The sequence below is a fragment of the Coloeus monedula genome, assembly GCF_965178545.1.
Source record: "Coloeus monedula genome assembly, chromosome: 18".
NCBI lineage: Eukaryota > Metazoa > Chordata > Aves > Passeriformes > Corvidae > Coloeus > Coloeus monedula.
This window is the reverse complement of record NC_138798.1, coordinates 8834428-8966996: the sequence shown is the minus strand read 5'-3', so window position 1 is coordinate 8966996 and position 132569 is coordinate 8834428. Positions and strand designations below refer to the sequence as shown.

At 43.5% G+C, this 132569-nt stretch overlaps 1 protein-coding gene across 1 annotated transcript; it reads right to left on the bottom strand.

Annotated features, from left to right (window-relative positions):
- Nucleotides 1–88595: 88595 nt before the first annotated feature.
- On the bottom strand, nt 88596–119987 carry HIC2 (HIC ZBTB transcriptional repressor 2; the record flags this gene model as incomplete). The annotated part of the gene is made up of 3 exons (XM_082293505.1): nt 119975–119987; nt 96580–96723; nt 88596–90344 (listed from the first exon to the last, which is right to left on the bottom strand). The coding sequence occupies exon 3, from the start codon at nt 90306–90308 to the stop codon at nt 88596–88598; it is 1713 nt and encodes a 570-aa protein (XP_082149631.1). The 5' UTR covers nt 90309–90344; nt 96580–96723; nt 119975–119987.
- Between the last annotated feature and the right edge of the window lie 12582 nt (nt 119988–132569).

The window sequence follows — 132569 nt, the reverse complement described above, 5'->3', positions numbered from 1 at the left end:
TCCTTAGCTCATGCAGTTCCTCGCCTGTATGTCTCAGCTGTTTAGTCTTACAGATGGGGAAAATGAGACATAGATCTTTCTGTGACATATCAGGTCTGGGTATTCTCTCACTAAAGCATGCATGCTCCAGTGTGGTTGCTTGCTCCAAGTCAGTGCTCCTTACCCCATGGTGGACACAGCCTTTTGGCTCTGAAACATGCTCTCATGACAGTTCTTCAGACCACAGCAGTTGGTTCAGATGCCAGAGATCTTTCCACGATTCTGTTCTTCCTATCAAGTTCTGTCTGTGCTGAAAAGCAGCAGTCTTCCCACAGGTCACTATTTGCCAAGGTGCAGAAGCAGACTGTGACTTGTAGATATGCTGGTTTGGGCTGCATCACATTGTCATGCAACTGTTACTGTCATGCCACTGTAGTAATGCCATCCTGACTATTCCTACTCTGTAGTCCCAACAAAAATAACCCAAGGATGCATTTGTGCTCTAAAACTAGCTATGGAACATCATTTCTGGATACTGAGCAATTGCAAACTATAAAGCAGTATGGGGCTTGAGTAGAGTTATCTTCCCTGCTTGCATGGGCTCTCATGCAATGTTCACCAGGATTATTGCTGGCTTCAGTGGGAGCAGATCTAAGGCTGAGAATGGGGGAATGCCCCAGTGTGCTCCAAGTCAGATTTAGTGCTGATCCAAAAGGTGCCTACTGAAAGCAGTACAGTACCAGTATGCGGGCTGCACAACCTTTCCAAAAGTCTGGTTGGTATCTGATGGCTAACCTGTGCAGGGCTCCATGGCTGCAATGCCTCTGGTTATTCCTTAGGTGTAGCCATGCTTATGCAGGGTAATTTTAAACTGGGAGTGAGTGTAGACTGAAGACTTTATGACATCTGAGGCTTAAACAAGAGCTGATACACTTTTTAAATCTACAGACTGCTTCTCTCTTTCTTGAAAGAGTTCATCTCACCCAGTTTAGCAGGGAAAGTCATCTGTCCACTAAGTGCCTTGTGAAGCTGGGAGTGCTTTTGTGCATGTACAGTACAGAGTACCTTAAACTAAAGCCAGCTGATTGAAAACTGGTCCCTATCAGCTCTTTATTCTTCGTATGGATGTACATGCTTGAGTATGTTAAGAGATACTTAACGCCTCCAAGCAGCCTGCTTGCACTTCTATCTCCTGGACTTCTGACTTAAAGTATCTCTTCCCAGGATGTGGCATGTCAGCAGAGGCAACCAATGCAGACTAGTCCTTATTGTCTATAGCACCAATCTACCACATGAGGTAGAATAATGTCTTCAGAAGGTGGATAAAGAGGGAGCTGAAAACGGCAAGACATGAGAAGAGCACTGCATGATCAAAAGCACACGCCTCATGAATTTATCATGAACTAACTCTGTGGGACTTGCTACATAAATCAACTGATAGCTCACCATGTAAAAGATCATATACAACAATTCAGCACTTCCCTCCCATTTCTGCTATAACTCTCTTTCCAAAATTCACTGTATGATTGGTGTGAGCGTGCTCACACATTCTGCTCTGTTACAGAGATGTGTATGTGGCACATCAAGGTAATGGATTTTTCTTTAATACCCTAGCAAGTACTGTCATGTTTTGCATCAACAAAAAGTGATTTCATATAGCATAAAGCAAGGCATTTAAAAGAGCTGATGACCCTTTTTGGCCTAGTTCCAGATGGGAGTCGTGTCTGGGTTACTGCTCAACCTTTTCCAGTAAGTTAATTCCCACTCTTAGAATTGTAATGGCTGCATTGAGTTGTGCTCCTCTCCATAATGATTACTTACAGAAAAGAAAAAGTGCTTTTTCATTGAACTCCAGCATTCCTCCTCATGCCTTGCCAGAATTTTGTGTAGGTGCCTACACTTTACACTTGCTGTGAAAACTGAGGCATCACATCCAAAACTACTGCTGGCATGAGCATACATGTTGTGCTCTAAGGCTCTGTAGCAACATTTGAGTCCACCAGTTCTGTATTGTTCTCATGTCTGCAATTAATTTAATGTATTTCTTTAATAAGAAAACTTAACTATCTTGATTCATCAGCAGACATCATCTAGCTGGATTTCAGCAAAGCACTTTGTAAGGTATCTCATAGGAATATTGTACTCAGAGAAAACAGGCTTGGACAATAGAAGAGAGGCTAATGACGGGAGGCTGCACAGGAAGGAAAGTCATAGGAGTGGAATTCTTCCAGTACAAGGTTGATGTATTTACAAATGTTAATTCTACTACTTAAGTACAGATTCACTGGACAGTATTAGGATTCTGCAGAAGCATCTGTACATACGAATGTATCAGAGGAGCTGGGGGCCCCTTTGCCTTTATACCCACTGAACAGCACTTGCCTGCTCTAGTCTCTGCAAGAGGAAATGACCCTTTCTGGTGCTGCCATCCCCTGCTGTGTTTCACAGAGATTTACTGCTCTTTGCTCACTGACTGTACTCGGGAGCTGGTATAAAAGCAAATACTTAAGGGATGCATACGTCAGCAAAACTTGTTCTTCCTGATTACTCTGGTTAGGCCATGGATGGCCTTTCTGTTAAAGGAAGGTTCATAAGTCTGGATCTGCTTACTCAGATGAGGTCAGAATTGTCCCCTAAGTCTGTTCCTGTCCACATGTCTGAGCGTGGAAGGGGAAGGGGATAGTCCTACCCAACATGTCAAAGGAGGGACAAAGTTCCTGACTGATGCCAATATGGAATGGAAAGATTCTTTCTGTGACATGTATGATTGCTGTATGAGAGCATCAGAGTCAGCCTGCCTCAGACTCACAATAATCAGTGCAGCTGCCACTGCTGTACAATGGCAAAGTGAGCCATTTCCCTGTTTGGCAGACTTGGCAGGGAGGTGATGAAAGAGACGCACCTGGGGAAGCAGGTACTTGGGCAGAATGACTGATGGAGTCCTAGATAATACAAAAGGGAAAGATTCAGAGATGACAAGGAAGAAAATACCATGTGGGACTGGAAGACAGGAAGGAATGTACCCAGAATAAAATGAAAACAAAGGGTGGAGTATTGTTGGAGGATAGAGAAAGGGACTTACCTTGGCAGCAATCTGGGGAGGAGTTTTTTTCTCTTTGTTTTTCTCAACCTCTGCCCCTTCTCATCTTTCCCACACATATCTTAACCAGCTTTCACCATGGCAAGTCAGTCCAGCACACATTCTGTACTGCTCAGCTCTCAGCGACCAGTTGATCTGTGCTGGCTGTTTTTGTTGAGATGCTCTTCTCCCTTTTCCTATTTTCCTGTGTGGGAACTTGAAACCAAGAATGAACCTTTCAGATCTGTCTTGCTGACAGGAGGTGATGTGTTAACAGGGAGAAGTGAAGGGAGCCATCCATGCCTAGCATTTTGGAGCGTTTCCTGTCTCACTTACAGATGTTTGCTAAAGAGGTGTTTTGGTTTAACTGTATCTCATTGGATTATGTGATTATGGCATTTGAATTCTTTATTAGATCTTTTCTGTCTTGGTCCCTGAGGTTGAGAGGGACTTGTTTTCTGGCCTGTGATGTATTTGAAAAAGTCAGGCTATTTGTATCACTGCTTCTTTGCTTTGATTCTTTGACTCCTTCTCTGGGGAGCATTCTGATGTGCAGAGCTCAGCTTTGTGTGTCTGCTGCATGGGATGTCTTTGTGGTTTATTTTTATACTGGGCACAAATCACCCCTCCTGCTCCCTTCTTTGCAAGCTGTCATGAAAGCAGGTTATTGCTGACCAGTTCATTTGGAAAACTTGTGCTTGCTGACAGCTGTACAGAAAATTCGTATTTTAATGAGAGACATGCTACCTTTGCTTGGAGGGGTGGATGGCATTGCAGCAATTGTCCATTTTTCCCTCAGACCCTTTCTCCTGGAAAAAAAAATCTTATCATTATAATTCATTTATCAAAAGAATATTCTTCACATTCTTCTGTATCTGCTTTCTTGCTGATTTTAACTGAGGTGCTAGGAGAGGACTGCTCTGAACCCCATGGTGGGAAGCGAGTGGCTTCAGCTTTGGTTCTTTGCCACGAAGCAGCACCCTGTGAGCAGAATTTCAGAGAAGGGACATTTGCTTAGCCTGCAGGAAAAGGTCAGGCCCAGCTGGGTAAACCCTGCCAAGAAGGGTCAGTGTGGCGAGCCAACTTACGCTTCATTTGTCACCTGTCAGCGACTGAGCATGATACACTTAATAGCACGGTAGTGGAAAGGACAAAGGGGATTTCTGAGGGGAGAAGTGAGGTAAGCCATAATTAACTAGAATACTGAAGGAAAAACTCCATCTTGGAGCTGCTGAGTTTCTGTTGTGAGCTTAGGTGTTTTCACACACACTCCTAACACACAGCACAGCCCCTCGTGGATGCCCTAACACCTGTCCATGGTTGTGTTCTCCACAGTGTGTCATGTCAGGAAATGGGACAAAATGAAAGACTGAGTCTTTGTGGACACAGGCAATGAATGCAGTACTAAGATCTGCAGTACGGTGCAGAGCTCAGGCTCAGTCTGACATGTTGACCAAGGGAGCAGAGAGGACTCTCCTACACCTCTGTTAATTCTGGGATTAATGTCCCCACCCAGCATGGGTAAAAATGGAGCTTATTGACCCCGAGGAGAACAGTGTTGTTAACGGTCACTCCAGCAACAAGAAACAAGGGCTTCTCCCACACTCTTTCTTTCCCTATAGGATGAGCTATTGCCTGTACCTATAGTACCTGGTTTATGTATCACCTCTCCTGCATGAAAAGTTACTACCTCATTCTTGCACTTCCCAACAGAAAGCAGGCATATTTTCTTCTTTTGTTGCTGAGTAGTTTCCAGACGGTGTTATGTCCCTGTAGAATGTGCCCTCATGTACCCCACAGCACAGGCTGCTTCAATGTTGAAGCATAAGCTGGTTGGAAACAAGTGATTTGGTGGCCTCTTTTTCTCCCCAAGCCGTAGCTTGGAAATATCTTTGCAAGGGCTGCCAGTGCCCAAGCAGTGATTTGGTTCCCACATGGTGCTCATCCTATGTGAGAGCTGCACTTGTTTTGCATGGCATCGACTGGCAGGGCAGGCTGGGAACACTGAGCCTGCCTTCTGCCTCACCCCCACAGCTGGAGCATAAGTGGGCCTGAACTATTTTTAAAGGAAACCATTCAAGTGTCATTAACAACGAAGTCATAATGGTAGCCTCTGACACAGCTGGAAAACATCTGCAAACACTTGGAACAGGTAACAGTTTGATGAGGGCAAAGTTGTATCAGACTACACAAGCTCGTGAGGATTAAAAGCCTTAGCTAGTGGGGTCAGCATGACCTCTGGTTTGGCTTGGAAGCCCCTTTTGTTCAGGAAGTATTGATAAAACATGGCAGCTCCTTGCTTCTGGAGAGTGTCAGGATGTATGAAACCAAACAAAAAGATAATTTACCTGACAAATGCAGATCTACTCCGTGTAAATTTCTTGAATTTGCTCGTTTCTCAAAAGTTGGATTTCTGTACCATTTTGAAGGGTAGGGAATGAGTTTTTTGTTTTGTCATAAGTTGACTTTTAAACAGCTGCCTGCACTTGGTAAATGCGGTCACTGTGGTTAAATGACTAATGTTTTACATTCCCCAACAATGAAAATAGTTGTGGTGCAGATTTTGCTGGGATTAGTTTTGTTGTTCTGTTTCTGTAAAAACCTTAGGCAAGTGGCTTTTTGCTGATGCAGACAATCATGGAAAGCATGAAGCTTCATTATTCACAGAAATTATGGCAAGAGCACAGCAATGACAAAAAGAGCCAAATAAATATTCGTGATGTTTCTTTTGCTTCATTTGCTCAGAGCAGTGTGTGTATGGCCAGGATGTCATGATTTTTATGTTTCTGCTGTTTTGGCTTGAGGTCTGTGTGGTAATAAACTCTGAGGACCACACTGTGTTGTGAATATAGCAAAAACCAGGGTTGTATTTTGTATCCTCTCCACCTGCCACCTTAGGATTACCTTTGTCTCAACAACTTCTATTTTTAAATCATTTTATTTGAGATGCCAGGTGAAGTGGATTTGGAAATCTAGATATTTTTCTGATGGTTATGGAGCCAGTAAACACAACTGCAATTGCCCTGTACATGATGCTGCTATTTTTGATGTCAAGAACGCCACAATCAATCTTTTTTTCTTGGCTTCTCGCTTTTCTCTCCTGCTTCTCCCCTGAAGCAGGCACAGTCTGAGCATGGAGCACTGCCTAAATACAGGGGAAAAAAAAAAAAAAAAAAAAAGACAGCAGTGCTTCAGTACTCCAGCTACTGCTCACAATGTCCTTTTGCCTGTGTGGAGCTGTTTGGTAGAGCACTCCAAACTGCTAATAGATAAGATGTCCTTTAGAAAGACTCATTTTATGGGCCTCACATTTTAATTTTTCTCAAACACACTTTACGCAGAGTAAATAATGTCAAAAGACCTTGTTGGAAAGACCATGGTAAAAGTTCTACAACTGCTCAGTAACCTCTGTGCTGGAGACACTATTACTGAGTCAGGACTTTGCAGGGAGTCAGTCAGATGTTAATTCATTAACGTTATTCTCTTCCCCTAAAGAAAATACATCACAGTTAGATTGGAGGAAAGCACTGTCTTCCAAACTTAGCTGTGCTAGTAAAAGATGTTGCCTCACCAACTGATGTTACTCTCTACACTGGTCACCAGAAGAGCCCCAGGCTAAGCTGAGTGTCTGTTTGAACTGTTTCAGTTGTTGGCCACAGCAAAATTTTTTGCTTTGGGGACAATTAGGGAGTGCTCACAAGAAGTGTTCCTTTTGCCAACTGGTGGAAACACAGCCTCAGTAAGGACAGAAGAGATGGGAGGAGTAAGTGAGCAGTTGTGGGAGGTAAGTGCTGGTTCTGGGTGATAATGGCTGGCTGTGTCCTTGAAAATGTTTGTACCACTGCAGGATAGCAGAAAATTGTCTGCATGTAGACACCTCTTTTGTTATTGCTAATAAAGGAAAGTTTCAGCAATCTTAGATTACTTCTTTAGCTCTCATAAAGAAGCAAGGTTGAGTAGATACCACTTTTATATAACTTTTAAAGCACCTGCCCAAGGTTATGGGAAGTCAGTGACAGTGACAGACCTAGAAACAGAACATAGGAGTCCTGGCTCTTTAGCTGTCTTCACTAACCATTAGATGCTACTTCCTCCAGATGTTTCAATAAGGGGTGCTATAAAAAGTTCTTTGCGTTGCTGTTGCAATTCCTTATTTCCAAAGGGCTGTCTGCCTTTATGTTTTTAATATCATTGCTTTGAAGCACCATAGCTAGAAGTGACAGCGCCAGAAATAATAATAATAATAATCTGCATAGCACAACGGGCATTTTACCAGCATGCAGGAAGACAAAGGTCTCTGTGTGTTTTATATTAGCACAGTGAAAAAGTCTTATTGAGTCTATCTGGAATGCATAGGTGGGAACCTTAACCCCTCATATGCTGAGAAGAAAATTGTATGCAGACCTGAGAGCTGAAGTAAATTAATAAAAGGGCACGAGCTTCATTCCTTTGGCAGTGGGAGGTCTTTCTGGACCATATGCCTTGACAGCTTTGTTCAACCTTATGTATTTAATATCCATGTGACACCAGTGCAGTTAATTTGCAAGTATTTTTTCCATTTTATTTGGTTGTATATAATTGTTCTTTACCATAGACCAGAAAAGACAGAGAAAAGGCAGAAACCCAATTTTTTTTTTTCTTTGCAGATTCCATTCTTATTTCTGCCATGGCCCATGTTCAAAACCCAAACAATAAAACTTACAGCTGTAGCATAGGGGAATTGTCAAAAAGGATGATATCTGAAGGTTTATGATTAGGTTTTATATTCCCTCTGTCTACAGAGCAGCACTTCCTGAATGTTTCTGTGGTGGGAAAAGCATCCCAGCCATTTCCCCTTGTGGATGATGGTGTAATTAGAGCTGTAAAGAAAGAACCCATGACACTAAAAGGTTGTAAGTGCTGCAGATTTAGGACAACAGGTTTCTATGGAAACTGAAGTGAAAGTAGGACCTTAAATGGGTGAATAACAATAATACAGGGTTCTCAGTTTGGATCAGTCTGTAAGTTGCAGCAAAATACAGCCTGCCTTTCTGGCAGTTATTTGCATAATCTTTTCCATGGTGCTTTCAATGAGACATTGCCCCTCCAACTCTTAATTTCTATGCAGAAACATTCTTTCCTTAAAAAAGAAAGATGAGAATTTCCCAATGGATGGTATGCATCCATTTATAGATGTTAGCAAAATAATTTGAGCTTAATATAGGCAAATAAGCAATATAAGTTATGGCATCCGTTCTCATCACTAGTACTACTCATTGGAGTCCTTGGTAGTAGCTGAAAATTTTCCTGCACCAGATGGAATACAAAGTCTTCTTACATTTTGGTTTAGTGATGATGCACTGGAAAGATGAGGCGATGCCAATGGTACCTTGGCACGTGATACCTCTGTGTCATTCACTGTGTGCTGTAGTAGCCAGTTCTTGATAACCAATTGTCTCCTGACATTCTACCACAGTGTTTTTCAGCCTAAGACTAGGTTTCATGTTTGCAGTGGGAGATCATTCCCTCAGCTCTTCAGTTTCTGAGGAAATTCGGAACAGTCTCTTACTGGCAGGAAGTCTTTCCAGGATTTTCGATAGAATATGGTGTCTTGCATTGGCTGTGCCATGCTTCAAGCAACATTTGAAAATGCCACAGCTAGAAATGCTCCAGGAAAGAACAAAAGGGGACTTGGCATTCTTTGCACTGTTATTTTTTTCTTCTTGAGCATTTAACCACAGTGGAAGAAATGAAACTGCAGTGAGGGAAAGATTGAACTGCTGGTGACAGAAATACCCATTTTTGTTTCTGTAGAAACAGCCATGGAAACTTTGTATAATAAATATACAAACTTGGGAATATTTGGGTTATAGATTACAGCTTTCTCTGCAACAAATCTATATAGCTAAATATATAGAAATATATATGTAGCATTATTACTAAAATGAGAGGCAGCCAAACGGGGGCACATCTGTGCAATAGTTGACCAAAGAGCTTATCATCCCCATGGCACTCTGAGTGGTTCATGGTTCTCTACAGCCTGAAACATGAATTAATTTTGCAATCAGTGGCTAAAAGTCACATAAGCTGCAGTTTAACTCTTTGCAAACTGTCCCAGAAGAAAAGTCAGCCTCATAACATGCTGGGTCTCTTTTCCTGCCTGCATTGGTGCAAAACTATATCAAATGGGAACCACTTCAAGCAGCCTGTTGCCAGTCATTGAACTTGAGCCAAGATCCTGGTTGTGGGAGTGTCATCTACAGCAATACCAATGATTTCTGGTCTGAAACTCATGTTCTACTTTTTGAGTTTTAATTAAATAATACATGCTTCCCTGACTCTCCAGCTTTATGTTGCCATAAATGAGAGAGAAACTGTTTCTCTGTGCAAGTGTCCAGAATCTCTCACTGCATGGCAAGCCGGGCAGATCCATGATTCTGGCTGCTCTGCTTGTGTAGGCTCAGGGCATCATCCAGATGCTGACACACTGGCTCCAGACAGGCTCCCCACAGAATAAATGGTGTTAAGTTCTTGATCTGATTGGCAGCCCTGGGAATTCAATTCAAGTCCCTGAGGAGAGGCAAGAGAGCATTTCTTTTCTCTGTGGCTATTGTCATGAAAATGAATAAATCCTTCTCCCTCCCCCCCCTCCCCCCCCTCCCCCCATCCTCAGGTTGCCACTGGCCTGGATTAATTTTGTGTCCGTTTTTCATATTCTTTTCCTAGCTGCTTCTTGAGGAGGGGATTGCCTAATTCTCTGTTCAAGTTTAAAGCAAAGCTGAGCAGCCTGGTAGGTGTTAATCCAGGAAGGGAACGTGAAGCCTGACTGAAGCCTGTACAGCCTGATGGCTCTGTGGCTGCCTGGTGCCCCAGTTGTGGTGCCCCAATAAAGACAGAGGCTCATCGGGGCCGATGGGAGCAAGGCTGGTCACACTGTCCACTTCCTTTAGCACATCTATCTCATCATCGTTCTCTTCTTGTTAAGATATTACTTGATTATTTGCCCATGGATTTACCCATCCTTTTAGGCAAATATAAGTTATCTGCAGCTGGGCTGGGTCCTGGTGTGCCCCCCGTGTCTGCCCCCGTTATCCGTGTGATACCAAGCACAGGGCAGTGGCTCTCGGCACGCCCCGGTGAAGGGAGCGAGCCCCGCTCCGCAGCGCGGCTTAGGTCAGGCACAAATGAATTGGAGGGGAACAGCAGCTGGGACCCCGCGCAGGGGCTGGGCTGCGGCTCTCGGCAATTCCCGAGTGTCTTGGGGATGCTGTGCTGCAGACCGAGAGCCAGCCCGCAGTGTCAGAGCTGAGACCGCGGGGACCAGCCCGAACACGCCGATCTGAGGAAACCCATCCAGCCTTTGTTTCAGCAGAGCATTTAAGCATAGTTAAGCTTCACGTTTACTGCAGAGCTTGCAGGGGGGAATTGAAAAAATAGAATTTTGTGCTGAATTTTTATTCGCTGAAACTTTCTGATCTGTCTCTTCCCTTCTGAAGGCAAAAATGAAAAAAAAAATTATTTTGGGGGAAAAGAAATTGTATCGTTTTGAAAATGCTTTGTTTAAACATCTGATTTATAATTAGTGAAATAAAGATTTTAGTGGAAATTATAAACTTCCCCAAAATTTTCTTTAGAAAAGGAAGCAGTATTTCTCAAACAGTTTTATTTATATGTTTAAAATTACTTACATGCTTAAGTGTCATGCTGAATCAGAACTTTAGGAGATAAATCTTTTCTTATCTTAGCTACAATACCCATTATAACTTATGTAGGACATTCAAGTATAATAGCTATATGCTCTTTCATCTCATAATTATAGGTCTTTAAAAACCTTTTTAAAAAGTGTATGTAATTATTATATGGAGCAGAGTTTTTACCTTTAAATGTCATGTATTTGCATAAAAATTTACATATATTAATGCTAATCAGGGACATAGGAAGAGAAACAGGATTTCACTAAACTTCTTGCTTCGAATCAGGACACCAGTGTTAGAGGTCGGGCTGGAAAATACAGATGTTGATACCAGCTGTTTTGTCCAAATCCTTGCACAATGGCAAAGTTATCGAATGTCTCTGTTGGTCATCATTCTGTCAGGCTGCTTGGGAGTGCTGACACCTGCGCTGCTGTTGCTGCACTGTACTGTTAACACCTTGTTGAGCTGAATGAGAAATTTGCACCTCTTTTTATGGCAATTGATTTAATGATTTATAATCTGCGGTCTGGAGGCTCCCAGAGGTTCTTCTGAAAGCGCCAAAAGGAAAGTGAGCCTGTTGACAGTGTGCTTAGATTTGCTACAAAAAGCCTAGGACAGCCAATGGGAGATTTTTTGCATCTGCAGCCTGGGAAAGGTTGATAACTGTTGATTTAGACTGTCAGCAGTCTCAACAGTCTCAGCAGCCAGAGCTGCTCCCGGTTAAGATCTGGACATTTCTTCTCCAGCTTTTGCATAGGGTTCTGGGTCTGTTCTTAGGCATTCTGTGTTCACAAAAGCATTATAAAAACAAAAAGTGTTCAGGGAGAAGTGATTATTCTTAGAAACATGAGGCATCTTCCACAGAAAAAGATTATTTAAGTTGGAGAGGGGAGCAATAATGGAGAATTATTTCAGTTCCAGAGAATTAAAAAAAAATTCCAGAAGCATGTGAAATGAGGACTAGTATGATGATGGTAAAGAACTCTCCTCTCTGCATTTTACAGAAAAAGAGGAAGGAGATAGTGGATTATAAATGTTGTCTTTGATACATAACATTTTTAAAACAGCTAAAGAAAATGTTCTAGAGTCACATGCTGCAGAACATCTTGACAAAATGTAGCACTTGGCAAGGAGTTCAACAGGATCCAGACAAGTAAAGAGAATTTTCTACGGCAGAAAAAACAAGGTGGACATCAAATTCCCTGTGGAAATCAATTGAATGTTGAAGCTGCATTCATGATCTTGAGACCTGTTCATTGTCTTTAAATCAACAGCTGGAAAATAAAGGATGACGTGAAATAGAATTATAAAGCTACAAGAACCCTGTATGTCAAGGCATAAACTTCTGACTTGTGCCCACTAGAAAGGAGCTTTCCCTCTGAGCAGATTGGTCTGTGATTTGCCCACTGTGAAGTTCCACATGTTTACATCTTTGCAAGGGATCGTTTAACAAAAGGGAAAACAGGCAAAAGTAAGAAATCCAGGTTATGAAGTACTGAAATCCCAGAGTGAATGAAATCCTGAGCTGCTGAACAGAATTTCAGTCATTCAGAAGCGTGGCAAAGCACCACTGTGCATGTGAGTGGAGCTGTGCTGCCCTGTCTGTGGCCCTCCCACCTGGCACCCCGACTTGGATTTGGAATGGGAAGAAGAGCTGAGCATGCTTGAAAGAGAAATTATTTTTCTGAACTTGTTTGAATGTTGATGTTAATTTTTCATGTTTTGTGATAAATACTTGATTATCAGGAAGCTTTTTTTCTCCAATAGTTAGTGAAACATCTGCACTGACTCAGAGCAGCCTTTCCCAGTACCTAAATCTCTTAGAGAAGGATTTCTTTCAAAGCACAAGCCTTTTGCATACAAGCTAAATGAAGATATATTCATTTAGGAAGTAATTTATGATGAGTAAGGGCTGAAAAGGCAACAGTTACAATGGAGGCACTGCAGCCAAGTACTAACAGTATTTAGGTACAGCATTTGTATCTGTAGATAAATGACAAGGCTATAAGAGTGTTGTTTGGTCCATCTGTGTAACATGAGAATGGCATATACACCGCTGAGTGCAGGAAAGGAAATGGTGCCATTTTCTTTGAGATCTGCCTTTGTGCTATTTTAAGATGGCATCATTTTTGAATAGTGGTGTAGTGGCAAGCTTGCTGTGGTTTATAAACCTTTAACTCAGCAGAGGTCCAGGAGGGAAAAAGAGCCCACCTATCTGCATAAAAGTCATCCCCCTGCATCTTGCCAGCAATTTGAGTACTAGAAAAGCAAGGCTTTTTTAGCCAAATTAATATGTAAAAGCTGAGCTATATCCAGTTGTGAGACATCTGAGGCAATTTAGCATCAGTCTTTGGGATTATGATTTACACCATGTATTCCTTTTTACTGTGGCACAGAATAGCTTTAAAGTATGTTCTGACTGAACACGTACTGCTGCCATCTTTGTACTGGTATGGGCACAGTTAGAAGCCATGGGCATCTAGAGTAGAGCTTAGTGTCTTTATTAGAATGTACTTTTTTTCTTTATGGCTTTGATTTACAATTTTTTCTCTCTTGCGTCACAGTGAAAAGACTGGAATTTTTGATTTTTTTTTTTTTTAGAAAAAGGCAAGAAAGTGTTATCTTTCAAAATCTGTAGTCATTGTAAAAAAGAAGTTTTGGTACAGATGAAGCCTATGTACATTCAAGGAACACTTCAGAAAGTTTAGTAAATGACATTACTAGAAAGGGGCACAAAAGGTAGATGAGTGCATTTCACAATTTCCATTTGTGTGCATGATTCTGCAGCCATGAGTACCAGTGTGTTCCAGGACAACAGTCAGGACCCTGACTGTCCAGCGAGAGAGAAGTGAGCATATCATCATGCCCATACCTTAGATGAGACAGGCAGAATCAGGCCCAGTGAAAGCTGAGAGGCAGAATAAAGCTGGTGGTATTGCAGGGACAGGACCTTGCTTCTGATGCTTCTGTTGATATGTACAGCTGGTTTGTGTAATATACTGAAGGGGTTCTGTGCATATTATATTGCTGTAGAGGACAGTGCATGCCTTGGCTGTAAGCATTAATTGTTGTTACTGCTCAGTGTTAGATCATTATACTAATTTGCTAGTTGCAGAGCAGTTGCTACAGATTACACTGATGGCATCTGAACAAATTACTAGGACCTGCAGTTTGCTGCAGGGCAGCAACCCATGTGAGAGAGATTAAGGGTCAAATTCTGCTCCCCAGTATACCGCTGTAAACATCAATAATCCAATTGATTTTATCAATGTAACTCTGTATTTAAACTGGTGTAATTAAGGGCATCTGACCTCGTTGTTTTGTTATGTTTGTTAATACACACGATACTTTACAGCAGCAGTCTTTGTAGTGGGCAGGACAGGAATCTATAAAAGAGATTCCAATACATTGCTAAGATTTTTGAAGGAGTCCAAATAACTGAGGTGAGTCTTTCATTCACTTCAGTTATCCCATGTTTAGGTGTCTGAACATCTCAGCCATACACTGTAAAGTGGAAATGGTGTTGTAATGAAGTTGTATCCAACAGCTGAAAGAGAATGCCCCCATTTCTGACTAAGCTGTGAGCATGCTGCAAGATTGCAGAGACAGAATGACACACAAGATATATAATGCTGATTATACAAGATGAATAGGCTGTAGTGAATGCAAGTAACATTAGCGTTTACTCATGGATTTAGTACTTGATCTTACTACTACCAATGCCTATGACATATCTCCCCCCAGCTCTAGGGGGAGGAGAATCAGACCTGCTGTTGTACTGGGAGAGCACAGCCGGCTTGAGTGTGCTGCAGAGAGAATAGTGCATCGTAATGCAGATTACATTGGTTTGCTGCAGCGTCAGGGAATCTCCCAGTGGTGTGTGCTCTGTAATAGAAATGTCACTCAGCCTGCCTGCTTTTATAAATAAGAGAGGTTATTTTAATACCACTCTTGTTAAATTTGCAGCTGCTAAAGCAGCTCTGAGTGGCAGGGGTAAACCAGCTTCATCTGCAGCCACCCTGGATGGCTGCAGGATTTTTATGCTTGTTCATTCAAGGAGGAATGGCAATTTTCTTCTCACACCTTCCACCTGACCTTGCAGTTCTCTTGCATGGGAGGCTCATGGTAAGGGTGTGGAACAGACTGATTTATCCTTGCAAGGGGAATCAACCTTTGCCCTCTTTTCGTGCAGCTCTGCTAAGTGCTTTGCCTCCCTGAGTGGAAGGAGCCAGGAATGAGTGCCTCTCTTGGCACCCACTGGCAATGTGGGTGGCTCTGTGGGAGGCTGGGGCTCACAGAGGAACAAGCAAAGGCCCCGTTAAACCTGTGTCCAGGGTCTTGTCACCTGCCCAGAAGCACTTCTGCACATGGGTTTTGTGCCTCTGGCTGCATCCTGCTTTGGGGCTGCTTGCTCTGTGGCAGGCCAGGGTGGCCAACAGCCACTGACTTACTAATGATTCCATAATATTCCATAAGTAATGAATGTGCCAGAATTTAATTGGATGGCTACCAAGTCCTGTATCTGACCGCTTCAGGAGAGGGTCTTTCTTTGAGCCTTGTGATCTTTTGGTCTTTAAATTTCAGGATTGTATAAGCTGCTGATTCTTCCTGGGAACTTGGTCCTCCCATAGGTGACCAGCTATCGAAACAACAGTCTCAAACCTGGTAATTGATACTTAGTGTTCCCTGGTGCTTCCTACAGGTGAGGACTTGCCTCCTTTTCCATTTGCTAGAGGCACTCAATGCCAAAACACAGGCTGGACTGGTTGGAGAAAACAGTGCAGGCAAGCACAGTATGATCTTACCCTTGTGTGGTGTCTTGGCAAAACCCTGAGCTAGAACACAAGAGGCTTGAGCTCTTTCCCAGATGAATTTCATCTGTTCTATTGCCTTAACTCCTCAACTGTGTGCCCTATTCCCTGCCTGTCTGATGAAATTTTAAGATTTCAGAGCCAAAGACAGTAACAGGATAGTGTGACGTCCAGTGGGGTTGGTAGGGCTTTAGTCTTTGGAGTTTTTAGGTCAGGTGCAAATGGGATCAGTGTTTGATACCCTATCTGGTTTGTTTTAAAACACCATATCCTGTGTGGGTGTGAGTCCATATCTCTTGCAGTGCCAAGTGTTGCAGCAAGCAGTTATCTAACGTGTCTGCAGGTGTTGTCATACGAATGATGAACAGGTCCCAGAGAGGAGCACTGCAGAAAGGGTGCCTTAACTCTTGAGATGTAGAGAAATGTCCTTAGAATGCAAAATGTTCTTATCTTATTCATTGCTCATCTCCTGTTCCACCCACCTGTTGTGCCTGTCATTAACTGAGAGTATGACCACTTCAGAGCAGTTGTTGTTTAAAAAGCAGACATAGATGTTCATAGAATTTCTGGCATAACAGACAGCATATTACTACTTTTATTGACAATACTAGCTAAAAGAAGCAACAAAGGTTTTTACTCTCTCTTCTCATCTCTGTATTATCTATGAATCTGGGCTGTGCTCTGCTTAAAAATTATCAGCAGATAGATTATAGGGTCTGTCCTCTCTGGCCTGAGTCTCACTGAGAGTGATGGTCACAGTCTTGTGGTACCTTAGACTGAAGGATCTTTTATTAATGGAGTTGAAACACCAGTCAGAGTCAGAGATGACCATGTGGCTGAGTTTGCCTCACTGACTTTTGGTCTGAAAACTAATTGTGTTTACACTCTGGTTCTGGAAGACATCTATGTGGAGCCCTATGCTGTTGATTTTAACTGAATAGAAGGAGCCTCCCAAGGAAGTGTTGAGGCTTTAATGTCATAGGGAGAAAAGTTGTTGTGCAATGGCAGTGATGAGGGTACCAAGGCTGACTTAGCTTGCACGTCTGAGGAGTTTCTGTTACCAGTTCCTCCATTCATGAAAAGAAAATCCCATTCATCTTTCTCATACTCAATTCTACACTCTGTAGGCTACAGGAATTTAACCCACAGCATTCAGAGTAGGGATTCTGAAGTGGATTCGTTTGCTTCCTTGGCTGACTCATTGTATTACCCTGACTAGCAGCTGTGTACTAGGACTGCTAACCTTCAGTGCATTAGTTTATCTCCCAATTTTCTGCTCTCAAGAGCTAGGCTCTGTAATAGGCCAGGGAGGTTAGAATATCTGTGTGAGCGTTAAATGGATTTATGCAGCTTTGACACAGCCAGAATCACTGCTGCTCAACTCTGTCATTGTTACTATAATAACTTAATTATTAGATTTCCGGTTGCTACTGTGTTGTTGTTGTAGGCACTGTATAAACATACAAAAAACTGATGATGACCTCTGCCCTGAAGCTCTTGCAGTCGTGCATACATGAGACAGCAGACTGTTGCAATGAATGAATATTGTCAGACAATTAAAAGTATAAAGCAACAGCTGGGTTTTAGCCTCAGGTCCTCATAGCTCTCAGGTGCCAGTCTTGTGGTTATGTTCAGGGTTGCCCTCTCCAGGATGCAGTGGGGAAGACCTGCTTGAGTATCGTTTATTCAAGTGTATACATGTTGTTTTGTGTTTAAATGGTGTAAAACATAGTTTTAGTGCAGAGCTTGAGTGAGACAAGAAGCCCGAGATAACTGGTGGGGCACTGTCCTGTGCCAGATACAGCTTGAATGGCTGCTGACAAAAACCACTGATGGATAGTTGATAGTTTTCAGTGCCCTGACCCGGTTTCATTGCATAATTTAGTATGAATTATCACAATATCATCCCCATGATATATCTGACTTCCTCTGCTGGCTTCCCTTGGTTACTCTGACCAACACAGTTTAGTTCATAGAGATGCTGGGAAAAGGAGACTCTTGTAGATGCTTCCACGTGTTATGGACACACAGAAGTATTCACATTGAATTGGTCAACAGCTTCTATGAAGACTCATTTTGGTTCTGGGAGGTATCTAGTTAAGCAGCAACTCCGGGAACATGGTGTACAAATTAGTCACACTGGGCAGATAATAAATGCAACAAAAAACACTCAAAGTCAATAGCTGTGGCAAGTTGTTGGCAAATATTCCAGATAAGTAAGGTATTCCAGAAGTATTGCAAGTATTCTGGTGTGTAGTGTGTTTGCATAAACCATCAGAAAAGGCTGTGTTACACTGTCAAAATGATGATTAGAAGTATCTGTTTCTGGTTATTTGTTGGGGGGTTTTTTGATGGTTTTGACTTGAAGGGCTTGAAATTTTAATGAATTAAGTAATTGTGGTTAGGAAATATGATTTTTAGTTGATACGGTTGCAGTGGTAAGAAGTCATAGTACAAAGGCAGGTGTAATGATATTGGTTATTAGTAGGCTGTATTCCAAGCTAGGCAGGAGGAGGTGAGAATCCTGCCTGAGCTTAAGAAGAGCCAGGGAGGATTGCTCTGCAGGGAGGCAAGATTCTGCCGTCAGCTGCTTCCAATGAGCAGCTGCTCAGCTCCTGCCTCTGGGCTCTGACTTCCTGCAGCTGATGGGTGGTGCTTTGCTTCTGTGTGAAACTGCAGCCCCTGTGAGGTCCTTCCAGGCATTTCGTGTGCAGCTGTTTGACTAAAAAGAGGGGAGGGATGGTATAGCAGTGTTGCAAACAGGGAAAAAAAGAAGGGGAACGTGCCTTTGCATATCACTGTGCTTTAGGCAGTGCTGCAAGAGGTGACTGTCCCATTTTCCCTAAAGGAATAGGGAAATCTGCATAGAATGCCTTTAAGACAAGGTCTGCTTGGCTGGGGAGGTTTGTAGGTATCTTGGTATAACAAAGACGTGCAGCTTTGCAGCGCAGGCTGAGCCCCAGGCAAAGCTCCAGACAGGAGCTGTCAGTGTTCCTGTTTGACATTGTGTGACTTGCTTTTAGAGATGTGGGGAACCACAAGCTGTATGGGCACTTGCTTCCTTCATGAAACCTGATGTGCTCTGTGTGACACCAATGAACAGGGTGAATCATTTCTGTGTACGTCAGTACCTCAAGGCACTAAAATCTGACAAGAAGTTGCTCTGATACTTCTCTGTTAGTACCAGTGCTGGAGTCTGACATGTCATGGTTTTATAAAACTGGCCTCTCTTATTTTCATGACTTCTTGAAAAATCTTTTTTTTCTTCCCTTGCTTGCTTTGTTTCATTGCTGATGAAAGCATGATCTCTTCAAATGCATCATCCTACACTGTCATCCAGGGTTTTTGGCTGTTCTTGATTTCAACAGACTTTGAAGAAGACATTCTTTATATCACTGAAGTTTGCAGGATCTGGCTTGTCTTCATCCATATGTAACTAGTAACTGTTTGATAAATAAAGTTCTACCCAAGTAAGCATGTAGAATCCCATCATCTTTGGAGTATGTGTTCCTGCTCCCTGGTTTTCAGATATCAGCAAGAAACACGGGTTTTTTGGTACTTTATTTAACAGACAAAGGAAACAAGCCACAGCACCAATCTCTGATTTAATTTAGTCATACAAGTCAGTGTTTGTGGGGTTTGTGTTTGTTGTGTGGAGTTGGAAACAATCACTACAAAAGTAGTTTTTTCCAACATTAGAGATCTTTCCTGACACACCAGCCTTTTTGTCTTAACAGACTTTCCTTTGTGGTCTTGCTGCTTTCATGTTATTTTCATAAACCCTCTTTGCTGACCCTAAACTTTTTGATATATTCAGCTCTTGAAGTACTTGTTATTTCCCATTTTGTTTTGGCTTCTCTGCTGTTGTTTTCTTATTGATGGTCTTGCAGACTTCTATCCTCTGGCTTTTTATGAAACTTCTCCCTTTCTGAAGCTCCTTCAGAAATGATGCATTATATGTTGTGAGATTACATGTAGTGAAGAATCTTTGCCTGTCCAGAGGTTTCTATCTCCATGGGACACATCTGTGGCTGGGGTTTGCTGGAATGTCCTGGATAAGGGGATGGTCAAGACTCTTGGATGTTTGTGCTGCAGTTGCATGCTTTGGTGGAGAAAACGTGAAAGGTGAGTACCATGGCAAAAGAGTGTGTGTGCGTGAAAGCAGGCAGTAAGCCTTTTCTTGTCTTGAGTTGCACGTTAACAGTATTTTTAGTTGAAATCAGTGCAGTAGAAGTGAATTTATACATGGCATGGGAAAGATGGCAGAATTGGGACCATAATTTTTATAGTAATGGGCTTGAAAAAACCAGCACTGAGCCAAACAACCCCTAATGGCCGCTTCAGGTGGGCCTGTGCAGGAGAGACCATGCTTCTCAGCAAACCTAATTGGTACAGGCAGAATGCCATCCTAACACAGCTGTATTGCTTCTAGTTCTTCACTAGTGCTGAGCAAGCTTAGCTGGAATTATCTGCCTGGTTCTATGTGGCAGAGATTCATCCTCCTAGCTTCCCACTGCTTTGGTTACTTCTTTCAGGAAGAGATGAAATGAGTATGGCTTTGTGCCAGCACAGGTTGCTGGGACATCCATACTGCCCTGTATTGCTGAGCCACCCCTCTTTGTGAGCGTGATGGCAACGATGGTTTTCAGCAGAGCCTTGGGACTGCAGCATGTCTTTGTGAAAACTGCTGCTAATACTGAGCACATACCTCATCAGTTTGCTAGGAAGGTGAGACTTGGGCTTTGAAAACTTGGGTGGCGTCTCAAGAAACACCCTAGCAAATAAATGGTTAACCAATAAGGCAGAGCATAGAAATAGGATGGAGGAGTGTAATTATCATGGGATAAGCGAATGATTAGAGTGTTATGATGCTCAAAGTATAGCCCTAGAGTCAGGTGCTTAATTATTAATATTATTATTCATGGATGGGTCTTTATGATGTGGGAAATGAATATTTCTGGCACTGGAAGGAGATGTAAGACACCAGTTTAATATGCCAAGCAGGGCTTACGAGAGAGCGGTGTGCTTCATATAAATTAAATCTACCCGTTAGCCACGTGTTTTCCACTGGGGATGGATTCTTCATCTCCTTGCCTCCTAAGGCTGCTTATAAAATGTGGAATAAAAAAAAATCTCATTTTAATATTTTTGTAGGTAAATCAAAATGTTCAAAATGGAGGAGAAATGTGAGGGAAGACATGGGTGGCAGCTTTGGTCTCAGGGGAGGCAGGGCTAAGAGCCTGGTCTTGGTGGAGTCCAGGACTGTTTTTCAGGTACCACTGGCTGTATTCTCCTTTCATCTAGGTACCTGTAACCTCACAAATCCATTGCATGCGTGTGGTTAGGAGCAAATGTTGGAACAGACATTAAACAGCACTGATACAGCATTTGTGCTGACATAAGCATCAGCTGCAGCATCCCCAAGGCCAGGCACACTAATCTTTGTTTTGGGACTGTTGTCAAATCGGATGTTTTGGTGTCTTTTTGTTGCATTCCTGTGCCAAACTCCTTCATAGCACAGGCTTGTTTGTCTGGGACTCAGCTGTTCATGGCAGTGATTTGGCTGTTCTATCTGTGGACCACTTTGGAGGCCACTGCGTAAAGGTCTGGATTAGTAGTTATTTGTACAACAGAATAGACTGGATTCAAATGGGCATCTCAAACACATCCAGGAAAAGCAGCAAATGAGATTGCTGTAGTCAAATAAAGGGAAAAGGTTGTTTAGCTTGGCCCCCAGTCACCAAGGGCCAATGTCAGCCTTTGCAAACTCTAGGTTCAGGCATTAGCTGTCATTAGAGCAAGGAGTTGTGTCACTAGGCAAATAGTACAGAATTTAGCAGAGAGAGAAAAAGTGGTATATAAAGTGTTGTAGAGGATGGAGGCTGTGTGCATGCTGAGCATGCTGCCACCCTTCTAAATGGCTTCTTCCCTGTGGGTATCTGGCTTTTTGGCAGTGGGGCTGTTGAAACTGTACTCATCTTTCACTCCAATCCTAAAATGATGGGCTCTTGCAAAGTGTTTCTGTGTGTGGCAGGGCAGAAGAAGAGTGGAAAAAGATACCTTCTTCTTCTTTCCCTTTCTCTCTCTCTTTTTTTTTTTTTTTTTTTGCATTAATACAATCCTGCCTTTTTCATCTTGCTTCCTGCAATATTATGAGGACTGCAATGGATTGCTATGGCAACTGGCCAACCAGGCCTGCATACTAAAGGGAGACACCTCCATGAAGGCTCACAGGGGAAAGAGATAAAAGTGTAAATGATGCAAACAAACAGGAGAAACTCCGAACAACAGCAGTAGCACCATGTGGATGTGTTATACCGTGAGATGGGATGGAAGAACATAAGGAATGAAGCACAGTATTGCTGGCCAGCCTCACAGCCAGAGCTTTTTGTCATGCACCAGCAGGATAGAAAACTCTCATTCTTCTGCTCCCCCATCTCTGCAGCCCTCACCACAAGCAGATATCCAGCAGACACATGTGTCTGTAAATATAGGTGGATTGCTAATTTGCAGGGACATGGGGAGATGGCTGTATGAAATTGGGGATGCAAATGTTCAATTATTGCAGCTTGACACTGATGAATGGAGAGGCGAAGAGGGGCTGCACGTCTGGGTTCATCCTCCGGGTACTTCTTTCTGGTTGGTCTGAGCTGCATCCCTGTGCTGGTGGCTCTGGGGAGTGCTGGGCAGAAGAGGGGAGCATAACAGAAGAAAAATGCCTGTCTGCATGGGGCAGGGCCAGCTGGCAATAGGGGTAGGTCTTTTCTGTTCAATAAAAGAGCAGAGATGTTGGTTCTTAAATATCTGGCAGAGGAGGCAAGGAGGTGGGGAGGATATATAAATTTTCCCCAGCATACTTGGCTTTGTCTTCACCTTTGGTTCTGCTATACTGGATGTCCCTCCAGTCTCCCAGCCACAAACCCATATGGCATTTCCCCCTCTCCACAACTGGAAGGAACAGGCCTTTTTGCCAGAGAAGGAGGAAGGGAGTGTGTGGGGGGAGGTTGGTGCTGCTGTTAGGGCCAGATGGCCCTTAAGGGCTCACTGTACACTACCCTCTGCCTCAGACCTTTTCAGCTCCTTTATCTCTGCTTTTCTCTTCCCAGCAAATGGGCAGTATCTGGTTTATTGAGGACCACTTGAACCTGGCACTGCCATTAAAAACTCATGGGTACTTTTGTCTTGCTGGTCTGTGGGATGAACTGGGTGGGCCCAGATGTGCCATGTACAGAGGAGTCTCATGGGTGTGTGTATCTAGCTGTAGTCCCAGGCTGAGGCCTCTTGGAGCTTGGCACAGAGAGTATGACAGCCAGTGCCCTCTGAAGAACTCCAGGAGCCTTTCCCAATTTGCCTGTCTTTACTATCTGTGCTTTACTGAGCAGACTCCCATGGGATTGTACTGGTGCACAAGCAATGAGAATTTTCCCTTTCACCCAGAAGAGACACCACTGTGTTAAACCAACACATTTTTATAGGCAGGGCAAAGCGCTCAATCACTAGGCAGCATCTTAGAATCAGGTGCAGAGACACAAACCTGACAAAGGAGCATGTTTCCACAGAATGGAACAGGTGACAGTGAATGCTGGAGAAAGAGGCAGACCTCTGCCATGAAACACAGCTATCTGTATAAATTAATAAACCCTGCTGGTCCTCCTGCCATCACGTAACCAGGTACTCTTTCATGTGGGTATGAGAACACTTTGAATATTTGCAGAAACACATCAGAGGAGTGGCATGTAGGGGCTAAAGCAGGCGATGGGGTCAGCCTCCTGTCTGTTACAGAGGTGGTATTGGTAACACTGTGATAGCAGGAAACATCTCGAATACACGGATTAGTAACAACTACGTAAATTTATAACTAGAGTTTCTAACAGTTTCTAATGTGTGTTGAGGAGGGCAGACCTGTAACAAGTGTTCTGAATTAACCTTACTGCTGCACACAAGCCCCTTTCAGTGTGGTAGCTATGTAAAACACTAGATTAGTCTCTGAATCTCTGCAGAGGCTGAGGAATGCTGATCCCAAGGCTTGAGTCTGAGGAACTCTGCCAGGAATCAGTCTTTGATTGCCAACATCACGTTCCCATGAAATTCTGCATCCTTCCAGAAGTGGGCTTCAACTCTACAGCCCTTCTACAAAATATTTTCAATTTACTTTTCTTTGCTAGTTTCAATGTGTTATTCCATTTGTGGGGCTGTACCAGGTTCCCTGTGGTTGGTAATTAAACATGCTGGAAATTCCTGTGCTTTCATTTTTGACCAAAGACCCTAGGCTGGCTGGCACAAAGGGATAAGGTTTGCTGACTTTGGTGTAGGAGGCCCTGAGTTCAGATTCACAACCCTTTCTCAGCACTTTTCTCTTTTTAAAGAAAACAATAAAAAGAAGAGAGATGTGATCAGAAAGCACTTGACAAGTACAAAAATACTGGAAATGGGATGTTTGCTGCAAAATATGGGATGAAGTTAGAACAGGCTGAGCCTTGAAATGGGCCAAGTTAAATAAGCAGCAAGTCCTGATAACTTGGCCCTTTTTTTCCAAGGTTCATACATCCACATATGGGATCTCAAAAGGGTGAGCCAGTGTAACCCTAATTGTATCTTATTTATCTTGGCTGTTGAAACAGCTCACCATGCTGTAACTTGGCCCCTTCCACAGTGATTCCATCTTTATACAGTTGACCTTTTCTTCCCCCTCCAGTTTTCTGTATGTGCTACAAGTTTTCATGTCAGATATAATTATCTGAACCCCCGTAGGCTGTGAGGATAAGGTTTCAGCCATTTTTGGCAATGGGGTTCTTTCCCAGGGCTGCAGATGGGTTAGGTGAACCAGATGTACTCAGATAAGTTTGCTGCAATTTCTTTCTGGTTTTTGAGTTGTGCTTCAAAGGATGGCCTCTGCACTTAGGGGTTAGTTGCCTTACAAATTCTAACTTTTATTTCTGCCTTTGTGATGAGGGTACTTTTCATTTCATTGAAACCTGGCTTAAACTGTCATGTTCTTGTAGATTCCTTTCTAGAACTTGGGATGTGATAGTTGCATGTGTTTGCTGGTATGTACTTGGAGTAAGGATGAAGAAGAAAGTATTAAAATATTTTGGAAATCAGAGGCAGCTCTGCTGCTGCTGTACTGTATTACCTGCGGCAAGCTCTGTGTAAGGGTCTGCTCTGTAATGGGACCTAGTTTACTTGAGAGATAAAGACAGTGCCTGGGTGACAGAGCTGTGTGTGTACCACTGCACAGCCAGACTTCTGCCTTCCTCTGGGCCCCCACTGCCACCCAGCCACTTCTGCAGCTGCATCTTAGTCTGATTCTTACAGATTACTGGTGGGCTGGAAAGTAGGCAGATTGGTGAGCTGGTTAATTAATTCTGTTTTAATATTATTATTTATACTGAGAGACTACAAAGAGCTGTCAGAGGTCATGCTGCCCCATTCACTAGGCTCTAGAAAAGCACACGGACAGGACTTTGATTTGGTTTCTATCTCGCTAGACCAGGGTAGGGAGGAAGGGCATGTTGTGACCCTGATTTTGCAGAGAGGGAATGGGGGAGATGGAAAGTAAGCAATTTGACCAAGGCTGTGCAGAGACTCTGGCTGAGCTAGGAAGTAATATCAGCTTTTCTCTACCCCTGTGCAGGCCATCCTTGGCTCTCATCAAAGCTTTCTCTTTTAATATTTCTCTATCTTAGTATTTCTATGCTAAGCTACAACCTCTTTTCTCCACCCACGCCCCCACCTTTCCTGTCTCTCGCTCTCTCACCCCATCTCCTTATACTCAGAGTCACGATACTGATATTTGCTAGGAACAGCATCATTTTGGAAACAGCACAAAATGCATTTCAAGTGATAGCTCTGTTCAGCTGCGCCACTTGTAAGGGGTGGAAAGGAATTGGAAAGAGCTCACTGGCCTCTTTGTGTCAGTGAGTTGGTGGGGTTGTTTTCCCTCTCTCTAGATGCCACACAGGAGCATCTCCTGACTTCTGTTAGAGCCCCATTTCCTGACAGGGCCACGGGCCATGTGCTGAACTCGGCTGAGCCCCAGCTGCTCTGACTAAAGGCAGTCAGAGCCCCATAGTGCTCAGACCCCTCAGGAATTGGCTGCAATTTTTTTTTTAATTTCATGTTTTTGTCTGTTTGGGAGGTGACCAGTGGCACTTAATGTGGGTCAAGCCTGGCAAACTGATCTCCATAGCAACCCTTAATGAATGCCATTGGCTCAGTGGTTCCATCCCTGCATCTCATTAAATTTCAATGACTTTCATGGGGCTCGGACATGTAATTAATATCAAACACATGGTATTCAGCAGGATAAGGTTTAACAGCAGGCAACTTGTGCAGGAGCAGGAGAGTGACGTGAGGGGAGAATGTTTGGGCTCTGTCCCCAAACATGACAGGAACAGACAGCCCATGGAAAAGAAGTGAAAGGCAGAGCCTGGCAGTTGCTTCTCCTGGCCTGGCAGAGGCACTGATGGGCTCTTTAGCCTGTGTGCTGTGGTGGAGATTTGGAGGCAGTTCTGTGATCAGAGCTCATGACAGCTCTCACATTTGAGAGTGGCTCTCAGTTGCTTTGTGACCAGTGGCCATCTTGCTGAAGACAACATAGAACCACTGAGAAAATGGGGTCATGTATGCTGGCTAAAGGAAACGCCTTAGAGGCCAGGGAGATCAGAGGAAGCAGCACAAGGCAGGAATACAACTGCAGTTGCATTTCTTGGTTTTCTTTTCACTGTGTACTGGTACAACTTCTGTGGCACATTGCAAATTCTCCCCATCCCCAGCACAGCAGCATCACAGAATAGCTTCCAAAGCCATCACAAGGAGCCACCATGGACTGGGAAAAATCTTGTTCTTATCATTAGGGTTGGGTGAATCACGACGCTCTCTTCAGAAGCAAACAAGTGAAATTTGGACTGGAGACGCAGCAGTAGAAGCAGCAACCACAGTGTTTGCACAGAGACTACCTGAGCTTTGCCCCATCGAACTGCACAGTAGGGCCAGGGGAAGCTTGTTCTCAAGGGGAAGGGACAGATGCCAAAATACAGGGGAGGGTGGTGAGGAGTATTTTGTTGTTTGCCAAAATGAATTTGAATTTCTTCGGGTTTGTCTGCCTCTAGTGAAGATCTCAGTCATTTCAGCTGTATTAAAATCTTCCAGCATCTTATCTCACATGAATTAATGTTAACAGACATGAAATGAAACAAAAAGGTGGGGGGAATGGAGGAAATAACCTCTGCTAATTACTAATATGCAAAGTAAGTAACAAGATTAAGAAATAATGTGCTATCAGATACAATCCTGGGGTTTTTAAAACAAATTATTTCATCTTCAACTGCATTGCTGCTATTCCCCAGGGAATAATATACAATTCCCACAAGGATATGAGGGTATAATTCAATGGCAGCTCTAGTGAAGTTATATTCAGTTTAATGAACGTCGGTGGGAAGCTAAGATTGAATTATTGCCCGAGTGCTCTGTCAGGTTGCCTCATGTTGTTATGCAGGATATAAAGAAAATTATTATTGACAATACTAAGGAGATTTGTTTTGTCTGAGTGAAGGAGGCAAAGGAGGTGTATTGAATATGTGACGTAGTGGGAGAAGGTTAATCATGACTGTAATGTGGGATGGGAAGATCGATCATGCGTGGATCACATGGATGGATATTTAATGTGTATGTGCCACGGCAATGGAAGTTTTCCTGGCCAGGATGTGTGGAAGGGACAGAGTTGGAGGCAATAACAGTAACTTACTATGTGACAAATAAATAACAGTGGGGGAAGGATGGTATTCAAAGATCCTTGTGCTCACTAGAAGGTGCAGCAGTGGGGGAAGACTGCAGTGGGATTTCCGGCAGTGTTTGTGTAAAGTCAAGGCGTCTTTCTGCGTGTGCGAAGAAAAGCCAGGAGAGCCTCTGCCACCTTCAAATGGCAGTCGGCGATTTAGGGTGGCGCCGCTCGTCCCCTCTGGCCATGGGGTGGCAGCATCTTGATGTGCAAAACGAGCATCTCCAGCTGCCTCGCTCCGGGAGGCCCCAAGGTACCCGCGGAGGGCTGGGACTTCGGACTCACCGCCCATCGCACCAAGAAACACAGTGCCCCCGTTCCCGGTTACAGCGTGGCTATGGCCTCAGGTTGTGCCAAGGGAGGTTTCGATTTGATATCAGGAAAAATTTCTTCAGTGAAAGGGTGGTCAAGCATTGGAACAGGCGGCCCAGGGCAGTGGTGGAGTCACCATCCCTGGAGGTACCTAAAAGATGTGAAGATGTGGGACTTGGGAACATGGTTTAGTGGCGGCAGTGCTGTGCTAATGGTTGGAATTAAAGATCTTTTCCAACCTAAATGATTCTGTGCATCTGTGGTGCTGCAAGTGATGTGTAGCAGAAATGGAAATTAAACTGGATGCTCCAGTCACACACTCTGGGGGGTTTGCTCACAGCTTGCTGGGGAAACAGCTTGAAGACAGACCCATCCCTAGGTATTTTCATGGAAAATCTGGACTTGAATCAGAAAAGAGAGATGTATGAACAACACAAAACAATTATGTGCAAAACTATGCAGGATTGGCAAAACCAGCTTTTGCTAAAACCAGATTTAAGTATCTTTGAGGTCTCCATATCTGTCAAATTTAGTTGACATTGGCCAATGACTTATAACTACTCAACAAAATGTCGTGTATGATATCTTAATAAATATTAATAAATCACACAATTATTAATGGGGAGATGTCGACAAACAGGTACTTAAACATACAGCAAGGTTGTGTAAGATTTGTTTTCTCAGGAAACCAGCTGATAAGTAATGGATAGTTTGGAAAGAGGGAACTGAACATTCTCAAACTTCCAAGAAATATTTGCTTAAAACTAGACATTAGAAATGCTTTTTTAAAGAAAAAATATCAAATATCTTTCTTATCTTGCCCTTCCTACACAGGAAATTCATTATTTATTTTTCAGGATTCCAGGTCACACAATTCTAATCAAGATTTCATTACGCCCCTCAGAAGGCAGCAGTCATTGATTTGAAGAATTATTTGATTCATCAAAATCTCCATATTGAAAAATGTAACTTCTAATTTGAGTACCATTAGAGTAAAGGGATGTTTGCATCTGGAGCACTGGACAAGGCCCATCTTCAGTATGGATTCGTGTTGGCACCTATTAGAAGGAAATGAATACATTGAAATCTAGTCCAAACTATTATAAGCAAAGCAGCTGGCAGTCTTGTTTCAGCAAATTCCATTAGTCTGCAAAATGGAAGGAGATCCTTCCAAAAATCCTTTTCACATTTTTTCTTGTTATCCACAAAAAACTTCAAAAGCAGATTAAATTCAGTCTCCTTGGACCTGTCCACCAGATTTCGCTTTCCTATTTTCTTAGGAAAAAACCCTACAACAAAATATGGAGATGATTGTTTCATTTGCTCAACCTGTCACTCGCTGCGTTTGATGTGCGCATTCACAGTGCAGCAGTTGCAGTCAGCATGTTTGCATTACAGACAGGACAAGTGCCCGGGCCACACCATCTACAGCTTTTCCAGTGGTGGCATTCAGAGCAACATGGGACATCTGACTGGTTTCCATCTGCTGAGATGACAGGACTGATAGGCAGAGAAATACATAAACAAAACCAGTTTCTTTAATGGCCAAAAAAAAAGATACTCTCCGAAATCGTAGAATACTTTGAGTTTGAGGAAGCCACTGAAGGTGGTTTTGTCCAGTCTTCTCCTCAAATTCCTCATCAGATATATCTGAATTTTGATATCCTAGACCTCACTGTCACATTTCTACACTTTTTTTTTTCTGAACATTTACCAAAATTCCATGGGTAGCTTTCTTCTTTTCTTCTTTCTAAGTGCAGTTCTGCTTAGAGAATCTCACATTCTTGACATTTCTCTTTATTGCATATAGTAAGATATAGTCTTCAAATGCAAAATATGAATTTACATTCAGAATCATAATCACAGTGTAGGTCTGTGCTAAAATGGAGCTGAAATTCAGATTATATATCAGTAATTTAAAACACTGCAATGTGTATCATCCCAGAAGTGTGCACTAATGTACTCAGGGAATTCAGAATTGAGATGAAACTTTAAAGGAACCTAAATAAAGAAAGGAACAGAAAACCATCCAGAAATACCTAACTATACCTTGTGGACATACAGATTTGCTCCTGTCACAGAGATCTGATCCAAACTTCCAGCACAGAGCTGGTGTAGAGCCCTGAGTCAAGTGTCTCTGCTATTGCCCTTAGGCATGGCAGTTCCCATGTTTCCCATTCAGGGGCTCAAAATTGCTACAGGCTTGGCATGGAGGGGGGGAGTTGTGGTCATTGAAACAACTCAGGAGGTCTGGTTCCCACCTTCTGCTTACAGCTCCCTGCCAGGGATTTCAGCTGAGCTGCTGGTAGTGTGGGATGAAAAGCTGGAAGCCCAAGGTTTCCCAGGGCTCTTGCCCTGTAACTGTTCCAGCAAATGAAGCCTTGTCACTGAAATAGAGTTCCAGCCTTGTGTCTGGAAAGATGGCAAGGCCCTTTTGCTATGTGTGGATCTCTCTCTCCCTCTCTCTCTCTCTCTCTCTCTCATATTATCCAGTCAGCCTGTTTGGAGGCTCTATGTATTAAACAGATTTATGTGTTTAATAATTATTAGTTTCAAAGATTTACAGTGCCCTGCTGCTGTTTCGGTGACTCTGCCTTCCCAGGAGGTTAAGAAAGTTAAAATCCTTCATCAAGGAAAAGGAAAAAATTAGGAGCTTTAAATCTTCCATCATTTGGAAAATAGGTTGTGGAGAGAATAAAGACACATTTTCTGGATGCTGTGGGTTAGGTGAGTGCATATGTCTTGGGGTTGCATATCACACGTGTTTAGGGAACATGTAAAGATCTGGATATGTTTATCTCCTCCCCCTTTGCTTTAGAAAACATTTAGACTGGTCAGAAGGCATAACCAGAGGAAGCTTCATAGCTGCTCTGCCACTGTTTGGTTGTACAGTGACAATTTGATAGAACGAAGCAGCCTTCATTTATCAAGAAAAAAGGAGTGGGATTTACCAATAAGAAGATGCAGCTACTTCTAATACAGCCTTGCTTTTTTATATCATCTTCAAAGCTGACTCTTGCTCTGTGCTCATATCATTTCCAAAGCTGGCTCATGCCAGAGCGAGTCCCACTGTGTGAACTGGCCATTTTAATCTTCTTTTCATGTAGAGCAAATTATAGTCACTATAAAAGCTAAAAGGAACACAAAGGGGAATTTCAGAACTGAAATGCTTGTATGTGAAGTTTATTAACGTATTCCTATCTGGGTTTGGTGCAAAACCAATGCAGTTTCATTAGATAACAATACTAGAGGCATGAGGAACTTGGAACACAACTTATAGAAATTGGATTTGAATGATTCATTTTGAAATGAGAGATTTGGAAAGGAAAAGAAAACCATTCTGGATTACATATTTATAATAGTGAAAGTCTTAATGAATTTCATGTTAATCCTGATTACCTACAAAAATTAGAGGTTCACAGTAGAACCTGAGGAGAAGTAGCATGAAACTGGAAAGTGTGTGATGCTTCTGGGAAAAATTTATATTGCAAAAGATGAGAATCATACAGTAAAGAATTATGTTTCCAGAGTTTTCATAAGTCTTGGGCATTTTCAGCATCCCAGACAGATGAACAGATGTGTAGAGAACATCTAGGTTCCTGCCAGAAAACAAGCACAAAAATCACTGGTATAATGGGATTGTATGGAAAACCTGAGTAAAGTAGAAGGGCATATCCCCCTTCTAACAAAGGGACGTCCTCATTGTGCAGAACACAACAAAGTGCTCTTTAATTTGAAACCAACATTAGTGAGCGTAGAGGACAAGAACTGCCTTGTGAAATAGCAGAGCTTTGAGAGGCAAGCAAGCTTCCTGTCATCTGAATGTTGAACTCTGGGAATCTACATATCCCAGCTCTGCAGCCTCCATCGAATCACCAGAAGTCTCTGTTTTCTTCCCAGCCCTGACCTGAGCAGTTCCAGTGGCCTTGGTAGGAGGAGCTGAGCTGTCTGACCTGGTTTGCACACTACATTTTACTACCAAGCTTGTACTGACATTAAGGAGCCCGTGGAGAAGAAGTTTATCTTCAAATTTGGCAGCGCAGAGAGGTAGATAATACTTGAGTGAAGTTGCCAAAATGCCCTTAGGGCCTTAGCAAATTGCAGCTTTTGAAGGACTAAGCTGCATTTTTTGCTTATGATCTAATTTTAAGAATACTTGTGGAAAAATCCCTTTGTAAGTGGCCTTGAAACCTTAGGTTGCTAATTCAGATCTGATCAGCACAGTAAGGCAGGCTCCCAAATTTTGGTTCATGAACAGCTGTCTGAAGGACAGGATAACAAACAGCCTCCAAAGCAGGCCCTTTATGTGGAGGGCTGTTCCTAAACTGGGAGTAAACTGTACTCTCCAAGTTTACTTTCCTGCTGTAGCAACCGGGTCTTTCACTCAGATAACCAACTCAAAGCAAGCTGACGCTACTGTATTGCTGGTACCTGACATAGTCTGCATAATTCCTGAGTGACAAGCCTGCCCACACCAGCAGCCTCTTGTGTGTAACTGCAGGGCTATGCAGGACTGCAAAGTCCCTTTATCTCTTCCACCACCTCATGCAAGTGTCAGTGCCCTGCTCACAGGTGAGCTGAACCCCTTCTTGCATGTGTTACATTTTAGTAGCTTTAGGGAGTAAAACATCACACCGCAGAGGGGTGGTCTGGTCTGCAATGGCCATTTGCTAAGCTGTGTGTGCAATTCCAAGAACAAGAACAGGAAAGGAACATATGGGGAAGAGAAGGGTTTCTGTTACTGGGAGGGGTGGTATATGTACGTGTGGCAGTGAAGATGGATGTGTGCACTAACATGCTTGAAGTTCTTCATTGTTTCTGTTTGAATATTTTTATTTATTATGTTGGAGCTAAGCATTTGCTTTCTCCTACTGCTATTAGCTCTATTTTTTGTGCATGCTCATGCCAGTAAACATGCTTGTACAGGTAGATAGTACATAGATACATTTATGTGCTTACAGCCTTCAGGGGAAAAATGAGGACAAAGGACTTTTCAGTATCCTACATACTGTTTGCTGCAGTTTTATGTTTTGGTTATTTTTCTCTAAAGAAAAAAAAAAAGTTTGATTACTTTTTTCCACTGTGATTAGTGCTTGTTGGCCAAAGATGTCTCAGCCCTCTGTAATCTATCCTGCTTATAGCAGATGTGTTCAGGAGAGTGGAGAGGCAGATGCACCATTGCCTTACCATCATTACAGCCAGAGTGCTGCAGTCTGTGTCCCTGTCCTGGCTCCCAAATAAGTAGTGGACAGATTGATTTTGATTTCCAAAAGCACTCTGTTCCTTCAAATGCTGGAGCAGAGGAAAGGAGGTGCTTACTGGCATGGCATTACTTAGGAAAAGCAGATTTTTGAGTCATCTCCTCTATTTGTATTTTCATACCCTTTCTGACTTCAGTCTGGAGGTCTGTATCTGTTTCAGGCACTCAGTTCCTTGGTAAGCCAAGGGTGGCTTGGATCAGCCCCTCGCAGTGACAGTCTCGAGTGCCTGTTGTCCTGTGCCTTTAGAACAGAAGGCAGGAGTCATGTTTGCTCAGATGTGGTTGGAAAATGACCAGGATTGTGTCTCTCTGGCTCAGATGTGTGTGATGTGTACAGGACCCAATCCCAATAAGATCTGGATCAAAATTTGGCTCTGTTGAAATCAGTGGGATTGTTTTATTTGAGTTCATTACTTAAACTCATCTCTGGCAAATACTGAAGATTTGTAGTAGTCTTTCCGCATATTCTTAATGCATTTGCAACATACTTCTAATAGGACTACTGTTTTATTATTGCCCTTCTATGGTCAGTACAATTATTCTAATTTTAAGATAACAAAATGCTATGATTTAATACTTTCAAATTTTGAATACTTTTTATTGATTAAATTAAAATGGGAAAGTCACAATATTGGCATTATGTCTAATGCTAGGTATGGTTAAAAGCTTGTGGCTGCATTTAAACATTTCTACAGATGAAACAGAACTTCATTCTTTCAAATAGGGATATGTAAGGAATATAACAAACAGTAACATCCCCTTGTAAAAATGGGGCTCTGTAGTATGTTTTTCAGGAGGCTGTGCTCACTGAGAACCAAGACAGTTGCTGTTTATGCAGAAAGTTCATTCATGGAAACACACAATGAATAACAAAGAACAGGAACAGTGATAATAAACTCTCTGTGCCACTTAAGTGCTGCTGAATGAATTTCTGCATCCTCTGCTGATATGAGAGCCTGGGATCTCTGCCACTTGCCATTTACAACACCATCTTGTATGGGGACCTGGTGGCTCCATGCAGGAAAAGAGCACTCAGAGGATTTTAAAGGTCTTTCTTGGCTTCACCTACCTTTCTTTGATAGCTCTGCTTAGAAAAATGTAGGTATACCTGAGGAGGATTAGCTCCTATGTATCTGCATGGGTTAGTCTTCTATCACTCTAAAGGGAGAATTCCATGCCAGTGGTTTACTGTATTCTTCTGTTGGGTGTTGTGACAGTGTTAAAAAGTAGGTCATTTGAATGCACTGCTGATAACAGTAATGGATTCACACATCAGCTGGCTGCTCCATACACATGTAACCCCTGCCCAATGTCACCTCCACAGTGGTTCATTCTCAGGCACTGGAATGTGTCATTTTGCTAATGCACATATGCAGAGTTTGCATTTCAAACTAAGGAAAGCTGAGAGCTTACAAAATGCTAGTAATAGCTATTCACCGAAAAAAGTCTCTCAGATCTGGGCTCTGCATGGCTGGATTATGTGAAATGGCAGCAGGATGAAAACTTGCTTAAAAAGCTACAAGTTGCTGTGAGGATGTTTTATTAAAAACAAACAAACAAACAAACAAACCTCCCTACGAACAAAATAACCCTCTTGCTCTTTCTGGAGTGCACCAGAGGATGCATGTTCAGTAATGTCTGTGGGCTGCTCAGTCTCTGCAGCACCCTTTGCAGCGCCCTTTCTGCTTCCCGGCTGCTGCAGCGTGCGCTGCTGAACTGGGCTGTGCGGCTCACACAGACCCAGCCCCGCGCTCCGTGCGCGCACTGACTCGGCTGCTCCGTGCCCAGCGGCTGCAGGCTCTGGAATCAACAGCTCTGCATCGCTTTGCATGAAGAGTTGCTTCTTATCCTTTCAGGATGGCTTGAAACTAATTTCTGAAGATTGAAATCTTAAATACTATACGTACTTCGTTCTGCTGTCCCCCAAACAGCTTAAAGCAATGGCAACAACCAAAAGCAGCCAGGAGCCAGGAGTGGGTTACAGCATGCCTTGCTGTAGCTGTTGTTAAGCCCCTGAAAGCAGCAGTAAAGCCTCTGCTGTCCCCAGACCAGCTCCTCAACAAACAGCAGCGAGTTGGGGAGCAGCTGCAGGCAGGCTCGCAGATCAGAAAGGCAGTGGCAGAGTTTGACAAGAGCTGTGAGCAGAGAAAAAGGGAGATATTTCTAGCCACTGTAACCATCCTCTGGTGAAGCAGTTTTAGTTCCCATGGAGAAGATAGTTCACTTGTGAAGCAAAATCCATAACCTCTACTTGATCTCACCTAAGACAGCCACAAGAACTTTGTACATTCTATCCAAAGTGACATTAACTATGGAGACACTGCAGAAATAGTTTGCTTTTAAACTGGAAGATACAAAATGGGTTTTTTTTGTTGCAAAACAAAGCAAAAGCAAGTCTAATCTCAGAACCCACTCGTTCATGTAAAAGACCAGGGCTGGGGTATGTGTACTTTGAAGTGCCATTCAGGAACACACAAGAAATGAGCTCAAAACCTACCAAATATTATAGAGGCACAAACCACCGAGTTAACTATTTGCTAATTGACTGTGCCATGAAACGAAGAGAGGATTACTCAGACTGTAGAGTATCTCTTTCAGTAGCAGTGCTGGACAGTACAAAATCTTACTTGATAGATAAAAGTAGCTTGGTTAAGGTCACACACAGCTTTTGCCTTCTCCCCTAGATCTGCTATGATCAAGAATCATATGTATCTTTTGCTACTTAAAAATATTGTATTGTTGAATTTGCTTTTCTTGTCTAAAGATTCAGGAATTGCTGATGAGACCAAAACCTGCAGCTTTAGAGAGAATGTATCTGAAGAGTCAGCAGTGATACGCTACCGCAGGCTGTTTCTGTGCATGCCTGTGGTAGGAGGTTAGCTTTTCCAGTGCAGCATAATGCAGCAAGTTGATGGAAAGCTGAGTGTGATGCAGGCTTGGCTAATTGGAGCACTCCTGGGAGGATGCGAATTGCAGCTTCCATAATGAGTAGAGAGAAAAGATAGTTTACATCCCCCGATGTAACAGCATCAGGACAAGATTAATAGCAGAATCAGAGCAGCGGTGTCTATCAAACACTTCATTATTAAAGGAACTGGGTTTCACTAATGGTATTGTGCTGGTGATGGGTGCTGTGAGTCAGCAGGCTTTCCCTTCCCTGTGTCTCCCTTAACTTTCTTGTCACCAAAGCCTAAGATTATAATGGACACAGGAACACAGAGATTTTTCTGTTAGGCAATGCAATTAAATTGTGGTTCACCTTCCAAACTACACTGGAAATGGAGTCATGTGAATGCACAATTGTCCATGGATCTTTTAATTTTGCTGCTGCTTTATAAAAGGTCATATCAGGAGCATTAATGAAGAGTCATTAATTTGAGGTTAAGAAGGTGGACTGGATTTGTGTAAACATGCCATTTTTCTTTCATGTTTTGAGTGCACTATACACTGGCAAGGTTCTCAATGATATTAAACTGTACCTCAGCCTAGAAACTTGGGCAGCACAAATTTGGAAAACAGTCACCTTTGTTGGCAATTGTTGACCTGGAATGGGATGGCAGGGAGTGGTACAAATCAGCATGTACACACCAGATTTGATTGGGAGGGGGAGGCTTTTGCTCTGAGAAGCACTGTAGGGTTAGAAACCAAAAGAGGTCACTTTGCTGTCATTTCAGATATTTATTAGAATACAAGCCGTGGTGTTGTTTACAACCAGAGAGGGAAAAGACCTATAAGTCCTCACTGCTCTAGGTGAAATATATGCCCTTTTGCTGCTGGTTTTGGGGAAAATCACAATCAGCAACTTCTTATGATCAGTGCTGGCAAAAAGGCTGTGCATTTTTCAGATCCCCTGTTTGCGGGATCTGATCTTCAGACAAATACTGTTTGGGTTAACACTAGATAACTGTCTCTAACCCCAGAGCATGTTTGCTAAAACATGCTAATCCCATACTGGTGAAGGTTTTAGTGCAACATCAGATCAGTTTTGTATGTTAATCTGAATCCCCTTCCCTTTTGTATGTTAATCCTTCCCCTTCGCTGGACAGATTTGTGTGTCTGTTGGCACGGGCCCCTCAGCTCTCACAAGACATGGTGCTGACTGCCCAGACTCAAGACCCTCACTGGTGCCAGAAAAAATCTACTGATTCCAGTGTTTGGTATGGTGATAGCTCCAATAAACTTGGAGGCCCAGTTTGCTCTGTCCTGTCCTGGTGTAAAGGCTTGGCATTCTCCAGCCTTGGCTTGGAATGATGCAGAAGGTGAATCTGAAGTGAGTTACTATTTCTCAACAAATCCCTGTAGTCAATACCCTGTCATTACCCAGAGAATGCAATGGCAGTTTGATGTTCTGTCTGGTAACAGAGAGGGGAAACTTCTAAAGTCAAAATTACAAAAAGCCCTGAGTCTGCCATAAACAAATATAAGTGCAGTCATCTGAAGAACTTTTCTCTACAGTTACCATGATTTCACATTTATGGAGCAAAGAAACTGAGAGTCTGGGGGTGCTCTGGGCGTGCAGACCTCCTTCCTTGTGCCACTCTGTGTGTGCATCCAAAGGTGGTCACTTAACCACCTGCCTGGCCTGCTCTTCTGAGCTCATTTGCTTCTTACTGTGATTGCCCAGGTCATCTTGGAGTGCTTGTAAACAGAGCATGTTTCCCCCTCTCACTCTCTCTCTCTCTCTCTTTTTTTTTTTTAAATGGAGTTAACCACAACTCAATATTTGTATCATTCAAGCTCAATTAAAAGCACACACAAAAAAGTTCATGAATAGTCTGCTTCTAATGGAGATGCATACTTTCATAACAGCCGCTTTTCAAAGATACTTTTAACAACGAGACCGAAGGATTTACGATGTAAGTGTTTTAGTCATTAGAAATTGGAATTGTTTCTTTGGAGAAAACAAACAGGCTGTGGACTCTTCCTAAGAGCAGTATGAACTCAGCGGCTGGCAGCAAGTTAGCCCCCCTGCAGTATGAATTAATGATAAAACTGCTTTTGTTCAGAAGGGAATTTTATTGGGCAGGATGCCGGGTACCAACACAATGAGGTCTCCAGGCACCCCTCCCTCTAGGGGTCTTCAATTACACTTCGTAATGAGCACTGTTTCATTAGTGAAGAAAGCAAAAGTCTGCACTAATTAAAATTGAATTAGGACACACTCAAGTTGTGTCACACAGTGTGCTGAGATACTAATAAAAAGGAAGCTGCCCTGAACAAGCATGGACCAAGGGGTCAAGTGATAACAATTAAAATATTGGATGTGATGTCAATGCTGAATTTTAGCATTCCAGTTTTGGCTTTGTGTATTGGAAAGATGATGTCTGGATTGGTTTCTGTAAGTTGGAAGAGGCATTGCATCTACATCTGTCAACATAATGTCTCACAGAACATTTTCCTAAAGCTTGCATACTTGCCAGAGTATTTCACAAGAACACATGCATGTGCACATGTGCCTGCAATCTGGTGTTCATGCATGCTGTTGAGCTGACGTGTGAAAATAAGATGTACATTCCACGTGAAAACCCTGCATAAACTCCTGCTGACATGCAAAAGGTGTCTGCTTGAGCACTTGTGTAGCAAAGCAGAGCATCTGCACTGTTACATATGTATACCATGAGATGAGCATACATTTTCTCTGTATCTATCTTACATGAAGGTGGTTTCTTCTAAGTAGAACAACTGGGTTCCAGTCCCAGTCCTTGGTTCCCTTCCTGGGAGCACTAACACTTCATTTACCTTAATGTGTGATTCTCTTGACAGGGATCCTCAGAGATTTTGTAGATGAGCTGCCCTTAGGTTTAGAGCATTGCTGAGCTTCCTTGCTTGTTCACTCTTTCAAATCTGCAGTTTTTACTTCTCTCACTGTGCTCTGCCTTGGTGTCTTGTGCTGCTGCTCCTTGTCCCCAGCATGCAGTGTGCTGCCAGGAGTGCAGCACAGGTACCCACACGGATCTAGCTCAGAGCCAGCACAGGTCTGGCAGAGCACAGCCACCCCAGCTCCAGTTCTCCAGCTGCATCCGTCTAAGCCTGTAGCTAATTGTTCAGACTAGTTGTTGTAAGCATTTTTGAGGAAAACTAACTGCCCAGTTTAACTGTGTTTAATTAAGTTGGTTCCAAAGGCATTTGCCAAAATATTAAAATATATTTGACCTTCAAAATGGATTAAATAGGCATGATGTTCAGCAAGGCAAATTACAGTGAACATCTGTACAGTTTGTGTTTAAATATACACACATGGAGCTTGCTGAGCTGGTGAATGGATATGGAATATTCAGCACATACGGATTCTAATCTAGAAAAGAATTGTTTTTCTTACTAAATATATTCTTGTACATGAGTAAAATTGTAGCCAAGGCACCTCACACAGTGTGAATCTGTTTGCCTTGTAATAATTATTGATGCTTGCTATGGTACAGCAATAGATTGTGCATGAGACTTCTTGGGTGGAAAACTGAAGCAGAAATAGCATCCTGGTGTTACCTGAGGTAATACCTATCCTTGGAGATTCAGGCACCTGACCACTAGCCCACCCAAATGTCCACGTCTGTATAACTATATATCAGTGGAGCAGGCCTCATCACTGGGACATCTGTCTTTTTGTGCTTCAAGTCCTCTTTCCTAAGTATTAAGGGAGTTGGTTCCTTTAAACTTGCTGCTTGCTTAAATACTTGCTGGGTGTTTCCCTTTCTGAGTGTTTCCCATTGTGGCAACTACAAAGCAAGCTCTCCATCCGGTGAGACTGCCCCTGTGCATCCAAGGTAAAACTCGAAAACTATTCAAGGCCCAGCTCCAAAAGCTGACTACTTACAATTCCTTGGTATGAATTTACAAGAGAGATCATGAAGCCTGTAAATACGTGTTATAATAAAAACATCCCTAATGTGTAACTGAATGCTCTGCCATTCCACATGGGCTGTTAGTCGCTGTGAGGGCAGTAACCTGTGTTGTAATCATTTCTTAATGTCTGCCTTAATAAGGACCCTGACTTCTCTAGGTCACTTATTTACAATTCTATAGATGCTCTACCTTTTTAGTATAGTCAAAACACGCACTGGTGTATGTTATTGGGATTTTGTTTCTTTTCTTGTTGTATTTGATTATAATGACATATATTCATACTGTATTTTCCATCCAGGAGACAGAGATACAGCTCAGATTAAAATGTATGTGATTTCACCACCAGTACAGAAGTGGAGCAGAGCATCTGATGATTACTGCACACATACTGGTTTAAAGAGTTTTAAGAGATGTTTTAAATCCATGCCGTGCACAGAAAATCTGAGCTAACAATTGAGGGCTGAAATTGAATGTTAAGTCTGCTAATCAGAGGCCTGATCATCTAGGGAAAGATGCAAAGAGAAAAAGTAATCAAATCACCAAAAAGCATTCCTTAGCACTTCAGCTTTCCTAGATGCCTTCCATCCTATGCGACATAATTCTGATTAGCTTTGAGGCAGGACAGTCTGTGGCTAATGGATTTACCCAGTGCTTCAAACTATTATGTAGCTCTTTTTAAAATCTGTATATGCTCAGACTCAAGTAGCAGCCCCAGTGCTACTCTGGTGAGTCCTGGGATGCAGACAACATCCTGGGAGGGGACTGCACTCTTCCAGAATACATTTCCAGTCAGTTCTATTCCTTGTCCTTTCAATCTGCACTCGGGAAAGGCACAAGCAGGCACGCTGTGGATGAGTGAGCAGGCAGTACACCAACATGCACATGCAGCACTATTACGCTGGCATGCCTCGTGCAGGCATTTTCTTGCTAGTTCCTCTTGCCTTTCACTTAACTTAACTTAGATTGTGAAGGAACACACTTCTGTGTTTGCTTATATTGAATCACTGGGTGATATAGATCTTTGTTACCTAAGCCTGCCTGGTCCCATTCAGGAGCAGAGACGTTTCTTTTTGTTGTACAGAGGTACTTGCTTTTGCCTGCTGCAGTCCTTTCTTAATGGTGACTGGAGAGCGAGTGAGTGTGGGTGTGCATGTGTGTGTGAGCAAGCTTTACAAATCCCCTCATAGACACCCCTTTGGCAACCTCTTTTATGAAATTTTTATTAGTATGTTCAGCAATGTGCACGTCCTCAGGAATAACAAACAGCACAGAGAGAATATATAGCCGCTCAGATGGTCGAGGGGCTTCAGAAAGGAGGTGAACAATGCTACTTTAAATATTGCAGGATGGTTTACAACCCTGAGGGAGGAGGTGTGGGGGAGGAGAGGGAAGGAGCAGATGGGCACAGTGTCCATTTAAGGTGGTCTGGCACAGTTGGTCAGCAACAATGTGATTTATATTTGGAGGCTCCTTCTAGCCCCTTTTTTTCCCTTGAGTTTGCATATGTGTCTGTTTCTGAAAACATTACCATGGATTTCAAGGGGTTCTGCAGCTAAGCTGTGCCACAGTGAGGATGTTTAAAAGATTGACAGAACGTTTCAGTGACCATTTTCTTTAGACCAGATGGGTGTCTGATGTGGCTGTGTTAGGGGGCTGACATGGCAGGTACTGCTGCCTGCCTTAGCTGTAGTAAGCCAGTCTTGAGTCGTAAGAAGATGTCACAGGGATCTGCTGAGCTCAAAACCTCTGGCAGGACCCAAAAAACATTCAGAAACATTACTGGCCATTATCCCAGACACCAGACTGGCTCCAGGCTGTGCAACATGGGGAATGAAAAAACTGTATTATTTTGGGCTTTTGGCTCCAGGAACTTTGAAACCGCATGAGATCCTTGAATTGATTGAAGGTCCTGGTGTTAGAGTAATCTTTAACTTACCCATACTCGTATGCCTCATACTGCAGGCTGTTAGTTACGTGCAGTTTTCCCTCTGGGCAGTGGGAGCTGAGGGTGCTCTTTCATCAGGATTTGAGCTGGAAAGGTTATGTGGATTCTGGCAGACTTGGCTATAAAAGAAATCACCAGACTGTGCTGCTTTTACATCCTCAAATAATATTTGTGTGTTCCTTGCTCCTTTTTGAGTGCAGGATCTCTGAGGCTTGTGAGCACTGAGCTGTTAGTTTCCTTGGGAGAAAAGGCACCTGGTATCTACAGCAGTGTAGCTATCTGTCTACAGTTAGGGCCTAGTTCATCTGCTAAGTTTCTTTGAATAGGATTATTTTTATATTTGCCAATTCTCCCCCCCCAAGTGACCCATTAAATCACGTTAATCCCTCCACTCCAGTCCGTTCTTCTACTAAAATCCATGTCTTCTGTAATTTGCTTCTCATAATCAGCCCATACACCACAGAGGTGGAAAACATTTAGCCTGGTGGTCAGCAAGTGAGGTAGGTGTTCATGCCTTCACTTTCACTCACAGTGTGATCCCCTGACAGATGTATGGCTTTTTCCCCCAGTTTTCCCATCTGAAAAAATCGTTTATTGCATTGCAAGGCTTAATGCAGTAAGGCCATCAAGAGAGCTGATATAGAACAGCTAAGGAAGAGCATTTATATTCACATGAACCTCGATATTGCCAACAAAATTAGCCTCACTCCCCTGGTTTGCTATCAACAGTAGTATCAGACTCCATAATAAACTAAAACTGTCTGTCTAAGAGTTCTGTTTTATCTGTTTGCACTGGGATTATTCTGTTAATCATCACAGCAGCATGGTACAATATCACCTAAGAGCATTAGAGGTGAACTGTTTTCTTCTCTTTGGGGTCTTCAGGCATGTGTTTTGTGTATGGAGAGACAGGCAATGATCTTTTAGTGGCATATGGAAGGAACAGTATTTGTATTTCCTTGAGTGAAAGATGATAATACATTATAATGTATTCAGCTCTTCATGATGCCACAGGAATAATATGAAAGAAACAGGGCATCGTGCTAAACAGGGACTGAACTCTTTGGGGCAGGAACCATCACTCTTTAAATGTAGGCACTGTCTCCAGCATGGTGAGTGATGTGTCCCTGAGATTTGCAAAGAAAAGCCTGCTTTTTTTAGGGTTATACATGCAAAATATTCAACAGTTGGCTGTCTGCTGCTTGGAAATCCATTTTGGTCCTTATGCATTGACTTGCTTCAGTTTTTTCAGGGTCCTGAGGTCCATAATAGGAAGGGCTTTATGACAACCTTACTAATTTTTCTGATGTGTGGAGCACACAGACACGATTAATCCAATGGAGCTTAAGGACACAGCCAGGCATGTACAGTATCCATCCATGAGAGTAGCCAAAATGAGTGTGACCCAACAAGAGGCTGGAAAACCACCTGACACACTTGGCAAGTGATGTAATTCTCCATTCTCAGGAGGAAATTCTTTATTGAATCCCTCTAGCAATGAACTTTTGGCCTGAAGCGGGAGTTAGGATTGCACAAGCTCAATAAATGTGTAATTATAAATACCAGAGACACACCAAGCCCCCCACCACCCCCCTACAAGTAGGACCTGTTTTAGAAGTTGGGAAGGAGCAAACATCCAGCCAGTAAACCCATTGCAGGAGCCAGCTGCTCTGACAGAGAGCAGCCTCTGCTCAGGGTGTGGGCCCTGCAGGAGATGGCTCTTGCCCAAGAAAGTGTCATCAGTCATCTTGGGCATTGTGGCAGCCAGTCATGCCAGCAAAGCCATCAAACATACAGCCTCCTCCTCAGGTCTTGCTGCTTTGAATTGGCTGCTTGACAAGTGTGTGGTAATTCTGCTTTTACCTGAAGTCACTGCCTAATTTAGAGCTTGTTTGCAGCTTTGCCATTTAGGAGCCAGAGCTGGATGGGAAGCCCACGGCTATTAGGCTTCCTCTGATGTGGGAGATGGTATCATGCAGAGGGGGAGAATCTCAGCTTTCATAAAACATCAGTCTCCAATCATGTTTTTCTTTTTTTTCTTCCTCTCCTCTTAATTTAAAATTACTGCAATGTAATGCAGAGATAGAGGATCCACTTTGATGGCAGAAATCTACCTGCATCAGCTTGAAGCTCAGCATTGGTAGACCCTACCCTGCTCCTCTCCCTCCAAAGAAAGAATGCAGAGCTCATGGTCCACTGACACTTCCACACCTGTAATACAGTGCTTTGAGTGGCAGTGGAAAGCAACAGCAGGGTCACTTACAAGCTGATTTCAGGGCAAACTGGGCTTATGATATTCCAGGCTAAGTGTATATGTGCCCCCCAGTTCCAAAATGAACGCCCCAATTTTCAGTTTTATGACTTGAGCCATTGGTGTTTCTCATACATCTGTGCTGAATGGGGTGAGGCTGGGATGGATGAAAACTGTTTACATGTTCATTTCAACTATGACAGTGTGGGGTGGTAGAGGAAGAGTCATTGCTCTTCTTGTGAAGTTGGAGATGTTGGTTTTGTGGGGTTACCCCAAACCATGTTAACTGTAGCTCTGCCTGCATACAAGACTTTTTTGAAAACCTCTGCTGGTTTGCATGATGGCTTGCTAAGCCTTTTATGTATAGGGCGGATCCAGCACTGAAATAAGCAAATGAAGAGGCTGTTGCAGGAAGGGTTAGGAGTGGAACCAAGAGATGGCATATTCAGTCCTTTCTGAAGGCCAGGAAGACCTGTCCAGCCTGCTCACTGCAATTTTTAGATAACTAGAAGAACTCAGCACCATTTTGAAAAGTCTGACTTATATATAACTGCAAATATTAGAACTGACAGTCATTGAACAAAATCAGGCAGGAACAAAATATTGTTAATCTTAGACTGGAGAGTGGACAAAGCAATCCTTGTCCTAAAGCATTCAGAGCAGTTACCCCTAAGCTGTGATGCACTGTGCAGCAAGGCTGTGTTTGGAAAGCATTATGATAAAGTGGGGGGGTGTACAAGTGTGTTTGTGCACACACACATGTGGTTTCGGGTTAGCAAATGGAAATGTTTTCATTTCTACCTGAATATGAATTTATCTTCCTGCTTTGACATGCCTACCACCTGACTGTTTAAAAACTACACAACTCATGAGGGTTATGAAGCACTGCTAGCAATGACTATTAACCAGGGCACCCGAGTGATGATCTAGGTGTGAACAGCTTTGTCATGGCTCTGAGAGTTTTCTCACCGTTCCTTAAAGCTCCAAAGGGCATTAGAGGAGGGTGTGGAATAGTCAGAATGTTCCTCTGCAGGACACAGCAGATTATAGCACAGCTACGATGCTTCTTGCTATTACAGCAGGGACAGCAGCGTGGTTTACTCTCAGAGGTTTACCTAGTTAGAGTGTTTTTCACGTGTTATGTGTATCAAACAAAAGTGACTAAAGAACTTGTCACGGCACGTGTGCAGTTTGCTGAGTTTGTTAATCCTATAGAGGAAAGGTAATTCAAATATTCTTGTGACCATTTCAACCACATTGTTTTATAACACTTCAAACATTATTTCCCTTCAGATTTTGCAGGGTGATTCCCTTTGCTCATCTTTTCTCTTTTTTTCTCTTTTTCTCTTTCAAGACTGCTGGTTGTATAACCTGCTGGTTCCTTTTGTTATGCCTATGGATTTCAAATTGTTTTGGTACTTTCTGCAGTTTTGAAACCTGAAATTAAGCTAAGATTTTTATATGTACTGAATTAGTTGCATTAGCTCAGCAAAATATTTGTTTTAGCTGTAATCACAGTGTAGTGTATTATAATATCAAGGTAGGTTATTGTTTATTATGGTGTATTATTGCAGTTAGTAAACAACACTGTCTGGCGTAATTACTATATCAATACAACTGTTTCAAGGATCTACCTATATTTGTACTAGAAAACTAGATTTCAAGGGTTTATAATTCATCCATTATATATTGCCTGAAGGTGGAATATAACACAGTATGTACCAGTATTGGGGAAATCCCTGTTCCCTTTGTACTATCCACTGGATTGAGGCTTATCATGCTGGGAGGAAGATCTAACCTCCTAGAACTACAGCTGTGGAGGCTTATCTTTATGGGTAGGAATCCGTGCCAATCCCCACAACTGAAGGTAGATATCTACTCTCTCCAGCTTCTAATGAATATTTCTTCTTTTTCTTTCTTGATTTGCTACCCAATTGACTCATTTTACACTCTCAGAGGAAGGGAGTGATAGAGAAAGCAAGTAAGAAATGTTTAAGAGAGAAATTTGTTTGTCAGCAAAGAGATGAGAGAAAGAAATTCCTGGATGAAGTCTCAGTCCCAAGCTACTAGCTGCTCCCTCACAGTCAGTGTTTATTCTTTATTTCCCAGAGGTAGAGAGGTATGATGGACTAGAATTAGTCACACTTCCATTTCCCTAACCTAGGCGGGTGTTCTGGGCAGCCTTCTCTCTCCATAACCCCAGGAATCCTAAATGGGATGTCTGGAGGGGAATTTGGAGATTTCTTTTCAAATATTGTCCGCTAGAATCTATGTAGGAGATCTTTCTCTTCTTCTCCTTCTCGCCTGTTCCTGTTTTAGTTAAGGATGACACATTATCTATATCAACATCAATCTTCGTCTCTTCATAAGGGACCCCAAACCCACTGTTCTTTCTTTGATCCCAGTTGGCATGATGGTATTGGATACAGGTTTGGGTATTTGCCTATGGATGCATACATTTATTTATTTATTTATTCCTGATAAAATAGAATAGCTTGCAAAGGATCAGATGTGAATGTGAGAAGAGATGGTGAGTCACAGAAGACAGGAGTGAGCAATGAGATGCAAGGTGCTGATGTGGGAGCTGTGGATACCCTGGTCCAGAAGCAGTGCGCTGCACGCACCGAGGAGCTCCTGGTGGAAGGTCCTGTTGGTCTAGGGAGGTGCTGTGTCTGAGTGGCTGCTAAAGGGAGCTATGGTCCATTTGTGCAGATTCACCAGAGCTGAGGACTGAGATCCACTGGATCCATGAGTTAGCAATGGTGTGTCCTGCAAACCTGTTAATTGATAATTGTAGTAATAATAATAACAATAATGATGATACCTGGCAGAGTTCAAAGTGGGAGCATCTCAGGGAGATCTGCTGTGAATCTCTTACTCTTGTTATATATTGTGTATTGTGTTGACACGAAGGTGTGGATAAGTCTGGAGTGCAAATCCAGGCACAAACAATAGAGCCATACTTTTTCCCCACTCCAAAGTGGAACACAACAAGGATGAAATTCCAGAATGGAAGCAAAATGAAGGAGCTTTCTGGCCTGCAAGTGGACCTTGATTGACTTCAACTCTTTGAGTGCAGGAGTAGTGAGTAGTATGAGTAGGGTGAGCTGAAACCAGCTCTTCCCATGTTGATTCACAGGAATCTTCTCATGACTCTCCTTTCACCCATCCTCCCTTCCCACAGGTTCCATGTGCTTGGCGATCAGGACGCGTCAAGTCAGTAGCAATCGGCAATCCTAGAAATGCTCTGCAATAAAGGGAACAGGTGCCAGGGGGCGCAGGAGAGCCGCTGGTAGGGCATCCATCCTGAGTCGGGAGGTGCTTTGCTGCCGTGGTAGGAACAGCGCTTCAGTCTATAGAACGTAGAACCAAATGCATTTTAAACACACACGAATGTGTTTTAAAGCTTCCTGGATGATTGACCGTATCTCCTAGAATTCCACCTAATGAGTTGCACTTACCTTCAATTATATGAGGCTACGTTCTTGTGTAGCGCTGCTCTCTCTGTAGGAAGCCACAAAGTGTAACGGATTAACTCAGAGTTATTCACTCTCTAGACTAATGCAACTGCCTAGGGGGTGAAATACAAAAGTTAGTTAACCAACAAGACTTCACAGCAGAGTTCGAGAGTGACATGAAATGCTGAGATTTTATATCAGCTGTCCTAGTGAAATCTGAAATAATTCTGTCAACTGTCAAAGGCTTTAATTGTTTGGTTTATACCCATGTACAAAATTAATCCTTTAAAATGTCTCCAGTAGAAACTGCATCAAAATATTAGCAATAATTTGGCCAGAAAATGGAATCTAAGACAATTTCTGCTGGAAATGCAGGTCACAGATGTATTTAAACCAGCTGCATACTGGCTTAAATGCATCCCATATCACATATGCATCCCTGGGTTGCACTCACAGGAGAGACGATAGTATGCATGTAAGCTGTATTACTACACTGGAAAGCATTATGGAACACAAAACCAGACAGGACAAAGTGTTCGTATCTCATCCCAACGTCATGTGAGACTGGAATGTACTCACCCAAGAGGCATTCGCCTTTGCTGGTCTGGCTGGTTTTACCAAAAAAGGGTTATGATACCAGCAATTTGGTTATGGTGCAAGTGGGGGATTATTAAGGGTTTATGTTTCCTGTGGTAAAATTCTATGATTCCAATTGCGAAATTACTCTGCTATTACTAGAACTGTCTACGGAAAATACATTGAAATGTAAAAATTTGGCAACACTTGTTTTTTCCTCTTCTTTAGGAGAAGGTTATCAATTTGTTGCCTAGGGGCTTGCTGAAGAGCAGTATTCAGTCTCTCCGTTCCTCTGGAAGTTAATTCTTTATTCTGCCAAGTGCCTTTTCTTTTCTCTTTCAAACAGTAGTTGAGTCAGTACCATCCACCTTATTCTTCTCTTGCCTTCTCTGTGCTAATATCCACCCTTCAATAATTACCATGTTGATAGTACTTTGTAGATTTGTCTTCATGTGAATATTTATTCTGTTGCAAAGCACTCTGCATAGCTAGAGGATTCATTGCTTTCATGAATCTGTAAGTTACCTCTTCAGCAATGTGCTAAAAGGACAATGCTGATCTGAAAACAATGCTGCCTCATTCAAACATTGAAACTGGACAAATACAGACCAATGTATGGCAAAAGCAAATGTAAAACCCATTAGATAAATCTGCACTCAATAAAACTTTAATCTGGTGAAGGCTGAGAGAAATTCTATAAATACACAGAACAGGAGAAAAATGAGAGGTAAATGCCAGGGAGGAGAACAACTGTTTAGACTAAAGGCAATACTGGCACATGAACAGATGGGCATCATCAAGCCCATAGTAACTTTAGCTGGTAATTAGAAGGTTCCTAACCATCAGAAGGGAGAGATTCTGGAGCAGAATTTGCTGTTAGGGCTTTTTTTCCCTACTTCTTGCTGTGAGACAGAAGTCGGTAAGCTGGCATGAGGGGTTATATTATCTGATGTACTGGCTCTGTTTGCACATGTTCTTCCTCCTGTACCTATACAGCTCTCGGTGAGCAGAAGGAGCAAGGGAGAGAACAGCCTGGAAGTAAACATCAGCATCTACGTAGTGTGAATTCATCTGGAATGTTTTCATCCTTCCCATCCTTGAACTGTGGGAGAAGAAACAGCCAAGAGCTCTCTTTTTTGTCACTGTGGCACAATCAGTCTCAGAACAGGGATGCCTGTTGTAAAGGCCTGAAGATCTGAGGTGGCAGGAAAATTCACCCTGGAGAGTCTGTCCCTCTACAAAGGACTGTGGAGAGGTCCTCCCTCATGCTGTAGAAGATAGGCCTGGGCCAGAAAGTCAGATGGAAACAGCTCTAGGTCCTCTGAATCCGAGGTCTGTAGTATGAGCCTATCTCCAATGACATCTCATTGAATCTGAATCATTTCTCCAGCTGCTAATGTACAAGAGGCAGATGTGTGTTCTCACACCCACTGCTCACCTGTGATTCTGTTTTTCTCTTTAGTAATTGTGCAAGTCACCTGATAATTCAGCTAAAAGCCCTTACGAGACATTACATAATGTCCTCGGAGAAACACTGTCTGCTGTAACATTGGAGAGATTATTATGTAAAACTTTCTCTCTTTTTCTCAGTTGTTTGGTTTTGGGTGGGGAGTCAGGCTGGATTTCCACTTGGCTGAATCTAAAAGACTTCAGGTTTACGCTGGATTGTTCCCCTGTTTTATTCATCTCTGGAGATTGTGCTGGAGTTGGCCTTAGCATCACAAGTGAAATGAGTTTGGCAGGCCTCTCTGGATCCAGGGTGCACACCTGGCTGTGTTCTGAGGTGCGATTCAGCTCAAGTGGTAACACTTACTCAAGAAAGCCCCGAGCCCTAATGTGATGACTTAATTAGCATCACTGGACCAAATCCATTGGATAAAACCCTCCCCCAATACTCCCTCTGGACTGCAGATCTTTCTATTTGCACAAGTAATGCCGAAGGGATCATGCATTGCTTGCAAACATGGGCAGGAGAGCTGTGGGCAGGCCTCTGTTGAGGAGGATGAATACAAAGAGTTAGATCCCAGCTTCCACTGAAACCTCTTCTGCGGCTTCTCTTCCCTGTGTGGCTGTTGAAGGCTTAAGCAGAAGGACGGGCTCATTCACTCTCTCCTTTTTGCTTAAGACCCTGTGGCCCTGCCTGCTCTGATGAACGGCCTGTGGGTGACATTGAGCTCCCATGAAGGTCTGAAGGAAGGTTAGAAGTCAACACCCAGAGCAGTGTGAGGCACCCAGCTGTCCCTCAGCATCCTGCTTCTATCAGCTTCTTGGAAAGTCTCCATCCCCAGCTGTAGGGTGGAGGAGAGCAAGCAGACCTCTGCTGGCAGTTTCCCCCAGCTGAAGGGTGACCAGCCATTCCCAGCACCACCTCAGAAGCTGATCTCCAGCCCTGCTGTGCATTCGTGCACCAGCCTCCTGTCCCATCCATGTCCTGCCTGGCATCCAGCACAGTTCATCGTCTGCCCAAGCACAGAGCCCAGGAGCTCCTCAGGGCTGTGGTTTAGGCAGCACTTTGTAAAAGGAGTGAGTGGGAGAGCAGGATGAGAGCCTTGAGGTGATGTCGTAGGCAGAGGACCTGTACAAGAGCTCTGCTCCCTGAACACCCTCTGCCCCAGCAGGGTCCCCACACAGGGGATGGGGAAACTGCACCAAAGCTCAGATCAATTGATCTTATCAAAAACTGTTTTCCTTCCTGTCCAGAAGTTCTGAATGGAAATACATTTTCTGAAATACTGCTTTTGGCTGCATATTTCAAAGCAACATGAAAAATTTCATTTCAGCTAAAAGTGTTCTCTTTGAACTGAGGTTTTGAGAGAATTTTTTCTTCTTGAAAACTGAGATTAAAGAAAGTAATCAACTGCAGAATTTCAGTTAGGAAATCTATCCAAAAGTGCAAAATACTAGTTTTTTTAAAATTGCCCTATTGAGGGAGAGAAAAAACCCAATGATCTGTAACAGCTATGTTTTTCAAAGGGATTTTTTTTCCATTCAGAAAAATACCAAACAGCTCTATCAAAATTGTGTTTCTTTATGCTTGTTCACATCTCCTTTTCCTTTTTTTGTTTTATTTTTCCCCCTTACTTGGGACACCATGTAACAACTAAGAATCCAGAAAGTCTTTTATTCCCCAAAGGTTCGCAAACCTTCTTGATGAACAAGCTTCAGGCTTGTCATGAAACCTGAACCAAGGAAGGTTTCCAGGCTTCAGCTTTCAGTCTGATGTTGCACATGGCTCTGGCTCAGAGGATTGCTTTAGTATTGGAGCAGGGATGGGAAATCCACTTGTGCAGAGGAAAAAAAGATGGAAAGTGTATGGGCTGCAGTGTGGAAAATCCAGCTGCAGGGCTGCCTCTCTGCCCCTGCTCCTAAAGCCTGGGCTGGTGCTATGCTGCAGTTCTCACCAGCTTTGGCAGCTGAGCTGGATTGCTGTGGACCACCTTAAATGTTTTCCATGCCAGCTGAGCACAGAAAGCTGCTGAAATGGGTCTCTGCTGTGTAGTGCGCACTCTCTCTTAGCAATGCCCTCATGGTGACTCAGTCCCATTCCCCGCTTCTTTTAACCCACAGCAGGTCAAGAGTTTAACAAAGTGACTGGGGCTGGGAGCCAAGTCCCCAGAGTTGCAATCTGCAGCCAGCATGCCAGCATCTGGAAAGCGTTTGTGACCAATAAAAAATGAATGTGCAGACTCCGCCAAAGCAGCAATCATTTGGCATCTCAAGCCCAGATCTTTACAAGATGATTCTTCTGAGGCTTGGAAAGGCTTGCCTTAGTGTTTTCTAATAAAAACAGTTCTGGGCTGGGCCAATAGTCGGGTGAATAGTGCTATGCGTCGCCACATGGGAGACAGCCAGACGGGAATGGGAAGGCATTGCTGGAGTCAAACCTCTGAGGCTGGGGCTGGCTGCCTCATGGTGGTGATCCTGGCACTCGGGCTGGGGCCAGGGCACTGCCAGTGCTCCAGCAGCTGCACTGAGAGCACACCATGACCTTGGGCTGTTTTATCTGCGGCGGGCACACGGAGGAGCAGCGGGTACAGAATACCCTACTGTTAGTGCACAGAGCCCTTGGTCAGTTTGACAAGAGCTGCCTTAGACCAATCCCGCAGATAAAGCAGTTTCCAGTATTCAGCAGTCACTTTTCCAGCTGATGTAGGTTAAGCGTGCCAGGCTGTCTCTGCAGGGTACTTTTGCCACGTTTTTGTCGGTTCCTGACTGCAGAGATCAGTGGTCGTCAGGAGCTGTTCCCAGGCCTTCTCAAATATGGGTAACAGCACAGGTCCATGGCCAGCCTTGAAGAGACTGAAGAGGTTTAGTGTGTACATGGTCTTGGTACTTTGGAGTAGTACAAGCCTGACAGGGGGCATTAAAAATGGGAAAAAGCAGCATAATGTGAATGCTGCCATCAGTAGCCCTTGCCAGCAGCCAGCTCATACTGTTGTTGACTGCATCCAAGAGACCTTCTCATTGCTTCCAAGCTCTGTCCCTCAGGCTGTGGTGAACTCAGCACCCTGCTCCTCCTTGCAAGGCTCAGTGGGATGGGTTTGTCCATATGCACGTTCCTTCCCTCCCTGGATTCCTTCCTTTTTGTTGCTTTCTCCCTCCTCTCTGGAGTGACCATGACTGGCAGTCCCTCCCATACAAGCCTCTAGGGCTGTTTGGACTCCAACCACCACATACTCTGAATTCCACTGTCAGGAAAAAACCAAAAATGAGTGGAAGTTCAGTAATTATCTTGCAAATTGCCAGAATACTTTTGCTGGAGCTAGATGGATGTTGTTCCTGTGGTGTCATCCTTTCTACCACAGAATCACTACAGTGCTATGGCTAAAGCAGTGCAGCTGGGGTGCAAGAAACCCCACACTTAATCCCCTCTCTTAATTCTGAAGATAGTGAAAACAAACACGTTTGGTTGTTCCCCTGATTCTGAGTATGAATTGCAGAGGCACTGCCAGCACAGAAGAGGAAGCTGGCATCTAAACTGCAGGATTCAAGCACAGATACAATCCAGATGCCCCAGCATCTTGAATTTGATCTTGTCCTTGAGGGCATCAAATCTGATGATCATGAGGAAGCTAAGAGGATGAGGAATCCTGTAAGTGAAGGAATTTTGTTTTATTCATTTACACTTCAAACTGCAGATATTTGAAGTGGGTCCCTGGGACTACCAGGGCTCAGCATAACACTGCCATTTTACAAAGTTTGGTTTCAATTCAGCACTGTTTGATCTCATCTCAGTCCTGCTTACAGTAGAAAAATGAGCCAGAGTTAGCCAGTGTCAGCTACTGTATGTGCTTTCCCATATATTCACAAAGGATAGGTTAGGGTGGCTGACCCAGGGTAGGTAACAACAGAATAACTTGAAGACATGTAGCTGGTATGGGTCAACCTAAAGTATTGCTACAATCCCCCCTTGTTTTGCCAGTCTTGGTAGGATTAACAAAACAAACCCTCCCCCCACCAACGCGTTTTGCTTTGAATTTGTGTCACACATGCAAAATTCCTCCAAAGAAAACTCAGCCAAATCAACTTTATTTGCCTTGGTTTAGAAACTTTAAATTGGCCAAAGTTGGCTTTAAAAGCTGAGTGACTCTTGGCCAAAACCATCCTGATTCAAACCTCAGAACAAAGAGAAATCCAGAGACATATTTAGTTTTGCTTTGGGACATTTCTTGGAATCCTAAATTTATTGTCACTTACTCCTGCAGTCAGTTTAAAATTAGTACTTGTGAGATGGCTGATTCATATTAAGTCATGTTCTTTAGAAGTGCCAGTTCTATTTCCTTTTGTTACTTTTAATGATTTTTTTTTTGTTATTGTTGGTTTTTGGTTGTTTGTTTGGAGGTTTTTGTGAGAGATGCCCTATCAACCCTTGTAAGAGATTATTTAGAGCTTGCAAAATACTGTGTAGCACTTTCTATTCATCCCTGAACACTGCTCCTATTTCCATGGCCTGGTCTCTTTGCTTCTGTCAGCTATGCAGCAGTTTCTTCACAGGATTAAAAATGTTCCACTTCGTACAGATGCTTTGATATGCTGGACTAGGGTTGTGTTAACCCCAGCAGTGCTGCTACACCAACGGGGCCTGTTGAGCCTCCCAGTGATAAGAAGCTGCTTTGTTGCTGCCCTGGGCACCCCTGGGAGTTAGTGGGGTGCTAGGCAGGCAGATCCATAATAAAAGGGTAAGGAGTTACACGGCTGTGGCATGTCCTGGGCAGTGCAGCTAGCACTGGTTTGGATGCTGCATCTGTAGGATAGCAGCTGGAAGGCTGGAGCAGATGGCAGTCTAGGCAACAGTGGGATGCAGGATAGCTGTATGGTAATGCAGAACATGCATCTCAGGAGGTGGGTACTGGGCATGCTGGTGAGCAACTAGCAGGTACTGTGTGTACATCACAAGGTGACAATGACACGTGAATGAGATGGCTCTTGTGATGATCCTGGAGCTAGAAATATTTCACCATTTTGATTTCTCTTGGCTTATGATCATTAACCCTTTTGCACACAGCAGTCCAAGTGATCACAGATTATTTCCTTAAACATGTTCCAATAAAGGCTGCTGCATTGTATCTAAGCATTCTCCATGGCTGTTGCACTGTTTACCTCTGTCCTGTCTCTCTGACAGTGAAGGGTTAAATCCCACTTTTTTCCATGTGCCTGCTGATGAACTCAAAATATGCAGCTAGGACCTGTTTTCATGTATATGTCCCTTTCCATAATCCAATCTTCTCCACTGTGGTACAGACCTGGAGGCTCTTCTGCAGGCAGGTCTGCAGCCATGGGATAAGAAGCAGTAGGTTGATTTACATAATCATATATTCAAATAAGCTAAATCAGGGTCCTTTCATTCAGCTTTGGTTTTAAGGGGACTCCTCTCATGGGTTGAGAGCAAAGAGGTTTGAAATGATGGTTTTCTTCTCTGGAGCTCTTGTGAAACAGAGCACCCCCTCAGAACAGTTCTGCTGTTACCAGCCCCATAGAGCCCAGTGGGTGTAAGTGATTAATTGTGCAAACCCACCTGATAGCCCATCCCATGCAAATGCACCCCTACCCTCCAGGCCTACATCATCTGTTCCCTCTACTGGAAGTGTGGACTGCATCCTTATGCAGGAAATGAAAGAAACTCCATCTCCGAGGAACAAAGGGAATTCATCTCTTCATCTGGTGGAACACTTAAAAGATGTTAAGAGCAGCAACAGCCTCACACCTGTGACATACCAGATGAGACACGTGGGGAGGTCATTTCAATGTGTGCCCTTAGAAAGGCTACAGAGAATAAATCAGAGCGCAGCATTGTCTGTCGACACTTGGAACGAGGGCTCCAAACATTTGTGCTTCTAATTGGTTCAGTTTCCCTTAGCCCTGTGTAGGGATGTTGGCTGGCCTGGTGAGGGCTTCAGGAAAGCTTCAGGTAAGCCCCAGGAAGCGGTGTGAGCCATCCATGACAAATTCATTGATCAGTTCAGTGATCTTGTTTCCAGCAGTGTCCCTTGTGGGGGCCCAAAGAGAATGAGGCTAACGAGGTACCTGGTAAGGCAGTACCTGTTCTGGACTTGTGAGACTAGGACAGGTTCCAGCAGCATCACAGATTTGAGCCTGGCTGATGGAGTGCTCTAAAGATCTAACAGTCGAAAGATGAAATGTTTAATCATATTTCTTTAATCCTTAAAAAACCACCTAAAATTAGTAAGCTATTCATCTCTCTTGCAACAGGGGGAGTAGAGGTAAATTGAATGTGTTAATTAAACATTGAATAAAAAATGATGACGTTTTGTCAATTTTAAGTGCTTTGCCTTTGGAATTCCACTGACTTTAAGAGAACATGTATCTTGCTGTGCTGTTCTGCCTGAGTGATCAACTCCTACTTGAACATATATGGAACTTTCCAATTTGTTTTAAAGCTTTAGATGAGAGAAAATATGATCAGGTGCTCTAGCTAAATGCCACAGATTAAGGGAAAAGATCAAACCCAAGAGATACAATAGCTAGGTGCTGTTAGCTCTTGTCCATTACAAATTCTGATGGCAGGAAGCATGATAGTGGACATTCAGAGGTAGGTAAAGTTGTGCCTTTAGCTTTAGACAGTCTCCTCAGTGAGGGAAAGTTATTTTTGATCTAAGTCTGTGAAGAAGCTTCATCATCCTGGAGTTCAGAGCTGCAGACTCCAGGCTGTTCTAGGGGTGCACTGCAGTGAGCCTTGTCATACCCTGCTACCCAGAAGTTGGCAGAGCTCTGTAAACAGCTACTGGCACATCCACTATGCCAAGGGCAGGCAGAGGGAATGAAAAAATGCTGACTGGATTGCTATGGTGGTGTTAGGAGATTCCCTCTGACATCTAGTTAAGTCACCTCTGCAGTCTCTTTACCCCTGGAGCAGCACAAAGCTGCCATAGATAGGATCAGAGCTGGCTCATTAGGGGTGTGTAAGCTGTCCCTGCCCAGCTCTACCTGCCATGAGTACTCTCTCTCAGTTCTCATAAACCAGCCTCTACTGCCAAGTACCAACAGCATCACCTACACTAGAAGGACATCTCAGAAAAGCAAAGCTATTACGGTTCCTCTAAGAATTAGTTAGTACTGAAGAGAAATACAGCTTTTCTGCATACCTGAGAACTGTTGACACAGCTAGTGTCCATCTTTTGCAACTATAATGCTCAGAGTAGTTGTGCAGAAGCTGAGCACAGTGTTCCTGCTAGGAAACAGTGCTACTGTTAGAACCTGATCTGAGTTCATCCTCTGATGACCAAGAGGTTGGTCCTTACTGCTGAGATGTGTTGAATTTGTAGAGCATTTTGCAGCAGCAGTGCACACTGGGTAGAACTAATTAAGTCAGGTAGTGCTCTGCTTGAATTGGTGCATCGTAGACAAACTATTACGGTTTCTTCTTGACTGTGTGTGGATAAACTCAGGCAGTAGCTGGCACCTGAGGCAGGAAGAGTAGGGGACTAAGGGAGGACCCAGTGGCTTTTTTTCTTGAAAGGTGAGCTTTTGAAAGTTGAGTTTGCATGTCAGGCAGAAACTGGGTGTGCCTGACATTGTGGTCTCATGGAGAGTCTGGGTCTGGAAGGCAGGGGCTGCAGCAGCTTTTGAAAGTGCTCATCCATGTAATTTGATTCTGTGTTTCGCTTCTACAGTCAGTAAGGATGTCTTTGCCATCTCTTGATCCTTATCCCAACAATAAGCCTGACCTGGACTGCAGGTGTCACCCAGCACCCAGTTTCTTAGTTCCGACGGAATCTCTTTTGGGTGGATGGCAGGAACGCTGACCAGCTCTGCTTTTACGTGCACAAGTATTTGCCATAGCAGAGAATCTTGCAAGTGTGTGTGTATTTATAGGGAGGCAGATGTAAACCACATTTGTCCTGTGTTTCTGGCAAAGAGAGAGCGTGAAATATTTGTGACCCGAGTCATTGGCTTTCCTGCCATTTGTATAAAAATTTCCAGATGTGATTGTTGATGCCTCACCTGGGACCAATTAAAGAAAGAAGGGATATCCAGAACCAACTGTGTTCATGTGGATACTTGACTTGTTTGTGTGTGCGTGTGCGCATCTCTGTTGCAATGTGTGTGTTTTAAAGTAAAGCCGAATTTCAGTTCAAAGAACTTGTGTTCTCTCCTAGGACCTTCCTTTTGTTTGTTATCCTTTCCTCTTCAGGTTTTCCTTGTCCCACAACCAGCATCCGTTTGGATTTCTTAGATACTTTCTCTCCTCATACTCATCCTCACACCTTTTCTGTTACACCTCCCACTAACTGCTTGTTAGTGACACCTTGGTCACTGTGCTCTTCCATTCACGCACAGCAAGTTTCCCGGAGGAGATTCCTGAATACTATAAAATTCCAAGAAGCCAATGTGGAATCTCTAGTTACACAACAGCAACTAACCAAAACAGGGTCCAGCACAGCATTTGGACCGCTCACCTCCAAGTGAGCTTTGTTCTCTGGTCTGTCTCCTGCCCTTGCTTTTCTCACCTATCACTTGTCTGTCAGTCTGCTGGGTCTGTATTAGGCTGTGCCTGGAGATGCCTGGAGATTAAAGTCCTGGCTCTCCTCCCTTCCAGGCTGTGTCTGCAAAAACTGCCTCCTGATCACCTGTTTGGTCTCCATTTTCTTCACTCTACTAATGACTGGAAACTTCTATCTCTCTTGTTTATTTTCTGTTGAGTTTCTCTGTATGTTTTTGTCCCACCCCAGAGTCCTGACTGAGTGTATTTACCAGGCTGCCTCCCTGACTTAGTCATACTATGCTGGAAAGCAAATCTGAAGTCATCCAATGTTCTTCCCTTCTTTTATTGTTGTTTTTGCAAGGAGAGTTCAAACAAACAATTACACCCTACCTCCCCCCAACATCTGGTACCTTTCAGGAGCCTTAAACTCATGGCCTGAATGAGTACATGGAAAGAAAGGCAGGATGGTAATCCAGCTAACTTGCAAAAACTAGGCATGGACCCAAAGGAACAGATTCTAATTTGAAGTATCCAAGAACAAAGTTTGTACTTCTATGCTTATCCTCATCCCTTTTAGCCATGATCAAAAATCCATTTCTGTGGTTTCCTCCATACCTGCTGGTGTCACTTTGCTGTGTGGGCACAAGGCCTTCCCTGTGCAAGCATTTATTCAAAAAGGGAAAGAATGCAGGGTCCTGTCTGCAGCAGGATATTTGGACAAAAAGTCTGGAACCAGTTCTGTGTAACTTCAAACCCAGTGTGGCAAGTATCAGGTCCAAAGTGAACTTTCCTTTCTTCTGTCTCATTTTTTAGCACTGATCAAGTGGATTTGGATACATTATTTATACACAGAGAATAATTAAAATACAATTGTCAATGCTAGTGTATGTTTTACACAGTCATTTGTTCATTAACAAATGTTTCCAAGACAGTTGGGTTTTAGCTCTAGACTTTCAGCTAGGATTTTACTCCTCCAGCAACAGATTTTCAGAGCTACACTGGAATTGACAATCTTAGCAGATGACAGGTTAAAACAGGACTACAACTCAAGTGTAGATTTGTTTTCTCTCTTTGTTGGGGAGATATGCACATTCTAACCAATTGATTATAGTCTTTCTAAAAGAGTTCTTTTTGTTTCCATGGAATATGGCAAAGGGAAATTATTTCGTGTATGGTTGTGCCCTGAAAGAGTCTCTAACAGTTAAAACTGTCCTACTTCATTTTTTTAAATTAGAAAAGGGACAAGCACGTTCAGAAAACAAGGACATGACTGTCACTTGCTCAGTGAAGCTTTTAGATGTCTGTATGTATTTGAAGTGGCACTGTTCTGTTTCAAAGTTCTGGCTGGCATGGGTGTAAACCTCTCAGACTTTGCCCATCAGTGTACGCTGGCACCACCAACCCTTGACCCAGACAACTTTCTGCAGTATGGAAAGGTGCATTTTAATTCCCTTGTGATACTGTGTCAGGTGCTGCTGCTGCCTAGTATTGAGTCTCTCACTCTCCTTTTGTGGTACAAGCAAGTAAGAAAATAAATGCAGTGATAGAATATTCCCCTATCTGCAGACATTCCGGCTTCCCAGGGCTTTATGCTGCACTGCACCATGGAGTGAGTTACATGCAGCTAGTTCAGAGAGGAAGGGTAAAGATGAATTGAAACAGTGGGTTTAGCAATGCATCAGCCAGGTTATCTCAGATCCTGCAGGTGCCAAAATTTCCCTAAGCTGGCTCTTTGATACTTGGCCTCTTTGTCTTTAACCTTAGGAAGGCCAGAGTGGTGGTTTTCACCCTTCCATGTGCTATGAGCCTCTCAAAGGAGGGGGTGGGACAACAGTGCCCAGAGGGCAAGGGTGGAAAGAATGAGGCTGGGCAGCTGGGAGCCAGGGGGATGGGACTCCGGTGGCTCTTGGAGAGGCTGTGATGGCCCCAGGGCAGTGCAGAAAGACTAGGGTTAGAGAGAAGCTGTGTAAAACTGATAAAATGGAAGATAGAAGTGCATGAAGATTCATGGCTATATTAGAGCAGGGGAGCGGAGTGCTAATATACTGGTGGCACAATCAGGTATCTGGCAGCGTTTCTTTGCAGTGAGGCCAAGCTGAATATTCTGCTGCATAAATGATTCCTCGCTTTGCAGGGGAATTTCTGCCAAGTCCCTTCCTCTTCTGGCTCCCAGGTCTGGGTGTCTTGCTCAAGTCATGGGGTTTCCAACCAGTTTCCTGGCCACTGCAGACTAAGGTGGTGCCAGTACTTCTAAAAACAGCCTGTACTCTCTCCTCCTCCTCCTCTTCACTTTGGTGAATTCCTGCCTCCTCCCTTTCAAGCAATGCTTATTCAGCTTTCCTTGCTAGACTCTCACCTACTCTGGAGCATACTGAGTCCTGACCTGAGGAGTGGAGTAGATAATGCAGGAGGGGCAATTTTAGGAAATATTCAGCCTTCCCTGCTATTATGAGACAGGTCTGGCTGCTTTGAGCTGCTTTCTACCTTCAGCTGTTCCTTGATTGTCCCAGCAATGCTTAAATGGACTATTATAAAGCTTTGTGGTTTTTTCTCCTATCTGAAGGAACAGTTGTATTGTTGAGGATCTGGCCCAGTTCCTGCGTACTTTAATCAACACTCAGCTGTGCTTTATAAGGGCTGGGGGGAGCAAAGACTCCTCCAGGTACATGGGTGCAGGTATGGAGGGTGTTAGGGAAAAGGGAGCCGCAGTTGTGGCTGCAAACAGGGATTCCTCGTGCCCCACTACAGCAGGGCCGGGGGCAGCCTTTCCCCACGCATGAGCAGAGCTCCTCCATCAGTGCAGCGAAGGTCCGGGCTGCTGGTGCCAGGGTGCTCACCTCACCCTCTCGGGGGCTGGGGGGTGGTGCCTGCCCGACCGGAGGGGGTGATGGCCGGCAGAGTCAGGGATGGGGCCGTGGGCTGGCCTGAGCTCTTCAAGCAAGGAAGCGCCCTGTGGGTCGGGGGGAGGTCCGTGGGTGAGGAGCAGAGGCGGGGGGTGCCTAAGGCAAGTGTCTGTCTGTGTTGTCTTGAGTGTCAGACTTGATTAGATTTGGCTGGCGCTGGGGCAAGGCCTCCACGCTGCGAGGGGTGGGGTCTGGCTGGAGGGGCAGAGCCAGACCCTCCTTTTATGTGCTGCTGGAAAGTGTCCTTTGTTGTGGGCTTGGCTGGCTTTGTCCCTTCCTGGAAGCAGTGCCCCTTTCTCTGGGCTTCAGCCCCGAGAGAGGTGAGCAACCCAGGCTTTTTGTGTCAAATCTGAGCTCTGCCTTGTGCCAGTGCTTGGGTGTTGCACTGACCCCCCGGGGGTCGAGAGAAGCATTTTTCCTGCTAGTCTGGAGTTGTTAATTTGAAACTGCATTTGGCAAGGATCCAACAAGGTGTTAAGCTACTTTAAATCAGGACTCCCCCCCCCCTCCCCAGGTTCCTCCCCTGTTTCTTCAACCCTTTGTGAAAGGTTTAGAAGAACAACTGGAAACAGAAACTCAGATAAAATCTGCTCTTCCAGGCCTTTCTGCAGACATGTCCCCCACAGACTAAATGATCTGCATTCAGCAATTTCCATAGGGAAATTAAGGCTTTGTTATTACAGTATTAATTTTGAGAAACAGACTGGGAGTAAACAGTCCGTAGTTGACTTTACGAACCCCTGAGCTCAGGGACTGATAATTGTCCAGCCCCTATAAACTGCATATCCAAGTCTTCCTGTGTCGGAGAGCTGCAAGATGTGTATCCCACAAACCAGAGAGTGGGTGTGAAGGGAAAAGGTGGGTGTTTCAGAAAACAGTTTTCAGACCATGCATCCCAGGGGTCTTGTCTCCCTACCGTGGGATAGACCTGGACTGAACATGCAGCTATGTCCCAGGACAGTGCACTGGCAGTGCTGCATCACTTCCCAGTCCTGAAGGCTTGGTTTGTCCAGCAGTCTCTTTGCCACCTTCTTGCCCATTGCATCTGCAATATATTGGTCCCTATGCTGTGCTCTTCAAAGGGTTTTCAAGCATCATTTTAGCTTGTCCAAGGCCAGGTGACAGGACAATGAAACAATTTTCAGATGACAATTTGGTTTATATTTACTGTGTATATTCATTACTTTGATTAAAATAATTTTAAGAGTACAGTAGCTGGAGGGCTGGCTATCTTTCTTTTAATATGACTTGTCCCTCCTGTGTTGCCCTTAGCAATGTGAGAATGCTGACTGATCTACAGATGCCTCCTCTGCAGAGTAATGCTGTTATTGCCCTGGGCATGCATCAAGGTTTGGCACTGCAGGGGTTAAATAGCTCGAGAAGGGTGGAGGATTCTTCAGCCAAACCCAAACTGATTGCACCTGGTTTGCTCAACCTGTGTGTAAATGACACCATGGTCTTCCCACCCCCACCCCAGCAAATGCCACAGGGGCTGCCAAGGTCTACGTGCAGGTAGGGCTGTGCGAGCAGGTGTGGGGCCTGCAGCGCTGGGAGGCTCCTGGCCCTATCGCGGGAGCAGCCCAGCCGTGCCAGTCACACGCACACAGCAGCCTTGGAAACTGCAAGCACCCTCAGCCGCTGAAATGACAGGGAGACGAAGGAAAAAGCCCCCTGTTAAAATTTGTAGCTCTCCTGCTAAACTTTCATGTCAGCTACTGACAGACCGTACTAGGGTCTGTCCTCTTGAGCAAGAAAATGCAGATTTTAGTAAGCATGGGTCAGGCAGCCTGCTCAGCCCGTGGGTGGCTCTGACTGCTCTGTCTTTGTGCAGTGATGTGGCTCTGAGTTCCCAAGGCTGGGCAAGGCCCGCTCCCTGTCTTTGCTCAGCTGTGCCTCTGGGACAGTGCTGGCTGAATGTACAAAAGAATTGAAAGAAAGGAAGTTGCTCGCACATGTGAGCATTGCTTTGCTGTCCTCAGGAAGATAATGAAGGGTTTAGGTCCATAGACTTGGGACTTGGAATTCAGTCTTTGGGAATTTCAAGGAATTTAGAGTCTTAGGGAATTGCTAAGGAGGCAATGAACTTCTTATAGGAAACTAGTCTGGAAGTGTGTTCGGGGAAACTATGTTTCTTCAAGTGTGGGTGCCTTGTGCAGCTGTGAAAATTATCACCACCCTGATGTAGAGAGGCTGAAATTATTCACATTTATTCTCTCTTCCCCCACCCTGACTCCAGGTGGAGCCAGTCCTTCCTTTTCCAGTCCACGCTTACAAAGACAATTGTCACTGGGTCATCCTGCTCTGCAAAGCCTGTACTTTTTTATGTATCAACCAAGATATCATTCGTTTCTTGCTCTGTGTCCACTAGTTAGACAAAGCATATATCTATGGGGACTCTTCTGCTGAATGTAAAGTTCTACTCAGCTCTAGTGGAGGGAGTTTGGCCCAGAGCTCCCAAAGGCTGACCTGCATATGGGTTTTCTTTGGCATTGTATAAAGACTCTGAGGTGAGTGGTTAGGGCTGGGGAGATTCCATGTTGTGGCCCAGCTGGCGTGTGCAGCCACAAATAATAATTAATTGGCTCTTTAAGAAGTCTTGCAAACTCTTTTTTTGGTCTGTCTGTCTTAAGCTCCTTTTAATTAACTTCAGTCATGTCCCAACACATCATCTTGGCTGAATCACAGACCTCACTGTGCCAGTTTTTTGCATTCCTGAAATACGCAGGCCGCCAGTGTTGCAAATGCTGCGTGGAAGCAGCGGCTCAGAGGAAGTCGAGCAGCTCTCCTGGAACTCTGAAATTTTCAGGAACTGTTGTGACATCGAGAGGCACAGCAGACCAGCCTCTTTGCTTCAAACTCCTGTGCTGCCCAATTCCCAACAGTGTTGCTGGCTTGCACTTTACCCGCTGACTCAAGGAGCAAGCACCTGTGTACAAGCAGCTTTGTTCCTTCAGAAAGCCCCTTATTCGGGTTACAGTGCTTGGGGCATACAGCCTTCTTTTCCCCATTCAAGAGCTTGTTTCTTTGTCACACTTCTTATTGCAAAGGGTCAGCTTTCAAGATTGTAGGGCATGTTAACAAGATACTCAGGCATACTTAGTCACCAAACAAAGTCTGTGTGGCAGCAGGACAAACTTTTGTGTCTCTTCACTAGAAAGATTCAAGCCTGGTGCAAGGACCATTTCCTTCTTTCGAGAAATTTGGGATTCAGGAATGTCTATTGCATTATAACCTGTCTGTGCTCTCACCAATGCTGATAGAAATAATGCCAATGTTTCCATTGACTCAAAGCTGTACCAATAGCTTTTGTCCCTTGATCTATGTGTTTGGAGCTGGAGGCTTCTGCATTTGATAACTCAAACTCAATCTTAGCACTCCATTTAACAGTGTTTAATTTACTGAAAATAAGGGAGGTCTTTTTGTAGTCTCTTGGTACATATTTAGTGAGTGCAGTTTTGATTGTGGAGTTGTCCAGCTAGGGAAAAAAAAAAAGTGTTACTATTCAGTGGTTAAAAGCAGCTTTTAAGGAAAGGGGGTGCAGCATTACAGTGGAGAGGATCTTTATATATTTGAATAATGTACTACTGTATTCTTCATTCCAAAGCATTTTTTGAACCAAGTTTGGAAGCAGTCTCCAAATAAAATTATCATACTAAAAAAAACCAGATGGAATTTATTCAGGATACTTCTGTGATCCGTGCTGAGGAATAAAGAATTGCAATTTACCTTCTGCCCTAATGAGATAGGAGACAAGGTATTATGATAGCAGCTTCAGGTGGTGTGCCCCAGGCTGCAGGTGAGAAGCCATGAGTTGCCAGAAAACTCTTTTTTCAGCAATTCTTGTGTTTCCATAGCAGCTCCAGGAATGACTGCGTTGCATATTGCACTGTTACAGTGGCAAATTTTGAAAAGGTTTGAGGAAAACACGTATGATAGCTGAGAAAAAGCAAAGAGGAAAAAGTGCCTCAGTCTTTTGGGAAAAGTGTAGGAAAACCAGAAAAGACAATTTCCAGCAAGCATCAGGTTGGAGCATGGGAGCAGCATCCAGATTGCTGAGGGCTGTACAGAAGCACTAAAGACACAGGCACATCGCAAATGGATAAGAAGCAGGAGGAGCGTTCAATAATGAGTAAGAAGGTAAAACAAAACTAAAAATGCTGAAAAATGCCTCATCAGTCCCATGGAACTCAAGCTAATCCCCTCTGCATCTGGTGCATGATGTGTCACTGTGTGTACAGACTCTGACCCAGCTACACCAGCTCTAAGGTGATGTAGAAGTTGCTTATGTTGAAGAGAAAATTGTTAGAAGTCAAATAGCAAAATACACTGGCAGCAGAAAAGAGAGAGAGAACTTAATGAGCTGTTAGCGGGGACACTGAACTTTGTTGCTTGTTCAGGAATTAAGGGTCTGCTGAGACACAGAGGATTTGGGTCTTTTCAGTTGCAGCCTTAAGGAAAGAGCAGGAATGCTACAGTGCCTAAGTTCAGGAATATATTTCCTCTGACATCCTTTAGAACTAATGACTTGTTTTTAAGGAGCCTGTTAGTCACTGCTTCCCAGGGAGAACATTGCTACAGATCTGGATGCTACCAGACCTGAGGGAATGTTCACTCCAGGTACACAGAAAACTGCAACCCTAGAATGGGTTGGACCCCAAAAGAGATGCATTTCAGAAGAGTGCCATGCCAAAAGCGCATGACTTTAACAAGAGGGATATAAAAAGCTCCTGTCATGGATGTTACGATAGTATTTTTCCTGAAATTCTTCCTCTTGTGAATAGTAAACACTGGTTTCTAAAGCACTTACTGGGCACCTGTCCCACAAGAAGTGCTGGAACAGCAAAATTAAAGTGTGCTGTCAGAGAGAGAGGGCTGGACTTGGCCTTGAGCCACCAACAGCCTGTTTAATTCACTCAGTGAGGTTCAGGAGGAGAAAAGGAAAACTGAGTCACTGGTTTTTAGAAATTACGAAAAAACTACCAGGACCTGCTCACAAAGATCCATTGGTAGGTAACGTGCCTTTTCTCTGTGTAGGGGCAAGACTATAGATCATCACCAAGTGTCTTTAAATAAATAATATAGTGATTTGTTTGGTTTTTTGGGTTTTTTTCTCATATTTTCACATATTTTCAGCTATGATTTTCTTTCAACAGACCACTTAAGCCTGGGAAAACTATGAATCAAGTGTTGTTTATCCTGAGGACCTGGTGTCATACATGTGTTTGTAACCAAAAATATGTGCATTTTTGGAAGTGAAGGAGTTAAAATAGCTCTCTTCCATACTAGGTGAAGAAGTGAAGAACCCATGCCACTCACTGATCCAGGAAGAGAAAAAGATTTTTGTACAAAAGTTTGGGATTGCATAATGCAAAAAGTAACCAGTGGTAGGGAAAAAAGAAAGCAGATAGCTCTCAGATGACAGCTTGTGCTGACCAGCTACCAGCTGCCTCTGGAGAGCTGACCGGGCAGCTACAGGCTTGCCGACTTCTTCCAGCATGCCACTTCCACAAAATGGTTCCTAGCTTTGCTTCCCTGTGTTCCCCATGGCTCCCGCAGCGATCCCCTGGCACTGTGTGTATATGATGTGACTCACAGTACAGAAAAGGCTGGGAAGCTCTGCTTCCCAGTGTTTTTCTGTCTGCTTCCACCTCAGAAGGGTGGTTCTCAGATGTTCTGCATGGTTGTGTACCAGGCAGTTTCAGCCTATGTTTCCATCTCCAACGGACTTCAAAAGAGGAAGATACTCCCATTAATGTTTTGCATGATAACAAGTTAGGCAAGCATCATTTTTGAATGCAGTTGATGGAAGACTGGTTACTGCCACTGCCAAGCAGGCGTCTAAGTTGAGACTATCAAATGATGTCTGTTGTATTAAATGCTTTGTTACATTTCCAGCTTGGAAAATGATGCGTGTGTCAGACAGAGCTTTCTGTTTTGGCATTAAAGCAATCTTGGCACCCGGTGGAAACTGTTTACTTTAAAAGCTTAATTTTAAATATAGTTTTGGAACACGCTTGGAAGTGTCTGCAAATCAACAGTAACAGACAGGAGACTAAAGCACTGTTTCCTTAATGCCTGTGTCCTTTGAAATACCTTAATCTGCTTTGCTTTGTGTGAGCTGCTTCTGGTTTGTGCATGATTTATTCACACATTGTTTCCTCCTGAATTGGACAGTAGCTGAAAGACAGGTAGGAGCCGACAGCACAAACGAACATAATGCACAGCACCATTTGAAGTCTTTTTAGTGTTATTTAACCCTTTTTTGTGATATAAAACTGGTGGAAGGAGAACATGTTCCATCTTGCTAAGTAGTCAACAGAGACAGCCTGTGTTAGGATCCTGAAGGGCACTCTCCAGTCTGCTGCAAGGCCAGTGGACATGCCAACATGCAGTGCCATTAATTTCCACCTAGCAGAAAGGTTCTTTAGAGTGCCAAGCATGACGCCAGAATACAAAACACTTCATTCATCAAAGCCATAAGTAAGAAACTCTCTGTTTTTGGTTTTAGAAGCAACTTTTGTACATTTATGACTTTTTCCATATTAAACATCATTTATGGTTTGGAAATTGTTCAGGCAAGAGGCATGTGGTTTCTGCTCCTGAATATCAGCAGCAGTTTTGCTAGGTTCAGTCTCTATTTTTTGTTGACATTTTTTTGGCTTTTCGTTTATCTTTTGGGTGGACTTCTTTGGAGCAAGGTGCCTCAAGGAGAACCCATAACCTTCTTTCTAAATGAAGACTAAGTGATCTGCTTAAGGTGAAGAAGATTACTTTGGTATAGGGAATTTGGGTTCACAGCCAGACTTTTGCAAAGTACCTGGTGAAGAAATACCTTTTCTGGGATGTTCCCTCATCAGAGCAATTGCTGGAACAAATTGAGAAGCAGGAATTTCACACCTGCACTTTGAGACATAAGTTGATAGGTTTTTCCATAGGCAATGTGAGAAGTTACAGAGTAGCTGTTGAATTTTCAGTTAATTCTATTTGTGCTGAATGAATAGTAAAGGACTAACTCAAGATCTTGGTTTGCAATCTAGGAAATTTATAAATTACAAATTGTACAGAGATTTCAATACCCTCCTTTTTCAGGCCTTTTTATGCTAAGTGCCACATTTCAAGGGAGAATGAATGAAATTACATAAATACATTCTCCATGTGCATCAAAGCAGAGGTGCATGGATTAGATGTGCTTTTGCTCCTGCAGCAATTTGGATTCTAGTGCTAATTCATTCTTTCTTTAGCTGACCAGGAAGGACAGAATTTAGACACGAATGTTGGTTTTTGCATTTCTGTATTCAAAGCTCTGTTCAAAAGAACAACCTGTAAATGCTCTGTGGGGGTCCAGTTCTGCTCCTTGCTGAGTCCAGTTACTCCACTGAGTCATGATAAACAAATGCTGTGGGGTGTCTGGATGCAGTGACAGGTACTACAGTGCACAAACTCTGAGAGCTGCTGCAAGCTCTAAATCAACGCCTTTGTGATTCTGGGGTTTATATGAATCTAAAAATTGCCCTGCTTGACCACACCATTGGGCTGCTCCCATCCAGCCACAGGTTTTTTCTCTAGAGAGGGTAGAAGGAGATGCTATTTAGAGGCAGCTTTCAAGCCTGGCCCCTGTCTGGGCTACACTCACACTTCTCAAGTGCTGACTCATGTCTGTCCAGAGAAGCTCCTGTCGCCCTCTTCCCAGAATCTGTGCTCTGGAGCTCTGTGTTGCAATTGCCCCTGAGGATTAGAGACCCCTTTTCTGCCATCACATGGGATAGCAGTCAGAGGGAGTTCCTGCTCTTTCCTGAGGTGTACTACCAAGAAAAATGGCCCTGAATAGAGGTCTTATTTTATTTCCCTGCTCCTGCCTGAATGAGGAATGAATAAAGACATGCTGTATGATATATTAGGGGAGTTTTCTTCTCTCTTTGGCCCTTTGCATCATGGCCCAGTGACTTCTAGTGCTGGGTGCCTCTGTCTCTCTTCTGGTGCAGTGATCTTTGAGACTGAAGTTTGCAAAAGTTCCCTCCAGCAATAGCCCATGTAAAGTTGCCTGGAGCACACAGCAAATGATGCCTAGAACCTCTGGAATCTGGGATAGAAGCCTGCTTGGAGGGGAAGGATGTTGCAGCTATATTTTTTTTAATTGCTTCCTCTTTAGTGATTGCCTATATTCTTCCATTACCTGACCATGGGTCTCCGTCTGTCTCTTTTGGGCAAACAGCAGCACTAAATTTCAAGGAGAGAAAACAAATTTTTTTAACAACTTCTTTATTTTGTTTTCCTCACTTGCCTAAAATTTTGTGAGTGCCTACTTTGTATCCCAGCTGCTTCTGCAAGCCTAATATGCCTCTGTTTCTAAACCTGGCTTCTCTTTCCTGGTGCCCTGGGCTAGGGGCTTGGAGCATTTCTCTCTGGCCTCCCACAGCCTGTAACAGCGGGGTTTCATTCCCGTCCTCCCAGGTCAGGACCACAAGCCTACACGTGGTGGTGCAAGCTCTCCTAGCTCAGTCTCCAGCTTGATTTGTGATGGTTTCCCAATAATGGGAAGAGATTATGAAATCAAAGAAAGACACACAGATGAGGAAAGATATTTCAGGGCTGCCAGGCCAGCTGTTTGAGATCTCGGAATCAGATGGAGACAGAACACCACCACCCTCAGCTTCCCCACCCTCAACCAGGACATCTCCCATGTGTAAAGCAAAACCAGCCCCACCCCAGCCATGCCATTTTAGCTAATGGCCTAGTTAATAAATGGCAAATTCCAAGGGTAATCCTGTCAAAGCCTTCCTGACATCCTCAGTTGATAATATTAACCACAAACTGCTCCCCTGCTCGTCTGATTAATACCAGAAGAATTCTACTTGATTAGATTATTACTGAGGGGGAATGTAGGAAAGATAAATATTCCAGGGAAAAATGAGGCTTTATACAAGGGGGAAGTCCAGAGTGTCCATGGCTTGTAAAACTTTTCACCTTGTGGGGAGGGAGAGGTTTGTGATTGTCTTCTGCTCCTCAACAACCCTTGCAAAGGATGCATATCCCAGCCCTGCTTTGCCTGTAGCTCATTAATATCACATTGATGTGAGCTGTGTAAGCCAAGCAAGTGCCTACATCCTTGAAGGCTTGCAGACTTTGAATGTAAAGGCCTAACAGCAGAGACCCATGTAATTGTTCCCTTGAAAAGTCTGGCAAGGCCAAACTAGCACAAGTTTTGGGCTCTTGGCACACAGCTGAGAGTGGAGGGAGGAGCAGAGGTTTTTTTGTCTATCCTCTCCCTACCGTACTTCTTCCCTGGAAAAGCTGGAACAGTAGTTTGGAGGCTGGGTAAGAAATACAGTATTTTGGGAAAGATACTGGCCTGCTGCTCTTACCCTTTCCCACCCTTTCCAGAACTGTGGTTCTTAGTTATCTTATGTTGAGATGTCAGCTAGTCACACTTCTCAAGCTGCCTGCAGATTCCGGCAGGCATCACAAGATTCTTTACACATCGGCTTTTAAGTATTTATTGCCCTGCAGGCTTCTAGACATGGTGGGGGGAGGGGGTGTCTTTCTAAATGGATGTCAAGATTGTGATACAGAAAATGAGATAGAGCAGTTCTTCATCCGTTTTCTGATGCTGTCTTTGATACCTCTGCTGTCTGCATCCTTGCTTCTTCGTTACTGGGAAGTACAACAAGGCTTGGTCATGTAGATATGATCAGAACAGGAGCAAATACTTTGGCACACCTGAATGATTGTTTGCTGTGTGTTTCCCTGGCAGCTCTCTAAAACTGGAATCTGCTTTGCTGAGCAGAGCAGGCATTAATGGAAAAAAGACATGTGGAGGAGATAAAAGACAAAAAGGTTTTTGGAGTTGGATATGATTAACTGATGTGTATAAATAGTTGATGGGAGGAATAAAGAGGACAGAGACAGACTCTTAGTGATTTCTACTGTAAGGGTGTTTGAACATAGGAACTGGTTGCCACAGAGGCTGTGGAGTCTCCATCCTCAGAGGTAATCCAAAATCCAACTGGACTGTTCTCGACACGCTGTAGTTGAGCCTGTCGTGAGCAAGGGGGGTAGACTAGATGATCTCCAGAGCTGCCTCCAATCTCAGCAATTCTGTGATTCTGTAAGTACATTTGCAAAATACCTGTTAGAGGATAGTTGGGATAAGCTGACTTGGGAGGTGAAACTAGCTTTGGAAGTTCTCACAGATCCCTGGAAATATCCTAGCTGAAAACAGCGCTACATATTTTTAAGTCAGTTTTTTTCCAGGACATGTGGAACATAGCCTGCAGACTAATTGATAATCTCAGCTGGGGAAAGGGTTGAACTGTAGTACTGCAGCAAAGTCACTGGAGAGAAGAAATTTTTAAGCTGCCTCAATTATTTCAGACGATCTTGCATGTAGCTACACTTCAGCCCCTGCCCCCAAAGTATCGGGCTGTGCCATTCTCTCACACATAGCAAGCTTGGCATTTGCCTGAAGGTATGAGAAGAGCATCTAGGAGGTTTAGAAGAGGAGAGCTGAGAGAGCCCGAGGCTCTTGCACAAGAAGAATGAAGGAGAAATGTGATAACATCATGAAGTAGTAAAAGGCTGGAGAGACAATGCAGATAATACAAAGAGAATGGGTATAATTTGCTCTCCATATCCAGGGTATATAGGACAAAATTTCAAGGTTTTTAACTACAGCAAGGCATTGGGGTAAAAAAACCTTTATAGCAGTAAATCTAATGAAGCCCAGGAATACAGTGCAAAGGCGGCTGTGGCGTCTTTGAAGGAAATATTTAAAACACAGTATAAAAATTTCAGTCAAGGATGGCAGACTGAGCTGACCTGCCTTGGGGCAAGCAGATGGATAGACCAGAAAGTCCCTTTCTGTCCTCAGCTTCTGTGAATCCCTAAACAGTGGGAGTTCATATGCAGCAGAGAGCTTGCCTGCTGGAAGAGGTTCCTCTTACTGTCCCCCACTCTAGTTTCTAACTCTAAAACAGCAAGAAAAATTCATTTTACCCTGTGGTTTTCTTACTCTTGAACTGTCTCAGAATGTAGGATGCAGCATCTTTTGTGGCTTTTCACATCTGATGATGTCACCAAGTTCAGAGTTAGTCCTGGGTCCAGCCCTGCCCTTTGCAGGGAAGCTTAATACCAGAATTGGCCTTTTTGTTGTTATTCTATTTGTGGTTATTCTTCTTCCTTGTCAATAGCCTATCTAGAAGACCTGTGTGCTGCAATCATATAACTTGCTGCCAACGTCAGCATGTGTAAAAATGTCATTGCACTTTATAGTGGCTCCTAACATGAAGCAATTTCTTAGGAGAGGGGGTGCGGTGGAAAGGCAGGCAATCTCCCTGGAGTGAGAGAGGCAACCACTGCTTGTTAACTGATCTTGTGGAAGGAGGGGAAATAAGCTGACAAAAACAATAAAAGGTCATAATGCATAATAATTTGGGCATCAACTTCTGTACAAGAAACCTTTCTAATCCAGTAAAAGACTTTAAATCCTGATCTAATACATCCATAGGGAATTCCCCACCAAATATGTCTTATTCCCTTCTTATTTGCACCCTCCCACACCCTGTCACAGACCACAGATAACATTTTTAGGCATGCTGTGAGTAAGCAAGAGGAAATGGGTCCCACTGGTTAAGCAGGCAGTTGGGGAGATGAAGTTTTTTGCTTTAAAACATCTTCTCCAGAACCTTCCTGGCTTCAGGATCAGCTTTGGCAATTCACTAGCAGATGAGCAGGGATTTTCAGGCTTTCACCGAGTTCTAAGTCGGGAAACCAAAATTGCTGAGGAAAAGAAGTTTCCAAGTCTCCCTCCCTTCCAAGCCTCCAGGTCATAGCACCTGTTCAGACCATCTCTCATTTGGCCCTTCAGAGGAAGGCACTGGCTCCAGCAGTCTCCTGCTTTCTGCAGCCTGTGCTTTAGAGGAGCCTTCTCAAGTGTGGGTGAGCATCACACTGCCCAGGAGAGCCAAACCCTGTAATGTGCTGAGAGAGCAGACTCTCTGGTCCTGGCATTTCTTTATATTCCAGCCCACAGCCATTCCCTTTCTGAGAAACCTAACCACTCTGTGTCCTTTGTTCCCTCCCTCTCAGCTCCCTGGACACATCTACTGCTATGAGATGTCTCAGCCAAGGATTTTGAGCCAAGATATGAGGGAAATGCTTTAACCAGATGTGTGCCCATGCCTGTCACTGAACTTTCAGATGCTGGTATTTAAAAAGATTGTCATCTCCCCTGCCTCCCAGCAAGGTGAGTAATGGGTGGGACAGCAGCATATCCAGAAAAACACCTCTTTTTCAAATGGAAGCAGAGGAGGTTATAATTCAGCTGCAAAAATTTGCTCCAGGCTGAAAACTTGGCAAACAAAAGCCTAGCTTAGGAGCGATTTAAAAGGAAACAACAAAATCAGGGCAGTCATTTTGGGTGGAGATGAGGGTCCAGAGCTTGAAGATCATTCTTTAGTAGCGGGGGGGGGGGGGGGAGAAGGAGCAGCTCAAGACAGAGTTGCATTTGGCTCTCAGCCCTACTATAACTAAGCCTTTCAAAGCCAGGAGAATAAACTTAATAGACTTGTATTAAGTCCAGTCACTAACCTTTTGTCAGAGGAAAGCAAGGCCCTCTGTACTCTTTAAGGCAGAGTGGATGCAGATATGACGGCGCTAGCTGAATTCTTACTATTGCCACTTTCTAAATATGGATTTCCCTGTACCTTAAATTGTAAAAGCACATGAAGTCATTAATACTCTGTTTGCCCAAGAGGTAAAGAGGGGCAACCCTTGCTCTTCAGCATTATGACTCTCCTCAGGCCCTCTCTTCACTCTGTGCCATACCACACCTGCTGCTCAGCATCTGTGCCCTGCTTCTGCCTTCAGCATTGCACAAAGCCATGCCACAACAAGCTGGAGACCTGAACAAGAGGATGACTGCTCCTAGCAGCTCTTACATGGGGCTTGTTCATGGTTCCAGGGTCACAAAGCTAAAGAAGAGGAAGAGGTGGTTGGCTGCATAGCAGCAGAGACCAGGATACCTCTAGAAGGAACGCTTTTTCAGACCATTATCTAATGTCCACGGCATACATGGTTGGCCGTGCACTGGGCACAGGCCTTGAGAGACAAAGACAAGGCCCAGCCAGTTCCCCTGCCTTTTGTTGTCTCCAGACCCCTGGGCCCCTCCAGCCTGTGTGCCTATGCATAATTGCATTGCAGATTCCCTTTGAAGAGCTGTGACTGGGAGATTTTCCTGATGGAGCCTCCACACATCAGGTTAGGGAGGAAAATGTAATGGTGGCATTTTAGACAAACTCCTCAACCTACAGAAAAGGGCTTCACACTGGAGTGGGTTAAGCACTGGAACAGGTAGGCCAGCAAGTGTATGAAAGCCCCATCTTTGCAGATTTTCAGAACTCAATTGGATAAGGACTAGAGCTACCTGACATAGCTTTGCTCCTTATTGCTATGCACACTTCTAAAACAGCCATTCCCTTGGCTGCCTGATGGAGTGTTTTGGCTGTACCAGGTACCAAAGAACAATAGGCTAAATGAATGATCAAAGACTCCCTCCTACTGCATGGTTTCACTCCCATGTTTGATTCCATCAGCTTAAAGTGACACAGGCAGTCATGGTATAGATGGGATGCTACTTAATTTTGCTCAGAAGAGGCCTTCTTTAAAGGGCAGCACAACTTAAACCTCTCTGGTTTTGTAACAGGCTTCTTGTTTTCTCGCAAATATTTTTGTATGTGTTCACAGATCCTCCCTTCAAGCATCTAGAGACTGTCTGAAGAACTTACTGCTCTCCAGCAGCTGACAGTGCCTTGTTTTGCTTCATATAAAAGAAATGCATTTTAATTCTGTCCTTTCTCCAGGCTTAATGAGGCAGGTAGAACCAGCCACTACAGAAACTTTTAGAAATAGATCTGTTTGTTCAGAAGGATTGGAGAAGCTTTGTGCTTTGCTTAGTACTTCTTGCAGTATTAAGAGATCTCTTACCTTTACTGCTATACTGTATGATTTGAGATCAGGTTGTTAAAGCATCACCTCTCTGAATATCTCAGCAGAGTCAGCTCTACTGGGATGTTGAGGAAGGCTGTTTGAGATGCTGATGCTTTCATGTATTGCCATTTCTAGGGAAGACTGAAGCCATAGAGCATGGAATCCAGCCCTTCTTCTAGCTACCCAAGGGCAGTAAAAACATCTACAGACAGATCTTCTACAGCTGCTCTGGAGCACTGGAACTTCCAGTTGTATATGTTTTCAGGGCACAAGCCACCTCAGGAAAGCTGCTTTTCAAAAGGTATGTCATCTCTTGTTTAGACTAGAAAAACTGAAAAGGGAAAAAAAGAAAAACATTTAGCTTTGGCATCAAAACAAAGCAAGTCTTTATTTTCCCTAAGCTTCTTTAATTGTGCTTCATGCAAAAGAAAATTACACTGTAAAAATGAATGGGAATGAAGGTAAATACAAGGTACTGCATTGGAGATAAGGTTAAATCAGGGCCCAGCAGAAAGAATATGGCAGTGGAAGAAGTTTAACAAGTTCATTTTATGTGCCACTGTGTCATGCTTCCCTTTGTTGCTCAAGAATGTTGCTTCACTGGTTCCTAAGGGTGTGAAAGGGCCATGCTGCTGGAATGATGTGATCCACAGACTGCATGAGCCACTATTGGGCTACCTTTCTATCTGCAAATTGTTGTTTTACTTGTATTACCGTTTTGCTGTGGACCAGGAACCGGTCTGGACTTTGTAGTCAGAGGTCTTCTGTAGTATGCCAGCTTGTAGAACTGTACTTTGCAGGGCAAAAGTGTAATGAGAGCAGGTGGGCACTCCAGTCGAATCAAGGGAAGTCAATATGCCTCTGTAGAAAGGATTCACAATGGTCAGGTGGTTTGAATGGTACCCATCTTGTGAGGAGCTCAGAAGTTTAAGTTAAATGCTCTTTAAAATAATGGAGATCCCTCTGACGTTTGCTTTCAAAGGGAGGAGGCAGGATAAGACGCTCACAGACTGTGTTGTGTGTACACATATACTGCAAAGGACAGGAGGAACCTCACACCCCTTGTCAGGAGGGGTAGAGTGCACTGTGAGTGTGTGACAAGCCCTGGCAGATACACACCTCACCACTGCCAGCAGTGCTGTGCAGCCAGGCTAGGGCAGAGCTTACACCAAGAGCTGACAATTCTCCCTCCTGCCAGCGTTTGTACACATCCTACACTGCTATTGCATGGTCTTGTGTGAGTTCTGAGACTTGGAAGAGCCAGCTGGTAGGTCTGCAATGCACTGCTAGAGATCTCTAAGCCTGTTTGCTTTCCTTCCCCTCCTCCAGTTCCCACTGCACCCCCAGTCCTGGGACAGATTCCCACTGAAAAGCAAAGAAGTAGCTACAGCGGAAGATTCCCAAGTTGCCGCCTGTGTCAATTGCTGCTGCTCCTGCAGGCTGTGGCTCGTGTGATGGCAGCAAGGATTCAGTTCAGTGATTTTTGAATCCTTCCTCTTATGGGACTAAGTCCTTTGTGTGTACACTCTTAAACCAGTTACAGTGGCCAGGAACTGATCAATGTAAATTTATAAAAGAAAGAGAGGCGGAACTCTGTTTCCCTTCTCTTTTTCTGTGTTTCCTCTACCTAGAGGCACAAACAGGCAGTTTGATGACAGTGCCCAGCTGGTTGTTAGCTCAACCCTTCATGGAAAAAATAAATTAAAAAAAAGTAAAAGTGATCAGCCTCCTCCATCATTTGTTCTGCCCTTGGTGATCACAAAGCCTGTTCTGAAGCACCTCTGTGTGAGCTCCATGTCAGTCCATTGTAACTTCCCCTTCTACTCCTTTCAGCCTAAAAGACACTTTATAGGCCTTTGCTCTACAGGACCACACTTCACATGTGAAAGACTCAGAAAAGGCAAGGTAGGACTCCTGTAACAGCTGTAACTCAGATGGTTTTGCACACATATTATTTTTAGTTAATATAGATGGTGTTAACATTAATGCCTTAACCCTTGAGGAAGCTAGCTAATTTCCAGGTCGATATGGCCAGGGAGCTGGCTAATTTCCCATGTCTTGGGGAGAGAGCCAAGAAGTGCAATGCCAGGGTGTTTCTGGCTGCTGGTGTTCCTGAGTGGACCACATCCGGGTCTGCACTTCATCCTGGGTTTCCAGCCACTGTCTGCCGCCCCACCACCCTCTGTGTGCACCGTGGGCTAAAGTGTCTTTAGCAGCAGGGCTACCATTACCAAGCTGCAGCTGCGTGTTGTGATACTGTCACCCAAAATGCCTAGAAGGGGACAAACTGGCAGCTTATTAACCGAGCTGTACAAGGCTGGTGGCTTACAAACAACAGCCACCTTGGTCTAGGAGTTCAGTGTGAGATGTAGCAAAACAGTGACACCATCACCCATACACCCGCTGTTGTTACTGAAATATGGGTCTAACCAGGAAAAGGCTGTGGCAAGCAGGCAGGAGAGGAAAAGGGAGGGGGGATTTCAAACACCACAGCCCAGAGAAAGAAAACCCTGCGTTCATGCTTACGTCAGTAGCCTGTCTGTGTGCTGACCCCAGGCTCACCTGAGCCTTGGCAAAGCTCCCCTTTGTTCTGTGTTGGCGTTCAGAATCCAGAGTTATCCCACCACCACTTTGTGACCCATTCCACCCAGACAGCCTGCCCATGATTGCTTCATAAAGCAAGACCAGGAATCAAAACCAGGGCATGTTTCCTGAGCAGAGATGGAAAACAGCTGTGCTGGAAAAAAGGAGGGGTTTTCTGGCTGAGCAGTGGAAAATACAGATCAAGGCCTGGTTGTGCAATCTTCTCTGGCTGGCCTTTGGCTGCTATTGTGGCAAGGGGACCAGCTGGACTTGGCAGGAGGCTGCTGCCCGGTGATGGGGATAGCGAGAGCCTCTGGTGACAAGGCTAGAAACCCAGAGTTTAGTTCTGCACGTTTTACAGATGCTTGGGAGGCTGATAACTGGCATCTGGTGATGCTGCCCTCACCACTGTCCTGCAGTCAGATCTGTTTGGCCAGTCCCAGCTGGTGTTTGAATGGCTGGGCATGTTACTGCAAAGGCACAGAGCTCTGTAGGGCTACAGAGAAGCATCTACCCAGGTGTGAAGCTCAGTTCTGCCTAGTGCTCATAAAGTGCTCCCTGCGCAGCCAGAGCCAGGGGATGTGGTTATGTCGTCTGGCCAGGTTCCTGCATTTGAATCCCCAGTGCCTGCCTGGGGACTGTGAAGGGAGGCTGACCAAAAGATCTTACAGCTAGAATCTGCTCTGCCACTGCTGTCCTCTGAAATCAAGGGAAAGCTATGTCCTGATTTTACTAGCCTAAAATGCTGCTTGCTTCAAGCATGGCTTCTGGAAGAGTTCTTGATTTTTATCAAATTCAAAATCGCTAACGAAAAGTAAAGGAAACGGCTGAGTCTGGATCCAGAGGCAAGGGATGTGGGATTCTGTCTGGTTTTTAAAAACTAATTATTGTGTACAAGAAGGAGAGAATTGTGTACAAGAGCAGAGAGGGAAAATTAGGCCTTTGCTTCAGAGCCAAATTATCAAAAAAATTACCCTCTTCTGCTGAGAGAGCCCTGCAACCTCTCCTCTCCTCACTAAAAACTAAGGGGCAAAATGTGAGAAGGCAGAAGCAAAGGAAGTAGGCAGGAGCATGAATCACCTCCTGGGCTGATACATGCCAGCTACGTTGGCCTCTCTTCTTAGCACCTGGAACAGCAGAAGACAGTATGATGAATGTTTTTCACTCTGCAGTGTTGGAGCTATGGATGTGCTGTAACTGCAGGGAGATTGTGCTTTCTTACAGCTGGCTCAGCTACTGAGCTGAAACATATGGATCCAAACCTTGCTCTGCAGCAGCTTCCAACCAGTGTTCATCACTAAGACAGCACAACTACAGGGGAAAAAAGCAAACCCAAAACTGATCACTGCTACCGAGCGATGAAGGGAAGGAAAGAAGGAAGATGTGATATGGCGACCTGTAGTGGGGAAGAAACGGCAGAATTAGGCAAGAGCAGTGCCCAGAGGAGATGCAGAGGGAAGCAATTTTGGTCCAAATAGCAAACTTTGGAGTATTTATAGTTCTGAGTTGGGAGCTGAACAAAATAAACACACCTCTTGGAAGGAGTGAGGGACTTAAGGTTCTACTGAGAGCAGCCTATCTCTCCTGTAGGAGATCCAGTTTGATTCTCGAGATGCAGCTTACAGGGGGCTGCAGGACCTGGCTCCCGCGGCACAAGAACAAGACAAAGAACAATGCATTTTGCTGTGGCAAGTGCACCTGCTTTAGCTATTACTGATTTAAGCCAGGTCACACTAAACTTGGTACAACAGGAGGCTTTGCACAAGTGCACACAAAATCAATTTGCTGAAACCTGGACAACTTTGTAAGATATCCAGACAAACAAAACCCAGATAGATACACAAAATTAATAGTTGGTTACTGCTTCAGCATTCTTAGGCCTTTTGAAAATGTAGCATTACTTGCAGATGAAGACTCCAATGCTTCAGTTTATGCTCAGTACAAAACAGGATGAAGGCATATTTTAGAAATAGTTTGCAAAGTGACATGCTAGTCTTTTGGCTTTCACTGACTTGAAATAATTGTTTATTAAAAAATTGTCCTTCCTTTTTAACTTCTTAATGTGGCATCAGTCATGGTCATTCTTATGAAACAAACATTCTCCATCTGCATCTACTCAGCGGAGTCCAAATGGGACCTCAACAGTGGCTGAAACAAAATTTCATTTAAAAAAAAATTGTTCCCATGGAAAAGTTCCAATTTTGGTGAAATATTTCCTGCAAGAAAACAAAAACCAAACCTATCATTCAAAGGTTTGACCCAATGTCTGCTCTTAAAGAGGGAGAAGGGTAGTGGAGAGGAAGCAAACGAGTGTGGGTTTGGGAGAAAAGAAGTCCTACCAATAAATGGGGGTAATGAAAGCAGAGGGAAGAAAGTACAAATTCCCAGGCATTCCAGACGTATCTGGTATCCTTTACATCCTGCACTCTGCTCTTCAGTTTTACATATTTCAGTGTTCCACCACAGAGGCAGCTGCATTTCAGTTGGGAGTTGCTATGTGAAGAGTTTTGTATAGTTGTTACAGGATCTTATGAGATGAAAAGGAGCTGACCACGGCAAAGAAAGTAAAATAGAACATGCAATCTTTTAACTATGCTGGAAACCACTTATGCCACAGAGAAATGGGTGCCAGGAAGCAAAAACTTCCAGAAGAAATTAGAAATAAAAGGAGAAAAAATAGGAAAAGTCACTGGTAGCTGGGAAAAGAGTGCAGGCTCATTACCACATCCGAGAAAAACAGCCTCTGGTTTTCTGTAGCTCTTCATCTGTTTTTCTGTTCATTTTTGTCCTTCTCTTTAACCTTGCTGGGTAAAACACATCTCCAAGGACAAATAAAAATGATTTTCTTGCCAGTGCTGCTGACTTTGCAACCTGTCAGAAAACTGACTAAACTTGAAGCTCCTTCATTCAGTCACTTTAAAATATAGTCAGCATTGTGTTTAAAGAAAAAAATGAACCATATGAATTCAACACCAGGGTTATACTGCTGCATATTACAGCATTCTACCAGGCTCTGGGAGAAACGGCACAACTGAGGTGATGAGTAGTGTTACAAAGAAAGTGTTGCAAAATACTAAGCTTGGCTCTTGCAGTATAGTGAAGATGCTTCATTTGTTTCAATTAAATAGGTATTTTATTAAAGAATTTTAGATCCAAAAAACTGGCCTGGGAACCAGAAAAAATACCATTTAGAACCAGGCTCAGGAAATGTGAATTAATTTTGCTAGGGTCACACTTAACCTTCCCAAGGAAAAACGTCCGAATTTTAACATTGGAGGAGTTGAAATCTACAGTGGGTGCTTTTGTCATCAATTACATTCATCTTCCCTGGAAGCATTTACCCTTTTTACCTGCACCGTAGGTGGGTGGAGAACTGTAATTTCTTTTATGAAACTTTTCTGCCTCAGATTCCTCACTGCTCCTCAGTTATACTTAGAGCCCAAACAGACTGGAGGGATTTATGGATTGGCAGGTCCACCTATCATCTACTGTCTCTGACAAACGCTGCTTTCAAACTGTGGTTAGGACAAAGCAGGGGTAGCTTTTCATAATCAGCCTCATCTTGCTCAGGTGACAACAAAAGAAGTGAAATTATGATTGGTCTATTATCCATTGCCTGCGTGGTTACTGTATCCCTGCCTGGCCCATGCAATTCATCCTTTCTTATATTCTAACAAGTGTCAGATTTTGGTTTATGACCCAAGTGCAGAGATGCATAAAATGCGAGGTTGTGAGTGCCTTTTTTAGGCTGTGTATGTGGAGGAGTCTCTTTGTGAAGTAGCTGGTTCAGATCCCTGGGCAAGAATAAATGAAGAGAAAACATGGAGAGTCAGCTATAGGAACAAGGTGAACTCTAGAGCAAGAGATGTAATTTTTCAATCAAGCTTTTAATGAAAAGATCATAAAATAACAGTTTCTCATCACTGTACATTAAGACTGCAAATTTCTGAATGCTGAGATCATATTATAATTTCTGTATCTTTTTATATGACACTTGAGTTGAAGCCACAACTATGTGTGGCTCTGACCTGAATTCAAGCTCTTGAAGGAAATGAACAGAACATTGCAGCAGGAATGTCGGCCTTTCCCTTGACCTCTCCTCCTTTCCCCCTCCCCAGGAAACATCCAGGGCTTCCAGACTGACTGATAGTTAAGGCTTAAAATGAAAAAAAAACCAAAAACCAAAAAACAAAAGGGGTGATACAACATCCCTTTTCCAGTTGTATTTAACATATTAAAATAAAATGGGGAAAAATATCCAGCCAGCCAGAACAAGATCCTCTCCTCATAGAAAAGTTATCCCCAGCCAGTCAAAAGTCCTGTGGAAGGTTAGAGGAACAGCTGTGCTGGGAGTGCTTCAATTGGTAACTTGTGACAGAGAAAGTCTGAACCAGCCCCACTCCTCAGGGGAAGCAGTGCTATGAAGTGGGTCCCTAACTGCCAACAGATGCCACATCAAGTGTGGTGGTTTAGACCTGCCCCACCACATGCCACAGGGGCTGCTCTGTTCCAGAAACACCGATCCCCTGATCCATGTGTTCAACACTGGCCTTTAAAATGCTTAGGAAATTAGGGAAGCAAGGAAAGAAGATGGTGGCAATAGGAGACAATGGAACAAAAATGCATTTCTAGCTCTAAACTTACGTTTCAGGATCTTTAGGTTGTTAGTTAAAACAAGGAAAGCAGAATAAACAGCAGTTTTGATGTGGCAGAAAGATGAACCAGGGCTGAAACAAAGGAGTCTTCCTGACTTGGAGGACCAGCTAGGAACCTTACAGCAGAGCTGGAACTGCCTCACAGGGGTTCCCAAATCTTTTCCTCTTGCAAGGAAAGAAGCAAATTTAGCGATTATAACAGGAAATCATCAAAGGTAAAATTCCTTACCCTATTCTGAAAAAATGCAAAATACGAGGAGTGGAAGGAGCTGAGAAACAGCTTTTCCTTTTGCCTGCTTGTCTCCTGAACTAAAATTGCGACCATAAACTATCATGGGACTTAAAACATTGCAAAAGGTTACTTTTGGCTACTGAAAGCAACCCCTAAATTTTCTTTTTCAAGAATATGGCCAATTATGGACTGCAAGAAAAAGCTTATAGAAAGAAAGGATTTTACAGTAAATGGAGAGACTTTACTGATGTTGAGCAAATAATTATTTAAACAAAAACTAAAAAAAAAATGCCAAAAGTCTCTTTAATTATTCCAGAATTACAGCTCAGAGTTCATTTAGATTTTAAATTCTTACTTAAACAAATGTTTATCCAAACGTGCCATCTCAATGATGAGCATTTCTGCTGTCTGGGGACAGTTCAATGTTTGCTACCTAGAGCCTCTTAAACCCACTTAAAGCGTAGGGAGGTTTTGTCTCTTTGTTTCTTTATTTGCTTTTCCCTTAACTCCAGCACTGCCGATTGGAAAGGTTTCAGAATTTGGCAAATATCCAGAAATCAGCAAACATCCTTTTTTCATGCTGATTTGTAAGGCTGTAGTAGGTGCTGACTCCACCAATACAGGAACAAGAAGCTTTGTAAAGCACAGCTTTTCCCAGGTGCTCGAGCCCCGTGCTGTGGGGAACCTGATGCTTCAGTATCGTTTGCAAGGCCCATCATGATATGGCACAGAGGCTGTTGGGTTTGGCACAGAGCTTCCTCTGCCCATCCTAGGCCTCGACTCCCCACTTTTGAGATCCTTATTGCTACCACAGTAAACAGTGAGTGATGTGGGGGACTTTAAAAAGGAGCTACATCCTGTCCTTCAGGCAGGACAACAGACTTGTCTCAAGTCACAAGCTGCAATCGGAAGCACACAACTATTCCTCAAGTGACTTCTACCTTCTCTGGATTTTGCCAGCAGTCACCTCAGATTTAATTTTGTTTCACTTAAGTGCACTGGATGTTTCTCTGGTCAAGACCCATACTCCTGCTTTTCAGAACTGAAGCAACATGGTAAAATACTGCTAACCCAGACTTTGAACCTGCACTGCTTTAAAACAATGCTTTCCACACACAAGAGAGAGAGGAAAACAAAAACAAAAACCAAAACAGGAATCTTAAAAGAGTGACACTGTAAATTGAAACATTTAAATACAGCAAAACATAAATTCCTCTTCTATGCAAAGCTACAAAAGTCCAGTCTTTGTATTGTCTTCACAGGTTATGGTTTATGGCTATGCTGAGAGTCTCTGAGATTCCTTTTTTCTTTTTTTTTCTTTTTTTTTAATATATTTTTTTCATTTTTTTGAAATCCTGTAGAGAAGACCCTGCGGACACATCTTTGTGTTTGCAACTTTCTGAATTACATTGCAAAACTGTGCATACAGAATCTGAGAAATAAATACATTCATTACTGCACATACATATTGATACAAAAACAACACTGTCAAATAGTGTTTGCACCATCTTTGTTAGATATTAAGACCAGGCAAAATTAATATTTCATTTTCCATCAGCCCCCCCTCAAATGTTTGAGGTGGCTTTGGTGTAGAAGATAAAAGCTACAAAGGGTCAAGACTAATAACGGGGAGCTTTCTTAAACCTTCTTATTTTTGGCTTTAGCGGTATTTTAGCAAACCATCTTCACTGGTCATTTTTAACTGTTCTACCATGCAGATCGGCTTAGGTTTCCACCTAGGCTGCCTATAGGAGTTTTGTTTGGGCTCTGCACAGGACTGTAAGGTCTGGAGTGAATCAATCCAGCAGTTTCATTATGGGGCTCAGAGGGCCCGGAGAGCACAGCTCCAGCCCCAGCTCTGCACAGGGGGCGGCCGCTCGCTGCCCCCAGCCAGGGCCGGCAGTGGCTGTGCTCTGCCGCGGCAGCGGCCACAAAGCCTCACAGAAGCTGCGTGTCAATAGCTCTTTGGTGTCTTCTGTGATCTTTGTGGCTCCTGCTAACACCCCCAAGTGCACAGAGCTGGGCCTTTGGGGTTTTTTTGCCAGGAATTTGTTTTTTGGAAGTTTTGCAGTAAAGGACTGGAGAACAGCCCAGCTCCCCATGGCTAAAGTTAAGGAGAGGTGCTGGGTACAGCAGCTCCCAACATCTTCCAACATCCTTTTCTATCCCTAGAGCTTCTTGCATCTCCCTTTGCCCGCTTGGTTCCCTCAGACTCGTCTGAGGAAGAGGGAGGCTGGAATGCCTCTACAATAGTGCTTGGGTCTCACTCCCAGCAACATCTCTCATGGATTGAAGAAAAAAAGTTTCTACATGCCATATTTCTAATTGCCCACCCTCTCCCCACCCTCCCCGAGCAGTGCTGGAATGCAGGCTGGGACACAGATCCCCCTCCCAAGCTAGGGAACACTGCGTAGCCTTCAGAGACAAACCAATGGAAAAAGCAAAGATTAATTTTGACTGGCCCCTAGATCTGTTGAGGTCTGAAACTGTAAAAGTTTATGTAAACAATGAGATAAATATATTAGTACTTTTCTGAGCCAAGTGAGGTTCCATACTCATTCAAATGTGCTTTGGTTTAAAAAATAGTTTTGTGAATTTGGGTATGAGCTTCTTTATTCTTTTATACAACTTTTGCTATTTTATCTTTTTTTTCCTGTTATTCCGAAAACATTCTGGAACTAAGTGACTAAAGCATATACTTAAGCTGCCTGGCCTCTTTTTTTTTTTCTTTTTTTTTCTTTTTTTTTTTTTTTTGTTTCCTTTTAAATTGTTTTATTCCTCTTGAGGCTCTTTGTGTATTAAAAAAAAAAAATCAAAATAAAATAAAAAAACCAAAAATGCAACTCCCTCCCCCCCACCCTAAAACTCTTAAAATCTTAAATATGAAACTAGTGTTTTGCTTTCTCATTAAAATACAGAAAAATGTTTGATACAATACTATGTCGTACAAATGCAGTTGAGTGTTTAGGCCCCAAGCAGGCCTGAAACAGTCCCTGAAGTTTTGAGTATTATTAGTTATTAATTATTACTGTCACAATTTGGAAAATGTTGTTTATACTCAATCTATGGAACACAACTTTACACAGCTATTTGAAAAAAAGAACATAATTTCCTTTTGTACAATACTCTCGCTGTACACAGACTTTATGTCGTACTGTTTAAGTGCTGGGGAGGGGATTAAAAAAAAAAAAAAAAAAAAAAAGATGCTCCAAAAAATAGTTTTTAAAAAATAGCATTGGGTCCTAAAAGTTCAACGTAAATCTCAAGGCTTAAGAAGCAAATGAAGAGGGGGCCTGGGGTGGGGGGCGAGAAGCTACATCACCCACACTCGTGTAAAAATGGAATTAAAAGAGGGGGAGCAGGGGTTTGCCTGCTGGGGAGCTCCGTGCTGGTGCTGCCTCGTGCATTGGGGCTGCTCCCCGGCTCGGCCCCCTCGGTGCCAGCGAGAGCTGCTGTCCCAAGGTGGCTTCTGGCAGCTCCCGCCCACGTCCCCAGCGCCACTGCAGGGCAGAGGGAATGGGGCAGAGCCGCATCCAACCCCCGCAGCACGGACAGGGCTCATCCCTGGCCGGAGGCCTCGCTAAGGGAGCTAAACCCTGCTTTGGAAGTGGGTCCTTGGCCGGGGGGCTCCAAGGGGAGCCGGAGCGGGGTCAGCTCAGCCTCGGGTGGCTGGAGGGGAGGTAAAGGCGGGGTGAAAGTGCCGAGGAACTCATCTTGCACAGCTGTCCCTGGGCTCTGCTCAAATTCGCTCTGAGAACATGGTAGATGGCACGGCCTTCCCTGTCCTCCCCAAAGACTATTTTGGGGACATTCTCAGGGGGAGTTGACAAGGAATCAAGGAGAAAACAAGTCAATATATATTCAAAACTGTGGAAGTGCTAAAGACGCTAAAAGCCCACTTAACCCCCGAAAAGAAAACAGCGCGTCTCAGCACAATGAGACAAAACCTAAAGTCCATGCACCCCTCTCACGCTCCAGGGCTCGCAGGCGTCCGGGAGCAAGCGGACAATGGCACTGGGAGAAGCACACGGGAGCGGCTGGAGAGGGGCGAGTGTTCCCTGTAACGTGACACCAGGCCAAGGCTCAGCGCCTTTGGGTTGTCTATTGCTTGGAGCCTGGATTCCAGTTTCCTCAGTTCATTCAATTGACCCAAAAACTTCTCATGGACTAATCTTCCTTAAAAAAACAAAAACAAAAAAATAGAAAATGAAGCTTATATTTCTTTGTTTTAGTCAAACATGCTCACTTTTTTCTTTTTTGGTCAAAACTTTAAAAAATTGTTTGTTTTTTTTTAAAAAAAAGACAAAACGTGAGGTTTGGTAAAACGTGTAGAGACTATACTGGTTTGAGTGAAAAAGAAAAAAAAAAACGAAACACCAAAAACCAACAAATGAAAAAATGCAAGTGTAAACCTTAGTCATTTCAGAAGGGATGATTCTACTGGCTGTGAATTTTTACCACCACAGTCACGGGAGGCTTGAAATAAGCCATAGCTTTCCACAAGGTCACGCCAACAAAGTCAAGGGGGCCAAGAATCGGTGGGCAAAGTTCTCTGTCTTCTCTCCTAAACCAATAGCAGCTGTTGGCTGTGATGTCTTATGCAGATGTTGCAAGAACATTTTGTTTCTTTTTCTTTTTTTTTTTTTTTTTTTTTTGTGTGCGTGTGTTAAATTGTCTAAAAGGGAGGATATGAAACACTTTGGTTTGCTTTCTCCTCCTCTCCCCCACCTTATTGCACTCTGGATTCTAGTAAATTATAGGCTGCTATGCCCTCACCCTCTGTCCTGCCAGGTGTTTACAGACTGACCCAGATGTGCTGGGGAAGTGGAAGATGAGGGGGACATTTTCCCCTCCCCATAGTATCCAGACTCAATAAACAAAGCTGGAAAGGGCCCAAAAAGCTCAGAGAAGTTTTCTGCTTTTATCTAAAAGTGACTACAGACAGCCAAGAGACTGCGAATTGAGCCAGTCCAAGCAGCCAGCACAGCCTCTAGCTCAGTGTATTTTTTACTTTGTCTTTGGCCAAGCTTTGCTTTAACATTTCTCTAGTTGACTTTTGATGGAAGGACGGGGTGGTAAAAATCCATTAACTTTAATTTAGCTTCTACTTTTATACATTTAATTACTTACAATAAAAGAAAAAAAAATGCCTAATCTTTCACTAACCATCTTATTGTTCTCATGAATTCAAGAGGTAGCAAAGGTAACAAGTCTGTCCACACAGACTTGCTCTTTAGTGAGGGAGGAAAGCTAAAAACATACACACACACAAAAAATAAAATAAAAAAATAATAAAAAAGTACCTATGGAACTTGTAGCAAGTCCAGCCTACATCAAACCCCCTCCCCACCCACCCACCCTAGAATTAACCTCAGACCTTCCAGTTCAAACATTCACATAAACGTTACAATGGTTTTTCCTTTAATAAAACAAGTACCTCTAAGCAAAGAATATTCATACGAAACTACTAGAAAAGTAAAGACGACCCCCTGCTCACTGAAAGAAATTCCCAGGGCATCCAGTCCCTGTTCAGTCATGGGTAAGGCAAAAGAGGTTTGCGTGTTTTATGAGAGAAGGTGGCACGTGGTTATGCGTGCCAAGGATAAAGACCAAAACCAAAATGGGGAGGGATGGTAAGGGAGACTTTGCCTTTTCTTTAAGTGAAGTACTGGGGCTGGTGCAGCCCTGGGAGCTGCTCCCCCTCCATCGCCACCCCAAGGGACGGGGATGGGCTCCACTACTGCCGTGGCTTTCCCACAGTCTCTGGAGAGGCTGCCAACCCTGTGAGATGGTCCACAGACACAGCTTCTGCACTTGAGAATGCTATTATTTCACAGCTACTTAGGCCACTGAAAAGGTTTACTCTATTTTCTTTTTAATGGCAAGAAATACCCCTGCTGAGTTTGGTTTTAAGAGAGGAGGTGAGTACAGTGACAGGAACACAGAAAGAGGCAGAGAAGGGGGAGCCAGCAGAGGCTGAAAGTTCCCCAAGGTCCCCCTACCTGCTGATAAGAAATATGGCAATGAAGTCGATGTGTGCAAAAAGAAGAGGCATTTCTTGCCAGGTCATCAAAATTTGAAGGGAGACTGGGACTAAATGCATCAGCTTGGCTGTGGACCTTTCTTTTTTTAAAAAAAGGAAAAAAAAGGAACTTTTTTTTTTAAATGTTAAAGCTACATTTGTTTAGGCCTCTCATGACTGAACAGAGTATGGGGAGTTGCCCCCTTTTTTGTTTGTTTTTTTTTTCTTTTTTCCTTTTTTTTTTAAGCAGCAAGTCTACAGAAAGGTAAATCACTGCGGATGGGCTTGAAGCTCATTCTGGAGTCTTTGGCTTATGTGGGAGAGGTATGCATTCGCAGGTGGCTGATCAGATTGCGCTGCTGGGTGAATTTCCCACCACACAGTTGACATTCGTAAGGTTTTTCTCCTGAGTGGACACGCATATGCTCTGTTAGTCGGTACTGCCGGGTAAAGCGCATCCCACATTCCTCGCAAGCAAAGGGCTTGAGCCCCAAGTGGCTGCGCATGTGCCGTGTCATGGTGCCCCGCTGTGTGAACATCTTGCCGCAGATGTTGCAAGGGAAGGGCCGCGTCAGCCAGTGAGTCTTCTCGTGCTGCCGCAGCGTGGCTGGATCCTTGTAGCTCTTCTCACACACGGAACACTTGAAGGGCCGGGACTCCGCAGCGTAGGACTGATTGGGGTTGGACAAATCCTCGGCTTCATCCTTGCTGCCGTATGTGCCTTCCTCCTTGATGTAAAGGTCTTCCTCAGTGTGCGTTTCCACATGGGCATTGAGCTGCTCAGAGCTCGGGAAGCCTTTGCCACAGGGGATACAGACATACAGGTTGTCACCATAGGCCACTGGCTCAAATCCCTCCTGCCGGTAGACATAGTTGGCACTGGTATGGCCGCCGCTCTCACTCTCGCTCTGGCCGCTGTCATCACTGTTCTCCTTACCATTTTCCACCTCTTCCTTACATGGGTAGGGCAGGTCTGCCCCATAGGCCCCAGCCAGACTCCTCTCCACAGACTTGGACAAGGGCCCCAGCAGGATACCATTGGGCAGCCCTTCCCCCTCGTCCCTGTCTTTGCCCCCTTCCTTTCGGTCAAAGGCGTTGTCTTTCTTGATCCACTCCTTCTTGCGGGACGAGTGCCGGAGGCCCTTGCGCTGGCTGCTCTCTGTCAGTGAGTGGTGGCACTCCTCGCTCAGATCCATCTCCATGGGGTCGCTGCTGTCGGCCATGCTGTGGGGGGCTCCGACACCAGACTCGTCAAATGATGAGGCACTGTTGGCTGCAGGGGCTGAGGCAGATTGGGGAGAGCCGTGCTGGCTTTCGCTGTGCTGCGTGTCATCGTGGGAGGCTGTGACAGGGAGCGAGGGGCTTTTTTTGGACAGGTCGAGGCCTAGCTCCTGGTCACCAGTGCTCCCATTTGCACTGCTGCCCCCACCGCCGTTCTTGCTGGCTCCCCTGCTTAAGGAGTGACAGTTCTCTTGGTTGGAGCTGCTAATGAAGACCTCGTCATCAGAGAGCTTTCCCTTTGACAGCTCCTTTGAGTGTGAGCCCTTCAACCCCTCATTTGACCCTGAATAGCGAGCTTGGATGACTGAAGCAGTGGAAAGTCTCTGACTTCTGGCAGATCTCCCAACACCAAGGCCACCAGCCTTGCTAGCAAAGGACTTGCCGTTCCGCTTCAGCTTCTTTCTGCAGAGAGCTGCCAGGTCGTGCAGTTGGAGGTAGCTTGCTGCGGTGAGGAGAGCATTAAAGTTCTGTTCACCAGGCTGGTCAGTCGTTAAGAGCTTACCAGTATAAATAAAGTCCAAGATCTGCCGGAACACAGTGGGGTTCACCATGTCCGTGTCTAAGTTTATCAGGTTGTCATGCAGGACAAGGGATTTGAAATACATGCTGCTGGCTGCCAGGATGTTCTTATGGGCACGAAACAGGGCATTTTCTACCACAATGATCACATCACAGAGGAAACCTTTGGCTCGTTGCTGGTTCAGCTGCAGTAGCAGTTGTTTGGCATGATTTGGCAGTTCCATCTCCACCTTCTCTTCCTCTCGCTTTCACCTTACCACCTGCAAAACAGGAGAATGAGAGGTGTGAGCTTGCTGTTTCCACTAGAACAGATTACATTTAATAGACTGGTTTAACACAGTGCAGTCTATGTTAGGCTTGACACTGACTAGGGAGATCTGAGTACATTGAGCCTTGCAAGCTGTGATCCTGCAGGGAATACAGAAAGAAATATTTCTCATGTTAAGACTTGATTCGAGTCTTTCAAAAATCAGATTTGTAATTATCTTTTTACAAAAGCAATCGTCTTTGGCTGGAATCACTATTCAAAAGATACCAGCATGAAAACAATAGTTAGGTACAGGGGAAAGCTGTTCTTTCCTGACATAGATTTCAAGAGAGGATGAGAAGTGAGAAAAAGAGGAAGAAAAGAGAAGCATCTACTTCACTGTCATTTGCATATCTGAGCATGTAAAATAATTAGCATAAGCTGCAGCTTCCCTGCTTTAGCATGTAGTTTGTTTCTCGGCTGTTACATGTTGAAATTGTGTAACTCCCAGCTGCTCTGGGGTTGAGAAAATGACATGTAGCAACTAAACCCACTGAAGATGGAATTAATCACACTGAGGTGTGAATGGGAAACCTCCTTAAGAGTATGAAAAGCTGCTTTAAAAACCACTCCCCTGGCAATGTCCGTATCCCAATCCATTGACATGAAGGGTTAGAATCAACCCTCAACTGGCTGAAATTCAGGATGTTGAGCTAGCTAAATGTCACCAAATGTCTTCACAAATCTGAAACAGTTTTCTCAAGTTAATTTTGTTCTGTCTTTAACTTTGAAAGAATTTTGTTTAAACTAATGGAGTCAAGTAACATATCTCAAGTCACAGTCTATCCTGAAATACTGTAAAGAAAGGAAAATTGTGGTTACCTCCATATAAAATTCATGCATTTCACAAACAGTGGTCATGATGTATTTTAGTTTAGATGTTTGTATTTGCCTTCCCAATAGTATGGACTGTAGGAAACACCCAGTTTGAGATATGTCAGAACTAACTGCAGTTGCATGTTTGGTAGATATTACAATCCATAAAAACCAAAATTTAGATCTGGGGCTGCATTCAGGAATCCAAGGTTAATTTTAATTTATTTTTTCCGTGTTGGTTTTTCTTTTTGTGTATGTGTTTGTTTGAAAGTGCCAACTACTATTTGCATTTATCTGTTAAAGCTGATTTAAAATAGTTTCTGAGGTACAAGAGTAGGAATTAAGTACCAAATTTACCGTAACCACCACTTAGCCTTCTACTTCCTTTCTTCCTTTCCCAGTTTATCATATTACTGAAACATTTCTCTTATCGAAGGAGAAGCAAGCCATAAATACAGAGAAATGAAGAGCTTAAGTTTTCTCTTAAAATCATAATTGAGTAATTTTTTTGTTTGTGAGTCCTGCTACCACACTGTGTCCCATCAGAGTTCAAATGATGAAGCATTAGACTGCATTATCTTCCCTCTGTGCCACATACAGGTACACAACAAAAAGAAATAAGGAATGATGCTGCTAGTATTAAAAATTGCTTCCCTCAAACCTGATTCCTACTACTTGGTGATAAAGATGTCATTTGGCAGAAAGGTGGTAATTTACATCATCATCCATTTCTGCACAACACGAGAGTTTTGCTTTATGAAAAAAAGCTACCAAAAAGTAAACAAATGCAATATTTCCTCCAGCGCCGTTGCCTGACTACCCTGATACTTTTCCCAACAGATCTGCCAAGCAGGTGCTTCCCTTTGTCCACAGGACACAGCTCTTCACTTGTTTTGCTGGTCAGCCTGATGCTTGCTTATGCTTTTACTGGAATTTTGTGGTGCCTCTTCAGTGCAGCAGCACCTAATTTAGCATCCACACAGATCCCTCTGGCTCATCACCCTGACCAACAGCTAAAAAGACTGCTCCGCTTTTCTGTTTGATTTTGTTTCAGCAATGGATGGGAACCCAAGAAGACGGTGGATTCACTACAATGCCTTTGTGCACATGGATGTTGTTCCCAGAGCTCAGTGGCTTTAGAAAGGGCAGCAGCCAAAAGGAGGAAATACAGGCTTTCCATGGTGCTAATTCCACCTGTAGCGTATCTGTAATAGAAACTCACCCTGCAGAATCAGAAAAATGGGACAGGACAGAGACTACCTCCACTGAGCAGTGCTGAGCACTTTAAAACCAAGATTTGATGTAATTAGTTACAACAAAGTTGCAGCACGGAGGCAGTGTGTCTGGTTCTAGTGGCTTGCTTCCAGAATTGCTGATTAAGGGGAAGAAGCAGCAGCACAGAGGCACAAAATACCCACTTTTATCTAGCCAGGCCAAATAAGAGCCCTTACTTCTGGGTCACTGAGATACCTCGATAGGGGAGGACAAAAACATGGCTTGCAACTTAACAGCATCTCTCTATATAAATGCATCCTGCTCAAGATAGCAAGAAACAGCCTACTACTACACTTTCACTACAAACATACTGGTGCTTTTCCATGCATGTATCACACAAAATCCCTGGGTATGATTTTTAAGTGTTCCATAAAGGACAAATATGGGAAAGGAAGGGAAACGGTACAGCCAATGTTTTCTTCCTAAACAAAGTAGTAGTAGTGGTAGTAGTAATAGTAGTAGTAGTAGTAATAGTAATAATAATAATAAAATGTTACTGAAGTAAAAGTGGGCTTATTTCCCATTGATGTGGCACTTACAGCAGAGGTCTAGAAATTGCTGTATATGAGTTGTTCTAAGCCTTAAGGCTTGCAACAGCTATTAACGCAGAATATTTTTAGTGTTTTACTTTTTTTGTTTTACTTTCTTTTTTTCTTTCTGCCTTAAATGATATTGAAACCAGGTAATGAGCCTGCAGAGAAAGCCCTGGAAACAGAGTTATAAATATAATTCTGCTACTGACCTTCATGAGGAAGATAATGTTATTATTAAACTTCAGTATGTCTGCAGCATAAAAACTAGCATAGTACAAGTTGTTTAAATTACCTCTATTTATCTCTCATGTCAAATCTTACAGAACTATCCATGTTCAGTAGGACATATGTATAAGGTAGGCTATTACCTTCAGTAGATTTAAAAGCAGTGGTCAGGCATAAGCACTGTAACATTGCCTATCAAATTTGAATTTGTTAGCTGAAGTCTAACGTGGCTTTAACAACCCCAACAAAATGAATGTAATGAATCAAGGTGGCAAAACCTTCCACCAAGCTTAGAGCACTGCGTTTAAAATTTTGTCAGAATTGCCCACCAAGGGCTTTGACCAGGACAGGAGAATGACTCAGAGAACACTCCTTTGACTGATGTCCCTTTGTTGACAAAAGTCTTACGGCAACCTGCCTTGTGTATCTTGTGCAGTCCTCAACAAAAATAAATCCAGTCCAGATATTTTCCAGAGGTGGCCAGTTACAAACCCCTCTTTGGCAGTGAGGCGTTTCAGAGGTGGAGGAAGAAAGGTGTGTTGGAAAAGTTGTTAGCAAAAGAGAAGCAGGCGTTATTCCTTAACTTATGGCATTCCTAGGTTCTCACTTCTAACTGAAAGTAGGGGACTAAGGACAACTATGAGTTCAAATCCTGTATAAAAGTTATCTGCCCAAACAAATAGCAGGTGCAGTCTTAGAAAGGCTTTGGTATCCATGCGTTTGCAGGGAGTGTCTCTTAACAAACCGGAACATTTGAATAACATCACCACGACCCCCACAAAGCCCTAAAAAATCACAGTGGGTTTCTACTTCTTGTATTTCAGTATCATTTTTAACAACCCTTCCTTTTCTGTTTTCTGAGGGAAAAAAAAAAAAAAAAAAAAAAAAACAAACCAGAAAAAACATACTCCAGAGGAGCCCTGGCTCAGAAAAGGCTCAGATGAATTTCTAGTAAAAAACCCAAACCCCAAACCTCAAGAATACATAGATGTATCACTGGGGCCACAGTCTTTACTCATTAAATGTGGTGTGCAAAATTTCACCCCTTTGCATTTAAAAGAGAATTACAGAAAGCTCTGGACAAACAGCAGCAGTGATGGTCTTTTCCCAGATTCAGGTTGGTTACCCCATATTCAAGACACACATTTTTCAGAGCAGTGAACCTGCTCAAATACTCCCATGCAAGGAGGGAATGAAACAGGACTAAGGCTCTCCACTACCTCCACCATATCCATGACACTGAGACACAGCACATGCAAAGACATGAGAAGTACAGAGCACAAATCACAGAATACAGTAATGCTGCAAGCAGATGCCACACATCAAACAAAGCTTCACAAGCTAAGAGCCAAAAGCATCTTAATAAGCAATATTGCCCCAGGAGCTGGGTAACTGCGAGCTGCTGTGCCCAGCCCGGGGCACACTGTGACCCCATGGGCAGCAAGGTAGTGCACAATACACAGGCTGCTCCTGGAGCTGTGCTGCTCTCACTACACAGCAGGAAAAAATTCATTTTCTCTCAATTTGCACAAAGACTCTGGACATCACAGAAAATGAAATTGCTAAACAGAGGAGAAGAGAAATCCCTTCACCCCTTTCAACAATATAAAATCTACATATTCACTGCCCGTTTGATTCTCTTTAATATCACTAAATCTCTTCCTAAAAGTAATTGCTGAATGAATACTAAATGTGTTCTCTTAGCAACCTCTGGCAGGAGATGCTATTTGATTTCATCTCTGAGTTATAGATTGCAGCACATGAATATTGTTTACCTTTTAAGAAGCAACACCAGTGAAGCAAAGAATCAATCAAAAACAGATTTAAGGAATCACTCATTTCACGTAGAGGATTTGTGGCTGGATGAGAAGGCTAGACACCGAGCACCTGAACAGTGAGCTAACAGTACTGCAGATAAAAATCAACAAACAGATTAGATGTGATGTATCAAATTAGATGCTGTTAAAACATCAGCCTACTGCATATGTTATAATAGACCCAGGAAAAGGCAGTGGCCTGTTTACTTATTTCTCCACCTCCCCAAGCAGTTGTGCTGCACTGAGCAGACACTGCAGCAGTGAACATGGGGAAGAACAAGAAAAAATAAAATCTACTGTTTCCTACATTGCTCTCTCCCACCAATTTATGACATTAAAAATGCTGTGTCCAGCTGCTACCGGAACTGAGTGAAACTGAAACGGGTGACTTCGGCACCCTTCAGTTTCAGATGAACCAACTTTTTTTGAGCACTTAAGGACCCCACTGGGAAGAGAGCTTTCCTGTTCCTCACTGGCTCATCTATCTTCCTTTCCCCACATCCCAACAGAACCAGGACCCTAAGAGGTGTCAGTGTAGTGGGTGGTTCACAGCCACTAACCTGCCCCCAGGAGTTGCACTTGGCAGGTCATTAGCCCATGACCTTTAAAGGTATTCACATTCTAGAACAGCAGAAGAGTGAGGAGAAGTGCTGGAACTGTGTTAGTCCAAATGATTCCCTATCCCCAGCCCCTGGGAGCAGTCAGACAGCAGAATTCAGAAGCTGAGGCACAAACATGCACTTTCATCATTGGCAGTGGAGCAGCAAAAGCTCTGTGAAGAAGGCTCAAGCAGAAAACAGGATGCAGCACCCTTGTTTTTCTCACACAGATATTTAGCACTTTAAAATAGCTACAACCAACATGTGAAGTTTCTCGGGCAGAGGTCTGCCGAGCTGGGGGAGGGAGAGAAAACATGCAGGACAGAGCAGGATGTGCAGCTGATTTTGCAGGTGTGGGCATGGAACAGAGAAGGAAAATGGAGGATCATTTTGCAGAGGATACCACATCAGCAAACTGAAAGTGGCCCTTGTTTAGTTTGTTACATTCCAATTAGTGCCAGGCAGAACTGCCCTCCCAGCTCCCTGAGGCAGCTCTTGCAGGACTCCCGCAGAAACGGCACAGCTTTGCTCAAGGACACGAGCACCTGTCTGGTACCTCTGTGCGGCAACGTTTGGATATTTGGGACGTGGACAATACCTGCTCAACTGCTACCAGCTCCTGGCCCAAAAAGGAGAGAAAAAAAAAAGAATGAGATGATTTCCCAGTCCCTTCTCTCATGTTCTAGAATAACAAGGAGAGCCTGACATGACTAGGCCCTTCTCTACTGCATGGCAAACTTCCCAGGGAAGGAGAATCTCCATGGGTGAAAAGGGTAGGGGCCCTGTGTGCATGAAAGCACTAAAATCAGGAGAGCAAAGTGATTTCCAGTCAGTGCAAGGCTGCAGCAAAGCAGAAACACCTTGCTATTCAAGCTGAAACTACGAGCAGTAGAATGCAGATTAACCACTTGGTTGCCGCTTACCATGCCAGGTACATTGGGCTAAAGGCACCTCCATCCAGTGCTGCCCGACGTGCCAGGTACATCCCATGATGTTCCATTGAAATCACAACAGGCCATCAATAGAACGTGGCTGCACGGATGCAGAATGGAGAACCAGCAGGGACGCTGTTAAATGCAATTAAAATACTGCAATCAAAATTGAAACGTACATTTTAAAACAGCCACCTGCCTTAAATATGTAACTGCTAGAACAACCTCCCCTCCACCCATCTCCCCACAACTGCTGACCTGCGATGGAAGCAGAACAGAAGGACTCTGAAAGTTTCTTACTGATGCTCCCTGGCCACTTACATTCATGACTCTCAATGGCACTGAGCTTCAGGGGAACCAGTCCACCTGTATCCAAAACCAGCAGATCCCAGGATGTCTGCACCAGCATCCTTATGCCCAGAAATTCAGGTAATGAAATATCACCACCATTTAGAAATGCCACTACAACAACAGCCTGGTGCCAGAGCTTCATGGTCTCATTCCCAACATGGTACAGGCAGCAGAAGAAACTCTTCAAAGCTGATGCACTGTGTTGTCCCCTGTCCCACTTCCCAAGCCTTTGAAAATATCTTCTAGAGATGTTATGGCATTGAGCCAGGCTGAATACTTTGGTGCAAGGTGTGAGAAGAACATACTGTATACCTTCTCCTATTTATAATGATGCTTCACTGATAATTTAATCTCCATTCTTGGAGACTGGAGATCAAGTTGATTCATGGTGAACTGCAGCTTGTATGAGCGTCACAAAACTTAAGATCTATAATTCCACCCTCCCCTGCCCAAAAGGAAAAAGCACTGCCATCTTTTCCATGTCAAGGAGAGGCACATATCACAGATACCCTAGGTTTGGCAAGCTGATTCTATCCTCTGCAGTGCATATCCTTCCCACGGAGTTCCTCTAATCAGCTCCAGCAGGATTATCATGGACAACAGTCTCAGGGTAGATGCTACACAAGATGTACTCTCTACAAGTGGTGATGCTGTCCCAGTGAAAACAAACAAACAAAAAGCCCAAACCCACCAAAAGCCAGTACAGAAATAAGCCTGCAGCCTGGCAGAGATTTAACACAGGTTTTTAGGCCCTCGTGGTGAAGTGAAACGTGCATAGCTCTTATCACATTGATGGCTGCATGTCTCCAGCTGTGTTTCTGGAGATAGAAATCTTACATTTAAAAAGTGAGAATAGTATTGATTATCAACCTTAAAAGTTAAAACGCCAAATGAAAAAGACCTATAATACTTAATGTCGTTGAATGAGAGAGCGTAAAGGAGGACACAGGCCTGAGAAATGGAACGGGTTGTCGTGAGAAGGACAGAGTATAGCGAGATAGTTCATTCTTCCTGAACATCTGCTGGGCTCAGGCCCAGGACAGTGTTCCCATCATTCCCACCTGCATATTTATCCCCATGACTCTGTAACTAAATCCCTTTCACACTGAACTAATAGGTCTTTTGTATTCAGATCACCCTGTTTTGACTGCTGTAGGCTGAAGATTTTTAAATCTTGTCAATACAATGAAGAAGTGAAATGTAAGCAACTGTTTGCCTACTGACCTGGGCTGTGCTGAGCCAAGAGCATTTGCTGAACTAGTCTGAACAGACCACTGCCAGCATGAACAGGCCAACCCACATTTAACTATCACACAACTTGAAGCATAATGGGCCAGAGCCCCAGGAATTTGGAGCTCCCCCCTCTCCAGAAGATCACGCTCTGCACTGCACTGGAGCAACCTGAACTCTGGCTGCATCTCCCAGCCTCACAACTCTGCAAAACCCTCAGCAGTACCAACAATATTCAGTTTAACACAGGCTGAATGCTGCATAAAGGTATTTCTTGAACAGCAGCTCAAACACAAGGATTTTACACCCACATTACATCAATTTCCTTCTTGCTGCTGTGAAGCAAGAGCTCTTCTCCGTAGTCGTATTTCCCCTCTAGGGCAGTTTAGCAGAGAACTGCTTCAACCAAAGGTGTTTCCTACTGTTAAAATATCCCACTGCAGTCAGAAATGAAGCTTCCTGCCAATTCCTAAACAGAGTGCTTGCATATTATACATTTATTGTCACTGCTGACATGTAGGAGCCTAGGACTACCCAAACCTCTACTGGGAGGAGAAGAGGAGAGGCATGGATGATGCAGATCTTGTCAGCCAGAGTCAGGCACTAAAAATTCCTGCATATCTGCAGAGCACAGTTGATCTCAGGAACAGAGCAGTGGCACAAAACAAAGCTTCAGAAGCTCGTGACCACTTAGTGACCAGCAGTAGACTCTGGGCTCTTGTGCTGTTCCTACAGCTGAGCAAGCTCAGTTTCAGTTGTACCTGCACTGCAATTAGTAAAGGCAGCTCCAGTGTCCAACGCTAATCTCATTTAATTCATTTATTTACTCCCTATTGCATGAAAATAACATATCGAATGACGTAGCTCAAAGGCCCCTTTGGTATGCAAAATTTCTGTTTCCCAGCTATCTTTGAGCCTGTACAGAAGTCTCCCTTTACAATGCAAGAATTTAGGACATGAGTAAAGGCTTGTTGCTACCTCCTGGCTAATCCTAGAGAGTGTCAGGCTTGGGCCCTGTCCTTCAGTAAGGTAGGCCATTTGGCAGGGGGTGCATGAGTGGCAACCTCATGCTGAGCATCACTCTGAGGGCAGGAGCACACCCAGCACTGTGGAGAAGGAGGAATGTCATGACCCTCTTCCAACCAAGACTGTCCTACAGGACACTCCCAGCTGCAGCACTGCTTTAGGGCTCTGAGTCAGCACAGGTACAAGCTGATAGCAGGTTGTGAAATGCAGTAATACTGGAGCCAATGCATGACCCTTTCAACTATCCCTGCAACTGGGGAGGGATCTCCAGGACAGGGATGAGGCAGGCAGCTGGAACTAGTGACTGTGACTCAGACTCCTTAGTTACATGTTTTGTTAGAGCAAACAAAGCCTCAGAGTACTAGGAAAAATGGGAGCAAGTTTGATAAAGATCCTCCCAATTGGCCTGTTTATTTTTATTTCTGGTGTGGACTCAGCAAACGTTTCTGCAGAGAGAAGCAGTCTGCACAGGAGCATCTGCATACGTAATACTGCTAATATCATGAGCTTGCAATAGTTAACACCAAGTTTCCATGCTGAGGAGTATAATAACTGTCTTGGACCAAAATGTCACCCCTCTCACCATATGCCAGATACAAAGTGAGCACAAAACAAGCATTGGTGTCTTGTTTTTTTCCAATAAGAAAAAATCTCATTCCCTTTACCCATATCTATAGATGCAGCAACGGTTCTTAATATAAATGATGCCTTAAATACAGCACTTTTAGCACTTTATCCACATATTTTTCTTTGCTTTTCCCCAAAAACTGACCATATACTCAGCCCTGTACTTAGCAAAGAAATCTTTGGTTTTAAGTTTCACTTTGGTGAAGTCTTTCAAGCAAACCACTGTAAGAGTTGGTCCTGGCAGTATTAAGACTGTACTGCCTCCAAATCAGATGCTTAACTGATCACCCTGAACCCTTTGTATTTGGTTCTTTGCAGCCACCAAGAAGTCTCAGCACATCTGAGCCTGGCAAATGAGAATAGGCCAGAAAGTCATTATTGCTTGTAAAAGCAGAAGGCCTAACAGACTCAAAGTTTTGCAAACTGTCTGTGTAGCAACCAAATCTCTCCAAGCTGAAGATAACCTAATGGGAAAGCAGAGTTTACTCACTTTCTGAATTCTTCATTTCTTCGGCTGCTTTTCCTCAACCCTTACTTCTTATTTTGACTGGTTTATTCCTCTATCTTCTTCACTTGAGACTTCAAGCATTATTTAAATCCATCTCACAGCCTGCAAGGAGGTCACTCTATGTGTTTTCAAAATCCACCTCTTCCCAGCAAGGCTCCCATCCTGCCAGCTTTATCCTGCAGCCCTGCACAGCAGTGGTCCAGGGCTGCAGATACCTCGGGCACATTTGGCCAGCCCTCCCTGATAGACAGCTTCTCAGCTTGGGGGATTACAGACCCAGGCACATTATGAAAGGCAGCCCAACAAGGTCATGGGGTGTTGAAAACTTTGCTACAATCCAAAGCACAGGATCTTCCTCCTTTCCTTCCCCACAAACTATTCTTGTCAAGGTCAAGGATTTCCTGGCAGTCCTCAAAGTACACAAATTATAGGCTTTTGTCATGAATTAAGACTTAAAACTTCTCTTCATTTTAAAAAAGTAGAAGGGGTGGAACAAGGCAAGGGGGGAAGGTACTTTTGCCTAAGATTTGGTTCTGAAAAGGGGATTGACAGCCTATGTATATGCTTTACCCTGTAATCTGAAAGCTTCTCAGGACAGGACCCTTAAAAGCATTTTATACTGAACCATATACACATCCCAGAGCAAGAGAACCGGCAGCTCCCCGCATCCGTTCCAGTCTGCTCAGCTTCTCCTAAATCAACACTGCCAGAAGGCAAGACAGCACTATAACAAATTAGCACCACTCACAATTTGTTGAAGTTGCTGTTGCATTGTTTGTTTATTTAAAACACGCGCAAGCACACACACACACACAAACCTCCCAAGCCTGCTCTCTGCTGCCATCCCCCAAACTCCAGATTTGTAGTCTCAGAGAGGCGAGCAAAGGCTGTGGATTAAACCCATGCAGAGCAACAGCCACTGTGCTGGGACTCTGCTTGGGTTTTGCTCTTTCACTACATGCAAAACCAAAGAATGCCCACATTATTCCAGCCTGGAACATCATGGTGTGGAAATCCTTATTTCAGCACCTGACTAGGGAAGTGTTGTTAAGAAAAAGAAAGAGCCACGGGCTTGAAAGGACCCAGCGCTAATAAAACTCTTAGTGCTAATGCTATTTATGAACATCCAAGGGATAATCTGCACCCCTTATCAGCCCACAAGATTATAAGATCTTTAAAATAGGAAACATGTCTTACTTCATAAAGCACTGTATAAGTTTACAAAGTGCAATATTAGTGGTAATAAATAATTGTCAAAGTTGAGCACAGAGGTGGCTGTAAAACCCGAAGTAACATCACTGTTCCCATTTCATGCTGAGCCCTGGGCAGTAGCACTGTACATTCACTGGTTGTGCTGACTTGGTCTACTCTTATGCACCAATCTGGTTTTATTTTAAGAGATCATTTGGGAAATGTGCTATGCTTATACTCACAGTGGAGAAAGTAATGTTTGATCATGAGGGATCATGATTTTAAAGAGCTGCAGTACATTCTTATCCTTCCACCAAACAGTCTAGTTTGCCAGCATGTGTCAGTGTGCCAGCAATGATTCCTCTACACAGCATTTCTGTCTGTAGGCACTTATCACACACAGAGCACCTTACTATTGGAGCAGCTGCTCACCAGTTACATCATGTAGCCTACAGAGACAGCTTCTCTTTCATTTCTCTTGGTTTATATGACAATAAGCTCTGGCTACTGCAGGCATAGTTTAGAGGACAGGAAAGTCAGCATCATCTACTCAAACCCTTACATGCCTTCATTCAGGTTTTTTTTTTTTTTTCATTTTAGAGAAATTTTTTCTGTCTTGTGAATGCTCTTAATGTTTTCATTTCTGCCTGCTGACAGATAACTGCATCATCCAAAGCATCTCTGCTCGCCTGGGTTGAGCATGGCTTTGGTTTCTGGACAGGTGAACACCACAGAGACCACAGCTATCTCCACCAGTCTAACAAAAATTAAGAAAAATAAAGAGATTTTCTACTCCGATTGAGACCTTTGCATGGAATTCTGTTGGTGCCAAAACATTATCATTTTATTCTTCAGATAACCCATGATTTATCAAATGTTTAAATACTCAAGCTTAAGTATTTCAAAAGCTACTCACTTTACATTTGTCACCTAAGGAAATTACTAAGCAATTTGTGCATTTTTTCCCTGCCAGAAAAAAATGCTTCAAAGATCAGAGCAGAATGCATCACCCTCCTTCTTTCAGCATTATTAAAACCATCTCATTGGTAATTATTGTCCTCAAGATGGGTGTGGGGGAGTGAAAATCTGTAACAGATTCTATTTTTAGAAGATAACCTTGGGAAAAACAGGAGGTACCAGAGAAACAGGCATAAGGGGTGAAGTTATGACAGTACTGAAACTAGCAGGAGACACAGGTGTACCAGGTGTCTGTGCCAGAGAGCTCTGAGGAACACAAATGTGGCCACACCTCCTGCAAGATTTAGGCTTGGCTGGCAGGTTTCAGAGGCACTCAGAATTCACAGAGACAATTCACATATTTAAAAGTTTGAGCAAGAGTTAAAAAAAAAAAAAAAACAAAAACAAAACCAAACCCACACTAAAAGGCTATTTTAAAAGTTTGCTGGATCACTTCCCATGGAGCTCTCCCCTCTCAGCAAGGAAAGCAGCTAAAGGAAAAAAAAACCAAACAAAAAAAAAACCAACCACAAACCAAAAAGCCAAGCAGAACGAAAACCTAAAAACAGCTAGAGAGGCTGGAACTTCCCTAACGCAGATGAAACAACACAGCAGTTTTATACCTACATAAATAGGATGAGAATATGGCCCATGGAGTAATACACATACAAACTTTGCTCACAGCTATAACAAACATTGATACCACAGCTCAGAGTGGAAGGAAAAAAGTAAAATTCTTCCATCCTTACCACTTCCAGCAGAGCCCACTGATATAACAGCATTGAGATGCCCAGAGGATGCAGAAACCACTCTCAGGATACTTTTGGACTAAAGCCTCTCTATTGGCAGTGTGCATTCCCAAACACCTGTATCTAGTATCCAGCTGCTCTCAGCCCCTGGCTGCACATTATTCAGCCCTATGCAGTTCTTCATAGAGAAGGGCTGAATAAATTGTGGCATTGTTACACCACAGTGCAGGTGCTCAGAAACACACACATCCTGAGGCTCGTGCCTCGCCAGCCATAGGGATGTTCTGATGCCATCCAGCTTTCTCTGACCCACCAAGTCAGTCCACCTTGGGTTAATCTATTCCGTTCTCCAGGCATTTTCTTGGCAGGCACTTCACTCAGAGAATACATTTTAACAGCAGGAAAACCATCTCAAAATCCCAAACCATAGAAGTCAACACCTGTAAAGAACCTGAATAAGTCGCATACGTGGCATCCTTCGTATCGCAAGGTATCCTCCATCACAGATGCTAACATGGCTTTCACACACCTGCTTTCTCTGCAACCTCGTGTAAGAAGCCTGACAGTAATCCCAAATCCCCAAACCCTTCCAGGAGCAGTCATTGCACACCCAGACCTACTCCAGACAATCAAAGTCTTATAACAGGGCATGTAATGTAAAAGCCCGTTTAATCTTGTGCAGGCAAGAAATAGCAGGGACTTGCCTGTTGAAAAATTAGAAGGTATATAGCAATTCATCAAATTGATTTAATAGAGCCAGCTGCATGTGTGAATGCTGGCCCCAGCAGAGACAGTCCCAACCCTATGCATTTGCTTACAAATAGGCAAGGTGCTTTGGCACAGCTACTGAATCCTTTTAAAAAGTTGGTTTTGACATGTTGGAAAAGGTCTTGGATTTTTCAGCTGCTCTCTAAGCAGAAGGCAATTCAGAGAACACACCCAAGACCTGCAGCAGACACCACTTTAAAATTTGTCTTCATTATGTTCTAATTTTTATACAACTTTCTAACATTTGCAATAGACAGATAAAATTTTTCATGTTTCTAAAAACAGAGGAGAGGTCATGAAAGCACTGTTACACATCATTTTTTCTTTCTCTAGTGATAGTCAGAGTCCAGAGTCCTGACCCAGGGTTTCCACTTATATTTTCCCTGTGATTCTTAAGCCAGCAAACCAAATAGAGTTGTCAGGTTTGGTGAGTTTCAAAACAAAAGGTGTATTAGAAGGGAGATTATTTATTATCATATTATTTAAAGGATTCAGTGAGGAATCTAAAAATCCGTGCAAGGGTTTGTTGGAGGGCAATTAGGAAGAGAAGAGCCTGATAAAAACAACCCCACACACTACAATCATAGGGGTTTGTTCCTCTCCTCCACATAAAATCATAGAATCATTTAGGCTGGAGAAGACCTGTAAAATCAAGTCCAATCATTAACTCATCACTGGCAAGTCCACCTCTAAACTCTGTCCCCAGGTGCCACATCTACACATCCTTTGGATAATCTCCAGGGATGGCAATTCCACCATTTCCTTGGGCAGCCTGTTCCAATGCTTGATGACCCTTTCCTTGAAATTCTCCCTAATATCCAACCTAAACCTCCCCTGGTGCAGCACAAGGCCATTTGCTCTTGTCCTATTGCTTGTTACTTGGGGGAAGAGACCAACCCCCGGGTGGCTACAATTTCCTTTCAACCTTGTTGAACCTCACCCAAGTGGCCTCGGCCCATGGATCCAGCCTGTCCAGATCCCTCTGCAGAGCCTTCCTGCCCTGCAGCAGATCAACACTCCCACCCAACCTGGAGTCATCTGTGAGCTTACTGAGGGTGCCCTCGACTCCCTTGCCCAGATCTCTGATAAGGACATGCACACTAATGCCTTCTTGCCTTCCATGAGGGAAACAAATCCAAAAGACTTGGAAAACACTGCACTGAGACACATGGTGGGGAGGTTCTGGGAAGCAAAGCAGCAGCTGAAGTTATATGGAAATAACAACAACATTCACAGAAGTTCCCCTTGGATACATGTCAGTGTGTGGGAATGAAGGATTAAGATTGAGTATTTGCATTTCCCAGTCAGATGCCAAGATAGCAAAGCTGGCAGGCTAAGGTGTTGTGGCATTCCTTGAAGGGAGTCTCCAGCCATGAACACTGTGTGTACACAGCTCTTCTGCTTGGAAGTGTCTCTCTCTCTAATAGTGCGTATTTGGAATTTTTTAAAATGTGCTCCAGGTTAGTGCTTATAAAAGTAAAGCATTAACAGCTCCAGTATAGCACAGGCAGCTGGGCAAGCTCTGCTGGCAGATCCTTGCCAACACAACCCCAAATTAATCCTGTGCTGTGCTCCCAACCCACACACAGCAAGCAGGTAGTGCCATGGTGCCAACTGCTTCAGTCAGCACGTAAGAGCAAAGTGCCATGTTATTAGCTCTTCTAAAGGCCACAGCAGAACATTTTGATCCCTGCATACAACAGACACCTGAATAATTAGAGTGTAGGGCTGAATCCTCTGGCAGACAAAGCTTTTAAAATAAGATGTAGCACTTCTGCATCATTGCCCTCTACAACAGATTTCAGTGCTTTTATGCTGCTTTTTTTAAGGCCAGCATTAACATTGCCAATGATACATTATTTACCAGGTGGAAAAAAAAACCCAAAGCAAACCACACAGAAATAGAGCCATCATTACAGAGGATGAGGCATCATGATCTGTTTTAGAGCATCCAACTCAGAGCCACCACCAAAAAGGTCAGATCTTGCCCTCTTTCTGCATCAGCCCTGGTCTGGCTCAGCCTTACAGCCCCATGGTCTTCAGGGCAACACAACAGAGCAAGCAGCAAAGCACAGCCAAGGATCAGGAAAACTCTTGAACAAAGCTGGCTGTAAAGCCAAATCCCACGTGTCAGAGGTCACAGCAGTAACTGAGGATTGTGCTTCAACCCCCAAAATACCCTCTTCTATCCAGGAAGGCTCCCGGCAATAGGTGAAAGATGGCTGTGAGACAGAGGAACAATGAAGAAAAGGTTCTTGGAATTGCTGTTGACACTGTGTGATGTACACACAGTGAGAAGACAGAGCAGAGCAGCACTGGGACCAGGAGGAGCTTCCAGGGAATATTCCTCTGGGCCTTTAGGCCTGAAATCCTCCTCTCCAACACCCCAGTTTCCATAGTCAGAAGTGCGATCAATGCCTAACTACACAAGATGCTTCCACTTCGTAACGATCCTCATTTCTAGATTTTTAATTGTTGTTGACTTCCTCCCTTGGAACTTTGTAACAGCCCAGCAAAGAATGAAAGTCTGGAGATTCTCCCCAAAGTCCCCCAAATGCATGAGAAACTGGAATCTGCTGCAGGGCTGCAGTACGTTGTCTCAGCAGATTCAGTGGGTAATGAGGTCTTCTGAAACAAAGTGTAATAAGTGTTTCTGCCTGGACTTGCCAAAAGACCTTAATGCAAATAGAACTGCAGGAAAATTAGGGTGGACTCTAGTGGCTGCCTCCCCCTCAGGGTTTTGGTTTTTCTGTTGGTTTTTTTTTTTTTTTTTCCCCCGTCAATCCTGATGAAATTCATTACAGTTGCATTTAAACTGAGGTTGTGATTTAAATTTCCCAAAGCAGGCAGGGCAGGTTTGATATATCAGAGTGTGTGTGCTTCCTGAGAACCAAGGTAGTTGCAGAGCCTTCCCCAAGGGGTGCCTGGTTGGTCCCCTCACCCCCTTGACATGTTTGCTGTCACACAGGCCACTGGATTCCTGGCAAGTCGAGCAGGCTTGCTCCTTACAGCCAAGCAGCCCCACATTCAAACATGCCACTACTTTCCTTGAAGGTATTTACAGTTTACTTTTTAGTGCTACTTTAAGTTCAAAGGGGCTAGTAAAGCCCCATTAAGCCATTTACATCAAACTGGTTAGTTAATTATCCTGTTGCAGGCTTTAAATTAGCAATTTATAACCCTTTCCCTGGAGATGCCAGTATTTGGAAACAACTCAGCCAGGACATTTTGCAGGGTGAAGTTAAGGAACAAAAAGCAACACTAAACCAAACCACCTCCACCCCCCCAAAAAAACCCTCAAAACAACCCAGAATAAATATCTTCAGTTTTTGATTACAGATCTGTTAACTTTGGGAGAATCCAGTAGGAACAGAGGTGGGGAGAACCCACTATTACCAGCTAGCAGGGATACTGAGGCCCTGTCTACCTTAGGCTATGCAGCAAAATGTGATTTGCAGAGGCCCAAAGCCAGCCTGGGAGGCACCACAGCTAAAGGGGGATGATTCTTTCCTTACAACAAGATATTCTGCTTCTCAGTAGCATAATCACAGGTATTTTTACATTCATATGTACAAAAACGTGTCTGCCCACAAGGCAAGAACACTATTTGAGGGTTTGGATCTGGTCAAACTGAAAGCCAGCATACAGCTGCAGCCCTCTTTCATGTTAGGATTAAAAAGATACATATTCATATCCCCTAGTCATAATGGTCAATGATCCCATGGGCCAAGTGAGGCTGGAGCTGAGGGGTCTCCATTCCCAGGATCTTCTCCCCTGCCAAGAGCCTTTAATTTCTGAGAAGGAGAGTCTGTTGTCCACTCAGGGACTGGTTATTCCAGTCCACCACATCAGAGTGCAAAGCTGCTACAGAAGAGAATTACTACCTTCCCCCCTAAATACCTGACTGCCCAAACTAACCAGGTCCTAGAGCACAACACTCCTCTCACCCCGTCTTCCTTATTTCCACCAGCCATTACTTTAGTTCTACAAACAACTGACATTCTGGATGTTTACCTGAAAATCTTATTTAAAATAAAGATGGGAGGGAAAGACTGCCCAGTTGATACTACTTTCACACAATAATCTATCAAGTGTAAGAGAAGCCTTGGCCCCAAACCTGGAAGCTGTCCCAAACCAACAAGCACTTAACACCTCACCAAGAGCAGGAATCCATGGAAAGAAGGGCCGTGTGGAACAAGACTAAGGCAAACTAGGAGATTTCACATAAACATCAAAAAAATGCACATCAAATTTGAGAGAAAAATTCCATTCTACTTGAAAGACATGACAGGCAGATGGAATCAAGTCATATGACAGACCCTGCAATTTCTTTTTCCTTCATCTTAATACATCCCTTTTTCAATAGCAAAAAAAAAAAATTATCTTCTGCCAAACAAGTGTCAGATAAACTTTAAAAAGAGATATAAAAATCTAAGCAATTTAATTTCTTTATGCTATGCAACCATGAGATTTATTTTGCATTTACTACTTCTTATGGAGAATAACCATTTCGTAAAAACTTTTGGGATGGGGGCAAATGGGAAGAAGAGAGGGAAGTACACTCAGATTTCAAACCAAAGTGACAAAATATTTTTGTACAAAAATTGTAAGATGGTATGACTTCTACGTGATTTATTGCTCTAAATTGCAAGACAGAGGCCTTATAATAAGAATACTGGTAAATACAACACAAAATCTAAATTATCTAAAGGACTGAAAAACCCAACCCCACACATAGATGACATTCTCTAAATTCTCTGCCCTTTCTTGGGAGCAGTTACACCCAAACCATCACTCGGACCAGGGGCTGTTCTCTCCTGCAAACGCCAGCCTGGCCTTTGAAACAGCCTGGTGCAAACAGGCTCCAGGACTGCATAAGGTTAGGGAATTATAAAATAATGTGAAACCGGGGAGAAAGAAGAAAGCAAAGCCCTCCTGAGGATAAAATCAGAGTCTTTCCTGCTCCACCAAAACCTTCCATTTCCAAGGCATGCAATACCCAGGCCTGTGCCTAGAACAGGTGTGTCTCCTTAAATACCTCACATGTCACACTTGTGTCTCATGGATACAGTCCTGCGGGATTATATTAGTACCAGTGCATACCAGCTGGAGCTACCCGCGGCGGTGTCCTGTGACTCCTCGCACGGGGGGAGCCGCTCTCGCCGCAGGCACGGCCCCTTTGCCACATGATCCCGGAGACAGACAGACAGACAGACAGACAGACAGCGGCCCTGCCACTGCGGCTTCCTAGCACTTGTGCTCCGGGGGCTGACCCAGCGCAGGGACAAGCAAGAGACCTCCTCCAGAGCAGGAAGGGGGCACTGCCGGGAGACAGGGAGAGGAGGGCTCCACGTATCCTTTTCTTCCCTCCTATGCGCTTCTCACCTGCAAATTCTCAACCAATTTATGCCAAATAGACACGCTGAAGACCTCCTTTAAATAAAAAAAATGCACGGTTAACAGAGCAAAGTCCACTCAGCCATTCCCAAGCAGAAAATGCTGACGGGGCACAATGCAGGTATGGCTAAAGCAGGATGAAGGAAGAACAAAGGAGAGCAAGCCTCATACATCTTCAAGTCAGTGCAGAAAGAGCCCTTGGCAATTTCAACCTAATTCATCACTAACCTTGGAGCATGCTAGCTGCTGGCCTAAGCAGCTGAAAGAGATAGTAAGAAAATTTTTATGGCAGCAAACACATTAGTGACATTTTTTGTGCCATATCTTCATGAGTGGCACAGATAATACAAAGGGAAGAGCTGTTTGGTTTTAGCTATAGCTCTGCATCACAATACAAAGGAATTCTTCAGCATGAAGAACTGCCCCAATGCCATCCATCTCATGAAAGGGATCTTGTAGTACTGATCAGGGAGCCAGAGCACCAATGGGTGTGAGAAGCTGCTGAGCAGCACACATGGGTTCAGAGGTGGAGCACCACAGGGCTCTGTAGGATCTCCTTCTTAATCCTCCTTAGCAGCACAAATGCCTTCATTTTCCAGAGAAAATTCTTGCAACAGCTTTTAGAAGAGAGGGTATGTGAGTAAAAGTGAATGGACCAATCTTGATGAAAAGTCTAACTTACGAGGAATCTACCATATCCTTAAGTTATTACACTGTTTGTTTAATTCAGATTTCCAGGTTTGAGCACACATCAGGTTTATCTGCTCATCCCTATGGTAACTGGCTCTAGGCGTCACAATCAGCTGTTGGGGATGAAGGCAATGTCAATCTAAATGTTCTTCTCAAGTGCTTTTTCAGTCCACCTCTGCTTTATAACCCCTCAAGGACTGGGTGATACAGAGGCTTCAATGAACCCAACTCATCAGTCCAGTACAAGTTGGAAGCAAAGGGAAATTCTCACATACTTTACATCCCGTTCATCTCTTCATCTCACTGGCCATTTCTGTTCAAATAAATCCAGAATAAGGCCATTACATGATACTTCATTCTCAAACAAATGAGAAGGACCCAAAGCTCTCCAAATCCATCTACCTCTACAAACACCTATTCTTCTTATTACTGGCATTTCTCAGTTTCAAGAGGCCTGAAGTCCATAGCCATAAAAATCAGCATTAACTGCCAGGTGAACTCTTACTACTTAGCCAATTATTTATTATGCTGGGTCCTTCACTACCAGGCAAACTTCGGTTGCAAACACCAATCCACGTTCTCAGACACCAGGATTTAAATGCTGAACAGCCTCCTATAACCAAATTTTAGCATCTTTATGTTTTCTTTATTCTTTGCCAGCCACAATGTTAGTGACTTCCTGGCCAGTTAGCAGCCAGCCTGGTAAGAGCTCTGAACTTCACACATTTGTCAGGAAATCTTGGAATACATACTGTCCGGTACATCTCAAGCAACTTGAAACCAAGTTGACAGAGCAGGTCTGGGTCCCCAAACAGACAGATGGAGGCCCAGCTGTATTTTGTAACTGTGCCACATACAAAATGTGCACTTCCAGGAACCTTGAGACTTGGTGACACACCTAATGCAGAAACAATTATTTAAGAAGCCATTTTTTTACATCCCCACATTTAGTACAGGAGTGCAATCATTAACTTCATTTTTCCACAAACAAAAATTTTCCAGACTTTGGGAAAACCAGGCCTTCTTATAAGCAACCTCTCTGCATACCCAGGGCTGTGTGTTCCCATAGGGAAAGTATGAATTTCTAGGTGAGAGCAAAACAAAACAACTCCTTTAAGTGGGAGTAGCTGAGAACAGAGCTGTCCACGCGCCTCTGTAAAGGCCTCCATCCAAATGCTCAACTCCCACTCCTGTCAGTACTTGCAAGCCTTTAATCCAACTGAGGTTCTTCACCAACCTCCAGCTATTTCATGACATACCTGTCTTGGGGCATAAAATCCTAGAGAGTGCCCCCATAAATCAAACATATTTGTTATATAATTGAAAAGGTTTTAAAGGGGAAAATGGAAAAACTCCTACTGTCATTAAGAAGGAAATTAATGATCTAGAGAACAGCAGTGATTATACAGATAGCTATTCTTTTTTATTGAGCAACCAGACTCACAATTAAGGTGGTTTTTTTTTTTTTTTAAATAATATATAAATAAACTATTGGAAAGTTTTACACAACTTTAACCGGTGGAATTTCAGAGTTCAAATAAATTACAAGCTATTTCACTGTTGGACTGTCTGTCTCTAAGGCCATAATTAATTTTAATGTTCAAATTTGCAGTGCCAAACACATGACCAGGAGTAAAATAGGAATAACTTCTTCAGGGCTCTCTTGCAGTTTGTATCAACACCACAGAATACTGGAAAATAGGAGGCCAGGTGCACTTATGTTCAGAGATATCTTCACCCTCACATACTTTGAGAAGTATTTAAAGCATAAGAAATTCAAAATTCACTTGCCCCCATTTGGGGGGAGAGTAATGGAGATGAGGGAGAGGAAGGGAAGGGAAAAAAAGAGACCAACTGTTCCATTCACATATGAACACACAGAGAGAGTTTCCTTTATCTGTGTATCAAACCATTGCAAATACAGGAAAAGCCACAGCAATGCCATGCCAGCAGCTAAATGTGCTTTTACTTATTTATTTATTTATTCAGATAGCATTCAATGGTAGAGGAGACTGTATTTAAATAAAAGTAATTGAAAGCTACCAATTTTAATCCTGTTTTACATTTACACTCTAGGTCATGAAGGGTGAGCAGTGGCTGGTAACTACTAAGCCATACTGATTTGCAACTAAATATAATCTGCTCTCAATTTGGTATTATTTTTTGCTAACAGAAGCCGCACTATCTCCAGCTGAAACATTTATTCCATTTCACAGCTATTTATCCAGCTGACATTTTTCCTCCTTTTATTATTTTAATAAACAGCCAATGACTTTTATTAGACATTTTCTCATTTGAATCATAATGCCTGAAAATTCGAAAAATCGCAATCCATCGAGAATTTTTAACTTCATTTCTGTATCTACCATACTATGCATTTAAGTCCAAACATGTTTAACATTTAAAACAAACTCTTTCATGAAGAAACATGAGCTGTAGCTGATGATTTAAAACTGAATTCACATTGCCATGTCCTTCAAAATCTAGAGCTACCAGATGCTGGCCTCCCATTAGATCTAGTTCTTATTCACCAGCTTAGAAATGGAGAACAAGCATCCCAAATTTTTTAAGCTTTCACTGTTTTATCAACGGAAATCTTTTACTGATTAAATAAAAAAAAAAAAATCTGCAAAAATGGCCTGAAGGTCTCCTTGCAAAGGCAGCTTCATCTGTCAGAATAAACTCTTGTTCCTCATGCACAGCGACAGACTTTCTGCAGCTGAGCATTCTGTCTTGCCTTAAACCTTTGGCAGAAGACAAGCAGTGCCTAAATAAAGACAGATCTAAGCTCATTACGATCTATGAAAATTGCTTAAGGCAGCCATTGTAATTTCAAGTTTCTCTCCCTAGTTATTAAAAAGATTGTTCAATTCAGTAGCTTTTAGTTGTTACATCTACAGTGCATTTGACTTTTGTGCAATATCCCACAAACTGCCATCAACTACTAAAACTAGCAAAAGCAAGAGGTGATGCATCCATTTCCTACAACATGCATTCTGCTTCCTTTTTCTTGGCATATGTACTGAGAGGCTGTGATTGCATCTGTCCACATTTTGTTTAGCAATTTGTATTAGAGAAAAACCTTATTTTCCAAAAACCACTTAATACACGTGCCAAAGCTTAATTTGCTATAAGGAAGATGGAAGAGAAATAGAAGACAGACCTCCACCTGATCAAACACAATGTTATGTGCAAAGTGCAGAAGAAACAGGTTTTCATGGAACCTTCCCATGCTACTTTCAAATTCATGTCTGCCTTCATAATCCATGATATTTCTCAAACCATTTCTGCACTAAATTCCTTCTTTGTTTATTCCTTCCCAAGATAGCACTTCCATTTATAAAATTCCCACTTTAATTGTTAGCACAGAACTGTCAAGCTTAGGAAACCTGGAATGAAGTCTTTCCTTTTGCCAGCTGAATGGAGGAGGATGCTGTTCAAGCTCGCCCATGGCCACATGTTAATCATCCAGTAATCTGGCTGAGGTGATTAAAGCAGGAAAAGTAGCACTCTATTGGACACAGTTCCATTGTCCTACATCATGCTGGACAGCTGTCATGTATGTGGTTTGGATGTTGAGAGAACCTCCCTGGAAAATTTACCAGTATTGCTGGTTTCAAGTTGTGGCTAGTAGCAAATGCACAGAATGCACCATTCCATTCTTACTGATTTTTGAAAAAAAGAAAGTCGGGATGCACAAAAGAAATAAAACCAATAAACCTTCTTTGCTCCTTGCTATAAACAGCCATTTTGCTGGAGAAGCAGCCAGGGAGGAATAAAACTGCACATCCCTTCTTAAAAGAAAGATGACTTGGTAACTTGGAAGTAGTCTAGTAAGAACAGTTTCCCTTCCCTAATGAAGTTCCTTGTCCAGTATTAAAGGAAAGTAATCTTTCAGTAGCATTTCAGCCACCTCAAAGGGCAATTTAAAAATAATGTAGGTTTGTGATGTTTAAACAAGCTTTTCCATCAATTACTTAATAGCATCCAGAGGCTCCAAGTAAGAAACAGGACCCTTCATACCAAGCAATTTATAGTAGCAATACACAGAGTGAGGCAGAGGACTTGAAGGGAAGGAAAATGCTGGGGACAAGGAGAGAGGGGAGGTAAAAACCACAAGTAAGATTACTAAGTATATCCAAAAATCTAAAAACTGGAATAAAAGCCAGTGCCCTGCACCAAAGCCCCCTGGGGAGAAAAAAAAAGAAAAAGAAAAAAAAAAAATTCTTGCTTGCTCATCCCATCAGATTTAGCAGCTTTCCTGCAGCCCGCTCTGGAGAGCTCCAGCCTTTTGCTACCCCTCTGGCAGCCTTGTGCCCTGGAGTACTCCAATGTGGCAGGTGATGACAGCTGACAGGTAAAAACTCATTTGCCCCAGGACTGCCTGGCATGTGAACTCACAAGGGCTCTGTGAGCTGGAAGAGAAATCTCCCAAGAGAAGAAGGAAACTCTTGCTATTTTGCCTAGAAAAGCCTCTTCCAGCGAGCTGAGCCATGCTGGAAGGTGGCGAGTGACGCCTGCGCTGCAGCCGCTCTCCTCCTCGGGGCAGGGGAATGCCACGCTGCAGCGAGCTCGCTGCTCCCAGGTTCACGTGGAAGCATTCCAAGCTACTCGGCTTCTGACAGCTCTCCAACTGCTCTTCCACGCGGTATTGCTTTACATTACATTGCTTTCCCTGCCAGGAGGCACTGCTGTATTACAGTACAGTCGTCTAGCAAAATGTAAAACTGATTTTTTCACCTCCCAAATACCAACCGACTGTTGCTGCTGCAGTCACGACTACAAGCCCTCCTCTGTGTTACACTTTCCTGCTTTTGTGCATATACAAGGGATTTTAGAATCTTCTCTCCAGCCCCCTTCCCAACTTTCTGCTTCCTCCCCTCCCTGTCGTGCTCCCCAGTCCTTTCTGCGGAGGGCAGCCATCCTCAGCTTCCAACCCAAGGTGTCACTACTACTCGAGTTAAACACGCCCAAGCCAGCTCATTAGGTGCAGTATCAGGGACTGTAGCACCGAGAGGAGAAAGTGCGAAAGGTAACTGGAAACATTATAGTTACTTACAGCTTTGGTAACAAGCTTAGCTTCCTGTTAACTCAGAATTTTAAAAGCGATGCAGGCTACTGAGGCATTTTATAACACGTACACATTTTTAGGCACTTGACTTCTAATTCTCTTCATTTCCGTGTGCTTTACATTACCTGTGGGCTGCAAGGCAAAACTAGTTTTCCTCACTGCAGGGTAGCTGGTTTCCTTTCTAGTTTTGAACTATAAAAATAGCCATGTTATAAGAGCAAAGGTCTAGCTCTCTCTGTTCTTCAGCAGTAGCCAGAATAGGGCCAAAAAGAAAAAAAAAAAAAAAAGTGAGGGATGGAAGAGAGGGAAGAAAAGCAATGACATAGAATACAGGCAGTCTTCTTCCTTCTTACACCCTGTGTAATTGCTAAAGATCTCCTGATCCAGAGGTTGTATCCAGGCCATCACTTTTAATAAGAACTTATCTGTCCTTCATCGATTTTTCAATCTGTTTAGACTTCTGCTATCCATAACACCCTGTGGCAATGAGTTTCACGTGGTAACTGCTGCTTGACAGAGTGCCTCCTCTTTGCCTGCTTTGAATCAATTTAGCAAACACAGGAGCTGTGAAGGATCACTCCCTACCCCCTTTCCCCACCATTCATGACAATACCACACATCTGCAATTTCTGTAATAAGTCATCTCTTCTCTTTGGCAAAGAGAAATCAAAGTCAGTGACTGACTTTTCTCTGGACCTTCCCTGGCCCTCCACTACATTTGAAGGTGGTGATTAGAACTGCACAGTGCCTAAGACACTGGCACACCACAGATTTACCCAGCACCACACTGATGGTTTCTGTTTGGTTTACCAGCTTGAGTAAACATCCAGAGTTTGTTGTTTCTTCAGGGAGTACAGCATTTCCTCCCAGCTGCCCATTCGTCTCTCTGCAAGAACCTTCTGGGGACTCACTTCAGAGTGCTCTTAAATAGTCTGCTGAGGTGATAGGTGACATTTTTCTTCTCCCAACAACTGCTGCCACAGTTCTCTCAATTTTTTTACCCAATTCAAGTCAGTCAAAATCTCAGCTTTCAAATCCCTGCCATTTTTCAAAATCTTCCCAAAAGCACAGCAGTTTGCAGTCACTCAAAGCTCATGGCTATTTTTTTTCACCTGTACACCCAATAAGAAGGTCCACAAACCAGAGAAGCAGAAAGCACACGGTTCTCCCCAGCAAGCAGTGGGGAGCACTGCTGCATTAAAATCTATACTGACAAACCAAGGAAACTTTCTCAATCTTGTCCCAGTAAATATCCCAGTCTTAAGAAATTTCCCAGGAGTCCCCACATAACAAGTGACTGTCCTGAAGGATCAGTCAGACTTGGCACTGCAATGCACAAATCACTACCCTGCCTCATGAGCCCCTGCTAATCCCAAAAGACGTGCTTCACCAAACAGAACTGCTCCGTATAATTGCTTGTCTTATCTCCCCTCTCTTAGCTGAGCTACCACGGTTCCAAAAGGCCTTAAAATTAATGATAGATATGCTTGCAGATTAAAACCCCTCTACCTGCATAGTGCTATGTGCATCACTTGTTAACACGGTGCTCGGCTGCGGTTTCTCTGTGCTTCTTATAAGCAGCTGAAGTGCTGCTGAATTAGCAAACACTGGGAGGAAATATCAGAGCAGTTTGTTTGACCACAGTTTCAGAATTTGTAACACAAGTTGTAACACAAGAGGAGAAAGATAACAAAAACCAAAGTTATAAACTGCAACACTGAATCTCAGCATACCTGACCAGAAAACTGAGCAGGTAATTTGTGTAAACACAGACTCTTAAGAACACGCAGTCAACAAAAGTAGCACAAGACAGATTAACAAAATAATAGCACAGACACATTTAGTTACAAACCTCTGAATTCAGAAATAACAACCTTTGTACATTGACAAAAATCTACAACTACCCATGAGCATAAGAGTGTGCAGAGGCTGGAGGAATAAAGTAATCCAGTTCAGCATATAGAAACATTCCTTTCAGGTATCTCATTTACTGAACATTTTGCACACAGTGCCCACAAAAATACACTGGGTGTGTTAAGATCTGTGGAGAAGAATCCCTTTCCTTCAGTTTCCTAAGGAAACTATGTGGGATAGAACATCCCTTTTACTCAATAGGATGAGAAATTCCACCAAATCCCTTGCTGGAGCTCTGACATAAAGGCAGTTCAGAAAGTCAGCCAGAGACCTCCCCACACCCATCACCATGACTTTCCAAGACTGGAACGAAAAAAAGTTGTGTTAAAGTTTTGCACTCAGCTTCAAATGTCAGTCACCTCTGTTTTCTCTTTTGAAATATAAACACAATATACACACACATTTATACACACATGTATAACTCACTTCTGATATTTCTTCTGAAATCCCTACTCTGACTGACACTTCTCATGGTGCTGAATCTAATAGATGGTTCCCCAGTTAATTTAGCCCCTGTATTATAAAATGCTGCCATCCCATGACGGATCAGAACCAGCCAGGAGCTTGAGCACAGAGAACACAACAGCCTGCTCACAATAAGCAGAAAAATTATCACTGTAAAGCAGTTTGCAAAGTGCCTTAAATGCTATTACAAGAAAGAGGCAGTCTGTTCAGAGCTACACCAAGCAGGGAAAAAAGTCTGAATTATTTAGGGCTAGTTCCTTGCTGTTCTCCAGAAAGGAGTGCACAGACAGGTGAGGAAGCAAATCATATTCCCACCTCACACCTGGACTCCTGTCCAGGCCTTGAGATACAAAAAGTCAGCAGGTACTGTTTGTTCACATCTCCTTTCTTTGGTAACCAACTGAGAAGCTGCATTCTTCTTAGTGTGAAAGTATCTAGCTCCAGCTCAACTTGTTTCAGAGAAGATTTGACTGAGAAGAATAAGGGAATGAGGATGCCCTCTTCAAGATAAATGTTCTGGCCTCTCGTGGGCATAACTCTCCCAGCAGGAATTGACCACTGATAATGTTATCACAGAAAATGCATTTAAGCTCAGTTCTGTTAATAAGGTCCTCTCCTAGCAGAAACTAAAGGATTCCTGTTCACCTGGTATCTTCCACATTTATCCTGCCATTGCTCCAGAAGCAGAACTACTAGTAGTGAGGAAAAGTCACCCATAGTAAGGGAATGGATTCTACTTCTAAGCCACAGAAAAGGGACAATGGATGAATTACTTCGCAATTTGAGAAGGGTACTTCTTATCATCTAGGACATTTGCATGAAACAGCTTCTTCAGCTCTTGGTTTAATGAATAAAGGAATCAAATTTTCAATACATATTGTAAATAACCACAAAGATTGCCATCTGAAACAGCTATACATGGCTCTCTCTCCATATCCACCATTTACAAGTAAAGATTTCTCAAGTGATCAGCTGGGAGAGCTGGAAGTGGGCAGAGCTCAATGTGTAGCCAAATTGAATCATCAAGGAAAAATTCAGACAACACAATGTTGAAAGTCTTGGAGACAGTTTGCAGTAACTTCACTATGTTCAGTTTTTCCTTAAAAAATGTTTTTCTAGCAAGCTGGTAATTTTCCTGTTGTATCAAATTCCTTGATACCTACTTGGGAGAAAATTTAGTTGACTCATAAACATTTGCATGGCTTATTTAAGCTGTGAAAAATATTCAAGTGAAGAGATGAAGAAACTTGCCCAAAGTGAAAATGGCAAATGCAGAGCTAAGGAGGGACCCCCATTCTCACTCCCTTATGTCCTTGTCATTCTGCAGCTACAGGAAAGCACAGCCAAGGGGCCCTCAGCTGAGGGACAATCATGGAGTGGTCTGGCTTCGACATGCCTGAGCTCAAGCTGCTGCTCCCAGTAGGTAGCAGAATCATTACATCCATCCCTTCTCAGGGAGCTTGAGAGCTGCCCAGCAGGCACTGGGGAGAGCTACACCCCAGGATCTATCCACGGGGTTAGGCAGAAAGTAGTATCCAAGGTACCTATCATGGCAACATCTAAATGCAAGTATCAGAGCACTTTACAGACAAAAAGGGCTTTCCCCCAGGCTGTTTAAAATTTGCATGTTCCTGTGTAGCACTGAAGATAGCAGCAATGGTGATTCATTAAGATAATGATTTAAGTAGGAGGCTTAAGAAAGTCGGGGTGGATTGACATCCAGAGGGCTGCAGTTGGAGCTTCTCCACTCCAGGCTGCCACCTTCCCTTTTAAGGGAAGGGATGAATTCCGAAAGTCAAGAGAACTATGAATTAACAGCAACTATATCACAATTACAATGTACTGAAGCACAAGAGCACCATCTCTGCTCCAGCCCATCCTCCCTGGCAAGGACAAGCACAAAATTTTATGCTGCAGGAAATTTTTCATGGCATTTTAAACTACTGGCAATTCTAAATTACTGGATTTCCTTTCCTAGAGTAGTTTGTTAGTGCAGGTTCCCCTCAAAAGAAAAAGATTGTGTGAATTTCTTTTAAACCAATTTTCTATCCACCTCTAAAACAATACACATTTTCTTTCAGCCAGTTGTTATTCCCCACTATTGAATAATCAGATGGGTTTGATAAATTGATTGCTCCCACATAATGATGTAAATATACACATTGGGAAAAAGCACTCAAGTCCTTTCCACACCCCAACATTTAATCAAATTGTGATCAGTTACAGGTTGGGACATGCATTCTGTCCGTAACACCAGGCTAATGCTCAGACAGTAAAGGGAGCTCAGACTTCATCCCTGATAAGACAGAGGCCTTTGTACTGTGATTTTCATATTTACTTTCAGTTGCCTTTCAGAGAAATGTACAGGCAACCAGTTTGGCTGTTCTGCTGCTCACTTGGAATGGTTGCAATAGGGCATCCCGGTGTGTATTGCCCACTCACCGCTAGCTGTGCTTGGTCTGAACGTCTTTTCGGCACTCTATCCCATGCTGATTCAGTACAGAATAGCTTCCTGGAATGCAATTATAGAAAGAGTGAGGGTTTGTCTTAAAAAGGGGTTATTCCAGAACAGCTATTCCTTATTAACTATTCCAAATTGCCTCTTCATTAGGATGATGAATATAACTGAGAAGAGCTCTTCCATTCAGTTGGTAACTTACCTTAGTCTCAATCAATGACCCTGTTTAGATGAGCCTTTGTCACAGCACCACACACCCATAGCAGCAGATTCACCAATAGAAACAGATGCAATGAAAGTAGAGCTGCTGCATGGACACTCAGCTGAGTTTGTTTTAAGTTGGGCTGATAACAGGATCAGGAAATACATTAAAAAGAAATAGTTGTTTCAGTCACAGATCTCATCAGTACTGCCTGTGACATTTTGTACTTCACAAGTCTTAGAATCAGCTTTGTTCAAGCTCGGTTTATTCCTTAGATATATGGAGACCTTAATGGCAGGGAAATTTTGAGCTCTGGAACGTCTTTGTTTATTGAGTTCTTAGCTTGAAAGATTTCTCATCCAAAAGGGCTGAGAAAGTACCTGGCACATCTTCGATGCTTATTGAATACATTAAATAAATCAAACGTTTTATGATAAAATTCCACTCCCCCACACCAAACAGATGTAAGTCCAAGTTGAGGAGGCTTGAAAAATTGCACTAAAATTGATTTTGCTCCAATTTTCCCCAAAGGAAAAATTTTGAGTGTGGGTTGAGACAAAAACATGGAAAATTTAAGCTATCATGAACAACTGAAAAGAGAAATGGAGAAAAGACAGAAGCCAAAACTAAACTTCACATTCAGTATGCATAATTTATATTCTCTGCAGTGTTCTGTATTACAGGCATTCCTGGACTCAGACGTAAAGTGGGAGTCTTTTTCTGGGCTCACCATGGTTCTAGAGAAAAGTGCAAGATACCTTAATGCTGATGTCTCCTGCCTACTCAGGAAATCACAAACCACAGAGATCCTGAGAGGGTAGAAAAGATAGGACCCAGCACAGCTGAAGATGGCAGTACCAAAAGGATCCCATGTCAAAAAATGGGTGATCCATTTTTTAAGTCTGCCATTACTTGGTCACAGTATCAGTCTAACTTTCAGTCTACTTTTGCATACACGCAATCTTAGTCCATGTATGTAATATTTTATAAGCAGCTTTTATGAGTTCTTTTCCCCATAGGAGAGAAAGTTAAGAGATACCTGATAGAAAGGGGTAAAGTGCAAATACAAATATATGCAAATCAAACCAGGGGAAAAAAGAAAAAGAAAAAAAAGGAAAATAAACTGAAACCACTTCCAGTCTCTCTCCCTCCAATAAATTCCACACTCTCATGGTCTTTGGCACCACTTCACAGTAACCCCAAAAGATGTTCACCTGCTCCCACAGCACTAAGAAACAAACAGTGAAACAAGTACAAAGAAGCTCCCACCTAGGACCCTAGGATGACCAATGTAATCCCCTGAGAGCACATTGCAAGGGGAAAACCTTATCATGAAAGCAGAAGAAAAACAAACACACACATGCACACACAGAGCTCCACTGCTGTGCACCATTAGCATCCTCCCCACTTTCTATACACATCCAGTGTCAGGAGATTTATATTCAGGCCAAAAGCTCATGCTGGCAGGAGAGGAAAGTACTTTGGAGAAGAGAGGGGAAGGGGAAAAAAAGCTTACAGTTTCTTGGCTTATGATCAGCAGGCTGGATGCATTCTGTGGAATTAGGCCAAAGCATTAGTTATTATATTCAAGAGAACATCTGAATCCCAGCTCAAGGGAGCCGAGTTTGCGGCTCTCATTTATACTGTATATCAATTGAATATCAAACCACATTTTCCGCCTTCTGAATAATAAAGCTTAATAGTTTGGGACTCCCATATGGTCTATTGTTAAAATATTTCCAAACACTGGCTGCTGTTTTATTTCTGAAGGAAAGATTTCTCTTTCCTCTTCAAGCTTTACTTGTTTAAAAGATGCTTGTAGCAAAAGCTAGATATATTAACCTTTTAAATATTTCCAGAGTTTGAACTAGGGCTAAAAATGAGAGGATAAGGAAAACAAAATACATTTTGAAACTAGCTTTTTCCTTTTTAATGTCACATGCAAATGTTTGTTCCAGGCAGAAGCAGCTGGTGCCACCAGGCTCTGCTGTTCAGAACAGGGGGTGCAGAAGCTTTCAGACACCATGAGTTGCTCTAACAAAGGAGGGACCACACAGACTCAAGCCATTCACAAAAGGACCCAGGCCGATTATTTGACTATTACTTACAAGGAAGCTTGTCCAGTAACGTAGGCAATAAATACTGGAGAAACCTGTTCCGTGTATAACCCGGGTTTGTCTTTTCACAAGTCCTGCTCTCTAATTAGCTACTCATTCCTCGAGGGCACTGCTGATGGATGGAGTGTATCAGTTTGGTATATTTTTTTTTTTTTAAGTCAAGGAACTTGCTAAATAATAAAAGCATCAGCATAATAAACACTCTGCAGTGCTAGGAGCAGTCACTAGTGCTCCTTCCCAGTCCCACCAGAAAAGAGTGTTCCTGTGCTTTCTACTTTACAGAAAAAGACTCAGTGGCAGAGAGACTGTAACTCACAAGGACTGCAGTGCCCTGCTCAGAGCTGGGATGAGAGCTCAGAAGTGCTCAGCTTTTGATCCTGCATTCACCCCCTGTTCCATTTGCACAGAAGGACTCAACTGCTCTGCGAGCAGAAGTGAAACCCTGCAGCACTGCCTGGTTGTGTGCACTGGTGTGACCCACCAGCTCCACCTCACCAGCCCCTGCCCTCTCCGTGGAGTTCCTCCTGCACTCTGGGACAGGAGCTCTCGCGGTGGCACCTTCCCACATACCTGCTGGACACTCAGCCAAGCACAGGGTGCTGAGCTGGGCACAGCCAGCAGTGTAACAGCACAAAAACAGAGCTGCTCCTACAGCTCAGGCAGCCAAGTAAAAACTTCTGCTCTCTCTTCCTTATCTTTTGTTCTAGCCCTCATTGCTGCTTCTCATTCCAGTCTCCTACTTCCCTCTGTCTGCCAGCGTGTTCCCCTCCCCTCCACCACCTATCTGCCCCTCCACCGCCTGCTCTGCTCCAGTGTACAGGGCTTCAGAGTCAGCTGTCCCAACCCTGAAACTGGTTGCTCGTACTCATCAGCTGCCTCCTCCTCAGAAAGGAAGAAATTCCAGTATTTCAACATTTGCTCTCATCCCAATTTGGGCAGAAAAACTGAAATTAGAGACTATGTAGAACGGAAGTTCACAAGTTTAAAAAGAAAGAAAGAAACAAAAAAAAAGGAAACCTATTTGTGAACACCAGTGCATTTGGTGTCATTTGAAACGGAATATTTTACATTACTGAAACCAAAGTTAGTTCATCTTGGTTTGGTGACCTGACCTGAGAAATTTTGTTCTGAGTCAGTACAATGTTGAGCTGCTTTTATTCCCACAGTGTTGCACTGCCTCAGTCACTGCAGCTTGGCAGCCTGGTAACCCTGACCTTACTTCTGGGTCAGCCTCCCATGCTGGAAGGCAGCTCCCAAAGCACACACTGAGGTCTCCTGTGGCACAGCACGGCCCCTGGGAGACCTGTACTGCCATATGGGAAGGCTAGGGCCCTTGGAGTCCAGCAGAATAGGTACATCAGTCAACAGCTCTCTGAGCAGTCAAGGATGACCTGGAATCCAATGCAATGTTTTGAACCAAGCCCAAGTGAAACCTTTTAGATCAGTTAGAGAAAAGCAAAGCAAAGAGGTATTCCCATTCAGGCAGCATAGACAGGTCAATGTAACATTTCTGGTAAAAAGCTAGTTTATTAATTTTACAGGTGATCAGAAATCTAGCATTGGGCTTTTCTAGGAGGAAAATAATGTTTCCATTTTAAAGAAACTACACTGCTCCCTGCAAAAGCCACTCCAAGGAAAATTCAGATCAGTCTCTTACTGACCACAGCAGCATTCTTACAAACTAGCTTAAAAATAATACAGCGAACAAATCTCACTCCTGCAGAAGCTTCCTCAGCAGGGAGCTTAAATTATAGCAGTATCAGCACCCTTCTGCCTCCTACCCAGCTCCTGGCGTGACCTAAGGACTGCAGGATTTAGTTCATCAGCCGAGTTTAACAACTAGCTCAAAGTCTGACAAGTATTGAACCAGGGGGTTTGCAACAGATGTCTGAATGGTCTCAATACCTTGCTGCTCTAAGCCAAGGCACGGGCACAGTTTCTATGAGAGTTGGGTAGAAACAACTGCTGGTGGAGCTGCTGAAGGTTCTGAGTTCTGTCCCAAACGTTAGGGATGCCACCAACTCATGCTCAGCCACCAGTTCTTAAAACAAGTGGAGAGGACTCAGAGGGAAGATTATTATGCATTCACAGAAAGCTATTTTAGTAGTTTTCTTGTAGACTCTGTAATGCGGCTCTTGTAGTGTGTGTTCATCCCCCAGGTCTGTGTATCTGAGAGAAGGCAGAGTGAGTGTGTATGTGTGTGTATGGATGGATTTGATTTACTCTTGAAAAAAAAGGAAAAGGAGAGACACTTAGCCTGTAGTTTCAGTGCTGGAAACTGCAATAAACCTCTCTTTTTAAACCCCATAACCTTGTGACTGTTTTATAGTCATAAGGAATCATAACCAGAGAAAGATTTAGCCTAACAGTGATCTGCCCTCAAAGACATGAATCTGTCACATCTAATAGAAGGGGAATAAGGAGACAAACCTTTCCTCTAAGTAATTCAAACAGATGGTGTATGGCTTTGGTGGGAACTTACTGTAAGTTGCCCCTGTAACAAGGGTAAATTTGGCAATGCTGTGCACCCAAAGATGCTATTTACAAGTCAGTGTGAGAAATATCTCTGCACGATTTCCTTGTGTTTTAAAACCTGAATTCTCTACGACTGTATCTCACCACTTTTGTGGTTGACACATTCAACCAGCTTTCCACCCACTTTTTCACCCCCTTTTTGCCAGCAAGATTGAGTCTCTCTTCTTTGCAATTTTTAACTCTCCTCAAAGTAATTTTTTACTTTTGAGGGATCAGCAGAAGATAATTAAGTGCATTGCGCCAGTATGTTAAAGCACAGTTTTCTACCAATATTTCAAATATAATTTTCTTTGTCTGGGCTTATAGTACATTCTTTCTTACCCAACAAAGCACACCAAAGTCTTCAGGTTAGTTTCTCTTTCTTTCCTTCTTCATACCCTCTATAAAAAATAAAAGTTTCTTTTCTCTCCTTCTCTCATTTTCCCCCAGAATCTCAATCCCCAATTTCTCTTTTCTAGTTTTATCATACAACTTCTTTTCCCTGCTTCTCCAGACTCACAGTAAGAAGCATTACTTGATCACCTTGCTCTGGGTTCCTGCCTTTTCTCCAGAGGAGCAACAAGTGACTCCTGGGACACTTTGCTCTGTTTCCTCTCTTGGAAGACAGCCAAGGCTTACTCAACTCTCTCTTCCTCAGGTCTGCCACTCAGCCCACTAACCTATCCCCATTTTCCACCCACACTGAACAAGACATAAGGTTTCCAAACTTGTCTGGAGAGCTTAGTCCCAAATTAAACTCGTTGTCCTATAAGAGACCAGACATGAAACCAATACCAATGCTTAAGTGTTCTCATGGTATCTCAAAGCAGGTGAAGACCATTATTGTCAGATTCCTAGCATGCAACAAGGCTGATAGGGAACACTGAAAGATATGGGGTAGCAAGAGACCAAATTCACTTGCAGTGGCGGTCCAGGGGAGTATACTGAATTCAAAGGAGCAGTAAACTTAAGACACTGGTTTTCCAGACTGGTCAGGGGAGGATTGGTATTAGAGAACCTGAGGGTAATCCCCAGATTACCCTTCCACACGCTTGCAGGGAGCAAATGTCACTTTGCATGGTGAAGCATGCCAGCTCGGGAGCACGCTCTACATTTCATGTTAATGAGTATTAGCATGGAACCCAACTTCCTTCCCCTCCCTAATTTTTATATAATTAAGGATCAGAATGAGCATTTTGTTTTAGTCTACAACAGTGACAGACAACAGCACTACAGAATAACTGCAAAGGGAGAGAAAGAAGAAAAAAAAAATGCAGGTGGTAGACACTTACTGCTCTGGCCACTGCATGAAATGAAGGCTTGAGTGCACATTTTTGCCTGATTGCATAGCTGTCTCTGCTGCCCATCTAATCTGCTTAGAAAACTGGTTTTGAAGGATATGGTTCAGACATACCACTTGCATGGGGAGGGGGGAATGATGAGGGGAGAAAAAAAAAGTGCTGCAGCTGCAAAAGATAAAATAGAACAACTAATTTTCTCAGAGCTTGCAACACAACCTCTCCCCCTCCTCCACATGCAGTCACTGCACTGGCAGGATAAGCTGGAGATTCTCCAGTGCAAGCAAAGAAGGCAGAATAAGGTGTGCAGGCCCTTCTCCACCCCGTTCCCCACAGGCCTTGGGGGTGCCACAGAAAGCGGAGGCTGACAGCCCCGCTCGCAGGGAGGGGGACATTCCTCCGCCCGCTCGTTTCAATTGCATTCCCATTTTTCAGAGGGGACGTGAGAAACACACAGTGCTGGATGTTATGCCGAGACAATAATGAGCATAAGGGAGCTGCAGACTCCTGCTGTACCAATTGGTGGCTGGGTTCTGAACTCTCATTGTGTGATCCGATTTCTCCTGTCATTCAAGCCATTTTGCAAACTCCAAGCATACGTTCATTTAAGCCATGTGTCCTGAAATCTAAACAGCTGAAGGGGACAGGGAGAGAGGGGTAGGGAGAGAGGAGAACCACTGGATTTCTGGTGACAGTGTCTAAAATACACATTTGCACAAGGAAGTCTCACTTTAGATAGTCACTTAACAAAACAATTACAGCTGCTGACAGGCAAGAGGTACAGTTTCAAGTGACCATCAGACATAAAATAGGCCAAATAAATTACTGCAGTCTAAAGGGAGTGGGTGTGTGTGTTCTCACAAATCTAACAGAGATAACAAATGGATTACCACTGGGTGACCCAGTGTCAAAATTAGCAGCCCCAGTTCTCATTTCAGTTACACCGTAGCAATGACATTACCCAAGATCTAGCAGAAGTGAAACTGAAATCAGAGTCCAACCCAGGATGTCAGGGAAGCAGCTGCTTTAGTTTTTTAATGCCTAGAATTTCAACCCAGTTTGCTTTGTTTCACGAGCATAAGCTGCGTCTGGGAGAAGGGGCAGCAGCCTTTGCCAGCTGCCACGTGATCTGCAAGGATGTTTTCAAAATTGAATTTTTGGGGGGGGGGTGGGGGGGGTGGGAGGGGTGGGGTTGGGGGAGAGGAAGTAGGGGTTGTTAGTGATAGAGGTAGACAGCATGAGAAGTATATTGGCATGTTTTGACCCTTTTCTCAAAGGTATTTTGTCCTTTATTTCCATTCTGTGCCCATATATACAGTTACCCTCTCCTCTGCACTCTCCTACACATACACCCATGTTTTCTTCAAAAGAATCAAGAAGGCCAGTTCAGGCCTTTGTGGAGTCTTTGAGGAGACATTGTGTGAGTGCTTACTCCCTCAATTAAGTAAAATACAAGGGGGTTTTACAAGTATAAAAATAATTTTAAGCTTTCCAAATATTAATTGCTTACGGAAATTAAACATCTGCTAACAATAAACTCCCCAAACAAATAAGATAGTTTCAGCCTCACTGAAATGCTTTCCCTTGCTAATTGCTAAGAATACCATTTTCTTGTCTTTTACAATGACAGTTTCATTAGCTCTCCAATTATCCCAACATTTCAGTCCTTTCTCTTTCACAACAGAATGAAAAAGGTCCAATTCCCATCTCCAATGCAACTTTGAGAGTCCTGCAAAACCAAGCGAGAAACTGGCAATTATGATGAGCCATGGAAAGCCCTCAGGGCAGAGACTGAGTACATGGGTTGCAGAGTCCACCTGCACACCTTTTTTTACCACATCTCCCACAGCCCCCTCCGAGTCTGCCGAGTTTTCACAAGTATCGTACTACAGAGTGCACCCAACTGAGGCAACTGGGTGCTCTAAGTGCAAAGAGGAGCTGAAATGCTGAAAACCCACACGAGTGCTTAGAATAGCAGATGCCAGGGGGAGAGAAGGGGGCCACCAGCTGAATTTGCATCACACAAGGAAATAAGTCAGTTGGGCAAAAGCCCCATATGGCTGCTTGGGAATGCAGAGCTAAAAGGGCTTTCACTGCTTGGAGAACTGCAGCTCTCCTCCAGCTTCTCATCTCACTCTCTGCAACTTGGTGCAGAAGCATAGGGAAGAGATTTCAAAACCTCACAGCACTTCTTACTATACAAGAAAAACAACTAGTCCTTTGCATGAGTATGTTTTCTGCATTTAAGAATCAAAAAGCACTTAGCTACAGTACTTGCCCTCTATCCACTTAAGGGACGAAAGGCCCAGCCTGACTTGCTCAAGGTCAAATAGCAAGTTCAGCAGCAAGAGATGACAAGGGCTCAGGTACCTCCAAATCCCATTCAACTGTTGTACCCATTAGACAGAAGAGATGTTAAACACCCTCATGGCGTCAAGAATGACTAATGCCCTCCCAGGTCAGCTTGTGATAGAGAACTGGGAACTCACACATCTCCTTCCTCTGCCTCCCACTCCAGTATTGTTGCAAAGCCCACGTGATGAGATTTTCCTAATCAGCAATTAAATAGTTAATGCTTACATTGCAGCAGATGGAACAGGAGTTGCTGCAGGGAAAGTATACAGAGGGAAGGAGGAGAAAAGAGACAGCAAGGAGGAAAAAGCAGTCCGAGAAACAATCCTAAAGGAAAGCAGTTTTCCCACTGTAAGGGGTGATTAGTTGACTAGACAACATAACCCTTAAGACTTTGTCTAGACTAGGATAAAATGCTACATTGTTGAAGGTGTTTGAGAGGCATAGTGTAAGTAAGGCACACGGCCTTTGAGGATGTGGTAGCCAAGGAAGAGACTAATTAGGACACGTTCACTAACATGTCTTAATGTTCCATGTTTAAATCCTTGCCCAAGAACTCAAGGCTATGCAAAGCAAAGGTCTCTGATGCTGTTCTAATGATTGTAAAAGTAAAGCTATGACACAGTGCAAAAAAATCAAAAGGGTGAGGAATTGCTCAAGTCTCACATCCCCCATTTTTCTTACGCTCATTGAACACCTGTGAACATTTACATCTTAAAATATTCACCAGCATTCTACCAGACAACCTACTATGACATTTTTCCTCTAAAAATCTAATCAAAGGCCTAAATGCCAATAGCAAAAGAGACCACAGGCTAACAGGCTACACTCCTATGAAACTTATCCTTTTGCACAGGCAGATTTCGGAAAGAGGGTGTGAGGGGAAAAGAAGACAGGACTATGAAGAGTGTGCCCAAGCCTTCATCAAAATCATGATTTTGATAATTCAGTACCAGATTTATAATTAAAATCAAATCCCACCTCACTAAGACAGCCCGAAGCATTCACAGAGACCTCGTTCTGAGAGTTGTTGCACTAAATACCCGGAGAATCACAAATACTGTAGCTTCTTCTTAACCCTTCCAGCAGTATTTCAGGAACCACCTGTCAGTTTAAAAGACTGATCGTTTTTCTCCCAGCTTCTTGCAGGCCCTAGGTGTGCCCCTAACCAAATAGGCTTACCATTTAAAAGCTTAATTGCACCTGTGGCTTAAACCTTATCCCAGACAGCACTCGGGAACACTTGGATTTGGGTGTTTTAGGTGTGAGACTGGGGCCTGCATTCACAAACAGAGCTAGGCAAGTCAGAGTAGGAGCCCCTGGTAAAAGCAGGCAGTATACTGGGGAGCAGGGAATGGGGAAGAAAGAAGTGCTTTTTCCATTTTGATCACATTTAACTGTATTTACATTTCCACAGTTGGGCTTGAGTAATGTCCACCTCCTTGTTTGTGACTGAAGGTAGGTTTCAGAGTCTCAGATTTCTTTTCCACAACAAAAAGATCAAAGTTTGAGCCACTTGTGCAACTTAGGTGTTTACAGTGAACTGGTCTAATCGCATGGCAAGCCCTCCCTCCCGTTATCAGTCTCACACTGAGCCAAGCTCCTTCATTCCATAAGCACCAGGGAAGACTGAGAGGAGAGGGCCCATGTCTGGTGTGGATTATAACCCACCATCCCTTCTACCTACTCTAACATGGGAACTAAAATACAGTGTGCAAGGGAAGGGTTTAACATGTTCAACTAAATATTCACTTGGGATGTGGTCTGCAGGGCTGACAAAGCATTTTCAGGTTGTATTTTTAAAGAAGCTTTCTAAAAAGCAAGCAAGTGCTGTGTGATGAACCAGAATGAGAAAGAAGGGTCCCTTCACTCTCCTTCTTAGTATTGCCTAGGTAGTGCAGGTTCATGGTCCATCTTATTGTCAAAGGAAACCTGTGCTGCCTTGTCAAAAGTTACTGGCAACAGAAGGATAAAGAAACACAGCACAGTAGGAGTCCATGCAGACAAGCTTCCACATTCCTAATCTCGCTTTATCTCATGCAAGGACACAAAAACTTTCTGGGTCTTCATTTTGTAAGCTATGAAATGGAGCTAAATTTTAGGGTTTTGTGAAATGATTTTTAATTAGTAATAGCAAAGCACATATCTTCAGATGAAAGGTATCATATAAATATTAATGAGCTCAGACTACTGGCAGTATGCGTGTCTCTTAGGAATCGTAAGCACCATGGATGGATCAAAGAGGACATGTAGCTCTAAGAGACAGAGTGGTGGGAGTTGTCTCTGCCTTTAACTGTATTTTAAAGTAGATCCTCAAGACTGTTGTGGATATTCCCTATCAAGTTACAGCAGCTTTCAATTAAAATGACATTTTATCCTTAGGCAAAATTCCACTGCGTACCTTTTAATAGTAGCAGGGCACATTTTCACTCATGTAGATATTTCTTCTACCGACATGCATTACTAGATCTTTGTAAATAGGGATCAAACCAACTGGGAAATAGGGATTTTACCTTCATTTTCATCAAAATAAATATCCCTTACCTAGTTATGTTGCTGAAAAACTCCCAGCTCCACTGCAGTGCTGTGACAAGAAGTAGGATGAGGATGTGGCAGCTGTTTGCTTCACAGTGCTTGTAGCTCAGTCTGGCAGCACTTCAGACATGGAGCTGTCCTCTGAATGAATATGGCAGAAAATGCCACATGGTGAAGGTGCTGCTTCTGTTCCCCTGAGCAGGGGCAGCACAAAACGTGGCTACGGACACGGCGGGGAGAGGTGCGAGCCCCTGCGGGGGCTGGCGCAGGCATGTTGGTGCAGCGAGGGAGCAGCACCAGTGCGGCCTCCAGCGCCGGCTGCCCTGCTGGGCCGGCACGCTGGGGAGGAGGCTCTCAGCCTCCTCAGGAATGCGGGATGGCCGCAGGCCTCAGCAGTGTTTTCCAAAGAGGTGCTTACGTTTGTTTCTCTTAGGGTCCAGCAAGCCTGTGGTTTTTTGTTGTTGGGGGTGGTGATGGGGAATGAAGGAGAGTTGCCTTCTTGGGGTTTTAAAAAATACATTACAAGACAACAGGGAGCAGGGACCAAAGATATTTCTTCACCTGAGGAAAATCCAGTTTTATCAGCTACCTTCCTACCTTTCGAGCTGTAAGACGCCATGGGCAGCTTTCTGCCTACTTCTCTGCAGCCAGGCATCCTAAATGCTTTGTGAGCCTGACACGTGGCCAGCCAGGGGGTCTACAGCAACTTGCCTCCTGTCTGGGGCTGCGTTTCATTTCCTCAGCAGAGTAAGACCAATGGCCCTCTGTCCTGCTCACCTCAGGCACATTTCCATAAGCTCTGCCCTCCGCAGCTGCTGCTAAGGCAGTGCTGTAGCTGTTTCTGGTTTTGTCTACACTGGAGCAACTGGGACTGATTGCTTAGTGCTGGTAGCAAGAACAAAAATCAAATGGCGTAGGCACACTCAGAATGCTTATAATTGTGTTCCTCAGAGGGAGCACAGCAAAGAGATGGCATTAACAGGCCTTTCCACTTCTCTGGCAAAAGAGGTTGAAATTTGGAAGATGCTCAGAATAAATAACACCCTGATAGTTCAGAAAAAAAATCTCCCAGAAATTAATTTCCTCCTGGGTTACCAATAAAAGATGGGATGTTCACAACACGATGAGTAGTGTCCAAAACAATGGTCTAATAATAACTTGGATCTACTTTGCTGTGCTTAGTGCTAAGAGATATGACAGAAAACTTAACTGTGTTTTGATACCAAATAACATGAATCCGGACACCACGCCAACAATTTTTAGACAAGGAACCAGGAACCCTAACAAGAGAGATTAGGGAATTCATTTCTTCCCCAGCCACACCAGGAAATTTTACACCTTTGTATGAATAATGTTTTCATAGCAAATCCAGGCATCAGTTCTAGCAAATACCTCTCTCTAAACTCTAGCCCAAAAGAATCACTTTGGAAAAGGTCATACCACCTTCTGCTCCCAGAATTAAGTTAATTAGCACTTGTCCCTCTCTGTATAAGGTCAGGGATCCTCCCACAAAGGAGGTACACAACCAGATTGTTAAAAAATGTACATATGCCCTCTTAAG